This window comes from Bactrocera tryoni, chromosome 3 (genome assembly GCF_016617805.1).
Source record: "Bactrocera tryoni isolate S06 chromosome 3, CSIRO_BtryS06_freeze2, whole genome shotgun sequence".
Taxonomy (NCBI): domain Eukaryota; kingdom Metazoa; phylum Arthropoda; class Insecta; order Diptera; family Tephritidae; genus Bactrocera; species Bactrocera tryoni.
In genome coordinates, this window is record NC_052501.1 from 53,379,576 (window position 1) to 53,523,754 (window position 144,179).

The following is a 144,179-nucleotide window of genomic DNA, read 5'->3' on the forward strand; positions in this document are numbered from 1 at the left end:
CTGGCTGGTTTGCTTGTCATAGAGCGGCGGCCATTTGGTGGTTTGCGGTGAAAATAATGAAAGTATTGTATTACGACCACAATGACCGTCTGGAAACACCAACAAACAGTTTAATGTATGCGTGAGTGTGTATTTAAACATATACTTATATATTGAAACAATCAGCGAGCGAGCAAGCACGCTCCGACAGCAAACCACGTGTGCCACCAACAGCATTAAAATTATTCAAGAGGACGGGTGTATGTATGTGTGTGTGTATGTGGACGTTTCAACTGAATATTCGAAAATCAATAATTCGAAATGAAATCCGCAAATAAATGCTATGAAATAGTTCACACGTCGACTAACGGTAATCCGAAAGCGCGCCTCACATCACATCAAGACCGTGGTGCTGACCGCGGGTTCCTGACTCTGCCGCAGCGAGTTCATGATGACTCAACGCGGATGTATGACTGGTTGGTTGCATAAGCGCAACTAAGGTTGCTGCTGTTGCTGTTGATATTGCCCGCTCTATCGCTTGTCGGTTTGAATGACTTGTCGGCTGCTGGTGGCTGATTCTTAATTTATTCGATCACATTCAACGGGAAATTAATAACGTAATGCCATGCGGCAAAACGATAAGTAGCCATAATGATGACATAAAATGATTTAACACACACGTGCATACGTATATATACATAAATATAAATGTGTATGTGAGTTGCAGGAGTAAGTTGCAAGCTGCACATGTAGGGTGAAATGTAATCAATTAGTGGGATGTATGCAGCATGGCTGATGGCTTTATTGTTGACTTTGAGCACACTTTGCTGAAAATCAAGTGAGCTGCCGTAACGAGCACAGTGTTGCCGAATTCCTCGACATTTCTTCACTTTGGGAGATATGTATTAATGTGGTAATGCAGTGATACAAAGCGGCCTGCACTGGTGTTGTGAGACCTTGAGCTTGCGAGGTGATAGAATGAAAATCAGCAAGGCCCGGGGACTTGAAGGGTTTGAATGAATTCGGCGAAAGGAATGCTTCTTCGGATCTTCCTCCAGTAATGTAGTAAGATTTTTCGCAAAAGTGCATCTAAGCCGTCAGCTCTCCTGATAGCCTTCTCCACTTCTGCTGAAGGCTCTCTTGGCGGTCTTGTATATAGCCAGTTCCACCTTATACATTACCCTCTAGAGCCACTTCTACGGACTTTACTGAAGACTCTTCTGCTCGAAGATCTCTCCGCTAGCTCTGATCTCCTTTTCCTTTACATATCTGAGTATTTAGACGACAGAAGCGTTCAAAAGTAGTCCTACTCACAGAAGTGAAAACTTCGACGAGATTATCAATCGCACCCGCAAATAGGATCAAGTCCATGATAATAGTATTCGAGCTTTGCCAGAAAGATGGGGAAAAGTAGTGACTAGCAAGGATACCTTTTCGAAAAATTCACTTATAACCATTTTCCTACAATAAAATAGCGTTTCATTAAAAAAACGGCGATACCTAATATTTTAACCATTGATGAAGCTTCTTACATCGCATCTGTTTTTTACTTTCTTACTAGAAGTACTGAGCATTAGGTTATCCTCAATAAACTATTATATTCAGTAATGATTGCATGACACAGTCGACTAATAAAATGATGGACGAAAACAAAATATACAGAAATTATGCATCTTTATTCCCTATATGATTTTCGATACGTAATACATCAGAATATTCAAGTAAGGAAGGGCAAAGTTCGGGTGTCACCGAACATTTTACACTCTCGCATGATAAAGTGATAATCGATATTTCATTATCCGTCATTTACATATTTTTCAAGTACCGTATTTGTGTAAAGTTTTATTCCGCTGTCATCATTGGTTCCTAATGTATATATATATTATTCGGAGAACTGATTTCACCCATATTTCGTACATGTCATCAGGGTGTTAAGAAAATATTATATACCCCTTTCAGACCTTCAATACACAATTGTGCGGGTAAGACTAAAAATATGTTAAAATTTTTGTTTTTTACTACGTGTTAAGACCCGAAAGCAGTGATTGTGCCATTTATTTCTAACAGTTCTTTTTAACAATTGCTTTGATTTTTTGTGTATTTTTGTCACAATTTGCAAAGTTTTGAAGTGTTCAGGCGTGTTGGCAAGAATGGAAGAAGGTAAATTGAAATAAATTTTGTGCAGTGTTTTAATTTCGTGATGTTTTGCAAAAATGTGTATTGAAAAATATTAAATAAACGGATGGACGGACAGACAGACGGACAGACGGACGGACGGACAGACAAACATCCGGATTTCAAGTCTACTCGTCACCCTGATCACTTTGGTATATAAATTATTCAAATGTAATGTTCAATTCAAAATTACTTTATTTGCCGTCATCTCGGCTTAGATGTCAAGTATAAAGTGAAACTTATAATTATCCCTAACTTAGCTCAAGCCACCAACCCGCATCGCGTTGTGGCTCCTCTGCTGACGTTTTGCTGACCTTGCGCCTCGTGCATGGTGTTAGTTTACTTTGATGTCTGGCCAATGTTCTCACGCAAAATGTGCTAACTTAGCGACATGTGCAGAGTGGCAGGCTCTTATTACGACGGGAATTAGGGTCTGTCGTTTCCTCGCGATAACTTTAGGGTGTGTCGTTTTCTCGCGATAACTCCTCCCCTTCTAAATGGGGAACGTCCTCGGTCCTCAAAGAAGCGGTTTTAATTGCAGTTTCAACGGACCTGGCTATGATAATCTCTCTCCTGGCCCTCCTTATCCTGAGAAGGACGTAAACAGTGAATGCCATGATTAATAAGACACCACAGGCTGAGAAACCTGTAACGTGGCCATAATAGATTGATCGCTGCAGGTGATTGATCCTTTGAACATTCCCTAGATTCACATGGTGAAGGTAAGAAGCGCTTAATATTTCTGTGTGCTGCGTCAAGTTGATTGTAGAAGCCCATGGAGTTTCAGGTTTTAGAGGCAATGTAGAATTTTCGTTATAAAATGTCGTACCATTAATCTTTACGTTGTTTTTGAAGACCACGAGGTATGTTCCGTTGACCGTAATAGGGACCTCATTATTTTCCTCGATGACAGCTAATTGGTCATTGATGACAACAAGGCCGTCACTTATCGGTGAAATTGGTGTGAGGTTGTTAAATGTTGTACTTCAATTAGCGGTGTTGCGAGTCAGTCGTTGCAGAGCGCATGATGTAGTCGGAGATGGTAAGCAAAACGTTGGTGTTGTGTCGCTGCAGTTCTTTACGGCTACGGTATGGTTATAACACTTGGCTAAGATGGATTCTTCAAGGTGCAGGATTTGGTGGCCATGAGCTACCGGTAAAATAGTAATTTTCTTACATCTAAACATAGGAATCGGATATCTTATTAAAAAGTAAATTATGTTATTATACTGTAATATCTTAATTCTAGCCACTGCCATAACATCGGCCACGGTAAGGTCAGTGAAGTGCTCGTCTCCTGTTATGAAATTTATTTCGTTACTGTCTAAGAGAATGGGACTTAAGACCCCAATTTCGGCGAAAGTGACAGCTGTTATAATGTTATTTAATTCTGTAAAAATTGCTCTGTTTCTAGCCAGAAGTATGTCATAAAGGTGACCGGTGTTTATTTCTCTTTCTTTTGTTAATTTCAGGATTTTATTTACTGTAATGGTAAGGTTATTGATTTCTTTCTGTACCTGGGTGTTTATGGTAAACTGTCTGTCCTGCGAGTTAATTAGCTGTTCTTCTGTGTTCATTAATCTATTGAAGTCGTCATGGTCAGGAGTTCCAGCAATGTATTTCAGGACTGTCCCTAGGGCATTCAGGCTTCTCGCCTGTCTGTGGTGAGCGTTTATCATTTGTATCAGTCGACTTATCTGGTTTATGTCCGCGTCTAGTAACTTCCTCATATGTGACTGAGGAAAGTGGTCTGTGGCATTAATTGTCTCGTCTCTCAGTAATTCGTAAAGTGTCAAGTTGGTTACATGCTTGATGTGTCCTGAATTCTCCCAAATTACAAGGTCCTCACCGACCACCGGAATATACCTTGCATTGGTATAGTCGATTAACCTTCCTGTCGTTGCCGATATTGATATGGCCAAAATTATGAAAACCCAAAAAACATATATGAAACTTTTTTGTTAATTGTTTATCATTAGAAACACCTAGGTTCTAGATTAAGTTTAACGAAGGTTGTCTTTATGGACCCTTCTCCTTTTTATTGAAACTGTTGTACCCAAGTCTTTTTCCACCTCTTCCTCAGTATAAATAGGCGTAAGCTTATTGCTTAGTCTCCTGTTATTTTTAACAAGTACTTTTTCTTCAACAGGGAACTCCCTATCCTGCCTGTTCTTATTATGAGTTGTTAGTTCTCTTTCCTGTGCGTTTCTTAAGCGGCATGGTATTTGGTTGTCATCTCTAATTGAACGAAATACGGTAAGGGGCTTCATCCCCGTTACTGTGTGAGTGGACCTGTTATACTCAATCGTAGCTAAAAGGACAATTTCCTCAACATTATCAAGATTTTTGTCAAGTTTAAGGCATCGTGCTATTTCCATTAGTGTGCTATGGAATCGCTCCACCTGACCATTTGATGTACTATGTAGTGGTGGAGCATTCGCAATGTCGATATTGAAGTGATTCTTTAATGTAGCTTTGATGCTGTGTGAATTCAGCGACTTCTCATTGTCGCAATAAACTATTCGAGGACCGAAAAACATGTTGAGTAACTGAAGGAGCTGTGGTTTGTCATCTACTATCGTTCTTGATTTCAACGACTGTACTATCGCAAATTTTGAAAACTTGTCGATGCACGTCACGAAGAACTTGGACCCAGTAGAAAATATGTCAATGTGAAGAATTTCTCCACAATATGTTGGTATGGGCGTTTGAGCAATAAGCTGCTTCTTTGGGTGCCGATCATACTTCGCCCGCGAGCAAGTTCGACAATTTCCCACAAATTGTTTAACTTTTTTCTCCATTTTTGGAAAGAAATAATCCTCTAGAATTTGGTTTGTGTTCTCCTGCGCTGCTCGATGCGCTCTGTTATGTTCAGCAGCGATAATTTCCGGCTGCTCATTCGGATTCGTAATGTCGTTAACGAATTTCTCCGTATGTCTGAATTTAACTGTTGGAAACATTTCGACCAGTTCGTGTTGAAACTGTGCAAGTGCATGCAGATCACAGTGTGTTGCGTTTACTGCTGTTGTGTTTACGGCCTCCTGTAAAAGTTTTAATAAATCCTTTTTTTCTCGGTAAGAAATGATATGCCTTGTCTTTTTCCCAAAAATTATAAAAGTTTTTCTTTGAGGTTCTGTACCTACCTCCACAATAATCTTCTTGCGGAAGCAATTTACCGGTTTTTCCGATCTTTAAATTGTATGGGTTGATGATTCCTCGCTATGAATTGTCTCGACGCTCGTGTTATCTAAAGCATTTATATGTTGCCTAGATAGAGCGTCTGCCACCACATTTTCCTTTCCTGATTTGTAGATTAGCTTTGCGTTGCATTCGTCTATGAAGGCTTTCCATCTTTTAATTTTCGAATTAGGATTCCTATCCGAAACCGCAAAGGTCAGCGGCTGGTGGTCAGTATAAACATTAAGTTTTGTTACGCCATATAGGTAGTTTCTAAGAGCTTTCAATGCCCATACAATAGCTAACAATTCCCTTTCATTGGTAGCGTAATGCTCCTCGCTCCCGGACAAAGTGCGAGAAATCATGGTAATCGGTTTGCCCTCCTGAGAGAGGACGGCGCCTATAGCATGAGCCAACGCGTCAGTAGTTAGGTCAAATGGTTTGTTAAAATCCGGATACGTCAGGGTTACATCCTCTGACGCTAAAATTTCTTTAATTGTTCCGAAGGTCTTTTTCTGTTCATCCGTCAAATCAATTCTGATTTTTTTTGATTCGGACGCAGTAACTCGACCGTATTCGCCTCTCATGATGCTCGACAATGGTTTTGATATTCTAGCGAAATCCCTTATAAAACATCTATAATAACCCGCTAAACCTAGGAATGATCTGAGTCCCCTTAGAGTGGTGGGCTCAGGGAAACTTCGTATTGTGTCGACTTTGTCTGGACACGTTTTTATTCCTCCTTGTGAAACCAAGAACCCCAGGTATTCGACCTCAGTCCTAAAAAATTTGGATTTTTCAACCGACACTCTCATGTTGGCCCTAAATAATTCATTTAAAATTGATTCTATATCTTTCAGATGCTGCTGTTTGTTCTCCGAAAAAATAATAACATCGTCTACATAAACAAAACAGCTTTTCCCAATATGCTCTCTTAATACGTCGTCTATGGCGCGTTGAAAGATGCTCCGCGCATTTTTTAATCCAAAAGGTAACCGGCAAAATTCATACTTGCCATTTTTGACAGAGAAAGCTGTTTCCCTATCACGCTCCAATAGTTTAATCTGATGGAAACCAGATTTTAAGTCCAAAGTGGTGAAGTATTTACTACCACCCAAATTGGAAAGAATTCCTGTTATATCAGGAATTGGGTATTTATCACCGATAGTTTTTTCATTGAGCTTCCGAAAATCAATAACTAATCTCTGCTTCGCCTGTCCGTTTTCGTTACCCCCTTTTTCTTTACCACCCATATAGGGTTGTTAAACGGTGATCTTGATGGCCGGATAACTCCATTTGCTAACAAGTCCTTGATTTCTTTGTCCACGAAATCCGCTACACTCAGTGGGTACGGGTATAATCTTGAGTAAACTGGTGTTTCGTCCTCCGTGCGAATTGTTGCTATCACTTTTGTATTGCACGGTAGTGCCTCATTGGGGTCAGCAAAAACCCCATTCATCCTTTCGATCATCCTAGAAAAATCTTCCCTAACGTCTGTTGGTACTAGATTTGTTTGAAGCCTAAGATGGCTTACGTCATGACTGGAAATGAAGAAGATTTCCTCCTCACCAAAATCATGATTTATTGTGTTATCTAAACTTACGTCATCCGCCGCTTGTTCGGCTTCTGCACCGTACAATGATTCACTCTGTAGCTCAACTTCCTCCTCCAGATGATTAACACGTTGGATCTTTGATCCTGTGTAACGTCCAGAACTTGCTGGACGTTTTTGTTGATAGCCCTGTTGCGTTCTATTACTGTTTCCTTGATAGGCACCTCGGTCTCTGTCAAACGATTGGTGTTTAAATTTCGATAAGGATGGATCAACGTCCATTGGTTCCGCTCTAACTAGTCTGTCGCTGTCACGTCCGTTATTTACCCTTTGATTTTCCGTAAAATGAGGTGCATGTCCGGGTTTGTACTGCCTATTACTATAGTAGTGTGGGCTCTTATGAGCTGAGGGTGGATCATAAGTGTTTGTCCTATGGTTGTTCTGGCTTGAAATTGTATTATTATTTTTTTTAATGTGGTTGCCCTCAACGTTCCTGGCAGAAAAATTGGCCGCGAACGCATACCGCTCATGGTTTGAGTCTACCTCCTGTGCTAAAGCAAGAGCAGCCGGAAGGTCAGACGGCCGTGAAGCGAAAAGAATATCGCATAAGGGCTTCCTTAAGCCGGAAATGAAAACTCTTAGGGCCCCTATATTTCTCGTTTATAATTTTTGCCACTCTACTCTCGTAAGACATTATAGTCTTATTAGCTAGTAACGTTAGCTTCTTTTCTACCTCCTCGTAGAATTCCAGACAGAACCTAGAACCCTGTCTTAAGGTATATAATTCCTGCTCTATAAGATATACATACGGGACGTTTGTCCGCGTACGTAAAGTCTAAACGTGCTATAATGTCATTAAAATTCAGCACAGTACTAAACGATGAGAGGACCGCATCGGCAGCCCCTCTTATTTATTTATTTATTTTTATTTATAATAATTCATATAACAAAAAGAGTTTTATTATATAAATACATAAACGCAGCACTGGCTACGAGGCCTTCAGCCGTCTTGTAATTATAACTAGGTCAAAAATTCTATTTGCTAAGGGTTAGTAAAGATGTAAGTTGCTTAAATATATTTTAACAAATCGTTGGTTTTTAAGAATCTATATACAATCATCACGTTTTTTTCTGAAGGTTCACTTAGTAGTTTTATGAGATTATTGTTGTGGGCTGTTGGGTGAAGCATCGGACAGAGTGTGAGTAAGTGTTTTATCGAAGCGGTGTCATCGCAAAGGGAGCAAATGGATGGGCTTTTACCCGATAGTAAGTGGGCGTGTGTTATGATAGTGTGTCCAAACCTTAATCGAGTATATGCCTTCATTGCGCTAGTTGGAACTGTTGACGAGTAGATTATACGATTTCTGGCTGGGTTTATGACCGCGTAGTGATGCTTAAATGTTTTCCATTCGCTTGCGTTTTTTTGATACCTTTTGTGCTTAATAAGGTTAAGAATGTCTTGCTTGGATGAGACGTAGTATGTTAAGGCAGGAGTCCTGGCTACATTTTTCGCAGCGAGGTCTGCAAAGTGGTTGCCTATAATACCAGCATGGCCAGGGATCCACATTACTTGGATTTTCTGAGGGGCACCAATGACCGCGTCCCTGATAGCTTCTATTATGGGATTGCGATTGGAAGAAGTCGTTATTGCAGACATACACGATTTGCTGTCTGTACAGATGAGGAACTTTCCTTTAGTCTTTTTTGCGTAATTAACTGCATGAAGGATAGCTGCCAAAGCACTTCTAACTTCCGCCTTAATTAACTCGCTTATTTGTTCTGTGTTCATATTTGCTTTCTGACTTCCTAACTTTAAATTTCTAAAAAGGTCTTCCAGACCTTCACTCATTAATTTTTGTTCTGTCACTTTCTTTTATTTTATTCACAATTATTGCTATATTTATTCCAGGAAACGAGCATCTCATTTACCCTTCCATTGGATTTGAATAGATTAAAATTAGGTTCAGGTTCTTCCGGTTAGTTGATCGGGCTAAAGGTTGTCTCTTCTTTAAGTCCACGTTGAGTCCAAGTAGTTGATTGTTGTTGATTTTAAATGAGCCAGCTGTCGTAGTTACACGAGTCGAGTTAAGAATTTTATATTTTTCTATTAAACTTTTCATTCGCGGGCCCCACGTTGGGCGCCAATTATTCAAATGTAATGGTCAATTCAAAATTACTTTATTTGCCGTCATCTCGGCTTAGTTGTCAAGTATAAAGTGAAACTTATAATTATCCCTAACTTAGCTCAAGCCAACAACCCGCATCGCGTTGTGGCTCCTCTGCTGACGTTTTGCTGACCTTGCGCCTCGTGCATGGTGTTAGTTTTCTTTGATGTCTGGCCAATGTTCTCACGCAAAATGTGATAACTTAGCGACATGTGCAGAGTGGCAGGCTTTTATTACGACGGGAATTAGGGTGTGTCGTTTCCTCGCGATAACATTAGGGTGTGTCGTTTTCCGCGATAACTTATATAACCCTCTATCTGACTCTTTTAGTTTTAGGACTTACAAACAACCGTTATGTGAACAAAACTATAATACTCTCCTTAGCAACTTTGTTGCGAGAGTATAAAAATGAAAATGCCGCTATTGTGTAATAAAAACATGAAGCCCAGCAGCACGCAGTAAGCTTTAATAATATTTTTAATATATATCTTCCTCAGCCACCGAATCAGTGCCTTGTTAACTACCACCCGTACTTAGACTCCGTAGGTTTGGAGCATTTTGCGGCCGCGATGTCACATCGTTAAGCACAAAATGCCATTTACGCAATCGACTTAGTAAATATTGACGCGATGACCATCAATACACGCGTGTGAAATAGATTCACCGTGAAGAATATTGACAAATAAAGCCCGTAAAAAATTTAAATGTCCCTCACAGCTTATATATATATTATGTACATATTTCTGTTCTTATGGCATTATATATGTAGATATAGATATATGAAATGGTGTGTAAACTTTGGCTGTATGTTTTTAATTTCTTTATTTGTTGCTTTTTCAGCGAATTTCAATTTTTAACCGGCCTTCGCCTTACAATCCTGTCCATAATATCACGTCAACTGGGAATAATTCTTTGCTCACATTCCATTGGTATACTCGTATAATACATGATACTTCAATTTCATTCTGGTTAATTATTTCTCCTTCTGTAGTTTCAGTAGGATCTAAGAGGATTTATACAAGTAGCAAATAGAATCGGTTCTTCAGTATCATCGTATCTAAAATCTGTTGAACTTAAAAATGTTTTCTTACTTTAAAAGGTTGAATACATTCAAAATCTGCGAAAGACAAAACTCTAACGATTTATACGTTCATTAATTGTTATTACTAATGTCATTAATTACAGGGTTTGTCCGGAAAGTAATAGGACTGATTTTCTTTCGCCGCGAATGTACTTCGGGGCGTGCGCGCACCGACTGGATTCGGTAGAGAGCATTTTACTTGGAAGTTCTCAAGAGACTCAAACGAAGATTAATCGGGTCTGAAAAGAAATCGACTTTCGTGTGAACAACTTCCGCAGCCGCCATACAGTCCAGATGTAATTATGCCGCTAAAGGATAAGTCTTCCCGACGATTTAAAATACAGCTATAGTGAAAGAAGAAGAAGAGGTATAAGCACAGGTAACCTTTATATAACAATTAATATATATTCTGCTTATTTATTTTTCCTGATTATTCACGCGGGCAAAAGCGTGTTGTGAAGCCATCAAAAGTGGATAACTTCTGCCAGCTGTATATTCGCATACCTTACCTCCTCACACACCGACCAACCGATTACTTATATCAACAAAGTTGATGCGAATATAATCGCTTGCATTACGTTTTTGCGATTGTCAATGGTCGTACATCAGCAGTGGGGGTTTTGATTTCTGTAAAGACCAATCTGGACCTGGTGTCTGACCATTTGTCAATGATGATCCAGCAAGCGGACGGCTACTGTTATATTGTGCTGCCGGTAGCAGCTTCTACCACAAATTTTCCGTTTTCATTTTACTATATGAACGAGTTATGATATGTCTGAATATGATGGTGCCCATCAGTGACTTTATGTTCCTTTCCATTTGTTATAAAGGCGCACTTCTTTAAGATCAATTATTAAACATGTGACAAAGGCAACGGAAGCTGTTAGTGAAGGTGATTACGTTAATGGATACATAGAAATTTTATTATGAATAAATTTTAGCAGATTTTCGTTCTAACTTTATTTTAATTCCATAGTCTTCTATTTATCTTTGCTACTTATGTAAATATTAGAAACAGCTGCGAAATGCAGATAATACCTGAAAGCTTGAAAATACTTCAAGAAAGAATAAAAGATAATGAACTTGAACTTACTAGAATAAAAGTTTCGTAGTTATATTTGTTACCAAACTCTATAAGCCACTTATTATTCCCGTCCTGCTGTATGGTGCACAGGCATGGAAAATGACAACATCTGATAAGTCGAAGTTACGAGTGTTCGAGAGAATGGTTTTGCGAAAGATTTATGGTTCTTTTGCGCGGTGGTCACGGCGAATATCGCATTCGATGGAACGATGAGCTGTACGAGATATACGACGACATTGACATAGTTCAGCGAATTAAAAGACAGAGGCTACGCTGGCTAGGTCATGTTGTCCGGATGGACGAAAAGAGAAGACCTCCACTCCGTTGGAAGAACCAATTGGAGAAGGACCTGACTTCGCTTGGAATATCCAATTGGCGCCACGTTGCGAAAAGAAGAAAGAAGCTGTTGTTAACTCGTAAGTGGTGCCTACGCCAGCAAAGGATAAAGAAGAAGAGACGTATTCTTTTAGAGGAGCTCCCTAAATTGGCTGTAGTTTCTTACCAAAGAAATATTTTTACTAAGACTAAATCTTAAATGCAAAAGAAGATAGCATTATATGTGTAAAAGTTTATGGAAACAAAGTTTTCTCAGAAAAAAATCTGTAAAATTCGCTTTTTCCGGCCTTTTAACTGTGTATAACCTTTTAACTGTAATCTAATCACTTGCTCGGTGCATGGCATAAGTAAAAATGAAATACGCAGGTCCTTACCCGGTCTCAGGAATCTTACACATGGGGGCAGAGAGATAGGAATGACCGGCAATGTCAAATACCTAGGTTTGATGCTAGATTCTACTTTGCGGTGGAATCAGCATGTAAACCTGGTGTGCAACCGGCTGGCGGGCAAGTCCTGGGGCTGTAAGCCAAGGATCCTCAGGTGGTTGTACACCATGATAGTGCGACCAATAATCACATACGGGGCGGTGGCCTGGGCCTCAATAGCGTCGCAGACTTCGGTTAAGACCAAGCAATCGAAGCTGCAGCGGCTAGCCTGTATCTGCATGACGGGCGCAATGCGCACCTGTCCAACGGCAGCACTGGAGGTTCTGACGGAGCTTACTCCGCTTCATTTGGTTATAGGTCAGGTAGCCAAGCACACAATTCTGCAAATAACGGCAGAGGGGTGGGGCAAAGGTAGGGTAATCTCGTCCCAGAGGATGGAAAAGATAAGTGGCGATGTACCATCAGCCCTCCTCCCGAGGGACAGCACTACCAAAACAGTTAACTTTAAGAAGAAGTTTAAGGTCACCCTCGGCAGCAAAGACGAGTGGAATGATTCCAATCTCGAACTGATGCTGAGGAATAGCACGCTAAGGTGGTACACCGACGGCTCGAAAATGTCGCAGGGAATCGGTGCAGGGATCGCGGGCCCACGCACTAAGCTCTCCATACCCATGGGAGAGTTCCCAAGCATTTTCCAGGCAGAAGTTTTTGCCATAAGTCGGTGTATAGAAATAAACCTCCATCGCAACTATCGCAATGAGAGAATTGCCATTCTCAGCGATAGTCAAGCGGCGCTAAAAGCGATCTCTTCTTACGAAATCAGATCGCTATTAGTGCAGGAGTGCAGGGAGAGGCTGAACAGCCTTGCAGAACGTAACAAGGTACACCTAATCTGGGTGCCTGGTCACAGAGGCATAGCGGATGAGCTAGCCCGCTCCGCAGCCTCCATCAAGATGGTGGGACCAGAATCCTTTATTGGGGTAGGTCCACATACCATAAAGGAACTACTTCGCAGGGAAGAAGGAGTGGGCAGAGAAGAGCATTGGCGGCAAACGCGTGGTATGAGACATGCCAAGCTGCTAATGAGAGGATACAATCTAAGCAGATTCAAGGTTATAATAAACCTCCCCAGGAACAAACTCAGGCTACTGGTCGCATGGTATATCGGCCACTGCAAGTTGAATAGGCACCTGTACAACATGGGCCCATCCTTTTGCATTAACTGCCGGTTCTGCGACTTGGAGCCTGAAACCCCGGAGCACCTGCTGATTGACTACACAGCAGTCTGTAGACGCAGGACTAAGGCCCTCGGATCAATGTTTCCGGATAGGGATCGCATAGCCTCACTAGCGCCCAGAAGTCTATTGAACTTCATCGATGCGCTGGGGCTGGGTGAGTCTATGTGAGTTAGGAGAGGGCACAATAGACCAAAGGTCGCGGTGCATTCCTCATATTAATCAATCAATCAACAATGAAATATAAGGCTTTAAAAGCTAACTAATTTTTTTTGAATGCAAAATATTTTAATACGTTTGTTTTATATTATTAAACAAATCCAGAAAATTTTTAATGATTTTGTTTGTACATAACTTAATTAAAAAGCGAAAACTCAAGTAAATAACATTTTTTTAAATCTTTAAAACATTCTGAGATGAAAGCTTTTTTAGCTTAATTGTTTAAAAACATATCCTAGAAGTAAGAGATAGCCAAAAATGGAAAATGTCTATAAAACTGAAGCTTATAGAGCATATTATAAAGTCCGTCAATATTATAAAAAAGTTAAAGTTTCAAGATTAGTAGCTGTAGCTTCTATCTAACTTACAATCAGATACAATTAAGGTGGAAAGCTTTACCTAATAACTAAAGCAACTTGGGAAATGAAAGCTTCAACACTTTGTTTTTATTTGTTAACTCCAAAAATGGACAAAACAGCTTAATAATTTAAAAGCTCAGAGGAACTTTATTTGGAGGTGAAAAGGGCTAAAAGCAATTTAAGTGAGAAGCAACAGTTATGGAAAACAAGTAAGGAAGGGCTAAGTTCGGGTGTCACCAAACATTTTATACTCTCGCATGATAAAGTGATAATCGAGATTTCATTATCCGTCATTTACATATTTTTTTATTTTGTTGTAAAATTAATTAAATTAGTAGTTCCTGAGATATGGTTTTTGGTTCATAAGTGGGCGACGCCACGCCCATTTTCAATTTTTAAAAAAAGCCTGGGTGCAGCTTTCTTCTGCCATTTCTTTTGTAAAATTTAGTGTTTCTGACGTGTTTTATTAGTCGGTTAAGGCACTTTTAGTGATTTTCAACATAACCTTTGTATGGGAGGTGGGCGTGGTTATTATCCGATTTCTTCCATTTTTAAACTGTATATGGAAATGCCTGAAGGAAACGACTCTGTAGAGTTTGGTTGACATAGCTATAGTAAATTCCGAGATATGTATAAAAAACTTAGTAGGGGGCGGGGCCACGCCCACTTTTCCAAAAAAATTACGTCCAAATTTGCCACTTCCTAATGCGATCCTTTGTGTTAAATTCCACTTTAATATCTTTATTTATGGCTTAGTTATGAAACTTTATAGGTTTTCGGGTTTCGGCATTTTGTGGGCGTGGCAGTGGGCCGATTTTGCCCATCTTCGAATTTAACCTTCTTATGGAGCCAAGAAATACGTGTACCAAGTTTCATCATGATATCTCAATTTTTACTCAAGTTACAGCGTGTACGGGCGGACGGATTTTGGTGAAATCGGTTCACAACCACGCCTTCTTCCAATATAACGCTATTTTGAATTCCATCTGATGCCTTCTCTGTATAATATACATATACGTTAGGAACTAATGATGATAGCGGAATAAAACTTTACAGAAATACGGTATTTGAAAAATATGTAAATGACGGATAATGAAATCTCGATTACCACTTTATGGTGCGAGAGTATAAAATGTTGGGTGACACCCGAACTTAGCCCTTCCTTACTTGTTGCAATTAGATTTAAAGCTTTAAAATTTTTAAATAATTACCCTGCCAACCATGAGCGGGTAAAACACCAGATAATAAGCGGGTAACATGGTGGTAAACGTGGTGGTAAACGTGGTGGTAAACATATAGAATGTTTCTTAAGCCTGGCAGATATTTTACCTACTCACGTACGTATACATGTGATCAGACATCTTTGTTGCGCTCATTCAGCTGTGTCATATAAAAAAGTATATCTGTCTTGCTCTAATATCCCCAATCGAAGGCTGATTCAGGGTTGCATTTTCTCTTTTTAAATAGCTGATGCAGGGTTGCATTTTTTGATTCCTACTTTTAAAATTTCTTAAAATTTCAAACTAAACTTTTTAATTTTCAAAATTTTTATTTTATTTTATTTTTATATGTTTTACAAAAAATTTATTACAATTTATATAAATAAAAATATATTTTATTTAAAAAAATATTTAATATCTGAAAAAAAGATTAAATAAAGAAAAGAATTTTTAAAACCTGAAAATAAAAGAGTGGAAAAATATTATAAAACACAAATTCCTGTAAATAAAATAAAGGTTATTAAAACCTGAAAATTAGAGAGTGGAAAAATATTATAAAAGACAAATACCTGAAAATAAAATAAAGATTATTAATACCTGAAAATAAATAATAATTACATTGAAGAAAGATTAATTGTATAAAATGATAATAATTTCTGAAAAAAAGATTAATATTATCTGAAAGAATAAAATATATTAAATACAATTAGAATTTACTCTGAAAGCCAATATTAATTAAATAAAAATAGTGGTAAAATCTGAAAAGAAAGAATAATTAAATAAAAATCATAATAATATCTGAAATAAAAGAATAATATTATCTGATTATTTAAAATATAAGGCAAACATTTGTCTTCACATATTATATTGGATTGTGCAGGCTGCCTTAAACGCATAAAATATGTACATACATATGTAATTATTTTTGCGTATTATGTTGAACTGCGCAATCCAATTTCAAACAACACACACTTTTTCTCACATACTTACTTAACAATTTAAATATGCTGCTTCTGATGATATTGCTGCAGCTGCTAATTCCAATGCTATAAAAACAAATGAAGTAATTATTTGCAAATTATTTAAAAAAAAATCATTCACTTACCTTCTTGTTGTACGAGCCTCCTTTACGATAGTAAGATCACGAATGACATGCGTCTTTCAATCGTTTTTTTATTACCCTTTTTGGGATTCTTTTGTCACTATTGACAATTATGTTTTCTCCTTCGCACTCATTCAAATAAATCAAGCAATGACACAATCTTTTTTTCATCGCATTTAGGTAAACAAAAAATAACCCGAAAATGTGCGTTGGTGTTAGTGTATAGAGAAAAAATGTGTAGTTGTATTGGAATATTTGTCTCAAGCGGGTAGCCGTGGCTCGCAAGGAGTGTTGTTGTTCTCTTGGTGAAAATACATAAAAAATTGCTCGGAAGCATAGCAAGGCAGTGCACAACAACAATAAAGGCTAAAAAAGAGTGCTATGTGCATAGAAACGACTAAATAAAAGGAGAAAAACAAAGATGGGTGGAGTCCCTACGCGCGGACGAAGTTATACTTCTTAGTGATATTCCAAGAAATGCATATCATTTTGTATGAAAGAAAACTTAAATTCACATTTTATAAATTTATTATCTCCCCGAGCATGCCTTTGCCAACAAGTCGTCTTTTCGCGACGATGGCAAAAGCTAAAAATTATAAATTGCACAACTTTCTGGTGCTTTTCGCAAAAATCTGCGTCGATATGTACTCACGATCATACGTATACATACATATGTACATATTTACGCATGTTTGTATGCGAAGCTGCTACAGCGGCAAGGGGTGACAATCGGCGGCCATTACTTTACTTATCCCATAGAAATTCTATTGCTAGGAATATGGAAATGACAACGAAATAATACAAATATGCATATTTCTAAAGGTCATTAATTTCCTTGAAGAAATGAGTGATCCTGAGAAGTATAGTCTTAACTTTTCAACGGCCAACGCAGAGCATTTCAATCAAAAGGAATTCATTCATTAAAATCACCACTCAGAAGTCGTTTTATCCGTTGTAATCGAACGATTTTCGAAGAAACATCATTTCTAATATGCCACAAGACAAAATTAGAAATGAACTTCTTAAATCTCACGCTGCCAGATAAAACGATATACCTCGTCATCGCGGGTCGATTTCCAAAAAATGGACCAACGCAGGATATTTCAACAAAAGGGCACATAAAATAGTTGAGAATTCGCAGAAGTGAAAGACAAAGGAAAGAAAAAGCAGTATAACTTCAATAATGAACAAGCATACAAACATACATATGCGCAGCAGCAGCAAGGAAAGAGTTAACAATCGGCGATCCATTCAAGAATGATAGAATACAAGATTCCGACGACCGCCATTATGAAACGTCATAGTTACGTGTTGAGAAGAAGAAGAGTGAAAAACTGTCAAATGGCTTGCAAATTGTAAACAGAAAAGTTAACACTTTTGTAAATTCGCAAAATATTATTAATTCTTTCGATTTTAATGAAAAGTTTTAGTGAAGCGATTGAATATTGTTGAGTGAAAAGATTTGAATCATTTCTAAAGAAATATATCGGCCTATCGATAATAAAATTGTCTATTAAGTTGTGATTCAAATGGAGAAGACGTTTTTTGTGTTGTATATAAATATATACATATATTATAAGTTCAGATGTATCAGATGTATGAAATTATGATAAAAGAATTGTGAAATTATTAATTTAGTATTAAATAAATCATTTCTTTTGCAAAATAACACCCATTTTTTGGCAACTTTTAAATCGGCCGGAAAACTGAAAAAACTCGTTTTCGATCCTTTAATTGCATAATAATTATTACAACAAGCCACTGCACATTTCATTTTAAAAAATTAATATATTTATGCTTAGAAATTTAAATAAATACAGCAGTACACTTACACTGGTTTTCTTCATTTGAACAATTTCCACACATGCTACTCTATTTATTGTGGATGTGCCTAAAACTAATTATATACATATTTTCTCGCAACAATATTCTAAACATTCCACTGAAATTTTTCCTGCAAAGACGAATGAATTAATATTATTTTGGGAATTTCAAAAAGTGTCTACTTTTCTGTTTACGATTTGCATGCATTTCTATGCTTGTTCGTCTCAACGCATAAGTGTGACGTCACGAAATTGTTGCACAATGTATTTGTTTTTGTAAGAATTGTCAAGAGCTAAACCGAAAAAAACTAACTGTAAACTTGTGTCGTAATCTTGTATTCTATCATTCTTGGATCCATTGTATATTTCTTTCATGCATAACCAAACCATAATTAGGACAACGCAATACAAGTGTCAATGGTGGTCGAGGTGGTAAGCGCTTCAAAAGTTACGACGAGCACGTAGGTACGTAGGTTCGAATCCCAACAGAATTTATTTTTAATTGAATATGTCACCAACCAAAAATTGAAACATTGTTCTACAAAAACAACAACAGCATAAGTATGGAAACATTGTGTTGTTGGTAGAAAAGCCGAGCTGTGCCGTAAGAAACGAACAAACGATCGCCGATTGTCACCGCTTCGCTTGCTGCTCGAACATCTTCGCAGACACGGTTGCGTAGATTCATATTGAGCAAGGTTGCGTAGATTCATATTGAGCAAGATTGTGCAACCTGAATCTATCGCAACCTTTTTCGAACTCGTATAAGAAGTATAACTTCAAAAACAAAGTTGAGTAAACAGCTGACAACAAACCCAATGCCATATAAGCCATCAGCACTTAAATAAAAACCAAACATACACACACATTTGTGAACTTCTACGAAAAAGCTTTCTAATATAATATACAGAGAAACTCACCTGAACGTTTATAAATTTTAAAATAAGCAAATAGAAGTGTGGAAGAGACTGTTAAGCAGAAGTATGAAATGCTTCAGAGTAAGGTTGATAGCGAACGTATAATCTTAATAGCCTTCAGGTATATATGTGTAGACGAAATGAAATGTATATATTTATACATACATACATATGTGTCTATTAGGGTGTCCGTTTGGCAACACTAGCTGTTCAAATATCATTGAACATGCTTATTTATCAGCGAAGCCGAAATTCTACTAAATATAAATATCTATTTATATATTAATAAACATATACATATAAACACATAATGCATTGACATGTCATAAATTTACAGATAAGATTAAACAAACACACACACACACATGTATTAAATTGTATACTGGAAAATAACCCCATGTCAAGCAGCAATAAACAATATGCTGCAATACTTACTAACTTACACACATACACATATATTTAGTTATTTAAGGTAGTTTTTAAATTTGTAGATATGCATGAAAAATACAAAATAAAATCAGAATGAATAAATTCTCCCTGAATATAAGTCTATCATTGCCCCTCACCAGCGGTAAGGATTGTTAAAAACTATATTGAGGTAATAACATTTGGTCCTATCGAGCCTAAAAAAAAAAGAGCTCAGCCAAATTTAAAAAAGCCCTGATATTATAAAAAATACAGGCAAATAAAAAAGTAAGCCCTGTTATAAATATAAATACAGGCAAAATTAAATTGTAAGACGGGTGTATATTCCTGCATATTGATTAAATAAAAATATTTGTAAGACGGATAAGCCGTTTTAGCAGAGACTAAACGCAGTGATCTAACTGCTATCCAAGAGATATTCAGCGGCTGTGAGTCGAGGCACAGCAAGATCAACTAGGCGACCAAATCAAATACCTGCAACGATTTCTTTGGAGAAAAACAAGCAGTTCATCAATAAATAGGAGAAGTATTGCGAAAAAAATCTTGAAATGGGTATAAACAGAAAAAAAATTCTGGATGTCCAGGCAGATTTAGCCGAAAAAGTGTTGTACACATCCAACACTATTTCAGGAAAAGCATTAAAAAAAGCAAAAATTGAAGAAAGCATTAAAATTCTTGAAAAGTACCAAAAAGAATTCGATGCCAACCACGAAAAGCTAATGGCAGATGGCATAGGTGAAGAAGATTACTTCAAGAAGAATGTATACAATAACACTATGATTAAAATCGAAGAGGCAATCAATGCATTAAAGATGATCATTTTAAAAGATAAGCCTCTATTCGAATTTGATCAGCAAATTGAAACAGTTCAAATACGATGCACTAATCCAGATCAAAAGACTTACATATTCGTGAGGAAAATTGAAAACCTCAGAAGAAAAATGGAAGATCTAAGCATGGAATTAATGATCGACAACGATCAAATAAAAGGCTTAGGCTGTTTATTCATTGACATCCAAAATCTAAAAAGCAAATTAGATTTTAATGTAGAAATTGAAGACATATTCGAAAAAATATGTGACGAATATTTCGAAGAGGTTCAGAATTTAAAAAGGAAATTAAAAAAAGAAGAGCTTCAAATTTCTTATCGCCCTAACTTGGATTTGGAAAATTTAAAAATTCCAATGTTCTATGGCGAAATTAAAGAATGGGCAAATTTTTATAACGTGTTCCAAGAAATGGTTCACAATAACGAGCAGTTGCCGAGCGCAGAAAAAATGCTGCGTTTTCGTCTCTGCTTAAAAGGCGAAGCTGCGCGATTAATTCAGCACGTACAAATTTCAACAAGAAATTATGAAGCTGCATGGAGTCTGCTAAACCAAAGCTATGACAACCAAAGAATTCTGTTCACAACACAGTGGGATAGAATAATGGATCAACCAAATATAAATAGTGACAATGCTGAAAGCGTGAGATAACTATTAGATACAACAAATGAGTGTCTTAACGCTATAGAGTCACTGGGAATAAGCATTGAACAAGCTGATCCATTTATTGCGCGTGTAATTGTCCGGAAGTTAGACAAAGAAGGACTGAAATTATATGAGCAAACAGTTAAAAAGACGAGAGAAATTCAACAATTATCGGACATCAGAGATTTTTTGGATCAACATTTTCAAACATTGAAAGCAGTGGCTGATAAAGAACATCTTAGTAAAAATCGTTAACAACATATGTTCAAGGTCAATAATACAAGGCAGCCAATCAGTCAGATGTGTTCCTATTGTAAAATTGTAGGTCACACTTTACTGCAATGCAGAAGATTCAAAAGCATAACCATTGATGATAGACGTAAATATATAAGGGACAACAAAATCTGCTACAGGTGCCTAAATCATAATTGGGGAGAAATTTGCAACAGCAACATCAAGTGTACGAAATGTTCTCGAAATCATCATACCATTTTACATGTTGAAACCGAAGAGAGCAAAAAAGTTATGTCCACAACAAATAGCTCAAAAGCAGTTATACTAGCTACAGCTCAAATAAGAAGAAAGACAGCGAGTGGAGAATATATATTGCTACGGGCACTTATAGATCAAGGATCACAAGTAACCACAATATCCGAAGAGACAGCACAGATACTAAAACTGCCGAGGATGAAAACAAAAACTAAACTATATGGTTTAAGTGACGCTGTAGTTGGTGAATCAAAAGCTACAATTCAGGTTAAAATTAAACCAAGATTTTTAAGTAACTACAAAGAAAAGGTAAATGCCGTAGTTTACCAGTTCTAACCAGTGCACAACCGGATATCTCATTTACAACTTTAAAATTTGGGAAATTATACTCTTGCTGAATAACGGAACAAATCATACAGAATTGATATGGTAATTATAGGAGATATATTCAGCGGTATAATTGAAAACGGAATTAAAAAAGATCACGGTGTTCTTGGTCAAGCGACGAAATTCGGCTGGATATTATCTGGCATAGTTAAAGCAAAAGGTACTGGCAAAATAACGACAACGGTAACTAATTTGGAACGATTTTGGGAAATCGAAGACATATCAACTGATGATGATATACAAGAAGATGACACCACCTTAAAGCAGTACGAAGAAACTACCAAAAGAGATGCAGATGGCAGATTTATTGTGCAAATTCCATTCAAAAAAGATGAAGAAGAATTAGGAGAATCGCGTAAGAAAGCAGTAGCGCGTCTAATATCAATGGAAAACAAATTCAAGAGCAACAGTAAACTCAAAGAAGAATACAGCAAATTCATCAACGAATATATAGACCCTGGCCATATGAGAAAAGTTGATGACAAGCAAAGAGGTAAATATTATTTACCTCATCAAGCTGTTATTCGAGAAAATAATATAACAACAAAACTTCGAGTGGTATTTGATGCATCAGCAAAAACATCAAATGCTAGAAGTCTTAATGATATCATGTGTACTGGACCCAAATTACAAAGAGACATATTCGATATCTTACTTAAACGGAGGCTTTGGGAAGTTGTCATCACCGCTGATGTTGAAAAAATGTTCAGGCAAATTAAAATAGCCAAAGAGGATCAGGAATATCAAAGGATTGTATGGCATGAATGTAATATGCAAAAAATAGATGGATATGAGTTAACAACAGTAGCATACGGGACCGCATCTGCGCCATATCTAGCAGTGCGTACATTAATTGAAATCGCTAATAAGTGTCCAATTGAAAAGTTACAAAAAATAATTAAAGAGGACTTCTACATGGATGATCTTATGACCCGTGCAAATTCAGTAGAAGAATGTGAATATATACATACAACGAAACATCAGCAATCATCTTCAGGAATTTGGATTTCATCTCATGAAGTGGTTATCAAATCAAACCAGCATTAATAATAACATATCTAATACTGGAGACAATGAAGTCATACAAATAAAGGAAAATGAAGCTGTAAAAACACTTGGACTGCATTGGGATCCACAGGAAGATCAATTCCAATTTAAAATAATTTTAAAAAATTCAAAAACTATTACAAAAAGGAGTGTTCTTTCTCAGCTTGCACATATATTTGACCCACTGGGTTGGCTTTCTCCCATAATTATAATCGCAAAGTTATACATTCAAAAACTTTGGACACTGTGGTCTAGCTGGGATAATCAACTATCAGAAGATCTACAGAAGGAATGGATGCAATTCATAGAGAAATTGTATTTAATAGAAAACGTACAGATTCCACGATGGATAGGAACTTGTATGGACTCTCAAATTCAAATGCATGGGTTCTGCGATGCTTCAGAAAGAGCTTATGCCGCAGTTATATACATAAACAAGTAAGGAAGGGCTAAGTTCGGGTGTCACCGACCATTTTATACTCTCGCATGATAAAGTGATAATAATTTACATATTTTTTTATTTTGCTGTAAAATTAATTAGATTAGATCAATTTGTGTACTTTGAGTATTGAATTGTATTTTCATTTCCTAATGTATATATTAAACGGTGAAGGCATCAGATGGAATTCAAAATAGCGTTATATTGGAAGAAGGCGTGGTTGCGAACCGATTTCACCCATATTTCGTACATGTCATCAGGGTGTTAAGAAAGTGTTATGTACCGAATGTCATTGAAATCGGTAGAGTAGTTCCTGAGATATAGTTTTTGGTCCATAAGCGGGCGACGCCACGCCCATTTTCAATTTTAAAAAAAAGCATGGGTGCAGCTTCCTTCTGCCACTTTTTCCGTAAAATTTGGTGTTTCTGACGATTTTTGTTAGTCGGTTAATGCACTTTTTCAACATAACCTTACTGACTAACTTAGCAGGGGGCAGGGCCACGCCCACTTTTCCACAAAAATTGCGTCCAAATATGCCCCTCTCTAATGCGATCATTTGTGCTAAATTTCACTTTAATATCTTTATTTATGGCTTAGTTATGCCACTTTATAGGTTTTCGGTTTCCGCCATTTTGTGGGCGTGGTAGTGGGCCGATTGCCCATCTTCGAACTTAACCTTCTCATGGAGCCAAGGAATACATGTACCAAGTTTCATTATGATATCTCAATTTTTACTCAAGTTACAGCTTGCACGGACGGACGGACAGACAGACATCCGGATTTCAACTCTACTCGTCACCCTGATCACTTTGGTATATATAACCCTATATCCGACTCTTTTAGTTTTAGGACTTACAAACAACCGTTATGTGAACAAAACTATTAAAACTTTCCTTAGCAACTTTGTTGCGAGGGTATAAAAAGGCAATCAAATCAATAACCGAGCAGACAAACTCCACTCACTTTTGTTAGTGAACCGTCAACCACAATTTGCTTCTTTTCGAGAATATCCGAGATTAGCACAATTCAAAACTAAACAAAAAGCTCCTGAGAAACCGTCGTATTAAGAGGAGAAGGGCGGTGGAAGCTACGCATAAGAATGTTAGCTATGAACTAGTGAAAAGATATAGCGAAATATATTTATATGAGCAGAATGAAAACAAATATGCAAGTTGCACCATGCTGTACTTTAACGGTAAAAACAACATCATTGTCGTTGATATGTATGCAATAAAGACCACCAGTTGAAGCATGTGTGTACTTGGCGTGTGTGAATTTTCATTTCAACGATACCCTGCCAACTACGGCTACCCGCTTGTGACAAATATTCCAATACAACTACACATTTTTTCTGTATACACTAACACCAACGCACATTTTCGGGTTATTTTTTGTTTACCTAAATGCGGTGAAAAAAAGTTGCTTTCATCTCTTGATTTATTTGAATGAGTGCGTAGGAGAAAACATAATTGTCAATAGTGACAATAGAAAATCCCAAAAAGGGTAATAAAAAAACGATTGAAAGACGCATGCCGTTCGTGATCGTACCATCGTAGAGGAGGCTCGTACAAAAAGAAGGCAAGTAAATGAATTTTGTGTGATTTTTTAACAATATTTTGAAAATAATTACTTCATTTATTTTTATAGCATTGGAAATTGGAAGTAGCAGCAGCAGCTATATCATCAGAAGCGACAAATATTAATTGTTAAGAAGGTATGTGAAAAAAGTGTGTGTACTTGTACTGCGCAGTCCAATATAATACGCAAAAATAAATACATACATACATATGTACATAGGTATGTATTTTATGCGTTTAAAGCGGCCTGCACAATCCAATATAATATGTGAAAACAAATGTTTGTTTTATATTTTAAATGATCAAATAATATTTATCCCTTCTTTCAGATGTTAATATTATTTTTATTTAATTATTCTTTCTTTTCAGATTTTATCACTATTTTTATTTAATTAATCTTTGCTTTCAGAGTAAATTCTATTTGTATTTGATATATTTTATTCTTTCAGATAATATTAATCTTTTTTTCAGATATTATTATCATTTTATACAATTCATCTTTCTTCAATGTAATTATTATTTATTTTCAGGTTTTAATAATATTTATTTTATTTTCAGGTTGTAATAATTCTTTTCTTTAATTAATCTTTTTTCAGATATTAATTATTTTTTTAAATTAAATATATTTTTATTTATATATAAATTATAATAAATTTTATGCAAATATGTAAAAAATAAAATAGAAATTTTAAAAATAACAAGTTTTCTTTGAAATTTTAAAAGTATGAATTAAAAAATGCAACCCTGTATCAGCTATTTAAAAAGAGAAAATGCAACCCTGCACAGCCGTCGATTTGGGATATTAGAGCAGGACAGATATACTTTTTTATATGACACTGCTGAATGAGCGCAACAAAGATGTATGATCGCACGTAGACGTACGTGAGTGGGTAAAATTGTCGCTCGGCCTATGGCAAAGTACACATTATTACCCTATGGATTACGCACTTTCTTACCCACTGATTATCTGGTTTTTTACCCGATCATGGTTGGCAGGGTAGATTTAACAAAACACCAAGTAGCGTTGTGTGTTCCAGAAAGCCCACTTCTTCTTCTCTTCGTCATCAAATTTACATGAAGGGTACGAGAAGTAGTAATGTGCAGCATTTAAAGCTGGATAATTGCTAATATGACTGACATTGTTTCTCATCCTGTGAAAAAAGTAGAATTCGGATTCTAAACCCAACCACTCAGTAACGAATTGGTATACGGACAAACAATTTTAAAGCAAATCTATTGTGTCATTTTCAAAGCTTTGAGCCAGTTGCTAATGCAAAAAAAAATATATATTTTATTCAAAAAGGCGTTACCTATTAATTTCTAGAGATTTATTTTAGCTTTAATTAATAGCTCTTAGTACTTTTAGAAGAGAGATTTTTCGTAGACAAACATACTTTGATGCCTTGGTTGTAATATTTATTATATTTTATCAATTTATTTAACAAAGTAAATTATTGTTTTCAGCTGCAAACATTCTTTGTAGATTTAGTTTGATAAATTTTATTGAAATTCAATTTAAAGTCGGTGGCAACCCTGCTATAGAAATACTTTCATATGATGGCTTTCGAAAAGCTTTTCACTTTGTGATGAAAATTTGTAAGTGACATATCCGATTCAGCACGCTTTAAGCATTCTATTTCAGCATTAACCAGCCCCGTACAGCGGTGCCGTTTGATGTTAGCGTTATTCTAGAATTTACTAGGAGTTGTCACCTCGCTTACTAACCACGCGTCTTTTAAAAAATCGTTCAATCAGTTTAATTTACAATTCATTTGTTAATTTAATCTTTATTAAATAAAGTGAAAAACCCATTTTTATACCAAAATTAAAGGAAAGTGTTTCACTAAAAATAGAAATAATTTTGCTTGTATACGTATGTGTAGTCTTCACGTATACCCTGCCAACCGTGCGCGGGTAAAAAAACAGATAATCAGTGGGTAATCCATAGGGTAATCATGTGTACTTTAACATAGGCCGAGCGAAAATTTTACCCACTCACGTACGTATATGTGTGATCATACATCTTTGTTGCGCTCATTCAGCAGTGTCATATAAAAAAGTATATCTGTCCTGCTCTAATATCCCCAATCGACGGCTGTGCAGGGTTTCATTTTCTCTTTTTAAATAGCTGATACAGGGTTGCATTTTAAACAGCGGAAGCAGGGTTGCATTTTTTGATTCCTACTTTTAAAATTTCTTAAAATTTCAAACTTTTTAATTTTCAACATTTTTATTTTATTTTTATATGTTTACAAAAAATTTTTAACAATTTATATAAATAAAAATATATTTAATTTAAAAATATTTAATATCTGAAAAAAAAATTAAATAAAGAAAAGAATTTTTAAAACCTGAAAATAAAAGAGTGGAAAAATATTATAAAACACAAATTCCTGTAAATAAAATAAAGTTTATTAAAACATGAAAATTAAAGAGTGGACAAATATTATAAAAGACAAATACCTGAAAATAAAATAAAGATTATTAATACCTGAAAATAAATAATAATTACATTGAAGAAAGATCAATTGTATAAAATGATAATAATATCTAAAAAAAAGATTAATATTATCTGAAAGAATAAAATATATTAAATACAAATAGAATTTACTCTGAAAGCCAATATTAATTAAATAAAAATAGTGATAAAATCTGAAAAGAAAGAATAATTAAATAAAAATCATAATAATATCTGAAATAAAAGAATAATATTATCTGATTATTTAAAATATAAGGCACACATTTGTTTTCACATATTATATTGGATTCTGCAGGCCGCCTTAAACGCATAAAATACATACCTATGTACATATGTACATATGTAATTATTTTTGCGTATTATGTTGAACTGCGCAATCCAATTTCAAACAACACACACTTTTTCTCACATACTTACTTAACAATTTAAATTTGTTGCTTCTGATGATATTGCTGCAGCTGCTAATTCCAATGCTATAAAAACAAATGAAGTAATTATTTGCAAATTATTTAACAAAAATCATTCACTTACCTTCTTGTTGTACGAGCCTCCTTTACGATAGTACGATCACGAATGACATGCGTCTTTCAATCGATTTTTTATTACCCTTTTTGGGATTTTCTTTTGTCACTATTGACTAATGTTTTCTCCTTCGCACTCATTCAAATAAATCAAGAGATGAAAGAAACTTTTTTTCATCGCATTTAGGTAAACAAAAAATAACCCGAAAATGTGCGTTAGTGTTAGTGTATAAAGAAAAAATGTGTAGTTGTATTGGAATATTTGTCTCAAGCGGGTAGCCGTGGTTCGCAGGGTAGTTGTATTGGAATATTTGTCTCAAGCGGGTAGCCGTGGTTGCAGGGATATGTTTGCATAACATATTCTCATCTACTCCTAATTATATGATGCGAGTAGCATGAACAATATTTACATGTAAACAAATTCACCCACCAACACATACAGACTCACACACGCCCCTGCCAACCACGGCTATCCACTTTTGTCAAATACTATTTCAATACAACTACACATTTTTATATCCTGAACAGGGTATATGAAGTTTGTTACGAAGTTTGTAACACCCAGAAGGAAGCGTCGGAGACCATATAAAGTATATATATAAATGATCAGTATGTCGAGCTGAGTTGATGTAGCCATGTCCGTCTGTCTGTCCGTCTGTCTGCCTGTCTATATATTTACGAACTGGTCCCTCAGTTTTAAAGATATCGTTTTGAAATTTTGCAAAGGTCATATTCTCTTCAAGAAGCTGCTCATTTGTCGGAACTGCCGATATCGGTTCAATATAGCGCATAGATGCCATATAAACTGAACGATCGGAATCAAGTTCTTCACATTTGACAAGATATATTCATGAAATTTGGTATAGATTATTTTCTAAAGCAAAAATGTAATATCGGAAGAAATTGTGCAGATCGGCTCAATATAGCATATAGCTGCCATACGTGGTAGCTGACGTGGTATCTTCACGAAATTTGACATGGATTATTTTTAAAGGTAACAATATAATCTCCAAAAAATTGTTCAGAAGGGATTACTATAGCATATATCTTCCATACAAACTGAACACTTAGATACAAACAGAAATTCACCTGTGAAGGGTATTTAGCTACGGTGCAACCGAAGCTAACGTTGTTTCTTGTTTATCTATGCACTAACACTAACGCACATTTCCGGGTTATTTTTTGTTAACCTAAATGCGATGAAAAAAAGTTTCTTTCATTTCTTGATATATTTGAATGAGTGCGAAGGAGAAAACATAATTGTCAATAGTGCCGAAAGAAAATCCCAAAAAGGGTAATAAAAAAACGATTGAAAGACGCTTGTCATTCGTGATCGTACCATCGTAAAGGAGGATCGTACAACAAGAAGGTAAGTAAGTGAATTTATGTGATTTTTCTAAAATAATTTGCAAATAATTACTTCATTTCTTTTTATAGCATTGGAAACCAGAATAAATTGGCAATAGCAGCATCAGCAATATCATCAGAAGCAGCAAATATCAATTGTTAAGTAAGTATGTGAAGTTCTATCACTTACAGTTCTATCACTTACATTCATTTCCTTGCGCTATACGACACGTTCGGACTGGTCTCCACATAAATATTTTTATTTATTTATTTATTTATTTAGCAAAGTCTATGAACAATGATTCTTACAGACTAATGAAAAACTAGGATGCATATTAGAATTCTAAAATAATTAAATTACAATAACATGAGTAGATAACTTAAACTAAAAAACAGAATAGAGGGTATTAATGAAGGATACCCTAGAGTGAGAAAAATCAAGTAGAACTTTCTCGGAAATCGAGTTAAACTCCCTCATAGCCCTCTTGAGAGGAGCATATTCAGCAAAATTAGTACTTTCCTTTTTGTAATAAAATGGCGAACTGGATCTGAGACAACGCCGGGGAGTATTGAAGTTAAGTTTCCCTAATAAGTAGGGACAGTCAATTTCCCCGTTAATTATATTGTAGACAAATGAAAGTGAGAGAACGGACCTTCTGTTTTCCAGTGATTTAAGATGTATAAGCAATAAACGCGATGTATACGATGGTGTTGGATCAATAAACTTTAAGGAGCGGAGAGCATATTTAAGAAAGCTCTTTTGAACACGCTCCATCCTGTTAATTGACGATATGCATTATGGTCTCCAAATAAACACTGCATACTCCAAAATGGACCGCACAAAACATGTGTACAGTAATTTTAACGTGTAGGGGTCGGAAAAATTTGTATAATTTCGACGGACAAAGCCAAGTACAGAAAAAGATTTTGAAGTTATATAGTTGATGTGATTACTGAAAGAAAATCTGTGGTCAAAGATTACCCCAAGGTCTTTGATTTCAGTAACGCATTTTCGGACGCAATTAGAAATACTGTAGCTAGAAGATAAGATGTTGCGTCCCCTACCATAGGAGATCTGTGAGCATTTATCTACATTCAGAAAAAGTTTCGATTTCAGGCACCAATTATGAAAAGTATCAATATCACATTGAAGTTTGAGTACATCTTGTGTGTTATTGATTAATGCAAAAATTTTTAAGTCATCTGCATATAACAGAAAGTTGGCGAAAGAGAAGCAACAGGAGATGTCATTGATAAACAGCACAAAGAGAAGTGGACCCAAGACGCTTCCTTGTGGGACTCCCGAAGACGCAATGAATGAATCAGATGACACCCCATCGACAGTGGCTACGCATCGTCTGTTTTGCAGATATGATCTAATCCACTTCAAGAAGGCCGAGTGAAATCCTAGAGATGATAATTTATATTAGAATATTGTGTGATACTTTATCAAAGGCTTTAGAGAAATCTGTGTAGACACAATCAACCTGAAATCCAGCGGAGAATGCAGACCTACAATAATCGCTAAGACCTGCTAAGTTTGACACAGTGGAGCGCCCAGGGACAAACCCATGCTGATTGACATTAATTATTGATTTTACTGCAAAAAATAATTTATTTTTAACAGAACACTCAAAAATTTTCGAAATAGTAGAAAGTTTAGAAATAGGCCTGTAATTGGAGACATCATCCTTTCTACCACCTTTATGAATAGGGGTAATGCGTGTCAATTTCCAGTCAGAAATAAAATCCCCGGTGGCGAGAGACTTATTGAAGATAAGCATGAGAGGATATAATAAGGCAGTACAATTTTTTATAAATACGGGCGGAAGCCCGTCCAAATCCAGTTTGCACGAAGACTTAATGTCACTAATAGCCTTGGCAATATCGTCCTGTGAAAGACACAGTGAGCCAAAATTTATGGATGGGAAGTTATCAGCTGAAAAAGTGGAACTAGTACCAGGATCATCGTAAACATAGTTCGATTTGAAAAATTCAGCGAACAAATTGGAGATTTCGACCGGAGTGCATGCCGACTTATCACCCCAGCGTAAAGCAGAGGGAATGGTCGAACACGCTCTTTTAGATTTTACAAAGTTCCAAAAGAACTTAGGGTTCGACTTAATTGTAGTCTCCGTATTATTAATAAACCTTCTATAGAGGAACTTATCCAATTCTTTAAACAGTTTTGTGTAGTGCTGATATTGAACAAAGGAAACATGAGGTTTAGTTGAAGAGAATTTTCTATAATATTTATTTCTAAGAGTTTTAGACGTTTAAGGTCCTTAGTGTACCAAGGCAACTTATATGGTTGTAAGCGTTTGAGCGGGATATTATAATGACAAAATTCCTGGATAGATTTCTTAAAAATGGAGAAACTATTAGCTGTATCAAGTCCCGATAGTAAATCGTCCCATTTTATTTCAAAGAGCTGATTGTTGAGTCGTTCAAAGTCACAAAATGCAAAATTAAAACCAAGCCCATCAATTGGTTTAACAGGAGCGAAAAGATAAGTATCCACCTCAAACGCTAGCGGTGAATGATGGATGGTGGCTGGAGTAATTGAAGAGAATCCATCAAGAAACCTAAATTTTAAATTATCACTGAGAAAGACTAAGTCAAGAAACCGATCGAGACTATTTGAATATGAGTTGATTTGAATCAGATTGAGACCAAGCAAGCTATCAATGAGAAATAACTCCTGTGAAGACGAAAAATTTGAAGGAATAAGAGCAGGACTATAGGAACAACCAGACCAGACGATATTGCTTAGATTGAAGTCACCCAAAACACAAATATTATTATCTTTCACCTTGTTTAATACCAGCGAGGAAATATTATTTGCGTGGAACTTGTACAACTCTAGCGGACTATTAGGAGGGATGTATGAGACTGCAATGAACAGAGCATCATTGACACAGATACATAGTTGGTCCAAGATAGAATTTTCATTCTCAAGCATAATTAAGCGAGGACGAAATTTGCGATGAACTGCTAGGAGAACTCCACCCCCTCTTAGACAGCCAGTTTTTTCGTGATCTCTGTCCTTGCGGAAGACATAATAGAGATTTGAGTCAAAGTATTCGCTATCGAAATAACTAGAATTCAGCCAAGTCTCAACAATAACGATAATATCGAAATCCAAACGTGAAGAAAAATTGCGAATAATATTTGATTTACACCTAATACCCGATAAATTTTGGTAGTAGATCTTAAGACAGGAACCAGTTGAGGAGAGTGCAGAAACCGCATGAGTAGAATTGCGAATAAAAGGCGCATCAACTAATCTGCAGCTCTGTTTTCCCCTCCGAGTTTTTCATCGAGTTCCTTCACTCTTGTCGTTGATTTCGCCGAGTGCTATCACTTATATTCTCTCAACAGAACACAGAACTCCAAATGTCTGTATCATCTATTCCGATAGTTTGAAGTTTTGTGTGAAGGTATAATGAGCCCTATAAGTCATATGTATTTTTACATGTATTTAAATCAGAGTGCGTTGATAATCTGCCTACAAGGCCTTACAAGCGCATACTGTTTCACAGTATTAATGTGAGAGCATATATACTATATGTATATGTACTCCTGTAAAAGTATGGCAGTAAGCGCGTTGAGGTGTGCTTGTAGTTTATTTGGATTATTGACATATTTATAGCAGCTACTTGGTGTGACCCTACAGCTGCAAGCTGATATGCGTATGTGCTTTAGCATGACAACCTCTTTGCCAACCACGGCTACCTACTTTTGTCAAATATTTCAATAAAACTACACATTTTTTCTCTATGCACTAACACCTATTTTCGGGTTATTTTTTGTTTACCTAAAAGCGATGAAAAAAGTTTCTTTCATTTCTTGATTTATTTGAATTAGTGCGAAGGAAAAAACATAATTGTCAATAGTGCCAAAACAAAATCCCAAAAAGGGTAATAAAAAAACGATTGAAAGACGCATGTCATTCGTGATCGTACCATCGTAAAGGAGACTCGTACAACAAGAAGGTACGTGAATGATTTTTATGTGATTTTGTTTTTAATAATTTGCAAATAATTACTTCATTTGTTTTTATAGCATTGGAAATCAGAACTGAATTGTAAATAGCAGCAGCAGCAACATCATCAGAAGCAGCAAATATAAATTGTTAAGTAAGTATCTGAGCAAAAGTGTGTGTTGTTTGAAATTGGATTGCGCAGTCCAATATAATACGCAAAAATAATTACAAGTAATATTTTGTATTAGCAAAAATAGGTTTTATTAGAATAGCTTTAAATTACATTAAACAATACTTTGAGTGAAGACCAACAATTATGACTTCTCGAGTCGGATGATGAAATGAGAGTGTGACGTGACAAACGCGATTTTACAAATGGTGTCGCTTAATGTGCGGGACCGCTTTCAATGGCGAAAATGCTGAATTGAAGCATGTTGGCAATTTTGCATTCGATGCTTTTGCTGGCAAAAGTCTCCAATGAAACATTAGGATATGTCACTCCTCCCATCTTAAAATAATGCAATGTCCTCATTGCAATTTTTCTTTGTTTACAAGTTAAAGTTTTTAAATAGAATTCTCACAATATTTAAAGATGTTTTTAGCATATAAAAATGATTAAGTAATAATGAATAAGTAAAAAGGAATGATAAGATTGATAAGATATAATTTTCAATTTTTAGATTTTTGTTTTGGTGACTCTTTATTAAAAAAGATTGTATATGGAACTTCATTGGTAGTAGAGTGAACAATTATATGGTTATGAGTGAAAAGTGTTTGTTCAATTTCTAAATATTTTAGCTCTTTATCACCTGAAGTGTTGATTATTCTAAGTTTTTCATTCAAAGTTTTATGTAGTCTTTCAATGTTACCTATACCAGTTTTACCGGTTGTTACTTCTACTTTTATATTTAATGAATTACACCATTGTTTAATGTTTATATTATTTAAACCTTGGTCTTGGTAGATTCTTAAAGTTTTTGGAGGACCCATACAATTAAAAATTTTTAGCAATGCTTTTTTGGATTCCAGCCAGTTCAATGCTTTAACTTTTTCTATCATAGCAAACTTAGAGTATAAATCGATACATGTTAAATAATATTCATTATTCCATTTCCAAAAATCTATAACATATTTTTCTCTTATTTTGTAAATTGGCGGTGTAATTTTGAACGGCATTTTGTTAGAAATATGATCGTTCTTACAATGATTACACAGTTCACATTCGTTTATTACTTTGGTGATTTCCTTAAGATAATTGGGGTAATAATACTGTAATTTAAAACATTTTGCAACCTTCTCTATACCTTGATGAAGTCCACTTAAATGGATTTCAAGTACTTTACTTTTAAAATTTGCAAAATCTGTAATGTTTTCTAATTCTTTAGTACACCGATAAATCTTGTTGCGACTTGTTGTTATTAGTGTCTTATAAACGTTTTGAAATTGTATAAAATCAGTATCATTAGGCATAAAAATTGTAGTATTATTTTTTAATAAATGGGTTTTAATTATATCTTTAATATAATCTGTATTTAATTCTTTGTATGTAATTACAATTAGGTTATTAAAAAAACTTTCGTTATTGTGGTTGAGTTTTTACCATCTCTTATTAATTTAATTTGATTTTTGAATACATTTAGTGGTCGCTCTGTTATCTTAATAAAACTTTCGGAATCTTCATCGGCAGAATGAACAGTGTCTACGTTAGATTCAGATTCTTCATTTAAAAAGCATTCCGTAATTTTAATACGAGAAAGAGCGTCTGCTACACGATTTTCTTTATCTGATATGTATTTTACGTCAAAGTCACACTCATTAATTCGAATCCTTCATATTTGTAATTTGGAGTTCGGTTCCCTTAAGTTGTGGAGCTATTGCAATGGTCTATAATCACTATTTATTAAAAATTTCCTGCCATATAAATATGGTCTAAAATATTTGGTAGCCCAAACCATGGCTAAAAGTTCTTTCTCAGTAGTTGAGTATGTTCATTGAGTGTGCAACTAGCAAAACAAATTTAATGTCCCTGTTGACTTTTTAACACTGCCCCTATTGCCACATTTGGCGCATCAGTCGTCAATGTAAATATTTTCTCATAATTTGTATATGCCAGAATTGGATGATTAGTAATTAAAGTTTTTATAGTGTTTATAGCTTCCACGAATTTCTCATCTCAGCTATTTATTTTATTGTCTTTTTTAAGACAGTTAGTCAAAGTTTTAGTTATTTCAGAAAAGTTTTGAATAAATTTACGATAAAATTCCGCAAAACCAAGTAATTGTTTTATTTCTTTTTCCGTTTTAGGAACGGGATAATTTAAAATTGCTTTAATTTTATTAGGGTTAGGCTTAATACCTTCTGGCGTTATGATATGACCAAGAAATTCGGTTTCTTTTTTGAAAAACTCGCTTTCACCCATCTGAATTTTCAGATTTGCTTCGTTTAATTTATGAAAAACGCTGTCTAGAGATTCTATGTGTTCCTGTAATGACGTACTGAATACTACAATGTCGTCTAAGTAAACCATACAATCTTTTCCTATTAAACCATCTAAAACCGTATTCATCAGTCTCTGGAAGGTGGCTGGAGCATTTTTAAGCCCAAATGGCATTCTTAAAAATTCAAAATGTCCGCTCTGAGTAGAGAAAGCTGTTTTTTCCTATCTGCCGAATCCATTTCTATTTGATGGAAGCCTTGCGCTAAGTCTATTGTTGAAAAATACATACACCTTCCTAGTTTTTCGAGAATTTCATCCATGTTTGGGATGGGATACCTATCCTCGATAGTAATACTATTGAGCTTGCGAAAATCTACAACAATCCTCCACTTCTTTTTACCTGAAGCATCTGACTTCTTTGGTACCACCCAGATTGGTGCTTAATATGGGGAATTACTATGAGAAATGATTTGATTTTCGAGCATTTCTTTTATTTGTTTGTTTACTTCTGATTTATGAATTTCAGGATATCTATACGACTTTACATATATTGGATCTTCATGAACCGTTTTAATTCAATGTTTTATTTTATGAGTGAAGGTGAGTTTGTCCCCTTCTTTATAAAATATATTTTCAAATTTATTTAAGAGTTCTTTTAATTTATTTAACTCTTCTGAATTTAAATGTTCAAGTCTAAGTTTACTATCTTTAGTGTTATGATTTTCGTTCATATTTAATTCTTGAAGGCAACTATCAAATTTTACAGAATTTGATTTATTCTTGAAAAAGTTATACCGAACACCATTCATATGTATCGTATTTTTTTCCAGATCGATTTTAGCTTTAAGTAGCTTAAGTATATCATAACCAAGTAAACCGTCGTAGTTATTCGAAAAATCATAAACGAAAAATTTCAGTTTTTTCATATGTTCATCGCTAAACAATTCTTGGGTTTCATTTAGACAAACTTTTCCTATTGCTGTTGTTAATGTTATTGGCTGAACATAAATAATCTTTTCGTTGGATATTCCAGGCTTTATTAAACTAACTGATGAACCTGTGTCGACTAAAAATTTATAATATTTTTTATTAAATTTCAATTCAATTGTGGGGGGCCTTCCGAGGCTGTTAAGCGAAAATTTACCTCATCTGGTTCCATTGGTTCAGGATAGCCAAAGCGTCTTAATCGAGATTGGTTTGACCCATGAATTTTATCTTGTTTTAAATTATTTAAGTTTCTATTAGTATAAATGTTTGCAGAATTGAAAGGTGTATGCCTAACTTGTGAGAAATGATTATTCTGTAAAGTATATTGTTGATTGCTATGTTCATTGAAAAATGGTTTATTTTTATAATAATTATTTTGATTGGACAATGGGTAATTTTTTGAAAAAGTGTTGTAATTGGAACGAACTGGAAATTGATTCGTATTGGTTGCAAAATATTCTATATTACTATTAATATTGTTATTCATATAATTAGGTTGTTTCGAATTTGCGTTAGTTCTTTGAATTGTTTTCTGTTTAGAGAATTGTTTATTATTTTCATAAACATCGTTTTCTTTTAATATTTTGATTGCCGACTTAAGGTCGGTTGCAAGATTTGCGTTTATTAACGCAGTTAAATAGTTTGGCAATTCTCTTTTTAATGTTTTCAAACTTATCTTATCTAATTCATTATACAAAAATATTTTAGTTGAACAAATTTCATTTTTTAGTTTGATAACATCCTTTACTTTACAAACTTCTAAATTAATCTCTTCGCATAGTAGCTTAACATTGTTTTTAAATTTAATATTGCTTATTTCTAAGATTAGTGTTGAAACTGTCGTGTGTTCTCCGAATTCATCTATAAGTAACTGCCTCAGCGTCATCCAATCTGGTGGTTGCTCTCGCCTAACCACGTCCAATGCAGCGCCTCTGAGTATTTTTATGACACAGTGTAGATAGAATACTTTCGTCTCTTCCGATATAACAGGAGACTGTGGCATGATCGCGTCGACCCCTTGAATAAAGAGTGCTAAGTAGTTTCGATTACCATCAAATGGTTGAATGAGTTTGATGTTTTGAATCGCCATTTCTCTGGTTTCGCGCTCCATTTTGTTGTTTGCCTCTTTAATTTTAATTGATTACAAAATTTGGCTTAGTTCGTCCACTTCTTCTTCCATAAACTGTCTGCTTTGGTTTTATTCACCTTCGTTTGTAATCTTGCCTTTGGACTTTTGATTTTGTTTCACCAAGTAGGTAGTCACACTTACGACATTCCGCATTCGATTGTGGAATAGAGTTTTTGTTGAATAATTTATCGTATATTAATTATTTTGATTTTATTTTATTCCGTTTTTTGTTTTATTCTTTTTTTTATGTGTTCTATTTTATTTTTATTTTTAACGTATTGTGATATTTTTGTTCCACTGTTCGATCGTAACTTAGTTCATTTTGTTTGTTACGATAATTTTTTCGTTTTCTTCGCTTCGACGTTACACTTTTACGTTCTCGTTGTTAAACTATTCGTTTTGTTTTTTACTATATTTTTCCTTCACTTTTCACGTTTTTCTTTTACGTTGGCTATACACTCTCTATGTTAAACAATTTAGTTTTATTTGTTACAATCATTTGTTCTTTACGATATTTTTTCTTCACCTTTCACGTCTTTCTTTTACGTTGGCTATACACTCTCTATGTTAAACAATTTAGTTTTATTTGTTACAATCATTTGTTCTTTACGATATTTTTTCTTCACCTTTCACGTTTTTTTTTACGTTGGCTATACACTCTTTATGTTAAACAATTTAGTTTTATTTGTTACGATAATTTATTTTTTACGATATATTTTCTTTTTCTTCGCTTCGACGTTCCTTAACTGCACGCTGTTTTAGAGTTATCGAATGTTTAATTTACGATGTTAAAGTTTTGATCTTTTTATTTTATGCGATAAAAAATTTTCCTCACGATTTAAACGTTCTCTTTCACTTTTCCACTCCCACGATGTTTAGGGTTATCAAATGTTTATTTTACGATGTTTAAGTTTTAATGAAATTGTTTTTTTTCTTTTTTTTTACTATATACATTCTTTTCCACGATTTTAAACGATATCTTTCACTTTTCCCCTTCCACGTGCTATCACTAACTCGTTGTTCCGAGTCACCGAATGCACGATGTTAAGGTTTTAATATTTTTGCCTTGTACGATAAACCAAAAACAGTTTTTTTTTTCATTTAACCCGATCTTCCTGTTCCATAGCATGTAAACTTTTCCTTCACGATTTTTTAATTTTTTTTTTCACTACATACTATATTGTGTTTTTTACTAGCTTCAAAAGCTATTTTATTTAAAATATATCAAAATTAGTTATTTATTTATTTTTTTTTATTTTAGTTTATGTTTTATTACACGGTTGTGTGTATTTTAAAAACAAAAAAAGGTATTTTATTCAAATAGGTTCTTTTATTTAGGATCTTTTGCGCAGATCCTACCGACTGCGCCGGTAATATTTTTTATTAACAAAAATAGGTTTTATTAGAATAGCTTTAAATTACATTAAACAATACTTTGAGTGAATACCAACAATTATGACTTCTCGAGTCGGATGATGAAATCAGAGTAACGTGACAAACGCGATTTAACAAATGGTGCCGCTTAATGTGCGGGACCGCTTTAAATGGCGAAAATGCTGAATTGAAGCACTTTGGCACTTTCATGTTGCATTCGATGCTTTTGATGACAAAAGTCTCTAGTGCAACATTAGGATATGTCACTCCTCCCATCTTAAAATAATGCAATGTCCTCATTGCAAATTTTTCTTTGTTTACAAATTAAAGTTTTTAAATAGAATTCTGACAATATTTAAAGATATTTTTAGCATATAAAAATGATTAAGTAAAAAGGAATGATAAGATTGATAAGCTACAATTTTCAATTCTTAGATTTAGCTTTAGTTGGTTTTCTTTTTTCTTTTAAATTGGTTTTTATATTTTCTTACATTTTCACGTTTAAACTTAACAATGTGATCTTGTTTTGGTGACTCCTTATTAAAAAAGATTGTATATGGAATTTCATTGGTAGTAGAGAGAACAATTATATGGTTATAAGTGAAAAGTGTTTGTTCAATTCTAAATATTTTAGCTCTTTATCACCTGAAGTGTTAATTATTCCAAGTTTTTCATTTAAAGTTTTATGTAGTCTTTCAATGTCACCTATACCAGTTTTACCGGTGTTTACTTCTACTTTTATATTTAATGAATTACACCAATGTTTATATTATTTAAACCTTGGTCTTGGTCGATTTTTAAAGTTTTTGGAAGACGCATACAATTAAAAATATTTAGCAATGCTTTTTTGGATTCCAGCCAGTTCAATGCTTTTACTTTTTCTATCATAGCAACCTTAGAGTATAATTCGATGCCTGTTAAATAATATTCATTATTCCATTTCCAAAAATCTATAACATATTTTTCTCTTATTTTGTAAATTGGCGGTGTAATTTTGAACGGCATTTTGTTAGAAATATGATCGTTCTTACAATGATTACACAGTTCACATTCATTTGTTATTTTGATGATTTCCTTAAGATAATTGGGATAATAATACTGTAATTTAAAACATTTTGCAACCTTCTCTATACCTTGGTGAAGCACACTTAAATGGATTTCAAGTACTTTACTTTTAAAATTTGCAAAATCTGTAATGTTTTCTAATTCTTTTGTACACCGATAGATCTTGTTGCGACTTGTTGTTATTAGTGTCTTATAAACGTTTTGAAATTGTATAAAATCAGTATCATTGGGCATGAAAATTGTTGTATTATTTCTTAATAAATTTGTTTTAATTATATCTTTAATATAATCTGTAGTTAATTCTTTGTATGTAATTACAATTAGGTTATTAAAAAAAACTTTCGTTATTGTGGTTGAGTCTTTACCATCTCTTATTAATTTAATTTAATTTTTGATTACATTTAATGGTCGCTCTGTTATCTTAATAAAACTTTCGGAATCTTCATCGGCAGAATGAACAGTGTGTACGTTAGATTCAGATTCTTCATTAAAAAAGCATTCCGTAATTTTAATACGAGAAAGAGCGTCTGCTACACGATTTTCTTTACCTGATATGTATTTTACGTCAAAGTCATACTCATTAAGCCGAATGTTCCATCTTTGTAACTGGGAGTTTGATTGCCTTAAGTTGTGGAGCCATTGCAATGGTCTATGATCACTATTTATTAAAAATTTCCTGCCGTATAAATATGGTCTAAAATATTTGGTAGCCCAAACCATGGCTAAAAGTTCTTTCTCAGTAGTTGAGTAGTGCAGCTCATGTTCATTGAGTGTGCGACTAGCAAAACAAATTGAATGTCCCTGTTGACTTAACACTGCCCCTAATGCCACATTTGACGCATCAGTCGTCAATTAAATATTTTCTCATAATTTGGATATGCCAGAATTGGATCATTAGTAATTAAGATTTTTATAGTGTTTATAGCTTCCACGAATTTCTCATCTGAGCTATTTATTTTATTGTATCTATTTTTTAAGACAGTTAGACAAAGGTTTAGTTATTTCAGAAAAGTTTTGAATAAATTTACGATAAAATCCCGCCAAACCAAGAAATTGTTTTATTTCTTTTTCCGTTTTAGGAACGCGATAATTTAAAACTGCTTTGATTTTATTAAGGTTAGGCTTAATACCTTCTGGCGTTATGATATGACCTAGAAATTCGGTTTCTCTTTTAAATAACTCACTTTTATCCATCTGAATTTTCAGATTTGCTTCGTTTAATTTACGAAAAACTCTGTCTAGAGATTCTATGTGTTCCTGTAATGATGTACTGAATACTACAATGTCGTCTAAGTAAACCATACAATCTCTCCCTATTAAACCATCTAAAACCGATCTCTGGAAGGTGGCTGGTGCATTTTTAAGCCCAAATGGCATTCTTAAAAATTCAAAATGCCCGCTCTGAGTAGAGAAAACTGTTTTTTCCTCTCTATCCATTTCTATTTGATGGAAGCCTTGCGCTAAGTCTATTGTTGAAAAATACATACACCAACCTAGCTTTTCGAGAATTTCATCCATGTTTGGAATGGGATACCTATCATCGATAGTAATATGTACTATTGAGCTTGCGAAAATCGACAACAATCCTCCACTTCTTTTTACCTGAAGCATCTGACTTCTTTGGTACCACCCAAATTGGTGCTGAATATGGGGAATCACTATGAGAAATGATTTGATTTCCAAGCATTTCTTTAATTTGTTTGTTTACTTCTGATTTATGAATTTCACGATATCTATACGACTTTACATATATTGGATCTTCATGAACCGTTTTAATTCTATGTTTTATTTTAGGAGTAAAGGTGAGTTTGTCCCCTTCTTTATAAAATATATTTTCAAATTTATTTAAAAGTTTTTTTAATTTATTCAACTCTTCTGAATTTAAATGTTCAAGTCTAAATTTACTATCTTTAGTGTTATGATTTTCGTTCATATTTAATTCTTGAAAGCAATTATCAAAATTTACAGAATTTGATTTATTCTTGAAAAAGTTGTACCGAACATCATTCATATGTATCATATTTTTTTCCAGATCAATTTTAGCTTTAAGTATCTTGAGTATATTATAACCAAGTAAACCGTCGAGTTATTCGAGAAATTATAAACGAAAAATTTCAGTTTTTTCATATGTTCATCGCTAAACAATTCTTGGGTTTCATTTAGACAAACTTTTCCTATCGCTGTTGTTAATGTTATTGGCTGAACATAAATAATCTTTTCGTTGGATATTCCAGGCTTTATTAAACTAACTGATGAACCTGCGTCGACTAAAAATTTATAATATTTTTTATTAAATTTCAATTCAGTTGTGAGGAGCCTTCCGAGGCTGTTAAGTGAAAATTTACCTCATCTTGTTCCATTGGTTCAGGATAGCCAAAGCGTCTTAATCGAGATTGGTTTGACCCATGAATCTTATCTTGTTTTAAATTATTTAAGTTTCTATTAGTATAAATGTTTGCAGAATTGAAAGGTGTATGCCTAACTTGTGGGAAGAGGGCACAATAGACCCAAGGTCGCAGTGCATACCTCAATTAAATTCTATTCTAAAATTCTTGTGGGAAATTATTATTTTGTAAAGTATATTATTGATTGCAATGTTGATTGAAAAATGGTTTATTTTTATAATAATTATTTTGATTGGACAATGGATAATTGCGTTAGTTCTTTGAATTGTTTTTTGTTTAGAGAATTGTTTATTATTTTCATAAACATCGTTCTTTTTTAATATTTTGATTCCTGACATAAGGTTTATTAACGCAATTAAATAGTTTGGCAATTCTCTTTTTAATGTTTTCAAACTTATCCGATCTACATAATTCATTATACAAAAATATTTTAGTTGAGCAAGTTTCATTTTTTAATTTGATAACATCCTTTACTTTACAAACTTCTAAATTAATCTCTTCGCATAGTAGCTTAACATTATTTTTAAATTTAATATTGCTTTCATCTATACATAAGTAACTGTGTAGATAGAATACTTTCCTCTCTTCTCCTTGAATAAAGAGTGCTAAGTAGTTTCGATCACCATCAAATGGTTGAATAAGTTTGATGTTTTGAATCGCCGTTTCTCTGGTTTCTCGCTCCATTTTGTTGTCCGCCTCTTTAATTTTAATTGATTTCAAAATTTGGCTTAGTTCGTCCATTTCTTCTTCCATAAACTGTCTGCTTTGGTTTTATTCACCTTCGTTTGTAATATTGCCTTTGGACTTTTGATTTTGTTTCACCAAGTAAGTAGTCGCACTTGCGACATTCTACATTCATTTCCTCTTTTGTTGAATAATTTATCGTATATTAATTATTTTGATTTTCTTTTTTTTCCTTTTTTGTTTTTTTTTTGTTTTATACTTTTTTTTTTTGTTCTATTTTATTTTTATTTGTAACGTATTGTGATATTTTAGTTCCACTGTTCGATCGTAACTTAGTTCGTTTCGTTTGTTACGATAATTTTTCCGTTTTCTTCGCTTCGACGTTACACTTTTACGTTCTTGTTGTTAAACTATTCGTTTTGTTCTTTACGATATTTTTTCTTCACTTTCCACGTTTCTCTTTTACGTTGGCTATACACTCTCTATGTTAAACAATTTGGTTTTATTTGTTACGATAATTTGTTCCTTACGATATTTTTTCTTCACTTTTCACGTTTTTCTTTCACGTTGGCTATACACTCTCTATGTTAAACACTTTAGTTTTATTGTTTTTACGATAACTTTTTCTTTTTCTTCGCTTCGACGTTCCTTAACTGCACGTTGTTTTAGAGTTACCGAATGTTTATTTTACGATGTTAAAGTTTTGATCTTTTTATTTTATGCGATAAAAAATTTTCCTCACGATTTAAACGTTCTCTTTCACTTTTCCACTCCCACGATGTTTAGGGTTATCAAATGTTTATTTTACGATGTTTAAGTTTTAATGAAATTGTTTTTTTTTCTTTTTTTTTACTATATACATTCTTTTCCACGATTTTAAACGACATCTTTCACTTTTCCCCTTCCACGTGCTATCACTAACTCGTTGTTCCGAGTCACCGAATGCACGATGTTAAGGTTTTAATCTTTTTGCTTTGTATGATATACCAAACATTTTTTTTCATGAAATTTGATCTTTTTGTTCTATAGTATGTAAATTTTTCCTTCACGATTTTTTGTTTTAATACATATACTCGTATTGTGTTTTTTGCTAGCTTGAAAAGCTACTTTATTTAAAATGTATCAAAAATAAAATCTTATTTATTTTTTTTATTTTAGATTATGTTTTTATTACACGGTTGTGTGTATTTTAAAAACAAAAAAAAAGGTATTTTTATACGAATAGGTTCTTTTATTTAGGATCTTTTGCGCAGATCCTACCGACTGCGCCAGTAATATTTTTTATTAACAAAAATAGGTTTTATTAGAATAGCTTTAAATTACATTAAACAATACTTTGAGTGAAGACCAACAATTATGACTTCTCGAGTCGGATGATGAAATGAGAGTGTGACGTGACAAACGCGATTTTACAAATGGTGCCGCTTAATGTGCGGGACCGCTTTCAATGGCGAAAATGCTGAATTGAAGCATGTTGGCAATGTTGCATTCGATGCTTTTGCTGGCAAAAGTCTCCAATGAAACATTAGGATATGTCACTTACAAATGTCCATAAGTATGTATTTTATGCGTTTAAGGCGGCCTGCACAATCCAATATAATGTGTGAAAACAAATGTTTGCTTTATATTTTAAATGATCGATAATATTTATCTTTTCTTTCAGATGTTATTATTATTTTTATTTAATTAGCCTTTGCTTTCAGAGAAAATTCTATTTGTATTTAATATATTTTATTTTTTCAGATAATATTAATCTTTTCTTTCAGTTATTATTATGATTTTATACAATAAATGTTTCTGTTACTTTTAGATATTACAATTTATTTTTCAATGTAATTATTATTTATTTTCAGGTTTAATAACCTTTATTTTATTTCAGGTATTTGACTTTTATAATCTTTTTTCACTCTTTTAACTTCAGCTACGATGTTTTTCTTTAATAAATATTTTTCAGATATTAATTATTTTTTTTTAAAAATGTATTTTGATTTATATAAATTATAATAAATTTTATGTAAATATGTAAAATATAAAATAAAAATTTTAAAACTTAAAAAGTTTTGTTTGAAATTTTAAGAAGTTTTAAAAGTAGGAATCAACAAATGCAACCCTGCATCAGCTGTTTAAAAAGATAAAATGCAACCCTGAATCAGCCGTCGATTGGGGACATTAGAGCAGGACATCTGTATGATCACATGTATACGTACGTGTGAGGGGAAAAGTGGGTAGAATCTTCACGCGACCTATGGCAATCTACCCACTTTACTACCTACTATTTCTCTGGTTTTTTACCCGCTCATGGCTTGCAGGGGCATTATATTCTTAAGCTGAACTCAAACGTATAACACATTTTCACAAATAAACACATCGCACATATGTTCATATTCTCCCCATAATCACTTCTTTGGCTGCCTTTATTAGCGGTTGCCTGTACAAACACATACATATGTATGTTTCATATAGTTATTAGGTAGTTACCCACACTGGTAATATACTGCTACCTACTTGCAGCACCCGACAGTTACATCAGTTGTATCATCATTTTCTAAGAAAGAGGGCAAAAGGGCAGAAAAGTGAACAGATGAACGCTTTAGTAGCTTAAACACTGTTTCATTAAGCTGTACTACTCACACGACATCAACACAATCGAGTTCTGGAACTTTCTATCTTTGATGAAACCCTAAGAGACTTTTGTAATTTTCTTGCCATTTGCTAAATGCGTTTTTAAATTAATATAATAATGCTATTGACTCCATTAAGAGTAGAAGCTTCTATTAAAAAGGGTATCATTAAAACTAGATACATACGTCTATTTTGCGTGACATTGAGATTTTTTCATAAAGATATCCGGTTATAAGTTAATTGACTTATTTTAACGTGTTTTCTGAACGTGATATTTGGGAGTACATTTTATATATGTATTTATAAAAGTTGTCTTCACAGGGAGCACCCTTTTGACGCAGTTTGACTGTGATATTTAGTTGTTTTTTAACATCATGCAGTTTCCATAACTGCTAGTTTGCCCACTATTGTTATTGCAATTACCTTATTTCTATATAATCATTTATGAGTATTGGTAGACGCTGTTTACCGGTTGCCCTATTCCGCATTAAGTATATTTTATATGCAAGTATTTACTTACACATAAGTTAAGCCCCCAAACAATAAACAGTGAAGTATAGAAAATAAAAAAAAAAAACTGAAATGTGTGTTTGTACATAAGTGCTGCATTATAGTGGTAATAAAAAATTTTCAATTTACGTTTTACTTGTATTAACTTAAGTAGACATTCACTTAATCACGGTTAGGTTGTATTTGTATTATATGTAACCAAATGCAAATGCAAACTGTAATCGAATAGCGAAAATTCAACAAATATTAATAAAATAAAAATTATAGCATACACAAATGTATATAAGCGCTTGCAAATATAAAAAATATATTCTATTAGCCTTAGCCCCATACAAAGCTGCTGTCGATGCAGCTTCGATGTTTGATGAACATTTACTACTCAATTGCAAATCACATGCTGAACAACAACCGCAAGTCCGGAGCTGTATCCCAATCGTCGCGGCGAAGTGGTGCAAGGGTAAGTTCCAGCCACCACACACATATTCATAGTATATAAACAAACGACATCTGTGAACATTATTTTTGCTTTATATATTTATTAACCGACTAACAAAAAACGTCAAGAAACACTAAATTTTATGAAAGAAATGGCAGAAGGAAGCTGCACCCAGGCTTTTTTAAAAATTGAAAATGGGCGTGGTGTCGCCCACTTAAGGACCAAAAACTCAGGAACTACTTTACCGATTTCAATGAAATTCGGTATGTAATATTTTCTTAACACCCTGATGACATGTACGAAATATGGGTGAAATCGGTTCACAACCACGCCTTCTTCCAATATAACGCTATTTTGAATTCCATCTGATGCCTTCTCTGTATAATATATACATATATTAGGAACCAATGATGATAGCGGAATAAAACTTTACACAAATACGGTATTTGAAAAAAATGTAAATGACGGATAATGAAATCTCGATTATCGCTTTATCATGCGAGAGTATAAAATGTTCGGTGACACCCGAACTTAGCCCTTCCTTACTTGTTCACCATAGTTTCATAAAATTCCGTTGTTGGAGAAATATGCTTTCTAATAAAACTTAACTCAGTATACTTATCGTAGCTTTACTGTCCGGAATAAAATTCTTGCAAAATATTATTTAAGTAATTAATATTTTTAATTTTTTTTATATACACCATTTTATTAAAATTGGAAAAATGAAATCACCTTGACAAACATATGTATATTGAACTGCAAATGACACTGTATGGCAAAAGTAATACCAAATAATATTCCAACAATATTTTAAAAAGAAAAAACTTAGAAACTTTAAACATAATATTTACATTGCTTGGCTGCATAGACTTCAGACTTTACATATCCACACAGGAAAATGTCTGGCAGTGTGAAATCACACCATCTTGGTGGCCAATAGACCGGGCCGGTGAAATTATGTACTTAAGGGTTTTTTCGATAAATTCATTGATTAATGGGAGGTATGGGAAGTGACACGGCGTCCTTGCTGAAACTAAATATCGCCGAGATAAAGACAATCATTTATGAAGATTCCATCAGCCCACAAACCACACCAAACCGTTGTTTTTTCTGGATAAAATGACAGCTCTTGAATCTCTTCAGGTTGCTCATCGCCCTAAATTTGGCAACTTTGTTTATTTACATACCCATTGAGCCAAAAATGAGGCCCATTTGCTCGCCCATCGCTAAAAAAATTTGACTAGAAAACATTGAATCGTCTAGGAACTTTTCAAGAGCCAAAAGAGCGAAGCGATGTCGCTTGGGAAGGTCGAGCGGCTTCAGTTCTTGCAAAAGGTGTACTTTTTACGCTTTGAATTTAAAATCTCGAGAACGAATGTGCCGAGTCGTTCCATACATCAGTCCAAGTTGCTGCCAACTGCGCCGAATCGACTCCCCACTGTCTTCAAGTACACTCATCACTCTATGCTGGATGTGGTTTATTCGGTCGAATGTTACAACCTAGTTGGCAGGAAATCCACTTGTATAAAGTTGTTAAGCCAATTTGGACCTACGGAGCCCAACTAATGGGTTGCTCAAGTAAAGCTATATGTAAAAGTTGTCCGATATCGGCGGTTCCGACAAATGGGTATTAAAAATTAAATCAACGCAGCTTGTCACTCTGATCATTTATATATTTACTTTATAGAGACTCCGACGATTCCTTTTGGGTGTGGAGAGAGTGTGCGAGGGTTCTGTTAGGTGCGTTTTTCCTAGGTCGGAGGTGCAGGTACCTCAAGCACAAGAGGTGCCAGTCCCTCCATTAGACGATGGGGAGTTGGGGTACGCCTTTGGCCAGGTTAGGTCTAAACGGTCCCCAGGTTTTGATGGTTTGAACGGAGAGATGTGTAAAAGCTTATGGAAGTTCATTCCGGAATACCTGGAGGCCATTTATAATAAGTGCGTCTGGGAGGGATACTTTCCACGCGAGTGGAAAAATGCTAGGGTTGTTCCTCTTCTGAAGTCCCCTGATAAGGTCAGGAGCGATCCTCGATCTTATCGGGGCATCAGTCTCCTTCCAGTACTTGGAAAAGTGCTGGAAAGAGTCATGGTGGAACGGCTTCAGGAGCTAACGCGGGGTATGTGGTCGGATAGGCAGTTTGGGTTCAGGAAAGGACCCAGTATAGAGGATGCGTGGTTCTACGTTCAGAGTGTCGTTAGGGAGAATGTCAACAAATATGTCCTCGATCTCTTAGAGATCGTTAATTCTTTGGGTTTAGGTGTGGGGGTCGACATATCGATGGACAAAACGGTGGCAATGCTGCTGAAAGGTAGATTGTCATCGGGTCGTCCACCGACGCAAGTCAAATATCTGGGACTGACCATTAGTGAAAGGATGTGTTTTACTCCCCACTTGGCGAATGTAAAGGAGCGATTGCAGGCAACTGTAGGCAAAATACGACGGATTTTGAGGAGCGATTGGGGTCTCGGACGTCGTGCTGTCCGCACCATATATCGTGGCTTGTTTGTGGCCTGTGCCACTTATGGAGCCCCTGTATGGTGGGAGACAGCCACGACTGTCTGGGGGTCTCAAAAACTCCTCTCAATCCAGCGTTGCATGATGCTTGCATGTTTGCCTGTATGTCGCACCGTCTCTACGGATGCGATGCAGGTCTTGTTAGGTGCACCTCCTCTTGACCTGATTGTCATACAGCGTGCTGTTGCATTCAAGTTAAGAAGGGGCTTGACTGTGTCATTGCTGCGGAATGACTGGATTTCTGACGATGATGTGGAGAGGGAGGGATATCTAGGGAGCAAGAGGCTCCTAGATGATAGGGTTAGGTGTAGGTGGCAAGAACGTTGGGACAATAGTCCTAACGGCCGAGTGACGTACGAGTACATTCAGGACGTGGGGTTCGTTGTGGATAACCCAGACTTCAGATTTTGTCTGAGTCTGGGTTTCCTGCTTACGGGGAAGAGGCCTCTGAATGCATTTTTGCATCAGAGGCACCTTTCGGATACGTCGGGGTGTTTTTGTGGGGCGGGGTTAGAAAATTGGTCGCATTTGATTGCGGAGTGCCCGATGTACTCGGACATTAGGGATTTGGGTGGTATGGGGATTAGCTGGACTGATGGACAATTAGATGTTAGTGGTGTGATCTCCACTAGTGGGAATACCGAACAGTTAGGGTCGGTTGCGCGTGAACTGTTTAGCGGCGAAGGCGGTTAGCTGGAAGTTAGGGTTAGTTTCTGTATGATTGGTGTGTGTAAGTGATGTGTGTATGGGGTTCAACCCCTGGCCACCAGTCCAGAGCCGTATGGAAGCTCAACTGTTAGTAGTTTCGGCTACGAGGTCTGACCGGAGACTTAATTCTGGTACCACGGGAGCAGGAGCCCTTGGAGTTCGCTCCAACCTGCTCGTGCGAACTGGCCCCTCGGGGAGTATCGTGGTGGTTGTGGTTAAAACCCAAATCGCGGGAAGAACTGACTTTGTCAGTTGAATGTGGAGTTGCATTGCAACCGGGTGCCGGACCCAAAGCACGGCAGAGGTTTTAGATGGGCCTCGAACCCTACCAAGGTGGTTAGTGTGTCCATTCCACACTGCCAATTGGTACTGAAAATGCTTTGCATTCTCAGGGCGTTGATCAACGCATTGATTTGATCCGCTGTGCTTTTGAGCGCCGAAACCACTATGCCCTAATATCTTTCCAGTGTTATATGTAAAATAAGGTTAAGTAATTTATGAGCTTAGTGAGCTTAATAAGAAAATCAAATATTTTAAAACGTATGTATATGTATAGAAAATTTCTGTAAAAACCTCTTAAAACCGACATAACAAAATTAGACTATTTTATTAACAAAATTGTTTTATTTCAAAATTATACATATTCTTGTTCTTTCCTTAAATTATGCACTTTCAAATGAAATTGCTGTTTCATGTGCTGTAAAACATGGCGAAAGCAAAATTGTGGAAAACGCTTTACTGCTTGCCTTAAGCACATTTTGCTGAGCGCCGACTCGCATACAATTTTCAAATTATCTCGAACGCCTTAAATCATTTCGGGGCGCCAACTCAGGCTGTTTTAACACTTTTCGCCTGTTTTTTGTTGCGCGTCCTCTTTTCAGGCGCTTTCAATAGTTTTTTTTCCATTAATTCAAATTGAGTTAATTTTGTGAAATTTTTAACCGTTTCTTTTAATGCCCCATGTTTTTTGACATTTTTTGGTACACATACATACATACATACATATATGTTATATATTTAATTCATCACTTTCTCTTCCAGCTCCTACTGTGATCATGCAATCTCCCCCATATCCTGGTCTATATCCGCATGAACTGAACTGTCGTTATAAATTGCTTATGCGTCAGCCATATATAAAACTGAATTGTAGATTAAGCAGTTTGCCGTGGATGGACAGAGGTAAGTAGATGAATGGGCAGTTGAAATATTAGTTGATATCATGACTAAATAAATCGAGCGTAGTTGAGACGATATTACAAATCGCAAGGGAGTATATACGCCTCTACTTTTATAGTATTTTTGCTGCAGCTGTATTGCAAAACTGCTTTCACTAATTGAGCTTGAAACTTCGACAAGTAAAATGGGGAGATAGGGATCTTTTGAATAAAATGTTCTTAAGAAACATTTGCTTGCACCAGTTCGAAAATTCCAAGTTTGCGCGTCACTAGTGTAGTGCAGAGTCAGTAATTCGAGCAGCCAAGGATCGGTCTTGCTTCAAGTTTCACTTAGTAGATAATGCACATCCTAAGAGACGCCGTACAGTGCGTACCCCTCTGTTGTGGAACACAGTATCAAAGAAGGTCAAATGAGTTCATCCGACATCTCGAGCAACAATAACAGCTGTACCTATTCAATTTATTGAAGTCTTTTAGGAAGAATCTTGCTTTGCGGGCTTACAAAATTGCACCCTTTTACAAACTGAAACCGAGCGATCATCGAGTGTGCAGTAAATCCCGATCCCTATTGTTGAGATCCCATTATGTTCTCAAAGAGTCACGGTTTGGTATGCTCTTTGGGCAAGGGAAATCATTGGTTCATATTTATTCAAAAACGAAACTGGTTATAATGTTATAGTTGATGAAGAACGCTATGTAACAAAGAAAAATTAATAAAAACATGTTTTTAAACTATTAATGAAGTGCAAGATCTAACCATACTTTAAAACATATGTTATTTTGTTTCATTAATGTTATGAAACTACCTACCAAAAGGACATGAAATAATCCTAAAGTATTGCCAGACTAGTACCCACGTTGTACTAAGGCTTTAAAGAACTTTAATTTTTATTCGGTGTGTTCGGTGTTTTGGGGCGTTGGTCTTTTTATATGCCCAGCATAGCTTACTTTTGGGCATTAGGCTGTCACCAGCAGCCTATCAATGCTGCAAGCACTACTATCCTGCCACATCTAACACCAGTGAAGGCGGGCTAATGACGTTAAGAATTCGCAAATGAAATGTAACAATACCAGCTATCACGGTGTATGACCGACATTTCAGTGCATTTGTCAAAATGTGCGGCAGCCATCCTGCACTGATATACGCTAAAATAAACGCAAAGTTAACACTCGGTAATTTGCCATTTTGGCACCTTTTTGGTTGAGCAAATGCAATCGGCAGACGGCAGCACAAAAGCGGCTGCCGGCAGGGACTGCTGAAAGAAATTAGTTGCACAGACAAGGAGAGAGTTAGTGTGTATGTGTGATTTACATACATATTGGGTTTGGAAGGGCACTATACATTAACTATTTGTATAAACTTACATTTTTATGTATTAGGTTGTCAAATATCTCCCTTCCGCCTTTTTGCTCTTTATTCAATGCTTTATAAAAAGTGTTACAATGATCGGATTCAGTTCAAATATGCGCCGTTTCATTCGTTAATATGTTTCTATCTAGACGGAAACTTCAGAATACCCTTCTCGTAGAAGCCCCTCTCCTTATTTGCGAAGAACTGGGACAGCCACTTTTCACAAGCCTCTTTTGAGTTCAACTTTACACCAACAAGGGCGTTCGCCTTGGACATGAACAAGTGGTAATCACTTGGACTATATGGTGAATGCGATAAAATCTCCCATCAGAGCTCCCGTAGCTTCTGATGAGTTATCAACGAAGTGTGTGGTCTGGCGTTGCCTTGGTGGATCACTACTCCCTTCCTATTGGCCAATTCTGGACGTTTCTGGTCGATCGGCTGCTCCGAGCGGTGGAGTTGTTTGCAGTAGATGGTAAAATTGAGCGTCTGGCCATATGGGAGCAGCTCATAGTGGATGATTCCCTTCCAATCCCACCAAACACACAGCAGAACCTTCCTGGCCGTCAGTCCCGGCTTGAGGTGATTCACCGGCCTTCGACCACAGCCGTTTTCGCTTGATATTGTCGTATATAATCCATTTTTCCTCGCCAGTCACCATCCGCTTCAAAACTAGGTCGTCTTCGTTCCGTTTTAGCAGCATATCGCAGGCGTTAATTCGGTCCAGAAGGTTTTTTTTCGTAAAATCATGCGGCACCCAAACATCAGACTTTTTTGTGTATCCAGAAGATGGTTTTAAATGGTTTGGTGACTAACTCTCATCTTCTGGGCAATGTCACGAGATGCCACACGCCGGTCTAACTCGATATTTTCCATGATTTGATCGGTATTCGTCGTCACAGGTCTTCCGCCGGCTGGCTTATCCATGGTGTCGTTTTCACCTTTAACGAAGGAAAACTTTAAAATAGCGCGAATTTCGGCGTTAGTGAACTCCATGTTAACAAGTCTATAACTGTTCGACGCAATATTCAAACTAATCATGCATATGCTTTATACATAGCCGCGAAATTCAAAAAACAAAAATGCGGAAGGGAGATATTACCGTTCGTATTTGGAAAGCCAATTTGACAGCTAAAGAAAGATTTGTCGTTTAAATAGTAGGCGCCAAGGTAAGCAAATGTTGTAAATAACGGGGTTTTCAATAGGAACGCTACAAAAGTAGACCAATAGGGACAGCAAACGACGCCATATGTTTTTCTTTCTCTTTTGACATTTCTGTTCACTACAGTTTCCCATTTTCTCGTGGGAAGATGTACGATCGAACAAATTCGAAATTATTATAATTTACTACCGAAATTTGCAGTCAGTTGCTTGCGAAAAATCATCTTCAAGCGAAGGTGATATGGCTCATTTTTGGCTGAATGACTTCCTCAATAAGCCAAATATGCGTTATTGGTGAGGCATCAATCCACACTTAATCCATGTGTTGGTGTGTTTTATTGACTGGCGTCGTCCTTGGGCCGTACTTCTTCTATGATAATCAAGACTGGCACGTTACTGTGAATGGGAATCGCTACCACTCAATAATAACAGAACATTTTTGGTCCGAATTGGATGATATGGACTTGGACAATATGCGGTTCCAACCGGACGGCGCCACAAGTCACACAGCGAATGTCACAATCGAGTTATTGAAAACCAAGTTTGGTGAAGTTGGTTGTTATCTCGCAAAATGGCCCAGTCAGTTGGCCGCCTCGGTCGCCCTTAGACTACAAGTATTTCCTGTGGGGCTACGTCTATGATCTAAGCCAACAAGCCAACGATGATTGATGAACTTCGTAAGAATATCGAACGCTAATTTGCAGCTGTTTCGGCCAATTTATATTTGAAAACCAAAGAAAAGGAGTTCCATACATATGTAATGGCATCGAATGTACTTTCACAGGAATAAAAAATTTCATTGATATTTCAAACCATTTTTGTTTTAATTAAATAAAACATTTGAAGTGCTCTTATTGAATAACCCGTTATGAAGTATTGAACTATAGTTTTTACATACTATAGTTTGTGTTAGATTCATTAAATTGAACTGAAATAAGCTTTATTTAAGAAATATCTTTCAAAACACCAACTCCAATGTTTTACGAACTTTAAAATTGCGCATAATTCTTAACAAGTATAACGATAAATATATATTTTATTTATTGTATATAGAGTTTTTTCTGGTAATTTTATATTCTTATGTTCCCTAAAACAAAAACTTTACACATGTTCTATATTTCTAAATTTAGTTGATAGTATATTAACACTCTTTTAGAAAATTTTTATTCACATGAATTTACATAAACTTTTTATTTTCGTTTTAAACTGATTTTTATATTTCTGACCTTCTGATTTTTAAATTTGACTATATACTTCTCCCCATCTTCTTCTATTTTTAACAATCTTACTAATCATTTTCTTACATTTTCCGCATTAACAAAATTAATCTCAGTTCCTTTTTTATCTCTGTATTTATTAATGTTTTCAATTTGTTTTGTTTTTTATTATTTGGTGATCATTATATATTAGTCTTAACTTTTCATAAAGTGTTATGTGAGGCCGTTTAGCATCACCTATCTTTTGCCTATTGTTACTTCAACTTTAATGTTTATTTGATCACACCATCCTCTGATAATTGTGTTATTTGAGCACTGATCGTGGTCAATTTTCATAACTTTCGGTGGTCCTATTGTATTATATATTTTTAATAATGCTCTTATTATAACATTTTTCTTTAAAACATTTTGCAACTTTTTCAATGCCTTGTTAATTTTCAATCTAGTGAATTTCTGTAACAATCGTTTTAAACTCAGAATATTCTAAAATATTTTTAAATTTATTAGTTGTTCTGCAAACCCTGTTTCTACTACAGCTAATCATTTAATGAAAAAACATAGTCGTTTGGCATGTCTTGTATAATGGTTTCATTTTTAAGAAGATAAGATTTTATTTATTCTGTTATGTATTCCGGGATCAATTTTTTGTAGGTGATCAGAGTTAAATTATTGCCAAAAAGTTTTTGTGTATGACTATTACTTTTATTTACCCTTATTAGCTTTGCTCGATTTTTAAAGAAATTTGGCGGAGTTTCAGTCATACGGATATAGCTTTTTGCGTCTTCTTGGCCTGAATGAATTGTTGCATAATACGAGGAAATTTCTTCTTGTTTGGAGCTGTATTCCTCTATTTGGATGCGATGTAATGCATCCGCAACGTGATTTTCCCTTCCCGGAATGTATTTCAGGTGAACCTTCCACCTTTGCAGCTTTGCGTTTGGTTCTTTTAACTTATGTAGCCATTGAAGTGATTTGTGGTCGCTATTTTTTTATAAACTTTCTACCAAACAAATATGGTCTAAAATATTTTGTAGCCCAAACCATTGCTAGTAACTCCTTTTCTTTCGTAGAGTAGTGAAGTTCATGATCGTTTAAAGTACGACTCGCGAAACAAATGGGTTGGCTATATTCGCTTAAACTGCCGGCGACGTTAGAAGCGTCTGTAGTTAGAGTAAATGGCTTTTCATAATATGGATACACTAATATAGGATATTCGGTCATATATACTTTTATGGCCTCTATGGTTTTTAGGTATTCGTTATCCTGCGCATTTATCCTTTTTATTTTTTTAAACAATTTGTTGGCGGTTTGGTAATTTTAGAAAAAAATTTAATAAATTTGCGATAAAATCCTGCTTTATCTCTTTTCAGTTTGAGGTACAAGGTAATATAATATAGCTTTAATTTTACTCGGGCTTGGTTTTATACCAGTCGGTGTTACTACGTGCCCCAAAAACTCTGTTTCGTGTTTTAGAAATTCACACTGTACTTTAAGGTTAGCATCGGACAATCTTTGGAAAACTTTCTCATGCGAATCGATGTACTCCTGAAATGACGCGCTAAAAACGACAATATCGTCTAAATACAATTCTTCCCAATTAATCCTCCCAAAACTGTCTTTATCAGTCTTTAGAATATGGCATGGGAACTTTTCATCCCAAATGGCAGATGTAAAAATTCATAATGACCTCCTTGGGTACAAAATGCAGTCTTTTTTCTGTCATTAGAATCCATTTCTATATGATGAAATCCCTGTGCCAAGTCTTAGGTCGAAAAGTACATATGGATCGAATATCACGGTAATAATTTTTAACTTGCGAAAATTAAAACTATTTTCTATTTTTCTTTCCCAGAGCGATCTGGCTTTTTAGGCCCAACCCATAGCAGTTCAGTGAACGGAAAACCGCTATGGCAGATAATTTTTTGCTTCACCATTTCCATTATTTGCTTATCTTCTTCCGCTGTGTGAACTTCCGGATATCGGTAAGATTAAACATAGTGTCCTCATGGATTGTTTTAACTCGGTGTTTAATTTTGTGGGTGAAATGTGTTCCTCATAAAATGTGTGTTTAAATATATTTAATAAAAATTTTAGGCTTTTTTAATGAGTTCTTGCTATTTACAAGCTTATAAAAGTTTACCACCTAAATAAATAGTATTGTCTTTTAGATTTATTTTCAAAGCTAATCTCTCAAGTATATCAAAGCCTAAAAGTCCACCATAATTGTTAGAAAAATTATGCTCATATAGGTATATATTTTGATTATTTAAAGCAGTGGTTCCCAAACTTATTTTGTCTACCGCCCACTTTGAGAATAAATATTTTTTTAGCGCCCCCATTTTTTCACCTATTTAAAAACCACTAAAACTTCAAATTAATTATTGTGACCTATATACATACATATGTATATTAACGGAGAATTCTAAACGAAACTTTTACTATAACCAGCAACTTGAAACCTGAGCGCAGTAGGTAACATACAACGGCGCTTAGGTCTCAAGTTAATTCTTACGGGCTCTACCTGCCAATAAGAATGATTATTGAAACACAACTTTATAGTATTAAAACAGAGAATCTTTTATTAAAAAAAAAAACTAAAATAATCGATCTCTAAAAAAAAATTAATGTGAAGGATGAATCTGATGCTATTTAATAAGTTTGTTAATATCAGCTTCCTATTTGCTCAAGAACAAGCGCAAGTCGCCACGTTCGGTAACAAGCAAACGATTTCTATTTCTAAGCAGTGTTGTCACAGCACTAAATCCACGTTCACACAAATATGACGATGGGAATGCTATCAAGCATCGTTGAACGCTTGACCACAATCCAGGGTACAATTACGAGATCGGTTTTTGTAGCCAAAATTCTTGGTAACCATTTTTGAATTTGATTTTTATTTCCTCGTTTGTTGTCAATTCTATAAGTTCTTCTTCCAGCTGAGTTACTGTGTTGACATTTGAAAACGGATCCAAGACCCAGTCTGGTATTTCCAAGTTCAAAATGTCCTGGTATCGTTTGGTGAAGTCAATGTGGAGGTTTTCCAAAGTTTGGCAGTAGGCAAACAATTCGTCGTTACTGCATGATACTGATAAATTCGGAAAATTGTGAAACTCACGTCTGCCCAGATTCTTTTTGTGTAGAAGCAGTTTGGCTGCGAAAGAAGCAACGACGTTTTTTGTTTTAATTAAATTTAGTTTATCGCCTGCAGTTGGAGATTCATGTCGTTGAACAATTTATACAGGTCTGTCATGTAAGCTATATCATTCTTTAATGATATGAGCTTGTCTTGAAATTCTGTATATTTAGTTTCCAAGAACTCTATAACAGAGTCAAACAGGTTGTAGAATCGAGTCAGACAATTGCCTCTTGATAGCCAACGAACTTCAGTATGAAACAACAAACGATTGAAATCCTCGTCATTAGTAACACAAAGCTGATGAAATAATCTATCATTCAAAGAGCTGTTGTGGATTTTATTCACTGTTTTGATGACATATTGCAGTGATTGAAATAGTTTTTCACTTAAGTTTCTAGCAACTAAATGTTGTCTATGAATAACGCAATGTACACCAAGGACATCTGGAATTTTATTTTTTAAGTACACTATGAAGCCTTTATGGCACCCTGTCATAGTCGGAGCGCCATCCGTAGCAACTGAAATAATATTTTTCAAAGGAATTTCTTTCTCATCTCAGACCTTTTCCAGTATATTGAATATGGTTTCGCCTTTTGTATCGGTCTCTAAATTTCTATCAAATAATAGTTCTTCACGTATTTTCTCATCTTTAATAAAACTCACGTAAGACAACAACAATGCTTCATTACTTAGTAAAGTGGACTCATCCAGCTGAATTGAAAATTGACTTGACCTCAGGTGATCGCACAATGATTCTTCAATGTTTTCAGCCATTTCATCAATTCGTCTTTGCACAGAATTATTACTCAAAGGAATTTTTCGGATAATATCTGCGGCCGGTTTATGAAGCACGGTAGTTATTACTTCATTTATTGCTGGCAATATCAACTCTTCTGCGATGTTATGTGGTTTGCCTATTTGAGCAATTAACAAAGAGATATTGTACGAATCTCGAAGTCCTCGTCATCTTGCTTAGCAGCCGCCGAAAATAGTTTTGCTACACTTGGCTGAGTATTATGCTTCTTCTCTAGGTCTTGAAAATATGCTCTTGTCTCTCTTATCTGGATGCATTTTATTCAAATGATCTTGTAGTCTTGAAGGCTTCATTGCTTCATTCGAAAAAATGAAGACACAAAGGCGAGGATGGGTTTGTGGGATTTTCAATGAATCCGAATTTAATGTATTCCGCACAGTATTGCCGTCTCTTCTTTTTTACTTCCGACAATGTTTTGCTTTGAGAAATACGTTTAACTTCGCGAGTATTGTAGAGGAGGCGTTAGTAATGCTCATCTATTGCGCGCAAAACCACAAATGAATATGAAATAAATATTACATTGTTTATATAGGAATGCTTAAGAACAATTATTATATAGTAGTACAAAAATATGAATTCTTATTTTTCCTAGAAATACATTTGTAAAAAAAGGATCTTTCTCCTTTTCGTATTATCTTATTTTTCCCAGAAATACATTTGTAAGAAGGGATAAAGATCCTTTTTTATTTTCCACATAAAAGATTTAAGGAGTTCAAAAGCTCAAAACGTGCTCTACATCAGCTACCTACCCGACGTCATTTCGCAAGTGATAAAATAAATTATTCAAGAGCTCAAAGCATGCGCTACATCAGCTCGAACCTACCTACCCTACACCTTTGCGCAAATGATTATATTATGATAGCAAATGCCCACATATGGATTTGGCAATGGCAATAGCAATACGTTTGACAGTTAGTATTCTATAAATTCTATCCTGTCGAGATGCCCCGTTATGAAACGGAGCGACCGATTGACATGATTTTAATTTTTTCTATATTCTATAAAATATGACAGATATATGAACTACGCGGAGAGAAATATAGAACCGAGTTTGAGCAATCTTTTAATTCATATTAGTTGATGTTCACAAGTTGTTGTTGAGAGCCGACAGCTCATGTAGTCGTTGTCTAAGAGGCCCCCTAGCTAAATAAAATTACAAATAACCCCCGAGACCTCTACACAACGCCTCTCTTACCGCCCCCCTTGACACCTGCAACGCTCACAAGGGGGCGTTATCGCCCACTTTGGGAAACAGTGATTTAAAGCAAGTATTTCCTGCACTTTTTCATTCACAACTTTTCCAGGCACCGTTTTTTAAATGATTGCTTTTATTTTTATTGCTCTGTTGTTGAATATATACCTGTTTTAATTAAACTAACAGATGAAACCCTATTTACTAAAATTTTTACCTTTTTGTTGTTAAGTGTCAATTCAATTGAGTGTAGTTTTCCGAGGCTTCTATTTGAAAATTTGTAATCTTTTGATCCAATAGTTCTGGTTGGCCGTATCCACGAATTCTCGGATGATTTGAGTCAGCGGGGTTAATGTTTCTAGTTTACAATGAATTCGTTTCCGGGACATTGAATGAAGTATAGTTAATAGGATTATCACGACCAGATTGATCTACGTTTACCTGCCTGGAATGATTATGGCTTAAAGTAGTATTTCCTAATCGGACTCCGCCTGTATCTATCTTCTATTATTAAATAATAAGGATCTCTTGCATTGTTTTTTGTGTTTGTATTCGAAATCATATGCATCATTCTCTTTTAAAATTTTAATTGTAGACTTTATACTTACTTTTACTTACTTAGCTAGTAGTTTGCATTAATTAATGCTGTTAAGTGGTTTGGTAAATCTCTCTTCAGAGTTTTCCTTAATACATTCACCAAAAATGGTTTAGTTGAGTACATTCAGGTTTTAATTTAATTCTACAAATTTCGTTTGTTATTTCTTCAGATAGAAGACGTACGCTACTTCTTAATTTTATGTTATGTTATAAGTGTTGAAATTGGAGTATGCTCTCCAAACTTGTTAACTAAAAGTTCTCTCTGCGTTGTCCAAGTTCTCGTTTTCGTTGTTCTTCAGCCATGTTTGTTTTTGTTATTGCGTTAAGATTGGGTAGTCGAAAAAGTCTTTTCGTATTTTATCAATAGATGTTATTGCTGTCGTATATCTCCTGTGCTACCATTATTTAATATACTAAAACACTTATTCAAGTTTTCTAACTCTTCGTTTAAGTTCATTACATAATGCATTGCTTTGAGCATAAAACACACTCGCGTCTCTTTATTGCATTGATTCGTATTTAATCGTTTAACGCGATGATTATGTTGTTTTTGTATATGATTTTTTCAGCGTGAGTGCCTATTTGGATTAATCATGGCGAGTACTAATTTGAATTACACTGTTCTTATTTTTTTATTTATGCCGAGAGAGAGTTTTTCCTCAATCGTACTACTTTTTACGGTAGTAAATCCTTTCCACTTTGCGACCAAGATCATTTGAAAGTCAATAAAACTCCAAGAAAAAACAATTAGACTAATGTGGATTGGAATTAAGCCTTTTTTTGTATTATTGTGATTTTATTATTATTATTTTTGTTTTCTTTAATATTTCATCTGAAAGCTACTTTTGCTTAATAATGTCTCTTTTATTTCAAGATTTCAAATAACAACTCTGTATGTACAATTATATTCAAAGTTCTTAGTATTTATTTGTTTTTTTTTTAACATGAGTTTTTAATGTTAGTTACGCTTTGAGCCCCTTTTGATTTAAACATTCAAGCTAAATAGAGACCGAAAGTAAACAGAAGAATGCATGATTCTTTGTATACCCAGTTCCCCTGTCGATATCAAAGGCTTTTCTTAGAAAAAAACAAAAGTGATGAAAGTTGTGAAAAGCCAATATGTTCCTGGCCTACTTATTTAAAGTGCAATTCACAAATAATGATTTGATTTTACGTTCTTGATTAATTTTTGTTATTCCTCATATCTAAGACATATCCAGTTCGTCTAATTACCTGACGCAAAATAATGTCGATTGCGCATATTACTGGCGCACATATAATCCATTTGCTTATGATATCATAAGTTTTCGATTCCGCTGCCGAAACTTTTACACCAACTTTTCATTAGTTTAAGCGTTTCTGAAACTAATCGTTGCATTCGCGCATTACAGCGAGGCATACGCAAAGGCCCAAATCTAAATTTTCACAAAGGCACACATGCTCACACACACAAATGACGATGACATTCATATGACATTGATTTCGCTGCCAATCGATAATAATTCACGCGAAATCGGTGCCAACAAACAACAAAAAATACAGCTGTAGGTGTGAATGTGTACACGATAATTTCAATTGTTGCTTGTGAGCAGCGCACAACGCCAAAAAGTATGCTGCAGTTGCATGTTTCTGTAAAGTAGAAATTTTCAGTTCTCACAAAAAACAGTTCGAACGGCTCAATTCGCACTGCAATGAATTGCATCAATGAACGTGTGTATGTGTGGTTGCGAGGCACAGCGAGAAACGCGCCAAAGTTTAGCATAAGCTGAGTATCGATAGAGTCGTAATGAGATGCGATCATATCATGATATAGTAATATAATTCATTGATAATAAATGGCAGAAGATCGAGAGAGATAGTTGTTAAGTAAACTATGAATAGAGTTGCAAAACGAGAGTGAATTAATAGCAGCTCTGCAGCGGCTAGCGCTGTGAGGAAAAACTTTTCATCGTCTACCTAAAGCCATTTTTGTTGCTATTGGTATCAACAGTGCCAAAAATCGCTGTATAAGTTTTGCTCGAAATTCGCATAATTTGCATTGCTGCCACGCAATGCGCGCAAGTGCTAAACAAAAAACAAAACGGGTTGAGGTGATGGCCATTGGCAACCGTAAAAATAAAATATTCGCCAGTATTTTGCAAAATATTAAAACATTTATTTTTGTAATGCGCACATGTGCTATGCACCTGCAGTATCTACTAACATACATATGTTCATATGTGTATTTAAAATAAAAGTTTTGCATATTTACACTGAGATTTATTGGTTTGCATTTTCAGACTTGCAAAAGTTAGTTGACTTTGCGTGGAAAGTTTACAATATTGGGAAGAAATATTTTTATTAAAAATGGATCCAAAAAGAACAAGGAAAACATTAACTTCGGTTGCACTGAAACTGACACACCCCGCAAATAAAGAAGTTCCCCTGTTTATCGTTCAGTCTGCATATCAGTTGTATTCTATAATAATTCGATCTAAAAAATTATGAAATATTCAGTTTTCCAAAAAGCAAGCACTCGTGCCTCATCTCGAAACACCCATACAGTGGCTGCTGTTCACTTTTGAGCTCACACGCGTAAACCCACGATTAATCACCAGTCATGATGTCATAGACGGATTTCGAAGCATCGCAATTGTTTTTTTTTGTTTTAATATTCCCACAACAGCAAGTTCTACGAACCGGAATCGACCCATATTTTATCCACCAAGGGTTGTTATTTCGGTGATCTAACCCCGTTTAGATCGGTAAGTATTAGTTTAAGTTTGTCTCCACTGGAGCAAAGCCATACAGCAATATTGCTCCGTATCCTCGTGCTAGCATTGAGTCCAACCCAGACCTGGAAGGAATTTCTCTGTTGCGTCTGCGCTAAACGGCTTCATACAAACTCGACCTCGGTCAGGTGTAATACATGCAATGGATGGAGCCATCTTACGACTTGCTCAGGCCTTAAGCCACACAGGGAGTGGACCACAAGTTACGTGGCCCCATGTTGCCAACACACTATTGCGACCTTAGCCTCTACGGTTGTGCAACCTGCACATAGTTCGCGCACTGCGCCACTCCACCCAAGTGGCCAACAGAGGACCTCCACCGTCCATAGGAACTCCAATAGGCAACATAACTCCCATTCTGATCTGTCTGGGTCGGTTTCACAGAATTTACACCTTCACAGTTCTACCCATTTCTACGGACGTAACCGTTGGCGAACGTCGATTCCGTAATGTGATCGCAGGAGCTACCGCTCGCTTCATCCCAGCTGGAAAAATTGCGGATCTCCGCACTTTGGTCTATTGGCCCTAATGGAATCAACATGCTTATGCTAAAGTATATACGCTCGACGGGAGTAAGCTACTTCACCAACGTCCTCAACCTGTCGCTAACCACTCTTCAAATACCCGATGTGTGGAAAGTTGGAATAGTGATCCCACTACTGAAGCCTGGGAAAACCGCCCACAAATGTTAGTGCTATCGTCCGATAACTTTACTTTCTCCAGTAATGAAGACACTAGGTGCTGAGTGAAGGCCTCAAACTCAGCACCTAGCAAACCACCAGCATGGATTCCGAAAAGTGCAAAGTACCACCACAGCACTCAATGTCAAAAACGCTCAGTTCGTGGCCTTAACCAAAAACCGCCCTGTTTCTGCCGCTCTCCCCGCTTCTCCCCGCTATTGTTTAACTTCTATACCTCGAAACTACCACAGCCACCAGAGAGAGTTTCCATAACCTCGTACGCTGATGATCGATGGCATGTGTTCATAGGTAAACATAACACTCTCTCCCCCACCAAATCCACAGCGAACTATCGGGTGATTTTTTTGAGGTTAGGATTTTCATGCATTAGTATTTGACAGATCACGTGGGATTTCAGACATGGTGTCAAAGAGAAAGATGCTCAGTATGCTTTGACATTTCATCATGAATAGACTTACTAACGAGCAACGCTTGCAAATCATTGAATTTTATTACCAAAATCAGTGTTCGGTTCGAAATGTGTTTCGCGCTTTACGTCCGATTTATGGTCTACATAATCGACCAAGTGAGCAAACAATTAATGCGATTGTGACCAAGTTTCGCACTCAGTTTACTTTATTGGACATTAAACCAACCACACGAATGCGTACAGTGCGTACAGAAGAGAATATTGCGTCTGTTTCTGAGAGTGTGGCTGAAGACCGTGAAATGTCGATTCGTCGCCGTTCGCAGCAATTGGGTTTGTGTTATTCGACCACATGGAAGATTTTACGCAAAGATCTTGGTGTAAAACCAGTATAAAATACAGCTCGTGCAAGAACTGAAGCCGAACGATCTGCCACAACGTCGAATTTTCACGTGAATGGGCCCTATCTGAAAAGTTGGCAGAAAATCCGCTTTTTTATCGACAAATTTTGTTCAGCGATGAGGCTCATTTCTGGTTGAATGGCTACGTAAATAAGCAAAATTGCCGCATTTGGGGTGAAGAGCAACCAGAAGCCGTTCAAGAACTGCCCATGCATCCCGAAAAATGCACTGTTTGGTGTGGTTTGTACGCTGGTGGAATCATTGGACCGTATTTTTTCAAAGATGCTGTTGGACGCAACGTTACGGTGAATGGCGATCGCTGTCGTTCGATGCTAACAAACTTTTTGTTGCCAAAAATGGAAGAACTGAACTTGGTTGACATGTGGTTTCAACAAGATGGCGCTACATGCCACACAACTCGCGATTCTATGGCCATTTTGAGGGAAAACTTCGGAGAACAATTCATCTCAAGAAATGGACCCGTAAGTTGGCCACCAAGATCATGCGATTTAACGCCTTTAGACTATTTTTTTGTGGGGCTACGTCAAGTCTAAAGTCTACAGAAATAAGCCAGCAACTATTCCAGCTTTGGAAGACAACATTTCCGAAGAAATTCGGGCTATTCCGGCCGAAATGCTCGAAAAAGTTGCCCAAAATTGGACTTTCCGAATGGACCACCTAAGACGCAGCCGCGGTCAACATTTAAATGAAATTATCTTCAAAAAAGTAAATGTCATGAACCAATCTAACGTTTCAAATAAAGAACCGATGAGATTTTGCAAATTTTATGCGTTTTTTTTTTTAAAAAAGTTATCAAGCTCTTAAAAAATCACCCGATATAAAATATAAAAGGTAACCTAGGTACTCAAGTATATCCGAGATGATCTCGATGCGTGGATGTTCTTTCGAAAATACCCAGTTGGAATCTACTCAACAAAGAAAATACGTACATTGTTGAGGGCGGATAGTTCACTGTAAAAATATTAACTAACTTCCACGTATTCAAATTTTTTTCATGTTTCCAAATTATTATTTTATTTTATTCTTCCAGATGGAAGTTGTCGTATCTCTTGCCTGTTCATGGACCAAATTTCCCTTTGAATAAAAAATATCCAAACCAATAAAAATTAAATATCTTAAGTGCATATTTTCATGTTCAAAAATAATTATTATTTATTTCTGCATTTATTTCCCTTTATATTTTCTTTTTGCCTTTCCGCTCTTGCTTCTTAATTCACTTTTTCGCTAGAATAATCATCGTGATTGCCTCTGCAGTGTCGCCAGTAGCGCGTGACTTGTGTCTGCCTTTGAATTTACCGCTGTCTCTTCTTCTTTTGCCTTCTTTTTATAAGTCACAATTTAATGAATCACAAAACAAAATGCAAGTACGATCCACACTCCCGGGCGTCACTTAATTCCCCTGCAAAATATGCGCAAAATGGGAATTGACTTAAGGTCAGCTACGTTGCAGAACTTCAAAGCACTATTTCTGATTTTTTCTGTCTCTTCCCCAGCTCTGCAACTGCTTTCCATGCCTGAAATATTCGAAATTAAAATAAATGGCCAACCAAGCAAGGAATCCATAAAACAAAGAATATATATATTAGGCCGGGTCGATTTGTGGGGTGGCAAAAAGATCGCCCATTGCTCTATGAAAATCATATTCTAGGGATCAAAATAAGAAACTTTGCCGAAGGAACCATACCTCTGAAACGAATTCTGATGTCCCCCATTTTGGGTCGAACTTTTGGGTAGGAGCAAATTTTGAAATAGATTTGAAATTACCATTTCATTCTTATTACCTCTGAAAGTGAGGAGAACTAAAGCAATAACCACTATGGTATTTCAAAAAAAATAATAAGTGAAGTCACCATTCCAAATCAAAAAGTTTACAATGAATCCACCATCCTCTACACCGCGAGATAAAGCAACTACATCAACAACTATCGAAAACCCAATGAGTAATATACCCAAGCATGATGTTACTGTTTTTGGTGTGTCTACTGATTTGACTGATCTTAATTTACCAACCCATCTGGATATCTTGAGATATTATTTTTACTTAAGCGAACGTGGTAAAACAGAACAAAAAAAGTTTTCCCATAAATCATTCATTATTCAAGTACAAGATAAGTTGATTGGAATTTGGGAAAAACTCGGTATGGAAATAATGCTGAAAAAAAGTGTATGTAATAAATTGAATAAATTGCTTGACAAGTGTCAAGAGCAAATCAAGAGAAGAAACAACACCCAACAATTTACAGAGTATGTAAAATCTCTGGAAACAATTTTATACATTGGAACATGTAAATGCGATTTGAAGGCAGCTCCATGTACATGCGGCTGGGTTCCCGAACGCCTCAAAGAGTTCATGCACGATCAACATAATCAGAGAAGACTAACAATGAATGCATTTATGATGGAAACTGAAAAGCAAGGAGCAGCGTCTATGTCATCAATGCCAACATACCAAGATCCCGATGATTCAACATACGCACCGCTACCGGTTCAAGAAGATATGGATAGAAGCACAAGTTCACAATACACAGAGAGATACGATTGTTTTAACTTTGCCTTGGTATGTGACAGATTTGGTGTGCCTGACAGAGTAGCATCAGCCGTGGGAACCGCTCTGTTGCAAGATTTTAAAATTAAAGATAAGCATGGGAAACCTCTCATCATGGATAAATCGAAAGTTCGCAGAGAAAAAGAGAAATGCAGACAAGAAGAGCTTCGCAAGCGGTTAGATGATACCAATTTGTTAGCGTTTTCATTCGATGGCAGAAAAGATGATACTTTAACGATAGATAAAATAGATGAGAAGTATCATACTCGGATGGTAAAAGAACCTCATATTGTTATTAAAAACGATAAAAATATATCACTGGATACATTAATTGGAATATGCACTGACGGTGAGCCAACAAACACTGGCCCACACGGTGGAATTATACGACGATTCGAATTGCTGTTAAAAAGACCATTGCATTGGTTTGTTCGCCTTCTACACTTCAATGAACTTCCGTTTCGGCATTTTTAAAGCTTTGGATGAATCAACCAGCACTGGACCAAGATCGGCAACCGGAAAACTGAGCCGTCAAATCGAAACTTGTGAAACTCTTCCGGTAAGTTATTGTTATCACTCATTTATTATAATTGTCAACCATTTTTAATTATTTTGTTATTATACCTATATTTTTAGGTGGTGGACGGCTTCCAGAAAATTGAGTTGCGAAATATGCCCCCTAATTGTACATTCTCGGCGGCTCACCAAGGCCGCTAGATTATTGCGATTATATGTGACAACGGAAAATCCAGATGCAAATTTAAGAATTCTGGTTGAATTTATAATTAAATGTTATGTGCCAATGAACTTCAATATCAAGTACTACAGCTCTGTCGTGTACGGCAGTGCATTATTTTTCAAGTTCATTGGTTGGTCACGATTTCTAGAACCTCGTTTACGCAAAATTGTCAATCAAGTAATTAAAGATAATTCATATTATGCGCATTCGGAAAATATATTGTTATCAATGTTGTTTGATGATAGGAAAGAAAAGCGCGACTGTGCCATCAAGAAAATTTTACGCTATCGAACCGATGTTGACGAGCAATGGAACTTAGAGTTTATAAAAAAACAAATATAAACTTTAATTGCACAAGTTATACGGAAATGATCAATTTGAATGATATAAATATCGTATTTGAACCACCGTTCACGCGATGTATTCCGTACGATACATTGAAAGAATATTCAAATCAAGATGATCCACCGTTTAATGATCCAAAAATTCCATCACACATACAAGGAACAGAACGACATGTTCAATTGCTTTGGCGGCTGTTATGGCGACGACATTAGAGAGCCGTGCGAAATTGCCCAGACTTGAAAGTAAAAAAGTAAAAAAGACTTCAAACAATAATTTTTTTTAATTTCTTTTCTATAACTCACTTAAATTAATTTTTTCATTTCCATATGTTTTGACTAAATAAATTTCTTAAGAGAAAAAATAGATATTATTATAAATAAATAAATAAAAATAAAGAAAAACATAGCCATTTAGCTGATTTTTTCATGTAAAGGCCAAAAATGGTGATTTTTTGAAATGATTGTATGGGGAACCCCCCAGGGGAGTTCCAGGGGGTGTGCCACTGGCATGGGTAAATGGGTCAAAGTGGGATTTTTCAAAATTTGCCCCTACCCAAAAGTTCGACCCAAATTGGGGGACATCAAAATTCGTTTTAGAGGTATGGTTCCTTCGCCAAAGTTTCTTATCTTGATCACTAGAATATGATTTTCATAGAGCAATGGGCGATTTTTAAATCGACCCGCCCTAATATATCTACATATGTACGTACATATATACATGTATATGAAGAGTAAAAGGTTTTTTGTGCAGGCATGCAAAGGTTGCCATCTGCATACAAAAAGAATTTTTGCGACGCTTTGTGCTGAAACCTAACCATTCGAAGATATTAACGGTTGAGGTTGATTATGTTAAGATAAAATTTAACAATTAAGACCTCATACTGGAAACACTATCTTAAAGGCATCTAACACTCTGTTTTTTAGAATACAAAGCCAAAAAAAATTATCGATGTTTTTCACCCACCCTAACGCAAACGTAGATATAGCATTGGATCTCCATACGTATTTAAGTATATGTATAGCTGACCTTGCTCCTGTCTGTCTTGGTACGAAGTTTGTATTTAATTTCTCAGTCTGTCTGCCACTTATTTCTCCCTGGTGCGTCTTCACCCCTCTTCTGTCCTCTGTCCACGCTCCACTGTCTGCACCCGCCTCTGTGCAGCAAAAAACGCACGTCAACAAACACAAGGAAGGTTCGACGTCGAGAAGCTGCAATCACAACAGACAGCAGAACGATTTTCTACTCGGCTTGTACTCCTGCTCTCTGAGAGCACTCGTCAACAGCTCGGCATAAGGGAACTATGAGACGGCATTTCAAATTTTTTACGTACAGTTGTAACCGAAACCAGTAGTTTTCGGAAAGTGCAAAAGAACAGCTGGTACGACGAGGAGTGCCGTGTCGCAACGGAGAGAAAACAGACTGCATACCTCGCAATGTTACGATCGATTACAACTCGTGCGGGATGGGATAGATACCGAGTGTTGAAGAGGGAAGCGAGACGCATTTGCAAGCAGAAAAATAAAGAGACCGAAATGCGTGAGTACGAAGAGCTTGATAAGCTGGCCGACAGGGATAACGCTCGAAAATTCTACGGAAAAATGCGGCGGCTTACAGAAGGTTTCAAAACCGGAGCATACTCTTTAGAACCCGCAAATGTGATCTAGTCACCAATGCCCAGAGCATACTTGAATTATGGAGGGAACACTTCTCTAGCCTGTTGAATGGCAGTGAACACAGAATGCCAGGAGAAAGCGAACCAGATTTTCCAATCGATGACGATGGAGCAGACGTTCCATTGCCTGACCATGAAGAAGTTCGAATAGCAATTACCCGCCTGAGGAACAACAAAGCGGCGGGTGCCGATAGATTATCGACCGAGCTATCAAACGCGGCGGCGAAGAACTGATAAGGAGCATATATCAGCTTCTTTGTAAAATGTGGTCGGACGAAAGCATGCCCAACGATTGGAGTTTAAGTATGCTATGCCCAATCCATAAAAAAGGAGACCCCACAATCTGCGCCAACTACCGTGAGATTAGCCTCCTCAACATCGCATATAAGGTCCTATCGAGCGTATTGTGTGAAAGATTAAAACCCACCGTCAAAAAACTGATTGGACCTTATCAGTGTGGCCTTAGACCTGGCAAATCAACAACCGACCAGATATTCACCATGCGCCAAATTTTGGAAAAGATCCGTGAAAGGAGAATCGACACACACCACCTCTTCGTCGATTTCAAAGCTGCTTTCGACAGCAAGAAAAGGAGCTACCTTTATGCCGCGATGTCTGAATTTGGTATCCCCGCGAAACTAATACGGCTGTGTAAACTGACGTTGAGCAACACCGAAAGCTCCGTCAAGATCGGGAAGGACCTCTCCGAGCTGGTTGGTAGCAAACGAGGTTTCAGACAAGGCGACTCCCTATCGTACGACTTTTTCAACCTTCTTCTGGAGAAAATAGTTCGAGCTGCAGAACTTAATAGAGAAGGTACCATCTCTTATAAGAGTGTACAGCTGCTGGCGGGCCTCAACACCCGCGCCGTTAGTTCTGCTTTCTCCAGACTTGACAAGGAAGCACAGAAAATGGGTCTGGTAGTGAACGAGGGCAAGACGAAATATCTCCTGTCATCAAACAAACATTCGTCGCACTTGCGACTTGGCTCTCACGTCACTGTTGACAGTCATAACTTTGAAGTTGTAGATAGTTTCGTATGTTTCGGAGCCAGCATAAACACCGCCAACAATCTCAGCTTGGAAATCCAGCGCAGGATAACTCTTGCCAACAGATGCTACTTCGGACTGAGTAGGCAATTGAGAAGCAAAGTTCTCTCTCGACGAACAAAACCCAAACTCTACAAGTCACTCATTATTCCCGTCCTGCTTTATGGTGCAGAGGCATGGACGATGACAACAACTGATGATTCGACGTACGAGTTTTCGAGAAAGAGGTTCTGTGAAAGATTTATGCTCCTTTGTCCGTTGGCCGCGACGAATATCGCATTCGATGGAACGATGAGCTGTATGAGATATTCGACGACATTGACATAGTTCAGTGAATTCAAGGACAGCGGCTACGCTGGCTAGGTCATGTTGTCCGAATGGACGAAAACACTCCAGCTCTGAAAGTATTCGACGCAGTACCCGCCGAGGAAAGCAGAGGAAGAGGAAGACCTCCACTCCGTTGGAAGGACCAGGTGGAGAAAGACCTGGGTCCGCTTGGAATATCCAATTGGCGACACGTAGCCAAAAGAAGAAACGACTGGCGCGCTGTTGTTAACTCGGCTATAATCGCGTAAGCGGTGTCTACGCCAATTAAGAAGAAGAATATTTAATTTTTGCTGCTGAGCAAATAAAATAGTTGGGGTTTTTTGACCATCTCCGTCTGCCTGTCCGTCCGTGTGTATATAAGTGCACTAGTCCCACAGTTTCGGACTTAACTGTCTGTGGTTTGCACACGTCTTTCTCTCTCCAAAATGCTATTGCTAGAAGAATGAACTCCTACAAATACAATAAGTAAGAAATTAGATGATTCTTACTTGGTTCTCTGAAGTTCTTTGTAAGTGCAACTCTGAACTCATTAGAAGCATATCCTATAATGTTGCTTATTATTTCCAGGCACCGCTTTCTTATTGGACTTTGATTTGATATTAAATTTTTATCGATGAAGCTCTATCAAGACCCAGTTTTTGTCGATGGTATAGTGAATTCAAGACGGATTTCGTGAAAGTAGTTCAAAATCAGTTGTCGTTCGGATACTATTGATGCTGTGCACAAAGTAATATGTATTGTCAGATCGTCATGTGACCTTTAGTAAGATTGAGTCAACTATAGGCGTTAGAGGCACCAGTATACATTCAATATGACATGAACATTTGACAGTAACAATTTTTTTTCACTTTGAATCCCACACAATTTTTCTGTCGCTTCAAACAAGGCTCAATAGAAATGTTAAAAAAAATACAATAGCGATGCTTTGAAACACGTCATAGATGTGTGACAGGTGATGAATCGAGGACTTGCCTGTATGAGCCCGAAAGAAAACAGCAGTCGGTTATGGTTGTTTCAAGATGAGCTGAATCCAACAATAGTTGTTCGCGTACGAAAAATATCCAAACAAACGATTGTGTGTTTTTTTTTGGAAAAAATGGAGAATAATGTAGAACAGGAAGTTCTTAGTGTACTCCTGCCATTTGTTTGCCAGTTATCTCACAAGAAACCAAGAAAAGTAACTGACGAAAACGGATCATTCTTCATCAAGACATTGCGAAGTCTCATATATCGACTGAAACAGCTGCACTCAAAACATCAACTTGATGAGTCCTCCATCGTATATTCCTGACATAAAGGCGAATGACTTTTTGTTATTCGCATTCGTAAAAAATTAACTAAGAGGTCATCGTGTTTCAACACCAGAATAGGCGCTTTATGCGTTCAGAACATATGTTTTGGAGATACCTCAGTCAGAGTGACAAAGTTGGTTCAAACACATGCAAAAGTATACAGATCTTAATGGAAAATATTTTAAAGAAACTTAGAAATTTGTTTTTGTTCTTTAATCGGAAAATATGAACAACATACGTAATTTAGAGTCAACCTATATATACATACATACATATATAAATATAACCCGTTTTCCGTTGTCACGGCATCACGCGTGAATGGCTGGACCGATTTCACTAATTCGTTTATTGTTGTATTTGCTATTATTAGGAGAAGGTTCTTATGTAAAAAAAAATACGAAAGTTGCCGAAAAACGCCTAAAAGTAGTCCATCTCTTTTTCCCATACAAACGTTTTATTTTAAATATACTACATCCATACATACTATGTACTTATGGATGTAAATAAAAATGAATGTTTGTTTGTTAGTAACGCTAAGGCTCGAGAACGGCGAAACCAATCTTCATGAAATTTTCAGAAGTTGTTCGCTGTGGATCTGGAAAGGTTCAGAAAAAAAAAAACTTTTCATAGGAAAAAGTCGAAAAATTAACTTTTTTCATACAATTCTTTTTTCTTTTGTTTTTCAATATTTTGATTTGTATATTATTTGAATCGTTCAATTTCGGTCGCTTGCTCTTTTATTCCGGCTATTTAAAAAAAAAAATTTGAAAATTATTCAGTGGAAACTTTATGTGTGTTTCAAACGAAGTGATCAATTAGAGATTGAAATTTGTTATTTTGCTAATATCAGTCGGTGTTCTTTTTGCCATCAACGCCAAGGCACATGAACGAGTACTCCCAGGATGCGATGACATACGTGTGGAATTATGGATCGGGCTCAATCAGCAAGCGATCGTCACGTTGTCACAGCACGAATTTTCAAACAACAGTTACGATGTTCTTCTTTGGATGGTGGATAGTGGTTCCACCAGATCAAATTGATGAAATCATTTCTGCGGAAATTCCTCATGCAGAGAAAGATCCAGTATTAAACGAAGTGATGAAAACCAATATGGTTCATGGACTTTGCGGACACCACAATCCCACTTCGGTTTGTATGTCTAACAATAAATGCACAAAACACTATCCACTTGCTTTCCTTTCGGAATCGCAAACTGGAAATGATGGATATCCACTCTATCGTCGTAGCTCATCAGACGACCACACAACTTAGAAGAGTGAATATCGAAGTTGACAACATATGGATCGTACTATATTCGCCACTGTTGTCTAATTCACATTCAATGTGCATGTTTGCAAGTAAGTCACCAAAGGATGCAACATGGCGGTTATTGGTCTTGAAAGATACGGTCGAACTGCAATAAAGCGCTTTGTAGGATATTTACTTTTGCAATTCATGAACGTTTTCCGACTGTTGTGCGTCTCGCACATAATTTGGAGAATGGCCAAAGAGTGTACTTCAACCCAGAGAATATAGTGCAGCCAGTGGAAACACCGCCCGCAACAAAATTACGAAGAATGACCAAAGAGTGTACTTCAACCCAGAGAATAAAGTGCAGCCAGTGGAAACACCGCCCGCAACAAAATTACGCAGTGTGTGTTCTATAATAATGCATTTCGATGAATTTACACAATCCACCGGAAAAGCGACTTTCGGTTCCTATTGGTTAATGTACGCATTTCAACTTCATTTGAGTCATTGCGTACTGTAAATGGTACGGTGTGTACAATTTTTTTAGAAGCAAGCCAGCAAAATATGTACGATGCGGTGCAAATGAAGTTCGCACACTTTTCGGGAAGATCATTTCGACATATCAACCTTCAAATCCGCTTCAATTATGGTATACGAACAAAAATTACATTGTCGAAGGCATTTTACATCGTATTCGCTAAGAGTTGGAAATGTGTCGATTCTGGTTGATACTTCCGGTGGTTTAATATCAATTCCATCTGCCGTTTATCAATTCATGAAAGATGAACTCATAAAGAATATTCGGACATTGGCCAAATTATCGTAACTACGATTTCTTGAGTGCACGCACAATTTTAGCTGCCAAAAATATCAATTTCCGGGAGACTTGCGCTCATACAAATCGACCGATCATCTTGACAATGAGACGAAGCCGCGTACTATCAAATGGAATTTCTAAGTGCTTTGGAGAGACTTGGTTTGACACCGCATTATTTGCGTCTCAAAGTTAGATCTGTCATTATTATATTTCGCAATATTCATGCGCCGAAACTGTGTAATGGAACCCGACTGATTGTGACGCACCTATCGAATACAAGGGGCCGAATGCTTGACTCTACGAATTCCTCTGAGCTCCAACGATTTGCCATTTCAGTTCAAACCTTTTCAGTTTTCAAAGAGTTCTACAATTTTCCATATCAGTTCCAACGCACTCCGTTTCCAGTGAAAATTGCATTTGAGATGAGAATCAATAGGACACAAGGATAGTCGCTAGAAGTGTGTGGCATAAATTTGGAAATGCTATGTATTTCACACGGCCGGATATACGTGGCGTGCTCACGAGTTGGAAACCCATCTTCTCTGTACATTTACGCACCGAAACAGAAACCAAAAAATATTGTTTATCAAGCTTCGTTACATTGAAAAAATTTCGAAAAATCGAAAATAAATGATTTTCAACACAATATAAATTCAACTTTCTTTTCATTTCATTTCAAAATAAATAATTTCAGGCAGGACAACGACTGCCGGGTCAGCTAGTTAGTAATAATTTACGCCCAAAGAATAGCAATTCAAAGATGCTCTTGGATACATAGATTTTTTATTTTTTATCACATGCAGAAAAAGTGTTGTGGAATTTTATTTAACAGCAACATATTTCAAGTCTACTCTGTTCACTTATTCTTCGATATATGAGCTCTTATATTTATCTAGTTATTCTTGTTTTATAATATATACAAGTTTTCACCGCGCACCTTAAGACGGGCAATGTTAGTTAATACAAAACAGACGAGAAAAATAAAGGATATAGCCATTTTGTTTTATACATCATAACAAATTCTTCGTAACCATTGTCGATTTATCAAGTTAATATCAAAGTTCTTAAAAGGACATATTGCTACAGCATATTGTTGTCAGTGCAAACAGAGTACAACTAATAGAGAAATTTAAACTCTAATTTTAAACATTTTTATCTATGTATTTTAGTAAATAAGTCGTAGTATGTACGTCATACAATTCTTCTTTCATTAGTAAAATCCAATTGAAAAAAAAAACACATTCACCGTTTAGTTGTTAATATTTCATGTCCATGTGTTTGCACAAAATTTCTTCTCATCGTGCTTCTCATTGAGCTGCCTAACTTCCGGTTACTGCGAAAATTTCCTTCTCCATCAATTTTTCTCGATTACCCACACTTCCTCACCCACCGGCCAGGACCATAATATGCATTCGTCTGCACCTTTACTTTCCTAACATGCTATTTCCCGAATTCATGGCTTCTATTTAACTTTTTATCTTATCTATTTTACGATGCATCCGAATTTACTTCCTGTTTTACCTGAACGGCTATCTGTTTTTCAAACATTATATCATTGGAATTTTACCTCTGCGTGTAGTTGATGTTTTTGAGCGCGATATTTAGATACATAAATATTTATGCCACATCTCAATTTGTGTGTGCTCTGTAATACTCCATGTCCATGTCCATGCTTGAAATACCGTTGCGTTCGATGTTGCGTAATTTTTTAGCTTGTATTTTTTGTTTATTTTTTTGTTTCAGCATTAATTTTGTTCTTCCAGACAAAGCTTTGCTAAGTGTACAATGGTATTTTTATACTCTCGCAACAATGTTGCTAACGAGAGTATTATAGTTTTGTTCACATAACGGTTGTTTGTAAGTCCTAAAACTAAAAGAGTCAGATATAGGGTTATATATACCAAAGTGATCAGGGTGACGAGTAGAGTCGAAATCCGGATGTCTGTCTGTCCGTCCGTCCGTGCAAGCTGTAACTTGAGTAAAAATTGAGATATCATGATGAAACTTGCTACACGTATTCCTTGGCTCCATAAGAAGGTTAAGTTCGAAGATGGGCAAAATCAGCCCACTGCCACGCCCACAAAATGGCGGAAACCGAAAACCTATAAAGTGTCATAACTAAGCCATAAATAAAGATATTAAAGTGAAATTTTGCACAAAGGATCGCATTAGGAAGGAGCATATTTGGAAGTAATTTTTTTGGAAAAGTGGGCGTGTATTCCCGCCCCCTACTAAGTTTTTTTTACATATCTCAGAAACTACTATAGCTATGTCAACCAAACTCTATAAAGTCGTTTCCTTCAGGCATTTCTATATACAGTTTAAAAATGGAATAAATCGGATAATAACCACGCCCACCTCCCATACAAAGGTTATGTTGAAAATCACTAAAAGTGCGTTAACCGACTAACAAAAAACGTCAGAAACACTAAATTTTACGGAAGAAATGGCAGAAGGAAGCTGCACCCAGGCCTTTTTTAAAAATTGAAAATGGGCGTGACGCCGCCCACTTATGGACCAAAAACCATATCTCGGTAACTACTTCACCGATTTCAATGAAATTCGGTATATAATATTTTCTTAACACCCTGATGACATGTACGAAATATGGGTGAAATCGGTTCACAACCACGCATTCTTCCAATATAAAGCTATTTTGAATTCCATCTAATGCCTTCTCTGTATAATACGAGTATAAACATTAGGAACCAATGATGATAGCGGAATAAAACTTTACAAAAATACGGTATTTGAAAAATATGTAAATGACGTATTATGAAATCTCGATTATCACTTTACCATGCGAGAGTATAAAATGTTCGGTGACACCCGAACTTAGCCCTTCCTTACTTGTTACTGATCAAATTAGTGGCACTCGTTTGTTGATTGACTGTAACAATACATACATTTAAATTAAACAGTGTATACATTATGCCATGAGATGCGTATTTCAGGCTAGGTAGACAATTTCACGATTTTAGGCGAATTTCCGAAATTTCAAGGCCGGAGTTGGGGTTGAAGATGCAATCCGATCTCAAAACAAGAAGTTGCATTGGAATCAGGAAGTACTAAGGCAACTTTTCCGCACTATTAGAAATCCCGAATCGAAAAAAGTCTGGAATCGACCCACCCTATTAAGCACCACCCACCACCACTCGTGGGTTTTGCTCTTTACGACATGATTGAGTTAAGTTACTCCTTCGGGAGGATTGGACGGCAACACAGTTTCATATTACTCTAATTTATCTCCATTCAAAGGGCTGACAAAAATTCAGAAGTATAATATACATACAACCATATAATCTGCGAGTGTTTTTATAACCTGAACTAAGTATTGCAACGATCTTTTATTACACTCAGATGGAAACTTCGGAGACCATATAAAATATTGGGTCGTTCAATAAGTAATTTCGTTTTTTAATGCAATCAGGAAGGGGTTTTTTCTTTATAAAACATTTTTTGAAATTATAAATTCTTCATTTTCTTTTGCCAGCTTTCAGGCAAGTGACTGATTACACGCTCATAAAATGTTTGATCCGTACAGCCAAAAAACTGATCCAACTTCCCGATTTGTGGTGAATGTTCTCTCACACAAAAAATTTTGCAGATAATAATCCGAAGGTGCCAAGTTTGGAGAATGTGGAGGGTAGGGGAAAACATCCCATTCAGACTGTAAAAGCTTGTTGCGAGTCATCAAACTACTACACCTTTTCTTTGATCAATTCTGACCTCTTCTGTTTTAGTGAATCACTAAATTTGTCCAGCTGATCACAATTCACTATAAAAATAATCGTGGTACAAAAGCTCAAAATAAACGATTTCTTTGAAATCCTATTAAACAGACAGCCCTTAATTGATAATTATTGGCCTTCGAAGTGTTTTGATCTCTTGCACTTGGTTAAAACCACGTCAAGTCGTACACGAAAATTTCGAAAAATCACCGATTTTGAACATTAGAAGTTCATTACGAAGGGGACCGACACATACCCCGTGATATAAATATTTCGTCAAATTTTTTGTTTTTTTTGTTAAAATTATTTAAGGTCGAAATTTAGAGGTCGATATTTTTCAATAATCCATTTGATTATATATTCAAGTGACCATGCAGGTACATCCTCTAGATCGAAATTACCGGAATGAAAATTTGTCATCCAATTTTGGCACTGGCGTTCGGGTAACACATCTCCTCCGAACATATCACGCCATTTCCGCCTGACTGGTACTAGTAAAATAGCAAAACAAACAATATTCTCTAAAATTTAAGAAAAACCAACAAACCTTACTGGATGATCTGTTCAAATAAAGCAAGGCGGTTAAGTGTGAACGACCCAATATACCATATATACATATGAATAAATGATCAGCGTGACGAGTTGAGCTGATTTTGGAATGCCTCACTGTCCGTTTGTATAAACGTTAACTAGTTCTTCACTTTTCGAGACATCTATTCGTCTTTGACTCATCAGACCACTATAGCATATAGCTGCCGAACTGAACTAGCGAACTTTTTTATAGATTATTGTCTATGGCAACGTCACATTAATTTTTTCCAGATTGAGCCGCTATCTCATATAGATTCAGTCCAACCAAATTTAACGATGTTCTAGTTTGTTTATATATTAATTCCTCCCAATTCCCTATTCCCACTTTAGTTCTAAAAACAAAAAAAAAAAACACTCTCGTTCAAAAAGATATACTAATTTAGCGAAGCCGCACACCGCAATACTGATCATCTTTCTTTCTGTGACCCTAAGCAATCTCACTCTAATTTGTGAAAACCTAAACTACAGTCATATTCTGAGAAGTACTAAAAACATTTAATTTCAATTTATTTACTTAATTAATTCTACGATTGGAAAAGCCTCAACGATCAGAACCACCAGTTTCTTCAATTTAACAAAATAAATATAATAAAACTGGCAGGTCTATAATATCAAACCACTTCTACTTAATGGCAAAAACATATACATATTTTCAAAAAGCCTCTTTCATCATTTGGAAGTATCATAGCATTTGTACAATTCTCCAATTACAGACTGATATGAAATTGGTAAACAAATTGTGCTAAATACCAACCAGCCTGTTATTATAAAGTTTTCGGACGGGCACACTGAGACGATCCCTTAAATCATATAACAACTAATAATAACGCAAAAACGCTTAATGGCTTTTGCCTTTTTAAAGACAGTGAGCTGCCAACAATAACAAAGTTAAGAAAAAAGATATTTTTTTGTTTTATATGCATCTATCCATATATGCAAATATCACTTTCATAGTAGCATAACAACTCTTTTAGCTTTAGTGAGAGTGGAGTTGGTCGTTTTTTGATTCATTCAGTTTTTTTTATTGTTTTCTCTGCTCGTTTGTTGCAAATTGTTGAACGTGAGCCAATTAAAATAAACCTAACGCGTGGCCGGTATGCGAATATCTTCGTAGCGTCGCTGTTTACAGTTATTTTGGGCGATGTTTCTTTGAGGTATTTTTTACTTCCTTTGTTGTGTTTGTGCCTGCACGTATATTTTTTAAATAAATTACTTTTTTCATCACTTTTTAAACCTCGCGTTTATTGTTTTTCGCATTTATTCATTTCTCCATTTCTTACCCTAAACATTCACACAAATGCTCGTTTTTTTCTACATTTTATGAAAATTTTACAAATTTATTTTTATTCTCCACCGACAAAATATAAAAGGGCTATAAAAAAAATATTTTTGAAGAATTTTGGTTTCTTTTTCCAATGAAAACATTACATTTTTTGTTGCATTTGCGCAGTCTGTCCGTCCGTCTGTCCGTCCGTCTGTCCGTCCGTCTGTCCGTCCGTCCGTCTGTCCGTCCGTCCGTGCAAGCTGTAACTTGAGTAAAAATTGAGATATCATGATGAAACTTGGTACACGTATTCCTTGGCTCCATAAGAAGGTTAAGTTCGAAGATGGGCAAAGTCGGCCCACTGCCACGCCCACAAAATGGCGGAAACCATTTTAAAGTGAAGGATCGCATTAGGGAGGGGCATATTTGGACGCAATTGTTTTGGAAAAGTGGGCGTGGCCCCGCCCCCTACTAAGTTTTTGTACATATCTCGGAAACTACTATAGCTATGTCAACCAAAGTCTACAGAGTCGTTTTCTTCAGGCATTTCCATATACAGTTCAAAAATGGAAGAAATCGGATAATAACCACGCCCACCTCCCATACAAAGGTTATGTTCAAAATCACTAAAAGTGCGTTAACCGACTAATAAAAAACGTCAGAAACACTAAATTTTACGGAAGAAGTGGCGGAAGGAAGCTGCACCCAGGCTTTTTTTAAAAATTGAAAATGGGCGTGGCGCCGCCCACTTATGGACCAAGAACCATATCTCAGGAACTACTAGACCGATTTCAATGAAATTCGGTATATAATATTTTCTTAACACCTTGATGACATGTACGAAATATGGGTGAAATCGGTTCACAACCACGCCTTCTTCCAATATAAAGCTATTTTGAATTCCATCTGATGCCTTCTCTGTATAATACGAGTATAAACATTAGGAACCAATGATGATAGCGGAATAAAACTTTACAAAAATTCGGTGTTTGAAAAATATGTAAATGACGTATTATGAAATCTCGATTATCACTTTACCATGCGAGAGTATAAAATGTTCGGTGACACCCGAACTTAGCCCTTCCTTACTTGTTAAAACTAATCTTAATTGAAATTTCCGATGGTATTTTCAAACGGAAAATTTTTAAGGCTTCGGCCTTGATAAAATAAGATATTTTTTCAGTTACTTCAGGTGGAACATTAAGGTCAGTTTACTTAAGTAGAAGTTGTTTAAGGCAGTTTTAACGGGCCAAATCACGTTAGATGTTGAGTTAAAAAATTTATAACTTTCAAAAGAGTTACCATTAACTCGTTTTGAATGCCACTTATTTTGGATTTTATAAAAATACCACACTAATTTAAAAAACTAGACACGTTGTTTCAAAATTTTTTCTTGCACTCGCATTGACCGCAGATTATTCAGGTGTTATGAGAATGCAATTCTGCTTAAAGCAATAATTATAAAAACGGAGTTCAGCAGCCCAGAGAAGAGATTTAAAGACAGATTTTAGGTAAAATTAAGCTCGGAGTGCTTAAAGCCCTCAATGACGAAATTTAATATTCGTCATATTAAAATCGAGTTTCCTACGCAACTTTATATATTTTTCTGTTAGTTTTTGTCATTTCAATTTGTCAGCTATACGCTGGTTTTTTAGAGAACCTAAGGCTCTAGAAATTTGCTTGAATTATCCTGATATCTGCCTTTGATAGCCATACTGGAAAGAGGCTCAATATTGCTTTCGGCAATCGAGCCCTTGCCAAGTGCACAACACAAGGCCCAAAATTCTTAGTAATCTTTCATCTTTCTTTGTCTTTCATCCAGTAAAGCATACCAGGAAAATAGAAGCGTACAAAAGAGTTCACTTCACTGCAAGAAATTGCTTCAAAACAGGCGAAGGCTCCAAAGGTGTAATGTAGGGAAAAACGGTCACAGCATAACTTTTCCGACTTTTTGGGCCCGTTCGAAGCCAAATTGCAAAAAAACGGCCCAATTTTTATTTCGAACTTCCGAGACGAGATAAGGAAATTTAAGCATTGCTGGGTCAAATGTATGGATTTAAAAGAATTCTATGCACCTTTTTTCAGTTTTCTTGTATGTTAAATGTTAAAGTAAATAAAGTAGTAAGGCTTCAAAATATCTATTTTTCCCTTTGCATGGTCTTAGGGCTTCAACAAGATTAGTCCATCTCACACTCGCCATATATTTGCCTCAGCGTAATATTATATTTAGTAGCTAATTTCGCGCATTTCTGAAATTTAAATTCAAAATTTCACCATGTTTCTTTCAACACAAAAACTCAGATAAATTATTTCCATAAATTAACCGAAAATGAGCCGCAAATTAATTTCACATTAACACAAAATTCGACATAATTAACGCCCCTAAAAAGTTTCCCTTTTCCATGATAAATTTGCATGAGACCAAAGCAAGAAACGGTTTCTCAACGGTTTTCGCGTTGTCCGATCAATGCCCTATGATAACAAAAAGTTCCCGCAGCAATCATTATACATTTTCAAAACTAAGTGGTAGCACACACACACCGGCCCACATGCACCAATCACTAGGTTATTGTATGTGCTATTTCATCGCACATTTCAGCTAATTTTCTTTATTGTTGTTGCTGTTTTTGCAGTTGTTATTGATGTCGCGATTGATATGGCAAAGTTCTCACCAACTTTTTGGGAAGGCATAATTGATATGAGCGCTTTGGCATACAGCAGGTATAAGTATTTACATACGTACATGCGCAATAATAGAGTCGCCACCTGTTCTTATAAAGGCAAAAAAAAAAGTCTTGAAAAAAATGTTTCTCAGCGTTACTGTCTGATTAGTTCTTTGAAAACGTAGGTGTTTGGCAAGAGTACAAGTATGTCACCCAAAATAATAAAATATTACAAACACAATTAGATTAGACAAATTAGTGCTTATCGATAATGATGGTTCAATATATGACTTTATGGCACTGCTGTCTGGGTTCTAAAATGTTTTTATATTATTGCCACACTTTTGTAATTGTGTAACCTTTCAAAAGAAATCGAACCTACATTTGGTAACGAACAAAACTGTAAAATTTGTCAACTTTCAGTAAAAGCTGGAATGAGTGGTCACCCTATTTACATTTGTATCACACATACATATAATGCGAAAACTCAGCACGGGTACCAAATTAGCGCTATTCGGGAGAATAGGTATATGTATATAAAAAGTATGACCTTATGGCGTTGTCACGTCTTCTTCTTCTTCTTGTAACGTCTTAGAGCATATAAAAAAATCCAAAATTATAGCGTAACGTGACTGTTAACTTCATTTAATGTGTCTCTATATATTTGAAATAATGAAATTTTAATTTAACCTAATTCAGGAAAATTTAAGACAAATTAGTTTATTATTCATATACTATATACTTATATAACATTATCGTTTGTGTGAAAAGTATTCCTGCTGCAAGAGTAGTTTTGAAAATAATATATGATCTGCTCAACATACATACTTTACAAAATTTTAGATTTTAATCAAAAACCTTTGTGCCTTATAAGACGATCATCGTATTAATGAAGAAATTAGAAAAAAACACTCAATATCGCTTTTTTATAAACTTTCATTTCAATTTAAAATACACCAATGTATAGATAGTGGCTATTGAGCCAAAATCTGAGTTCTTCCATATTTTATGAGAAAATGTTGAATAAATTAATTTTACTTTAAACCACATTTTTCGTTTTTCTGAATATATAGTTATAAAGTGTTAATATATTTATTATATCGATCACAACGTCATTCAAGACGTGGTACTTAAAACTTTTTTTTAACAATGCGTGGGAGGATTTTATTTTTTATGTACACATATATTGGATATTATTTCGCTCTCACTGTATCGATAACTTTGCATTATTTATTACCAACACCCCCTACTCGCTCATTAATTTTTCTAACCAGCACCAAATAGCTACAAATTAGCCTTATTCATTATTCATCGCAACATACTTCGTATATTCATGCACACTCTTTACAAAGGGTGATCCATTTCGAGGTTCCCTACTTTTTTTAAATTTAATTGAGAAGTCTAATGGTAGCATATCATACGATCTTGGTAGTCAAGCGACCGGCAAAACCCTTAAATTGTCTGCTCACCGAAGTGTTCTCTCAATAAATTCATTGACGCTTACGTTCTCTCCAGCATCATTTTTTAAGAAAAATCACATCAAACCGTAGCTGGTTTTCTGAATGAAATGGTTGCTACTGAATCTCTTGATGTTGTTCTTTGTCCCAAATGCGGTAATTGAGCTTTTACGTACCCATTGAGTCAGAAATAAACCTCTTCGCTGAACAAAATTTAGCTCGAAAACGTTGGATCTTCTTGAAAATTTTCAAGAGCCGAAAGAACTAAGCGATGTTGCTTGGAAAGGTCGCCGAGTACTATCATTCACTCCGGTGAATGAACGTCTAGCCACAATCCGCATCAAAGCGAGGTTCTTCAACATATCGCTGATCTGCGCCCACGCCCCGACGGATGAGAAGGACGATGTGACCAAAGATGCCTTTTATGAGTGCTTGGAACGCACTTATGAGACAAAATCGTGCTTGGCGACTTTAACGCCAGGGTGGGCAAAGAAGGTATCTTTGGCACTACGGTCGGTAAGTTCAGCTACCACGAGGAAACATCCCCAAATGGGTTGAGGCTGATCGACTTCGCCGGGGCCCGAAATATGGTTATCTGTAGTACTAGATTCCAGCACAAAAAGATTCATCAAGCTACCTGGCTGTCTCCGGATCGAAAAACTACCAACCAGATCAATCATGTTGTGATAGACGGAAAGACACGTCTCCAGTGTTTTAGATGTGGGTGCGCTCCGAGGTCCTAACATCAACAAGCACAAGGAAGGTTCGACGTCGAAAAGCTGCAATCACAACAGACTGCAAAACGATTTTCTACTCGGCTTGCACTCCTGCTCTCTGAAAGCACTCATCAACAACTCGGTATAAGGGAACTGTGGGACGGCATTTCAAACTCCTCACGTACAGCTGCATCCGAAACCATTGGTTTTCGGAAAGTACAAAAGAACAACAGGTACGACGAGGAGTGCCGCTTCGCAGCGGAGAAAAAACAGGCTGCCTACCTCGCAACGTTACGATCGACCACAACACGTGCATGTTGGGATAGATACCGAGAGCTGAAGAGGGAAGCGAGACGCATTTGCAGACAGAAAAAGAAAGAGGCCGAAATGCGTGAGTATGAAGAGCTTGATAAGCTGGCCGACAGGGGTAATGCTCGAAAATTCTACGAAAAAATGCGGCGGCTAACAGAAGGTTTCAAGACCGGAGCATACTCTTGTAGAACCCCCAAAGGTGATCTAGTCACCGATGCCCAGAGCATACTTAAATTATGGAGGGAACACTTCTCCAGCCTGCTAAATGGCAGTGAATGCACAACGCCAGGGGAAGGCGAACCCGATTCCCCAACCGACGACGATGGAGCCGACGTTCCATTGTCCGATCATGAAGAAGTTCGAATAGCAATTACCCGCCTGAAGAACAACAAAGCGGCGGGGGACGATGGATTGCCGGCCGAGCTATTCAAACACGGCGGCGAAGAACTGATAAGGAGCATGCATCAGCTTCTTTGTAAAATATGGTCGGACGAAAGCGTACCCAACGATTGGAATTTAAGTGTGCTATGCCCAATCCATAAAAAAGGAGATCCCATAATCTGCGCCAACTACCGTGGGATTAGCCTCCTCAACATCGCATATAAGGTTCTATCGAGCGTATTGTGTGAAAGATTAAAGCCCAGCGTCAACAAACTGATTGGACCTTATCAGTGTGGCTTTAGACCTGGAAAATCAACAACCGACCAGATATTCACCATGCGCCAAATCTTGGAAAAGACTCGTGAAAGGAGAATCGACACACACCACCTCTTCGTCGATTTCAAAGCTGCTTTCGACAGCACAACATGGAGCTGCCTCTATGCCGCGATGTCTGAATTTGGTATTCCCGCAAAACTAATACGGCTGTGTAAACTGACGCTGAGCAACACGAAAAGCTCCGTCAGAATCGGGAAGAACCTCTCCGAGCCGTTTGATACCAAACGAGGTTTCAGACAAGGCGATTCCCTATCGTGTGACTTTTTCAACCTGCTTCTGGAGAAAATAGTTCGAGCTGCAGAATTTAATAGAGAAGGTACCATCTTTTATAAGAGTGTACAGCTGCTGGCGTATGCTGATGATATTGATATCATCGGCCTTAACACCCGCGCCGTTAGTTCTGCTTTCTGCAGACTATACAAGGAAGCAAAACAAATGGGTCTGGCAGTGAACGAGGGCAAGACGAAATATCTCCTGTCATCAAACAAACAGTCGTCGCACTCGCGACTTGGCACTCACGTCACTGTTGACAGTCATAACTTTGAAGTTGTAGATAATTTCGTCTATTTAGGAACCAGTATTAACACCACCAACAATGTCAGCCTGGAAATACAATGTAGGATAACTCTTGCCAACAGGTGCTACTTCGGACTGAGTAGGCAATTGAAAAGTAAAGTCCTCTCTCGACGAACAAAAGCCAAACTCTATAAGTCGCTCATAATTCCCGTCCTGCTATATGGTGCAGAGGCTTGGACGATGTCAACAACTGATGAGTCGACGTTGCGAGATTTCGAGAGAAAAGTTCTGTGAAAGATTTATGGTCCTTTGCGCGTTGGCCACGGCGAATATCGCATTCGATGGAACGATGAGCTGTACGAGATATACGACGACATTGACATAGTTCAGCGAATTAAAAGACAGCGGCTACGCTGGCTAGGTCATGTTGTCCGAATGGACGAAAACACTCCAGCTCTGAAAGTATTCGACGCTGTACTCGCCGGGAGAAGCAGAGGAAGAGGAAGACCTCCACTCCGTTGGAAGGACCAAGTGGAGAAGGTCTGGCTACGCTTGGAATATCCAATTGGCGCCACGTAGCGAAAAGGAGAAATGACTGGCGCGCTGTTGTTAACTCGGCTATAATCGCGTAAGCGGTGTCTACGCCAATTAAGAAGAAGAAGGATATATAAAGAAGTTCAATGAAAATAGCAAATAAAATACCGTTGCTCTGATAACACTGTCCAACAAATGAAGACTTTTTGAATGGAACAGAATAGCGACCCCTTAATTCTGAAAGGGTATGTTGAGTAGATCATTTTTGTAGAACAAACTTATGGTCCAGCACGTCTGAGTTTTTTTTTACAGTGGGTCAAAGTTTTCATTTCTTGGTCGAAGGGAGCATTATACTATATGAAAAAAATGTTTTAAGTTAAAGTCTGAGAGAATTCTTATGGTCAGAGTTGTATTGTGGAATTGTATGAGGATGATTTTTGTGGAAGATCTTAACCCTCTAACTGGTTTCTTTATGGGTCCTTTAAAAAAGGACATTTAAGGATTAAAATATTCTACGAAAATGTTTGGCGGAGAATTTCAGTGGGAGTCACCAAAGACACCATTGTTGTAAATAAAGCTCTTTACGATTGATAAAAAAATTATAATTTTGTTTTTATGGTATGTACATATTTATTTTTTTGCTTCAGCAATGGTAGGAAAATGGATTAAAGATTAAACTTAATATGCTTTCCTGTATTTAGCTTGACGTGAATGTTCCGATGTGTCAAGGTTTCTGTACAAGCCCCGTACGTATTCAGCAAGCATTACACTTTGGGATTTCCCTTTGAATCTTTCTTCCAATACCTTTATATCCTGATGAAACCTTTCACCGTGTTCATCTGAAACCGCTCCAAGGTTTTCTTTAAAAAAATTGAGATGAGAGTGCAGAAAATGCAGCTTTAGTGACATCTTAACGCCAATATTGTTAAAAACGATTAGCATGCTTTCAATATTTTCTGCATAGTTTTGTGCTTTTGAGTTTCCAAGGAATTCTGATATAACCAGCTGCATAAAGTCAAATGCTGTCTTTTGCATATCCGACAGATGACCATAAAATTCTTCATCTTGTAATAATTTTCTGATAACGGGTCCAACGAGCATTCCTAGAAAAGGTAGTTTACATTAAATGAAATAAATTATTTCTTAAAACCGTATTTTACCTTCTTTTAATTTTGCTGCAGATTGCAGATTGTTTGAATGCGTTTGAAAGCATATCCTTGTGTATTTAAGCTTTTAATAAAATTTTTCACCACGCCCAACTTAATATTCAGCGGTGGAAGTATGACCTTATCTTTTAAGACAAGAGATTCATGGATTACATTTAAGTCACCAATAATATTTTCTTTACGTTCTTCGAAATATTTAAAATGATAATGGCTGCTGGTAGCACGTGAATCCCATTTACAAAGAAAGCACATATATTTTGTGTATCCTGTTCCGCCAAACATTTTCGTAGAATATTTTAATCCTTAAATGTCCTTTTTTAAAGGATATTTTTTGATTTTCTCGAAAAAAGGGTCAAATTGACCCATAAAGAAATCAGTTAGAGGGTTAAGATCTTCCACAAAAATAATCCTCATACAATTCCACAATACAACTCTGACCATAAGAATTCTCTCAGATATTAACTTACAACATTTTTTTCATATAGTATAATGCTCCCTTCGATCAAAAAATTAAAACTTTGACCCACTGTAAAAAAAAAAAAACTCAGACGTGCTGGACCATAAGTTTGTTCTACAAAAATGATCTACTCAACATACCCTTTCAGAATTATAGGGTCGCTATTCTGTTTCAAAAATGCTGTTGAACAGTGTAATTAATGCGGATGAGGAAATGAAAATGACTAGCATGGCAAGAATAACAGTAAGAAAATCATAAATAACTTGTGTATATACATACATATGTACTTCATACGTATGCGTTTGTGATTATGTATCCTATTATTTGACTCTTTTATCCATATGGAGTGTTGCAAGGATTTTAATCAGCGATGACATAATTTTTTGAACTCTTCATCTTGCGATTTATATCCGTTAATGTCTTTAATTCTCTTTGTGAGAATGATTTTTTTAACGACAAAATTAAAGATTTCAGCAAACATAAAGCCTACTAACTTAAAAAAACTGATATTTCGCTTCAAAATGTTTGATTAAATATTCGAATTTATAAACTATTACTTATACATATCATTATAGATGGGAAAATTTTTAAAGTTAGAATTCTATTAAATGTATGTAATAAATAATGTATGTACTGTATATGATAACTTTAAAAATTATATCATTGCAGATTATATTAATCGGAGTCTGCCTGTACAGGCATTGACGCCTCTTAACAAAGCCCAATCTTCCGTCTGCTTTTCAAATATTAGTTTTCAATTACAACACTAGCCCTTAAGCACACTTTATCCTTATTGTACCCACAACAACGATTTTACGCCATTTGCCCAAACTGTTGCGAGCGTAACTGCCGCACTCTCTTCGTCAATAGAAAATGGATATTTTATGTACCAGTAACCCGCTCACCTTGGTTGGTATATACTATACTTGATGATCCAAACTTTTTGCCAACTTCACTTCTAAGCTTACTTTTACTCTTTTTCTTATCGCTTCATCTTTTATATTTTTCTTTTGCTTTGCAGGTGTGAGAACGTCATGACTTGTCCCATACGACTAATTGGTTCCGGCAAGGAGCACTGCAACTTCGATTGGCCTGCAGTCTACTCGTACAATGGTCGTGATGTGCATTCGCCACTTATTGGCAAATTTTGTTTGCTGCCAAAATTTCCTTTTGGCATTATTGGTAAGTGTTAACTTCTTTAGCTATGGAACAATATTACATATGTGTTTTATATATCAAAAGGTTCTACACAACAAAATCTGATAGGTTTTATGTGATGAACGGGAAAATATTAAAAAAAATGAAAAGAGTTAGAAAGGATTATATTAATTGTTACCAACAGAAGTGATATGCCGGCAGAGTGGTCCTATGGTCACACATTGGAAAGGCTCATAAAACACACTTGATTTTTTGTCCTTTACTTAAGCTATTATGATAAAATGGATAAGTAAATTCCCTCTCGGCTAAAGAGGATTTGAAGCTCTTTGACAATTTTTGGAATCTTCGAGTAATAAACTTTATGTTTTAAATATCAGAATTTTAAGTTTTGAAATTGAATAAAGAAGCTCCTTGAAAACTCGTAACACCGACTCATCAGCTGTTGTCATTGTTAATGCCTCTGCACCATATAGCAGGACGGGAATAATGAGTGACTTATAGAGTTTTGTTTTTATTTGTCGCGAGAGGACTTTATTTCTCAATTGCCTACTCAGTCTGAGCAACATCTGTTGGCAAGAATTATTCTATGTTGGATTTCAAGGCTGACATTGTTGTTAACACTGGTTAGAAGATAGACAAATTATCTATGACTTCGCAGTTATTACTGTCAATAGTGACATGGGAGCCAAGTGGCGAATGTGATGACTGTTTGTTTGATGACAGAAAATATTTCGTCTTGCCCTCATTCACCACCAGACCCATTTGCTTCTGCCTTACCCATTCCGGAGAAAGCAGAACTAACGGAATTTCCTAAAAGAAATTTTTCAGCCGATTACGAAAATCAAAATTTATTATTTTTTACTTAAAACTATTTACGAGTTCGTATATGAAAACTTCTGTATGTTCGAAGGTGAAATAGAAGCAGATTTCCTTAGCCACATAATACAGCTCAGTTATGCACGTCTGCTAAAGCACATAAATACACATGTACGAATATATGCATACATAGTATGGCATCCGTCAAGCGAGGTTTGTGCGTCAAACTAAATTTCAGAATATTGTAAATGGCATTTTGCAGCTGGTAAATATGATATGGCATATTCAGCTCAAAAACAATAACAAAGCACAACCAAGCGAGGGGCAAATGGACGGAAAGTTAACGGTAGTAGACGCGATAGTCAGCAGTGGCACATCAATGCCTGCAAAGACAAAAGAATAATGTGGATGGGAATGAAGTTGAAAATGCATGGATATATGTAGGTGCTGCCACAACGCTGGTCAGTCATTACGAAATTGAAATGCAATGACTTTAACTGGATGCGAGTAAAAGTCATTGCTGCAGAGTAATGATTGAGTCTTTGCATGTGTAAGTGAGTGAATTAAATATTGAATGGAATGGATCTTTTGTATGAGCCTTAGTCATAAGTGTTCCACAAAGAGGTGAGGAAATTCATACTAAGAGTGATCTTTAAATGACGTCTGAACCACTTTCATTTTATTATACAATCAAACACTATACTTTACATAGAAATCTCTACAAAAGTCTCACTATTTTGTACAACAATTTTGGTACATGCATGTTCGTGTTTATGTACATATATATGTGGTTTCTTTTATATACATATGTACATTTTTGTTTGCATAACTACTGTTGTGCATATCCACATACTAGCAACAATAATTGCTATAATAACGTATCTGACTCCAATCACACCATTGTCTAAGTAGTATTAGTTTTGTTGGTTAGCTTTTGTTTTACTTTATTTTGTTGGTTTTGCATGCTTGTTTAATATTCTACTGCGAAATGGTACCCATCCTGATGAGTGATGTATTTATTAAGAGTTGATAGAACTTTTGAATTTCTATTGATCATGAAAGCCCCCGGCCAATAGGATGTGGCTAAGGTATACTCACACATTTCCCGCCATTTAAGAAATTCTGGCCATATTTAGACCTCATCATGTATACATGTAGGATTAGAATTAACATCCGAATTTTAACTAACATAATTAGTAAATAATTGGCAACCACTTATTCGAACATCGAATAGTGGATTCGAAATAGTGGACAACAAGAACTTTGTGGGCGATACGGCTTCGCGTCCATCATAGTGAGAAAAGTATGATGACATTCCAAGTAACAAAAGAATCATATGGTCGTCAACATCTGAGATCACCTGATCGAAATAGTTGATTTTTCGGCACAGAGATTTAAATAAATAATAAAATAATTCACGCATATAATATATACAATACTTACCAAAACTATTTGCAATAATTTAAGCAAAAATATATATGTATATTCTTCAAATATTTTTATAAAAATAGAACAGATTTACCAATATTTTGACACAATAAATAAAATTTTAATCAAAACTAGGTACATTTAATTTTTATTAATTTTAATAATCGAAATATATTTGAAAATTTAACAAAAACGTACTTAAAGTAATAAATTGTATAGCATAACACGGCAACACACTCTGCCTTTTTTAGGCATTTGGCCGTTTTAGTAGTAGAATATTTAGGAAACCCTAATGAAGTGCCGGGCTTTTGCCCTGAGTCTTCCTCATTCTATGGCATTCTTAATGTAATTTCTATCATTCTATAAGCTTTCGCCTGCATATGTGTGGGTGAAAATGAGAGGATTTGTTAATTGTAGGTTTCTATAATGCATTCCTGATTGTAACGCCTAGCGTAGCGGCACGCATCAGAGGTAAAGAGATGTTTAACTCCTCCCTCACTGGAAGTGAGAGAGCAATTGCTAAACGTCAAAACCTACTGAACTCGATTAGCTGTCAAAGTTCAGTAGGTTTTGACGTTTAGCAATTGGAAAAGAGGGACGACCACATTAAAATCCCGCCAAATTATTATTCGAATGGAGACATTTTTCACTTTTTTGTCTCCATTTGTAACGGCCATTATTTCGAAGAATACCGAATGCGAAACAGCACGGAGATTGAAAGCTGTAAGTATATTTTAATTTTTATTAAGTAAATTTGCATTTATTTAATACTTTTTTATTTTATTTTACAGACAAAATGCCGAAAACACCCAGCAGTTGGAAGAAATGTGTTGCTGGCTGCAGCGAGGGAGGCAGAATATTCAGTTTTCCGAACAGTGGAACGGATCTCGAACGGTGAGTAAAAAACGTTAAATAGCGCAAAAAGTGTTTGTGAATTTGTTAAAAATTTCGATGAAATTAGTGTTTCGATTGTGCAATGAAAATAGTAATTTCGGATTGGATTGAATTTACGTGTGTTTTTAAGTGTTATGTGCTGAACAAGTAGAGCGCGACAGAATGCAAGCGACATCTGTTAAATATTAAAATACACACGTTCTTATGGACACAGTTATGTAGTCGTGCAGCTGCCTCAATAACTGTGTCTTTAAGAACGTGAGTATTTTAATATTTGACAAATGTCGCTTGCAGTCTGTCGCCCTCTACGTGTTCAGAGCTTAATTGTCAATTTGTTGCCATTGCCGTTAATTAACTAAATAAATTATTTTAAAGTAACGATTTATCTTTGAATATTTATGATATTTATAAAAAAAATCGTACTTTAAAATATTCATTAAATATGCACTTTTTGCACTATTATTATTATTATTATACATATTTTATGATTTTATATAAAATTTCGTATTTTATTTTGTTTATTTTAATAGGCGTAAGTGTTGGCTCAAACGTTTAGGTGTTTTTGAAGATCAAAATGAAAAAACACCTAAACACATTTTTGTGTGTGAGCGGCATTTTTCTGAAGAAATGCGTAACGCTAAAAAATTGCGTCCGAGAGCCGTTCCGGATATAAATTTAATTATTGAGCCAATGTTTAACGCCCCAAATTCTGTTTTTGATAAACCTATTGAAATGGGCGTTGAAGATTTTTTTCCCCAAATGGAAGGATCTGCCTCAAATGCAAACGGTGCATCGAGGCAGCTGCTTCCGCTTATAGAAAGGGAAAACCGCGATAATATTTTAGAGCCTCTGCCACTTCTTGAGGAGGAACTACTAAATAGTAATGAAAAAGCCGCGCAAACAGGTAGGGGTCTGACAGCAGGGACAGATAGAAAAAAAAATTGAGGGAAGAGAATAGGATTTTAGAAATAAAATTAGATGAAAAAGAACAGGAGTTTAGAAGCTCAGTTGGTCCAAATGGCTACTGAATTAGAAAGATGTAGGGAAATATTAAGAAGTAGTTCATTTAGGGAAAAGTCAGATCCTCTTGAGATAGTTTGCAGAAAGTTTCTCCTCAGTTAGGTGCTTGTATTAGGAGTAGTTTTCTTAATAGTAATCGCCAAAGTCAAGGTCGGCGATATGATAGTTTTCTTAAAACTTTAGCTTTGGGTGTATTTTTTTTGTCGCCAATCGCTTACTGCTACCTAAAGCACCAACTCAGTTTTCCCTCGGAAATTACGTTACATAATTTTGTTGCAGATTGGCCTCGTTTCCCTTGTTGCACCCAAAGCAGCATAAAGTCTTTACAAATTAGGAGTAAGGGATTTTCTTTCGAACAAAAGTTCACATCAGCTTTTTGTAATGAAATATCACTGAAATGTCATTTGCAGTATGATAGGGTGATAGGTCTTGAAGATTATGAAAGAAAATCGCACACCTAGAATAGCTACAACTGCAATGACCATAATGGTGCAAGGTATAGGTGGGGAACCTTGGTCCCACCCGTTAGCTTATTTTTTTATTAGAGGCTCGAGTAAAGGGGATTTCCTCAAGAAATATATTCTTGAAGCCATTACCCAACTTCAAAATATAGGGCTAGTTCCTTGCCATTTTGTTTGTGACCAGGGTACCAATTTTCAAAATTTAGCCAATTTGTTAGGTGTTCCAATGTCACAGCCTTTTTTCAACGTTAATGGTAAGGAAATATGTTTTTCTTACGATAGCCCCCATTTATTAAAATGTAGTCGAAACTGCTTACAAAATATGAAAAATAAAGTTGATTATAAAAATAGTCGCGTATGTTGGTCAGATATAATCCATTTTTATAAACAGGACTCTAAGTCGAGTTATCGGTGTGCGCATAAATTAACCGATGCTCATATTTACCCCAATACCTTTCAAAAAATGAAAGTTAAATTCGCGTCTCAAGTGTTAAGTAATACGGTCACTTCAGGTATGCTTTCTCTTTACAGCTCGGGAGCCTTAAGCTCAAATAGTATGAGCTTTATTAATACCGCGGATTTCGTTTCTTTTTTCAATAAATTATTCGATATCTTTAATAGCAGTTTGACTGAGGCCATTATACCCACTAAAGAAGTTTTTATAAGTTTCCCAGAGCAAAAGCAGTTTTTAGATGAGGCAGAAAAAGTTTTAAGAACAGTTCGGGTCTTAGCTGAGTTAGGAAACAACACAACACATAATTTCAATTTTATCAATGGGTGGTTAATTAACATTAATAGTTTAAGACGATTGTTGAGATTGCTGTCACACTCAGGCTTTCCTTACCTAAAGGCAAGATGACTATATCAGGACAGCTTAGAGCATTTTTTTTTTTTGTCAGATTAGATTTACACCTTTCATGTTCTCTAGTTTATGTAGGAAGTCGTGGGGCTTACGTTACGTAAATATCGTAACAAAAGGTAACTGTGAGCTGCCTTTAGAACCCGAAGCCACAGTTATTTCAGAACATAGCCATAATGTTCTTCTTAATGTGTGCAATGATTCCATTTTAAGTGACCTTTCTTGGCAAGATTTCCAGGGTTTACCACGGCCCGAACACTCCATTGTTAGATCCATTACTCTAGATAGTAGTTTAGAAATTAACTTTTTAAAGGAAAATGCTTTTAATTATTTTTGCGGCTACCTTTATTTGAAAATTTTTAAAATGCACACATGCCTCCTGCCATTACCTTATTTAGGAGATGAAATTCCTTCTGATGAATTCATCTTCATACACCAAAATCAGATCGATAAATACAACTTAGTGAAGCCGCCTCAAGAATTTGTTGCATTTACATATTAATAATTTAGAAATAAAATTTGTTGAGGAATTTGACAGAAATTGTCATAAAATAGGATTAGGAGAAATTATTTTTACTAAATTAAAAGATATTAGGCCCTTCTTATGTTGTGAAGACTGTGACCCAAAGGTAGTTATTGCTCTATTTATTAGAATTAGAATTTATTTTGTGACAAAATTTTTAAATAAAGATTTATCATTACCCAATTTTAAGAATAAATTTTTGTGTGTTTCACATTTGTAGTTTTTATTTTCCTTTTTTAGTGGTTGCAATGAGCCAAATATTTTATACTAAAATAAGATTTTTTAAGCAGATTCGCTTTAAGAGGCTCTAAAGTTAGAACGATAAGTTTTTAATTACAAATTAGAATTTGGGGCTTAAATATTGGCATTTGTATATACGTTTATTTTTATAGTTTTAAGTATTATATTAAGATACTGTGATATGAAGTGATATTTTTTTGTTATTTTTTTTATACTATTATATAAGAATTGTTATCGTTTTGTTCTTTTTTCTTTTTTTATGTAAATAAATTTTTAATGGGTGATATAGGCCTACTGGGGAACCGAGCACCCAAAAATAACTTCGGTAACGCGCCCTTTTGCATACCTCATAGGTGGTGTGGAAAATGCGAATTGGGTGTTTTATTTAAAATGCCCAAAAAATAGCTTTTTTTCTGATATGGCTACAATGGAAAATGTTATAAAAAACGCTAATTTTGAGGCGCTCTCACACTGGAATAAGTTTAACATCCCCTTATCCCCGGCACGCATCGTGCTGGTTTAAGTGACATGTTGTATATTTAAGTGATATTATTTACCTGGTTGTAACGCCGGGCGTAGCAAAACGCACCGTGCTGACTGAAGTGACATTTTGTAAATTTAAGTGATATATTTCTTTTCCTTGATTGTAACGCTGAGCGTAGCGGACACTCTGTGCTAATTAGGTGACCATTTACTAATTTAGGTGACATGTTTCTATGGATTTTGATATAAATAAGTTAAACAATTTGAAGTCCAAAAGGGCACTTTAATTTGGAAATAAAGAAAATCCTACATACATATTCACGAAAACCAATCAAAACATAATCTGGAAAATTGTATATTTTATATATTAACCTTCAAGCGGGCGCGCCATCTTTTGTAACAAAAGCGGTCGCGCGTAGTCTTTTCGACGCCTCAATTGAAATGCGAAATTTAAAGTGGATTAAGTTGTGGAATTCATTTTTTTATTAGTTTTAGTTATTATGTAATCATAAAATAATATTTTACAGGAAAAGTATTTGTTTTGTCATTTTAAATGAGGGAAAAACATAAAGAGTAATATAATTCATTGAATGCAAATTCATCAATCTTAACACAAAACCAAACAAATTTTTTTCAAAATTTGGGGAAAACATAAAAATTCATAGAATATATTGAAAAGAATGTAAATACATTAATATCTTATTAGAAAGTTAGAATAGTTCAATAGTCAGATTCATCAGATTCATCCGTCACAAAACACTCATTGCAAATAAATACCGTATGGTCTCGACAAATATTTCTTTCGCAGATTTTGCATTGGGTTTTTGTCTGCTTTCTTTTTGTTGCTGGACATATTTTGCAGCCACTTCCACTACTGGCTTCGGATGTACTTGCCTCACTATTGGGCTCATCATCTAATTTCAAAAAACCTCTTATATTTCTTTTCAAATTTCTTGGTAAGTTTTTATAAGCTCTTCTTTTTATATGTTCTTTCGTCATTTATATTCCCAATTCGCGTAGAAATGTACGTCTTTTTTCGATAACTGCATCATTTTCTCTCAAAATTACCATTGAGTTTACTCCAGCAATATTTAGCAAGCGAAAAAAAGAGTGTCAATGGCCACCTATTGCACTTCCTTGATACGGAATACAGTTTGACATTTTTTATCTACTTCATCAACTCCACCTATTGTTTTGTTGTAAAAAGTTATAATGGCTGGTTTTCGTTTCTCGTTAGTGCTGGTGTCAATTTCAGCTGTACGATGAAGTGATGAAATCAGAACAACAGATCGGTTCTTTTTAGGTACATACGATACCAGGGTAGAAATATTTAAAAACCCAAATTGACTAGAATGCTCTGGCTTTCCCTTCGCAATGAAACAAGGGGGAATTTCTTTTTTATTTTTACGCAAAGTGCCAACGACAGATATTTTATCATTTGTGGCTAAATCTTTTACCAAAGGAATGCTGGTGAACCAGTTATCAATTGTCAAATTTCGTCCGGTTCCAGAAATTGGTGAAATTAACCTTTTTACAACATCACTTCCTGAATTACTGATTTGAAACGGTCCTTCTGGTTGTCTCCCAGCATAAAGCTCAATATTCAACGTGTAAAATTTTTTTGAATCCACAAGTGCATAAATCTTTAGCCCATATTTGTCAGGTTTTGATTTGTCGTATTGTCTAAAAGGACATTTTCGGCGGAATCCGCACATCATTTCATCTATAACAACATTCTTACTAACAGAATAAGGAGAAAGGCAGTTTTCTGTGAACATATTTAGCACTTCTCGTATGGGCGCAGCTTTATCTTGAGCTCGGCGAAAACTTTTTGTGGATGCATCATCAAACCGGAGAGAGTTTAGAAGAAATTTCATCCTTTTCAAAGGCATAGTATTTGGAAATATGGCAATACCAGTAGCATCACTATACACATCCTCCAAATTTCCATGAGACATTCGTAAGGTTCCAGCAATATATAATAATCCGAACATGGCCCGAATCTCAACAGAATCGGTAGTTTTACAATCTCGAACTCTGGAGTTTGCGCTTTCTTTTTTCTGTATAAATTCGTTAGTATATTTTACTACTGTCATTATAATTTTATCGCATAAGAACAAATCCCATGCTTTTATAGATGTTGTTACGCCCATGCCTTTTCCAAGAACACCAGCCTCTTGATTCAATATTATGGGGTCGATACCTGACTCTATCACTATTTGATTTTTTCCATTTTGTAACATTATCACGTGCCATGAAGTATGCAGCTCTATCAGCCAAAGGAATGTTTTCCTCTTCCGAGTTACTTTCTTCGTTTGAATGTTCCATTTCTTGATCAGATTCCACATCTGGTCTACATTCACATATTTCTGATTCCTCATTACATCCCACATTAGATAAGTGGGCAGAGACTTCTGATCCTTCAGCACTTTCATCATCTTCCTCTAGGAGAAATTTCATTATTTCACTTTCACTTATTCTTGTTTTAGCCATTTTTACCAATAACTGCAACACTTTATTATATCAGGAAATGTGCACAGAGAGGCAACTGAAGTAAATGCTCGCTATAAACAGTCGACAAGCTTAAAAAAGAGACGGAAATAGTGCATTCGATTGGAAATGAACTAACCTCAAGTTACTAGAGCTACCAAATATCTGGGATTATATACACAAAAATTATAATACTTTACTCACCATGGGCGGTCGAAAAGACTACGCGCGACTTCTTGAAGGTTAATCTCAATACGTCCATTTTGATATTTTTGGTTTTGATTATGTTGAATTACGTTTTCTTTACGCCAACGAATTACTTCCTTCAAGCTTTATATAGATGTCGTACTTATTAAAATATCTGTTAAAATCTTAAATTAAGAAATTGAATCATGTGATGAAAGAAAAACATACAGATGGCCAAGAGGAACTAAAGTTTGCATATTTCCCCATTAGAATCAAGTTCGCTAGAGTTATACGACTTGCTACCCAAGAAGAGATAAACTCATCCTACACAATTTAATTTTCTGAATATATTTTGAAACTTTTGAATCTTGGTTCTTCTGGTATACTGTTTCCAATGATACAAGTTCAATACTTCAATACTAAAAAAATGCAAACAAAGTAGTTTCCTTAATGGAGAAACAGCTACTAAGTGTTTTGATAAATTTCTTTTAAACTCTATGAGTACCGAGCGAAAATATCAAAATATGTATGAAATAATTTTATATGACCATAAGTCAGGTTCTTCGACAGTAGCTGACACTGGAAATAAATAAAAACAAATATTAAGCGTTCGTACAAAATGCACAAAATTGAAATTTGAATTATACAGGCATCACCGTGCTCCCCAGATCTGGTTTCAGTAGTCTTTCTCTGCTTTCAGATTTGACTAGATTTTACTCTTCCACTAACTTAATCGAATATCATGCCATTACTTCGTCTGCAGAAAAGATTGCAATTTCTTGCGCCTTTTTGTCGGCATAATTCCACTCAGTGCTGTGTTGTTGTTGTTTGAGGTTAATCCCGCAACGTTTCACGGCTTGCCAGAGAACATTACGAGCAGAGATAAAGAGATGTCCAACTCCTTTCTCACTGGAAGTGAGAGAACAATTGCAAAACGTCAAAACCACCTAAACTTTGACAGTTGACTGGATTGGGGAGGTTTTGACGTTTAGCAATTGGAAACGAGCGATGGCCAGAATGAAATCTTACCAAAAAATATGTAAACGGAGGAATTTGTTGCCGCTGTTCAAGATCGCTAATAAAAATTTAAAACAATGAAAATCAAAGAAAATGCGAAATTTATATATATTTCATGAAACGTTTTGTAATTTGATGCATAATAGAATTAATTTTCTATTACAAATGATTAACAACATTTGATAATTGAGAACTAACAGGCTTAATTCTCCTTATTAAGTATTGAAAGATCAAAAGTCAGTTGTTTTAATATACCATAAAACCATAAAAAAGGATTTATGTAAGTAGTTTCGTCATATATTAAAAGTCCAATATATAATAATTTGCAATCGTAATAAATGTTGGGTGTTTTAGTTTAAAATGCCCAAAAATTCTTATTTTGTTCGATCTGGCCATAATGGAAAATGTTATAAAAAACGCTTATTTTCAGGCGCTCTCACACTGGAATAAGTTGGGCATCCCATTATCCCTGCTGCTCGAAATCAAATGCTTGCTACATATATAGCAATTATCTGCTATACAAACCGAACGATCGGAATCAAGGGCTTGTATGCAAAACTTTCGAATTTGACGTGGTATCTTTACGAAATTTGACATGGATTACTGCTTAAGGTAATAATATAATCTCCGAAAAAATTGTTCAGATCGGATTACTATAGCATATAGCTTCCATACAAACTGAACACATAGTTACCAAAAGATATGCACATGTGAAGGGTATATTAGCTTCGGTGCAGCCGAAGTTAACGTTTTTTCTTGTTTTAATTTATTGTTGTCGTTATTAAAGCAACGACTAGAACGTTTTTCGAATAGAACAGCTGTGGAGCCCGAGACTCCTTTGTCGGTAACATTAATGTAAGTCAATGTGAAATAATTATCACACTGGTATTCTTTAGCGCTTAGCAATTTTAGTTTCTTGTCACAAGGATGAAATTTCAATGGGATTTCTTGGAGTTTTAACCGTTCGGAAAATAATATAAGTATGAAACATGTGACGCTATTTGGGATGAATTAAATGATGTATATTTGTCACCATCAAACTCACACGAACTTAGAGGCATTGAATATAATTTTATGTAAAGACTGGCCTTCCGAATTGCTTGGGAGCAATAGATGGGAGGCACATGCATAAAACAAGTCCAAGAAATAGCGGATCTTTATACTACAATTATGTACAAGAAAACGTTATCATTGTACTAATGGCAGTGTGCGATGCTAAGTACGTGTTCACATATGTAGATGTCGATGGTTTAGGAAGATAAAGTTACGGTGGAATATCTGCCTTTGGAGAGAATTTGCTGAAAGGCACTCGAATAGCTTTCCGTATTATTACAGCGCGACAGTCTTGTTTTAGATACGGTAGTACTTCATAGCTTTTTGAAGAGAAGAAAAAGAAGTAAGTTCCCTTGAATAGTTTAAACCAAGAACAGCTAATTGCTTATCTGCAAATACATTTCAGTGAAATCCTAAAAAAATTAATTTCAAGTAATGCTTCATAATGTTAACTATTTTCATATAATATTATATTTATCAATAAAATACAAAGCTTTTTCTGCGGTATAAAAAAGTTATTCAGAATAATAATGTACAGCTATGGACACATAAACGGCACATTTTTTATATCTTCTTTCTCTGTTACAGTATCATAAATGTGTTACATTTGTTACAGTATCATAAATGTTTTTAATAAATAACAAGTGTTTGGGTTTTTTTAAAAGGTTCATTCTTTGTATTCAATAACAGTACAAAGTGAAGTTGTAATTCATTGTTAAAAAAAAAATAATCATTAAAATGCGAAAGCTTTGATATAATGAGCTGGGCACATAAATGGCACAACCTAAAATAGGTGGACAATTTAAAAAAATGCTCCCCAAACCATAATATTTCCGCCACCATGATTTATCGTCTTCTAAGTGTACCTAGGATTATATTCGTGGCATTTAGGACGATGTAAAAATATTCTGCCATCTGGTCCATTTTTCCAAAAATTTAAGCTTTTCTCTTGATGAGCTTTGGCGAAGATCAGTCGTTTTGAAATTGCCACTTTGATTCAGACGTCTTCTGAAAAGTCTAGAGGATATTTTTAACCACAATGATTGGTTGATGTCAGTCGCTACCTGCCGTGATGATTTAAATGGATAATTTTTGACGATTCTTACTATAACAGCGCCTGTACGGCATCCGTTTTACGTGACCTTTGCTTCCGAATCCTACCTTTGACCAATACTTGGGAATTTTCCATACATGATTTGATTGCGCTGTATACTTTTTTACGAGAAATTTCCATTAGTTTCGTAATTTCGGCCACAAATTATTCTCTATCCTTCTTGTGGAGATCTGGCAGCGCGAGAGATCTGGGAGCGCCTGGAGATTCGGAGAGGAATGAAAATGGCGCGGTTAGGGAGGTCTGTTTTGGTTCGATGAAGTAAAAGGTTGTAGGAAACTGAAGTTGGATGAAATAAAGTTTAAATCAAAATAAATACTGAATTGGTCTTATTACTGGTGGTAAAGGTGAGTTGTTACAGTGGCGACGAGGTAAATTTGTGAAAATCTAAAGGAAAAAAAAAAATGAAATAGGTAAATAGAAGCTGGCATAAAATATGCCGAAGCCCGAAGCAACTGACGTACATACATATGTATGTATATGTAAAAAAAAAGCAGCATACTTATGTAAGTGAACGTCGGCGGGCTAAATGAAAAAAAAAACCAAAAGCACAAGTGGCAAGGAATAGCCACTGGCATATATAAAATATGCCGGCGAGCACGAAAATTGGTCTAATACACCAACGGTCAGAGACCGAAACAACTGACATACATAATTGTAAGTCGTCGAGCTCACTGAGACAATTTTTATTGCAGCGACAATAAATAATTGAAAAACAAAAGCAACTCGCACAAAATGTGCCGGTGAGCAATACAAATCGGAAAAAAAATTACACCAACGATCATAACAACTGGCATAAGTTATGCCGGCGAGAAAAAGCAACTGACATACATACAAATGTACGTTTGTGTGCGTAAACGTATAACATTGTATGTCGGCGAGCAGAATAAGCAAATGAAAATATGCAAAAGCAACTGGTATAAAAAAAAAAAAATAGGCAAGGCGAAATGAATAGGTACGAGTTGATAGCAAAGCATACTCAAACGCATTTTACGTTGCGCCATTGAAATCAAACAACGAGCAGTCAGCTGTTCGTTTGCTGTCACCTAGTACAATAATCCACCTTACGAAGAAGTGTGCCAACGGGCTAAAGAATAATACTAGTGCGAACAAAGAAGTTGAAAGGCAAGACGTATTCACCACATGAGCTGCTGTTAAAATAGCAATAAGTTCGCCGTATTTTGTTTTCTCGACCGCGCTTTGTTGTGTTTTGCACGACAGATTGCAGAGGCAAAATTGCACTTGATTTTGTTCGTATTTCTTTGCGTGTTTGCTATCAGCTGGTGTGAAATCGTCTCGCAATAATTTATGTTCACAATTTTTGAAAGAAAATAAAGTTGGTACTGGAAATTCTGGTGTTATTTGCCATTACAAAATTAAATAAATGTATCTGCTTTATTCTCCCAATAGGATAACAAATATTAGAAGAAAATTTGCTACTTGATAAAACAAAGGCATTCAATCCAAAGCAAATTGAAATCATGAACATAGCGGGCGTACCAGCACTTGTTCGTTCGGAGTGGGAGAAGTGGTACCGGGCCTTTTATCTATACCTGGAAGCCGAGGACATCAAAGATCCTATTAAAAGATAGAATAAACTGTTGCATTTAGGAGGGATGCAGCTTCAAGAGGTTATCTACAATATACCTGGCGCGCTCATAGAACCTGAAGAGAAGAAAGATGTGTTTAGTATTTAGTAGAAAAATTGCAGCAATATTTCTCTCCTAAAAGGAACTCCACTTTTGAACGTCACTTATTTCGATCTTTGAAATCTGAGGTGGGGGAAAACTTCAACAAATTTATTCTTAGGCTAAGAAACCAAGCCGCTAAGTGCCAGTTTGGTGAAACAAAAAACGAAATAATTGAAATTAACTTGAAAGACAAGCTCATGGACACATGGGCACCTACTGAGCTTAAGAAACGCGTATTAGAAAAGGAGCATTCTCTAGGTGAAATAATTGAGATGTGCTTGGTAAATGAGCAAATTAAAACACAATCAGAGACTATGATATTGCCGTCGCAATCTGAAAGCGTAAACAAAATTATACAAGCCGTCGTAAATAAGGAAGGGGAGACAGAGTGCGGTAGATGAGGTCGAAAGGGGCATTTGAGTAGCAGCGCTGGGTGTCCAGCCAAAAATGTGAGATGTAATAAGTGTAACTTTATAGGGCATTTTGCTAAAATGTGTAAGACAAGGGCTCGTAAACGGAAACAGAATGATGAAACAACCAATAAGGTAAAAAGGAAGAAAAATTATGCATCCAAAGTCCACTGTGTTGCAGGGGATTACAAATCTGATGGCGAGCATGATACACTTAACGAATATAATTGTTTTAAAGTATCAGACAACTTCAATGAAGATCTAAATGAGCTAATAGATTGTTTCATTGGTGGTAAAAAAATTTCGATGCTAATTGACTCTGGTTCACGCCACAGTATGGAATATTCGTAGTGAATCAGATGTTCAATTCCGGGCGTACGCGGGAAAAGACCTGCTGAGAGTAAAACTTGTATTTGAGTCGGTTATTGGTATTGATTTGAATTCAAATGTGATTTCTTCATTCTATGTTATTGAGAATGGCAGACAATCACTGTTGGGTAGAGATACGGCCATAAAACTTAAGGTTTTGAAGCTAGGCATCGAGGTAAACGCGCTTGAAAATCGGGTTCCTTTTCCAAAAGTAAAGGGAATACAGATATCCTTGACCATTGACAAGTCAGTTAGACCAGTACAACAACCGCTTAGGCGAATTCCATCTGCAGTAGAGGAGAAGGTTGACCAGAAGTTGAAAGAAGCGTTAGCACAAGATATAACGTAACGGGGCCAAGTGCATGGATTTCACCCATAGTAATTGTATTTAAAGAAGATGGTGACATCCGTTTATGCATAGATATGCGACGTGCAAATAAGGCTATTTTAAGGGAAAACTACCCATTGCCAACATTTTATTCGTTTATGACGCGACTCACAAGAGCGAAGTATTTTTCTAGATTAGACCTCAAGAACGCCTACCACCAATTAGAATTGGACGAACAAAGCAGAGATTCATATTTTTTTATTTCATATTTTGACCCAAAGAGACGTACTCAGGTAATAGCTGACGCAAGCCCAGTGGCGTTGGGCGCGATACTCCTTCAATTCCAAAGTGAGTCACCTCAAGTCATTTCGTTTGCCAGTAAATCCCTGTCAGAAGTGGAACGCCGGTATTCACAGACAGAGAAGGAAAGTTTGGCGTTAGTCTGGGCAGTTGAACGGTTTTATTACTATCTGGCAGGGATAGAATTCGAATTCTTCACGGACCATAAGCCACTAGAAGCAATTTTTAAAACTACATCGAGACCGCCTGCAAGAATTGAGCGCTGGGTTCTCCGTTTACAATCTTTTAAATTTAAAATAATATACAGACCGGGAAAATACAACATTGCTGACACCTTCTCGAGATTATACGTAGGAAACCCCTCTAACACGTTTGATCAATATGGAGAACAGAGTCTTTGTACCATTATTGAAAAGTCGGTGCCTCGAGCTCTCACAATTTTAGAAATTTATCAAGGTAGCTTCTCAGATCCCGAACTCTTAGAGGCAATTAGAAATGTTAAGGAAGATGGTTGGGGCGATAAATCTATTAACAATTTTTTTTTCGCTTGGAGCTATGTGCGGTTGGAAACATGCTTCTACGGGGAACTAAGATCGTTATACCCAAATCGTTGAGATCTCGCGTCCTGGAATTAGCCCACGAAGGTCACCCAGGTGAAACAGTAATGAAAAGAAGAGTTCGATCGAAGGAAGTTGTAAAATTCGTTAAAAACTGCCGCAGTTGCTTACTAGTATCTAAGCCCAACAACACGGCCCCAATGAAAAGACGTACCTTACCGGACGGAACGTGGATTTCCCTCGCAATGGATTTACTGGGACCTTTACCAAACACGAGTACATTTTTGTTGTTATTGACTACTATTCACGTTATCATGAACTGAAATTTCTTAAAAGAATAACTTCAACGGCTATAATAAATTTTCTGGATGAAATATTTTCAAGATTGGGGTATCCAAAATCCATCACTGCTGATAACGGCCGACAGTTTGTAAGTGAAGAGTTCAAGAACTATTGTTTAGAAAATGGGATTGAATTGATTACATCTCCACAGGCAAACGGGGAGGTAGAGAACTTGAATCGATCTTTGCTTAAGCGGCTACAAATTGCCACTGCACAGGGAGAAAACTATAGAAAAGAAATCCAAAAGTTTGCTCTCATGTACAACGTAACCCCACATGGAACAACAGGGAAATCTAAGATTCCATCGCTACAGGACGTCGAAGAACCGTTCCTGGACCTTGAAGCCAGAGATTTAGATTATGGCAATAAAGAAAAAGGGAAAAAGAGAGGGAATGAGGACCGGAGAGCCAAAGAAAGCGAAATAGCAGTTGGAGACAAAGTTCTGGTACGTAATACGATACTCCCAAATAAGCTGTCTACGACGTTTAATGCAGAAGAATTCGAAGTGATTAAACGAACAGGGAATGACGTTGTAGTACGTGGTAATGGCAAAGAGCTACGACGGAATGTAAGCCATTTGAAAAAGCTTCCAGTACCTGAAGTAACAGAAGGTGACAAAGATACAGCAAAGCAGGATACTAATCCACCGTTGAAACTTACTTTGGAAAATATAGGAGGGATGTGGAGATCTGGCAGCGCGAGAGATCTGGGAGCGCCTGGAGATTCGGAGAGGAATGAAAATGGCGCGGTTAGGGAGGTCTGTTTTGGTTCGGTGAAGTAAAAGGTTGTAGGACACTGAAGTTGAATGAAATAAAGTTTAAATCAAAATAAATACTGAATTGGTCTTATTACTGGTGGTAAAGGTGAGTTGTTACACTTCTATTATAGTATGCTTTCCGGATCCCATTTTATATTATTTCTTTCACTGAAATACTTTTTATTATTTATTTTTCAACAACGCAAAAAGTGATGTTCTTAAATTGATATTTGCGTGAGTACTACTTCTGCGAAGTAATTTGCGCCATTTATGTGTCCACTCAAAATCAGCATTGACTACGCATAATTGGTAACGGTAGACAAAAAGCAAAACACAACGGAATATTTGGGCAGTACAGTACAACTCTAGTACAGCAGCAGCAAATTGAATGCAAAATTTTTACATTTTAAACAACTTTAACTTAACCAATTTCAGGATTTAAATGAAATTAAACTTTGTGCCATTTATGTGTCCACAGCTGTATATACTATATACTAGCGGACCCGACAGATGTTGTCCTGTACACACGTCTTTAATCCGAAAATTTCAAACATTTTTCAATAAGCTGTAACAATCTGGACCGTTTTGATGAAAATTATTATTAAAAAGTTATTACAATATCTAACCTCATTATGAGTACATTCATCACAATTCAACCAATCCATAGCGTGTGAGTATGCATATACTGTATGAGTAAAATGAAATCTGGAAGATGTGATAAGCAAAAATTTGAAGTCGTTTTAATTAAAGGTAAAAAAACTTACACTCAAACTATTTTATTTTATAACATGTTATATATTTTTTGTAATTTTTATCGTAATGCCATTGGATGTACAATATTTTTGGTTAATCCTTGAGGAGTATAAACAAACAAATTCGTGAGAGAATTTTTAAGCAAATTTTTAATTTCCTCCCAGTTTGGATTATTCGTCAATGTGATAAAAAGATTTGGTCGGCCGTATACACGTACGTAAGTCATAGCGTTCTGAATATATTCTTGCATATGACTCGGACTACCAATGTATGATGATGGGAGGATGTATGCAGTACCAATGTTGCAGATGTCATTTGTTGCATCTACGTTACCGATGACATACATAGTTGTCTACATGGGAGAATGTTGTTGTCTTCATTAGCACAAATCATGAACCGATATGCACCGATATGTTCATAGCACTAACTGTCTTCATCAGTTCTTCACCTTCAAATGAATATGTTTATAAACTAAACGGAAGTTATTGACTTAAAAAAATGTAAGATAATCTATAATTTGTACCTTCAGTTGTATTCCTTTGTTTAATATTTAAATGATATCCATCTTCTCCTTCCAAAAATATCAACGGATACTGCAAAGCATCGTAAAAACGAAGATTGTCCTGAATTATTTGCATCGTATTATCTCTACATTGTATGCGTATGTCTCGACGTTCACAAAGGTCACTACTGCAATTCAAAAACTATTATAAAATATAATCCCGAAGTTTCACTAGTATACTCCGAATATTTTCGAAAAAATAGGCCGCAGAACTACTGCACTTCATGCAGCGGCTATATAGGTACCAAAACTTTGAGGATCGTTTACTCGAAACTAACTTTTTTTATCCAGCCGTCAAATTGCGAGCGCATTATTTAAGCGATTTATTTGAACGAAAGTGGATTTTATTGACAATTTTATACTCAAGTGCGTGACAGAGAGCTTTTCCGAGAAAAATGGCATTTTGACAGTGGGTTAACCGGAGTAAAAATGAAACCATGGCACTTGATTAAAAAAAAATACTTTTTTGATTTTAGATAAGAAGCCTAGTAGTTGACGGCCGCAATAAATGTCAATAGTTGATACTCCCGCCATTTTTTATTTTTTTTGACATAAAATAATTTTTATTTTGTAGTTCAATAATACCTTTATATGCAAATATTTGGATGTGATCGGATTTTATTTTCCTTTAATAAAAGTGGAAAAAGTTAGATTTTTTACGGTATTAGAGGCACCGCCCTCTTAATGACAATTACGTAGTTGTCGGTTTGCAGTCTGTTAGAAAGAGCCTTGAATAATTGTTCCAATTGGTTATGGTTTTTCAAAAGCGATTCTAAAATGTCCACGATTTCTCGTTCCTCCATCTGCTCTATATGGTTGTAAGCGCAGCGTGTAAATTTGAAAAAATTTTGGATCCGCATCAGGCATTGGAAGCAATGAACTGATTCGATGCTACACTTGACCTTTAATCTTGGATAAAGATTCAAAATTCCAAATATGTTCATGATGAACAATTTTTTTTTTTGCTCCAAATTACGTCATATGGAAGCATGAATTAAATTTTCCGCAAAAACAATTTCGATTGAGATGTGGTTCCAGCTAAAAGTGTTTTTAAAGGCTCCGGTGGTACTTATATTGAGCGGTGGCAATTAAATTTTCCAAGATGCGCAACAAAAACCAGCTGATTCACCTTTGTACTTGAAAACATGACAATGTTGACACTCTTTGTCCGTACTACCGATCGTGATTAATGGATGTGAGGAAAAGTTTCCTTCAGAATCATATTCAAACGCGAGACGGTTGCGTTCCGAGTACGTCGACCAATATTTCCTGCCTTTACACGAAGACGTGGCATTTTTCTTTAAAAATAAGAAACTGTTAAATAATACACAACGATTATGAGTTACTTATTAAAGATGAAATTTTAATGAAGTAACTTAAAAGATTTATTGTAACAAATTTTGGGTAAAAAACTTGTGATTTTATATCACTGCATTCTTTTATTTATTATTTCCAAAAATGAAGACGTTTAGATTTGATAAACAAATGATAAGAAATAAACTCACTTGGATTCCGCAATAAATTCGCAAAATGTAAAGTTCTTTCCGCACACTTCAAAACTCTTCGAACACTAATTATATTTTGATTAGCACACGACTTAAAATCACACAATAATAACACAAAACTACGAAATATTTTTCTCAATTCGATCGCAGCACCAACTGTCGGGATTAACTAAAATTAAAATAGAATAATATTGAATATTCGATACTTTTTTCAACGGTACCTTCATACCGCGGCGCCAAAGAAATCGGAATTGTGTCATTTCGGTATATAATTTATGCACCTAAAGGCGCCTTCTTTTCCGTTGTGTTTTACCAAAAACGCGTAAATTATTGCGATGCTTATCCCGTTATTACAATAATGTGCAGCAACAATAACCTTATAAAACTTCTGCTTTCCGATTTTTCAATATTTATCTTTCCTGTATTTTTAAATATGTACGGATATTTAGTATAAAAGTACTCTTAAAGAGAACAGAACATATTCGCTTTGCGGCTTACGCTACACCGCTAATATCATGTTCAGACCGACACTTAATCACACGATTTCGGCTGCTGAGTAGTTTTGCCCACTAATCTTATAAATTTAAAGATTTCGCCATAAAAAAATGACAGTTCAAAACCACTTCATCGAAGTGATTTGAAACTAATCCACTCTAAATATTTTGGTGCGACTCTGGTTTTGCGGCATCACATTCGTTTAATCCCAGCTGATTTTGACACTACAAACTGTCAAAATTTTAAACATGGAAACTTAAAGATAAAAAAGACAAAAAAGATAAAAAATCAAGAAATTGCCGGTTAATACAAATAAAAATACAAAATAAATAAAAATGAAAAAATTTGAGAAAAAGAAGAGGGTTATGTGGAGCGAGGCTGCCAAGGCTAGGCGACAGCTTCGTTCCACAAGAAAAACATGCATATGTTTACACGTCCACCGAAATAAAGACTTAACTTCATAATTTCACTAACAAATACAGGTAGGTAATAAATTATGAGGTAAACATACAATATTGAATATCTTTTTTTTTAATTTTTTGGGAAGAAAAGCAGAAAATTGGCCCATCGGGTGGCTCCCCGGGTCTTTGGAAGCACTATGAAATGGTACACCCAACAGTAGGCGGCTGGAAGACTTTTCGTTCCGCCGAACTTTTGCAGGACAGCATTGTGGGTAAGTTTCAAGCGCATTGGAGTAGGTGCCATAAATCGTAAGAAAATGAAAAACGTTTATGGAATTTTTCTTTACACTTTTATTTGTTTGCTCTATTTTCAGTTGATATGGACCCAATCTATGTGGAGGCCGATATGGAAGGAGGGTCGCCGCAAAGGAAATGAAAGACCCTTTCATTGACTTTTTTCGTCGCCAAAAATAGGTTTAAGAAAAGTTAACCTTTAGTTCTAAGATATATGTATGTATAAATAATATGTGAGTATGAATACAAATATAAATATGAATGTGAACATAAATATAGATATAAATAAATTAAATATAAATGAATATAAAAATATATAAATATAAAATTTAGAAATATCTGTTTTTTTGTATTTGAATTAAATTACACTGAGGAACATTTTTGGGATTATTGTCTGAGGGGTGAGAAATTCCAAGTCAGGGTGATTGTACTAGGTCAGTATAGTAAAACCCTCAAAGGGTTTGGCGTTCGTATGTGTCAGTTTTTTTTTATGACCTTTTAATTTTTTTTCCTTATCTTGAAGTTTTTTCGCTTAGTTGTAACATTTTGGCAAAAACGTAGTTTAACATAACTCGCGAACCACTATTATCTATTTTTCCAATCCATTAGACGGTTGTAGCAGCTTTTACACACTATATTTGGTACCCAATTTTCGTTCACTATAACATAAGAAAAAATTTAAAAGGTCATAAAAAAAACTGACACATACGAACGCCAAACCCTTTGAGGGTTTTCCTATACTGACCTAGTACCATCACCCTGACTTGGAATTTCTCACCCCCCAGATTAGCTGTTGTACTGTGAAATTTAAAAGGTCATAAAAAAAACTGACACTTACGAACGCCAAAAGCTTTGAGGGTTTTACTATACTGACCTAGTACCATCACCCTCACTTGGAATTTCTCACCCCCCAGATTAGCTGTTGTACTGTGTTATGAAATATGATATGTAAACATGGATCGGTTGCTGGTAGAGATTTAACAATATTTCAATGTTGAATGCAATAACTCACGGAAATGCGAACACTTGTCTTATTTCCTCTGCTCTTGGGTTAACATTTCTACAAATGTTAGACACGTTTTCTGGCAGCTGTCAAGTTTCGTTTGCGATCTGTTGTGCTGCAATCCACTTTTAATTAATTTCATCATTTAAAAAGTTGTGGAAAACGAAGCGTGTCGTGTTGACCATGTGGTTATCCAAGCCTTTACCAACCCGTTTAACCTTCCTATACTCGCGTGTTGGTCTGTGAGACCGACGAAACACATTTTTATACCCTGAACAGGGTATATTAAGTTTGTCACGAAGTTTGTAACACCCAGAAGGAATCGTCGGAGACCCTATAAGGTATATATGTAAATGATCAGTATGTCGAGCTGAGTCGATTTAGCCATGTCCGTCTGTCTGTCTGTCCGTCTGTCTGTATATATACGAACTAGTCTCTCAGTTTTTAAGATATCGTTTTGAAATTTTTCAAACGTCTTTTTCTCCTCAAGAAGCTGCTCATTTGTCGGAACGGCCGATATCGGACCACTATAACATATAGCTGCCATACAAACTGATCGATCGGAATCAAATGCTTGTATGGAAAACTTTCACATTTGACAAGATATATTCACGAAATTTGGTATATGTTATTTTCTAAGGCAATAATGTAATCTCTAAAAAACTTGTTTAGAACGGATTACTATAGCATATAGCTTCCATACAAACTGAACACATAGTTACTAACAGAAATGCACATGTGAAGGGTATTTAGCTTCGGTGCAACCGAAGTTAACGTTTTTTCTTGTCGTTATTATTTTTATGCAGATAAATCCTAAGAAGTTGAGTTCCTTGCTAGCTGCCGGATTTGTGGTTAACTTCGTTTTAGAGCACGTCGCGCGTTCGGGCGAAACACACGTGTTGTAGCATTCATCACCAATCGGTCCACGAGACCGAAGCGAGTATAGGTGTAACTTTTTGTGTAAGTATTAATATAATTTATTTCGTGCATTTGTATATTTTTACGGACTTTGATTACTTTATAAAGTACATATAGTAAAATATATGTACATATGTATGTTGCTCTATATTATATTTGGACCAATTTTATCATTATTTTTTAGGTTTTAATTCATATCAAAATGGACGATGATCAAATCGGATTGTTGCTGGAAGAATTAAGTTCTAGCTCAACCTATGAAGACGAAAATGACAGTGAGGTGGAAGATAACGTGGAGGTACAAGAAGAGACATACGATACCGAGCAAGACGATGACAATGACGAGATGTCTGAGGAAGAACATAATGAACGATCCCATGATTTTTACTTAGGAAAAGATGGACAGACAAGGTGAAATAAATCTCCTGCCTCAAACCCAACTAGGCGACGTGCTAGAAACATAGTTACTCAACTTCCAGGCGCTAGAGTAGAAGCTAGAAATTTGAAGGAACCGGGTGAGCTGTGGCGACTTTTTTTCGGAGGGCACTATCAACCTGATAGTAAAGTACACTAATGAACAAATTAATCGCATGAAGCATAATTTCACAAGAGAGAGAGACTGCGCCGATACAGACAATATTGAAATTGAAGCTTTTTTACGCCTTTTACTGTTTGCTGGAGCCAGAAGGAACGCTCGTCTAAATGCCAAAGATTTTTTCAGAACTGACGGGTCATCCCCGGAGATATTTCGATTGACTATGGGATTATCCAGGTTCTTTCGTTGACAGATGCCAAAATGTTTTATACCCATACCATGGAAGTTTACGTTGGGAAGCAACCAGACGGTCCAAACCAAGTTGATAACTCCGCTTTGGCTTTGGTTTTGCGATTGAGTGAAAATATTCACAATACTGGGCGTAATATCACATGTGATAACTTCTTCACTAGTATTCCATTGATAGATAAGCTTGAGTCTCAACACAAATTGACAGTTATTGGGACGATTCGTAAAAACAAACGAGAATTGCCTAAACATTTCACAGAAATACGAGGAAGAGCCGAAAAATCTAGTTTATTCGGGCACCGAGGCAATTGCAGTCTTGTATCCTATGTACCAAAAAAAAAGGCAAAAATTCCTTCTCGTATCCAGCATGCACGATGATGCCCAGATCAATGACGATACAGGTAAACCGGAAATTATAATGGACTACAATAGAACCAAAGGTGGAGTTGATAGCGTAGACAAAATGTGTGTGACTTACAACGTCACACGTGGGACAAATAGATGGCCAATGGTGATATTTTACAGCTTAATGAATGTAGCGGGTATAAATACGTTTATAATATACCTGCAGAATAACTAACAAGAAAATTAGCCGTCGGGTCTTCCTTGCAGCCTTAGCATACGATCTGATCAATCCGCAACTTAGACGACGGGCTTTCATTTCATCCTTGCCGAGAAGCATAAGACTCAGGCTCACCGAAATATGCAAATTAGATGGACCCGAGTCTGCAGCAACATCTAACAATAATGAAGTAGGTCGTTGTGGATACTGCTCTTCAAAAAACAAACCGCAAGACATGTTACAACTGTGCTACCTGCAAAAAATACTTTTGTTTGGAGCATCCTGTAACCGTATGCCCTGATTGCTATGGCGAGGCTCAAAACTAAGTCAAACATAGATAAACATGTTCATTGATATGTTTGTTGTTATTAATAAGAAGTTTAATTTGTTTTTTAAAAGAAGTTCAGATTTTATTTTATTTTTTTTAGTATTTAAGAAAATAATCTCAAATTTTAAGACTGATTTGTGATAAACTATAAGTCGGTAAAATAATTAATAAAATAACTTTTAGTTATACTGTTTTGTTTCATTACATCCTAAACTTTAAAATAATAGTAATAGTTTATGTGTTTCTTGTTAATAAAAATATGTTGTAGGGGTACAAACTATCGGTCTGTGACACCGTGCGCGAGTATACAGTTACCAAAAATGGCGCGAGTATAGGAAGGTTAATTCTTGCCTTTAAATGACAAAGGTTGGTTTACACAAAATGGCTACGGTTTCATCAAATTTGAATGAAGAGTTGCCCAACAAAACGACTGGAACATTAACTGACGATATTTGCCTACTCATGTCATTAAATAAACTAAATTGTGCCAACTGGCTTTTTAAAGATGAACCCTCAAATATTGAAGAGTCATTACAACGGCATGGACTACCAACGTTGATGTATATAAAGCGACGTTTATACCATTGAAGAAATACATAAGGTGTTTAAACGAGCTTCATGAAAAAACTTACCTTGTATCTACTATAGCCAAAAGAACTGTGGAATACCAGCCTTTGTAATTGTTGTAGTCAATAGCATCTTCTGCCTCTGAGCGAACTTCTATATGACAACCATCTAAAACTTAAAAATATATGAAAACTCCATTGTAAAAAAATTTAACTTATTACCTATAGCTCCTAACTCTAAAGGGGAATCCAATGACTCAAAATCATTTAAATATTTCCGCAATTGAATTTCGTTCATTGGAAATTTCTTCAAATACAAAGGTCACAAACATCGCCAGATTTCATGGCAGAAATCAATTAGAATGGACCAGAACAATAGCAATACGTTTTGCTAATTGAATTGCTTTGCGGTAGTAAATGGTTTTCTTCTCTAAGTCTTTAAACATAATACACTATTTATTGAAAGACTTGCGCTTGATACGGAAGTTGGTTTTAAATCATTCATTTAAAAATGCATCTGAATTCACCTGGCATTCGACTTCCCAAAACATTTGACCACGAGTCTGAATTATATACACATTATAATTAAACGAAGTTATATTACCAATATTTATATACTTACCTTTATCCAAATAGACCTTGCTGAATTTTCTCCATATAGATTATCCATTTTTATACTCTCGCAACAATGTTGCTAAGGAGAGTATTATAGTTTTGTTCACATAACGGTTGTTTGTAAGTCCTAAAACTAAAAGAGTCAGATACAGGGTTATATATACCAAAGTGATCAGGGTGACGAGTAGAGTCGAAATCCGCCGTGCAAGTTGTAACTTAAGTAAAAATTGAGATATCATGATGAAACTTGGTACACGTATTCCTTGGTTCCATAAGAAGGTAAAGTTCGAAGATGGGCAAAATCTGCCCACTGGCACGCCCACAAAATGGCGAAAACCGAAAACCTATAAAGTGTCATAACTAAGCCATAAATAAAGATATTAAAGTGAAATTTGGCACAAAGGATCGCAATAGGGAGAGGCATATTTGGACGCAAGTAAGGAAGGGTAAGTTCGGGTGTCACCGAACATTTTATACTCTCGCATGATAAAGTGATAATCGAGATTTCATTATACGTCATTTACATATTTTTCAAATACCGTATTTTTGTAAAGTTTTATTCCGCTATTATCATTGGCACGGACGGACGGATGGACAGACGGACAGACAGACATCCGGATTTCGACTCTACTCGTCACCCTGATCACTTTGGTATATATAACCCTGTATCTGACTCTTTTAGTTTTAGGACTTACAAACAACCGTTATGTGAACAAAACTATAATACTCTCCTTAGCAACATTGTTGCGAGAGTATAAAAAGACGATTTTTATTACAAAGTACAACATTATAATTTTTTCCTTTAATAAATACTTTGGTATTAAGGTCTGAATGTCACAAACATCTGATTTATAAATCTTCAACTGCAGTGAGAAGAGAATTGTCTTATGAGCGGCTTAAATGTAATCGAATCTCTTCGAATTTTCGGTATGGTAACATGGTATAAAACATTTTTCTACACCAGCGATCGTCATGCCGTTGCTCTCTTGAGACACTTTGGCTCCCAACAACTCACTTACATCAAACCAGAGATAAAGAGATGTTTAACTCCTCTCTCACTGGAAGTGAGATAGCATTGCTAAACGTCAAAACCTACTGAACTTTGACAGCTAATCGAGTTCAGTAGGTTTTGACGTTTATCAATTGGAAACCAGCGATGGCCAGATTGAAATCTTACCAAAAAAATGTGTAAACGGAGAGATTTGTTGCATCGTTCAAGACCACTTATAAAAAATGTAAAACAATGAAAATTAAATAAATTTGTGAAATCTAAAGATATTTGATGAAACGTTTTGTAATTTGAAGCATCATAGATTTATTTTCAATGGAAAATTATTAAAAACATTTAATGATTGAGAGCTAACAAGCTTAAATCCTATTATTGGGTATTGAAAGGACAAAAGTCGGTTGTTATAATATTCTATAAAAAGATTTAAATAGTTTCTCCATATATTAAATAACCGCAATATAGTAATTTTTATTCATACTAAATGTTGGGTGTTTGAATTTAAATGCCCAAAAACGCTAATTTTGAGGCGCTCTCACACTGGAATAAGTTTAACAACCCTTTATTCCTGCATCAAACTCTCCGTTTTTAAGGACAACACCAAAAAAGATTACAGCCGGCAAGCTAACTTACGCTGGCGTCATCTGGATAGCGGTGGACCGCACGAAAATAACGGTGCCCTGAGTTATTGCGGGATATGTAGATATGTACATTCACTCGCCGTCAATACGTTAGACGCAACCGTACTTGCGTTAGTATTTAGCTAATAAATTGGACCAAATTGTGAATCTAAACCAGTGGTCGGCATTTCATAGCAAAATTTTGCAAACTAACTTCACACGTACGCTTACGCTCTATCGTTCAGTCGTTGTCGAGCCAGCAACGAATTAACATCACGCAAGACTATAGCGCAAAACCAAATATGCCCTGCGAGAAATATTTTATGATTCTAAATGCCTTTGGTGCCATGCAATGCCTTTTATGTTCCAAGTCTTTTAAAGATAATAGGGAATATATCCTTAAAAGACATTTTGTTAATTTTCATTATACTAATAATTATTTATAAAATTTGCTTAATTTTAATTCCAATTTCTCACTGGGCTACTTTTTTTTCGTGCTTACCAACACAGTGACAGATCCTCTCATGCCGACCACTGATCTAAACCATCCCCGAATCTCCTTGAACACACACAAAAATTTATATTACGCAACGCCTTGACCAATTTGGCCAATTCTTTTTTCTAAATGTTCGTTGAGGATCAAAGATTGTTTGTACTGCAAGAAAAATTCGAATAATTGTCGGAAAACCCCCCAAAAAAAAGCCCTTTTCTTTTTCCCATACAAACGAATGAATTTTTGTTTGTTAGTAAGGCTAAGAAAACGGCTGAACCAGTCGTGATGAAATTTTCAGAGGTTGTTCGCTGTGGATCGGGGAAGGCTTAGAAGTAAAAAAAATTGTATGCTTTTCTTGAGGAAAAGTCGAAAAATTGCACGATTCCAAAAAGTAAATTTTTTTCATCCAAAAAATTTTGTTTTTGCTTGGTTTTTCAGTTATTTGAATCGTTTAAATTTGTCGTTTGCTTTCTTTATTCCGGTTATTCAAAAAAAACATGAATTGAAAATTATTCAGGGAAAACGTTATGGGTGTTTCACGCAAAGTGATCAATTACAGATTGAAATTTGTTACGATGCCACGAAGAGGTCGCGTTCGTTTTGGCAACATAAGTATGTACATATATTGACAGCCCATGGCACATGACCGAGTATTCCCAGGATGCGATGACATACGAATGAAATTATGGATCGCGGTCAATCAGCAAGCGATCGTCACGATGTCAGAGGACAAATTTTCAAACAACAGTTGCAATGTTTTGTAAACTTTATCTTAAAGCAACTGTATATGTGGTGCTGTTAGATGCTGGATGTACTGTGTTGAGTGGCAAAAGAGAGGTTTGCCGGACGCACATATTCTTCTTTGGATGGTGGATGGTGGTTACACCAAATCAAATTGATGAAATCATTTCTGCGGAAATTCCTGATCCAGAGATAGAAGCAGAATTATACGAAACCAATATGGTTCAAGTACCTTGCGGACACCACAATCCCACTTCGGTTTATATGTCTGAAAATAAATGCACAAAACACTATCCAGGTGCTTTTCTTTCGGAAACACAAACTAGAAATGATGGATATCAACTTTATCAGCGCCGCTCACCAGACGGCAATGGCAGAACATTTAGCATTCAATATAGAATAGTAAATATCGACGTTGACAACACACGGATTGTAATATATTCACCATTATTGTCTAACTCACATTCAAAACTCATATCAGTGTTGAGTATTGCAGTTTGGTGTAATCGATAAAATACGTTTGTGAGTACATCACTAACGAAAGCAACATGGCGGTTATTGGTCTTGAACGATTCGGTCGATACGTGAAATACAATAAAGCGCTTTAGAGGATATTTACTTTTGCAATTCATCAACGTTTTCCGACTGTTGTGCATCTCGCAGTTAATTTGGAGAATGGCCAAACAGTGTATGGTACAGCCAGTGAAAACACCGTCAGCAACAAAATTAACATTGACGAGTTTTTGCTCAACTTTCGTCAGTGAACCCTTTGCGAGGACATTGCTCTATTCGGAAATACCTCGATATTATACCTGGAATGCATCGTCGAAGAAATAGTTACGCAGAAAGCAAGGTCAACCAGTAGATGGACATCCAAGTGTGTTATCAACTAATGCGTTAAGACGAATTTACACAATCCACCCGAAAGACGACGATTCTTTCTACCTTCGGTTGCTTTTGATTAATGTACGCGGTTTAACTTCATTTGAATCATTGCGTTCTGTGAATGGTACGGTGTGTGCAAGTTTTGGAGAAGTAAGCAAGCAATTACAATTGCTGGAACATGTTAATCACTAGAATGCAAATAATCGCACACTTTTTGCGATAATCATTTCGACATATCAACCTTCAAATCCGCGTCAATTATGGGATACGAATAAAAATGACAATAGCGAAGACATTTTACATCCTCTTCGCTAAAAATTAGAAATATGTCAATTCCGATTGATACTTCAGGTGGTTTGATATCAATTCCATCCGCCGTTTATCAATTCTCGAAAGATGAACTCATCACGAATGTTCGGATATTGGCCAAATTATCGTAACTACGATTCCTTAAGTGCACGCGCAATGTTAGCTGCCAAAAATACCTATGTTGTTGATTTAAACTGGAAGATTCAAAGTCAGATTCCGGGAGACTTGCGCTCATACAAATCGATCGATCGTCTTGACAATGAAGCGACGCCGTGAATTATCCAGTGGAATTTCTAAATTGGATTGGTATGCCACCGCTTCATTTGCGTCTCAAAACTCGACAGATTGTGACGCAGCTATCGGATACAAGGGGCCAGAAAGCTTGATTCTACGAATTCCTTTGATTTCTATAGATTTGCCATTTCAGTTCAAACGTAATCCGTTTCGCATAGTGTGTGGCATAAATTTGCAAATGCTATGTTTTTCACGTGGCGTGCTCACGAGTTGGAAAACCATCTTTTCTGTACACCGGAACAGAAACCAAAAAATTTTGTTTATCAAGCTGCGTTACATTGACAAAAAAAAAAATGAAATGATAAATTTATCTTTCTTTTCATTTAAAAACACATAATTTCACGCAGGAAAATGTCTGCGGGGTCAGCTAGTATATATGTATATAATTCAAGTTACCAAAAATAAAGCAATTCGTGCACTGTTAAGTCTCACATTTCATCACAGTATTATAATTATTTAATATCTATTCCAAATACAATAAATAAAAATTATTAATTTCTTCAAACACGTAAGCCGATAGATACTCTTGCCTATCTGGCTAACTATGTTTGCCGAAAGACCGGCTTTCGTAATATTTTCTGCCAAGGATTCAAAATGTTGTGCCGTGGAACTAGACCTTTGCGCATCTACAACCGATGCCGAAATGCTTGCGCCTGTCGATTCCAAAAACTTCTCAAACGCGTCACTGTTCTTTTTCTGCGAAAATGGATTAGAAACTAATTAGGAAATTTGTCAAAAGAAAATACGTTTCTAATAGAGGATCAATATTTGTTGTATCCAACACTTTACTTTCAAACTCTTCGCTGAAACCGCTAATAGCACTTATGACTTATGAAAAAAATATTTTTGTTACATAAGGATATTTATTTACCGCCTGGAATTCGGAATGTTTTCCAAAAATGACAACACCTCTAAATACCTCAATTTTCTCTTTGGAGTTTCTTGTCTACTGCCGGAAGCGACTTGCTCCATCCGTTTGCAGCGCTTATACGAGTCACCGGGACTCTTCCACCTCTTTCTGCATTCCGATTCTATAAATACAACTAATATCACAATTTAATCATACTAAAATTTTAATAATCTCTTTGTGAGATATCGTAAACAAGTTGACAATTGCGCACTTCCTCAATCAAAATTTTATCTAAATTCATTGTCAAATCTGAAATATAACATTTCAATTGTAACCGAAACCTAATTATATATAATAAATGTAAAATTCGTATAAAATTAAAATAATACGCACCGCAAGCAATCAACATGTACAAAACAAAATGCATGTACACAATTTTGTTGTTGCCATAGTAATACCTTTCTTCTTCTTTTTTATTTTCGTAGACACCGCTAACGCGATTATAGTCGAGTTAACAACAGCGCGCCAGTCGTTTTTCTTTTCGCTACGTGGCGCCAATTGGATATTCCAAGCGAAGCTAGGTCCTTCTCCACCTGGTTCTTCCAACGGAGTGGAGGTCTTCCTCTTTGTCTGCTTCCCCCGGCGGGTACTGCGTCGAATACTTTCAGAGCTGGAGTGTTTTCGTCTATTCGGACAACATGACCTAGCTATTGTCTTTTAGTTCACTGAACTATGTCAATGTCGTCATGTATCCCATACAGCTCATCGGTCCAACGAATGCTATATTCGCCGTGGCCAACGCGCAAAGGACCATAAATCTTTCGCAGAATTTTTCTCTCGAAAACTCGCAACGTCGACTCATCAGTCGTTGTCATCGTCCAAACCTCTGGACCATAGAGCACGAAGGGAATTATGAGTGACTTATAGAGTTTGGTTTTTGTTCGTCCAGAGAGGACTTTACTTCTCAATTACCTACACAGTCCGAAGCAGCACTTGTTGGCAACAGTTATCCTGCGTTGGATTTCCAGGCTGACATTGTTGGTGGTGTTTACATTGGTTCCAAGATAGACGAAATTATCTACGACTTCAAAGTTATGACTGTCAACAGTGACGTGAGAGCCAAGTCGCGAGTGCGACGAATGTTTGTTTGATGACAGGAGATATTTCGTCTTGCCCTCGTTCATAGCCAGACCCATTTGCTTTGCTTCCTCGACCAGTCTGGAGAAATCAGAACTAACGGCGCGGGTGTTGAGGCCGTTGATATCAATATCATCGGCATACGCCAGCAGCTGTACACTCTTATAAACGGTTGCAACTGCTCGATTAAGTTCTGCAGCTGGAATTATTATCTCCAGCAGCAGATTGAGGAAGTCGCACGATAGGTAATCGTCTGGTATCGGTTGGTATCGAACGGCTCGGAGAGGTTCTTCCCGATCCTGACGGAGCTTTTCGTGTTGCTCAACGTCAGTTTGCACAGCCGTATTAGTTTTGCGGGGATACCAAATTCAGACAACGCAGCATAAAGGCAGCTCCTTTTCGTGCTGTCGAAAGCAGGTCTTAAATCGACGAAGAGGTGGTGCGTGTTGATTCTCCTTTCACGGGTCTTTTCCAAGATTTGGCGCATGGTGAATATCTGGTCGGTTGTTGATTTGCCAGGTCTAAAGCCAATCAGTTTGTTGACGGTGGGCTTTAATCTTTCACACAATACTCTCGATAGAACGATGTTGAGGAGACTTCTCACACCGTAGTTGGCGCATATTGTGAGGTCTTCCCTTTTGCGGATTGGGCAGAGGACACTTAAATTCCAATCGTTGGGCATGCTTTCGTCCATGTTTGAATAGCTCGGCCGGCAATTCATCGGCCCCCACCGCTTTGTTGTTCTTCAGACGTGTAATTGCTATTCGAACTTCTTCAGGGTCGGGCAATGGAACGTCTGCGTTTAGGGGGGACCCCCTTTGGGTAGGGGGGGGACACCGAATATACCCGTGGTAAGGCATGCCTGTCGTAAGAGGCGACTAAAATCCACATGCACTGTGTATGACATTTTCAGGTCTTGGTTTGAATGTCATCATGCTCTAAGTCAGAACAAGTGCTATAATACTCAGCTTGAAATGATATTATAGTTTTTTATATTAATTCCTAATATAAAGGCATTTGCTCTTCAAGCGACAAATGTCACCAGTCATGAGTTGGGTTTACTATGAAGCTCAAACTGGTAGTAGCCAAATGTTACAAAAGGCACACCAAACACTTTAACTTGGTACCACGGGGAGCAGTTAGCCCTTGGAGGTAACTCCAATCTGCTCATTGAGTTTGGCCATTTGTGGAGATTCGTGGTGGCTGTGGTTTAAGCCTAAATACAGGCAGGGTATTTGTCCAATGTGGAGTCGCATTGCGGCCGGGTGCCGGACCCAGAGTACGGCAGAGGTTTTAGGTCGGACTCGAACTCGACCAAGGCGGCTAGGGAGTCCCGCCCTACCAATTGGAACCAAGGTGTAGGTGCAGGTGCATGCACTCATGCTTTGGTTCTTCAGAGTATGGTGCAGGTGCATGCACTTATGCTTTGGGGCGCTGATCAGCGCATTATATTGATCTACGTGCTTCTAGCAATAGAAAGCACCGAAAGTTCAGGGTCTTCTATACACTCTGTACACGTCGGACAGTATGGACTAAATTCATGACGATATTTGAAAAAGTAGCTTCTGAAGCAACCATGCCCACTGAGTATTTGGGTAAGATGGAAATCCAGGTCCCCATGTTGTCTACCTATCCACGAATGTATGTCCGAAATCAATCGGTAGGTCCACCGTCCTTTGCATGAAGTTTGCCATCGTTGCTGCCACATTGCAATGCTTTTACTTCTCTCTTCTCTTTTTGCTGTGGTAGACGTCTCTGATAAGTTACATATTATATATATGCTGGCTAATACCTCAGCGGCGTCATTTGAAATGGTTCGGAAAGCACTTATAACGCATATTCCTGAAAACCTATGCACTGTGTTAATTGGTCTAGCATATGATTTTATTTCTGGCGCCAGTATCCATATTGGAGCCGTTTACAGAATAACTGAACCTATTACCTTAGCTATTAAACATCGTCAGCTGGAACGCACACAGCCTTTATTTTCCATCATTCTAGATGACGCATTATATATTTTATTTGCTTTGCGTGTCGCATTTTTCAAGTGTTCCTTGAACTTGAGTCCACTCTTACCTCAAGATACTTTAACTGCGGCTGTGAAGTAATCTCACATTCTCCTATGGTCAGCGATATTTTCTCCTCAATTTTCCTTGAGCTTATGAGCAGGACTTCGGTTTTCTGCTCAGCCAGCTCTACACTCATGGTAGTAAACCATCAGCGCAAACCATTTATGCTTTCATGGCATTTGATCCGGAGGTCATCCAGATGGTTAGCCACAGCTACCACTATGAGGTCATTTGGTATATATTTGGTATACATCTATTCCAGGCGCTTTGGAGTTTTTGATTTTTTTCGCAATAGCCAATAATTCGTCGACAACATTTTTTAAAATAACGCGTTCTTGGGTTCTTCTTCTTAATTGGCGTAGACACCGCTTACGCGATTATAGCCGAGTTAACAACAGCGCGCCATTCGTTTCTTCTTTTCGCTTCGTGGCGCCAATTGGATATTCCAAGCGAAGCCAGGTCCTTCTCCACTTGGTCCTTCCAAAGGAGTGGAGGTCTTCCTCTTCCTCTGCTTCCCCTGGCGGGTACTGCGTCAAATACTTTCAGAGCTGGAGTGTTTTCATCCATCCGGACAACATGACCTAGCCAGCGTAGCCGCTGTCTTTTAATTCGCTGAACTATGTCAATGTCGCCGTATATCTCGTACAGCTCATCGTTCCATCGAATACGATATTCGCCGTGGCCAATGCCCAAAGGACCTTAAATCTTTCGCAGAATTTTTCTCTCGAAAACTCGTAACGTCGACTCATCGGTTGTTGTCATCGCCCAAGCCTCTGCACCATATAGCAGGACGGGAATTACGGACGGATACTAAGTGGGCTGCGTTTTCCCCTGATGCATTTGCCGTACTCAAGACGCTCTCAAAAACGTCAGTATTAAATTCCTTTTGCCGCCAACTTCGTTTTCGAGAGGTATTTCTCAGATAGTGTCCCGTTTCCTGGGAGAACGAAACTTCAGCAATTATAGTCATATGGTCACTATTTGTATACATGTCTGACACCTTCCACTTGGTATGCCTGCTAAGCACGTCGTTAGCATACATTATCTTTATTGATCCTATATTTCCCTTTATTGAAAGGTATTTTGTGTGCCACTGTTTTAAATCATAAGGTTTGTTTGACTCAGAAATTCTAGAATGAGGCGAGCACGATGGTTTGAAATTCTGTTACCCCAAGCGTAGACCATGCGTTAAAATCTCCCGCTATTATCATTGGCGATTTGCTTCTGATTTCTAGAGACAACTCCAGGAGAAATTCTTCAAATTCGCTAATTGTTGCACTAGGACGAGCATAGCAGCTTACAAAAAATATTCCTTATGTATTCGCCCATGTAAAGCCATTATGGGTTTCTTTGGAGCGAGATGTGAAGGCTTGTCCTTTGTAGGCCCATATTGCTTCTTTGCCACTTATATCTTTACACCAAATGCTTTCTGAACGTTGAGAATATTGTTCGTTTAATACATATTTAATCTGTTTTAGAAGGTCTTGTGCTGCAGCGCAATGATTGAAATTGCAGTATTTTCATTTTTTCGTTGACTTCAACATATCTGCGTATTTACGACAGGTCGTACTCAGAACAAAGTGTCCCCATTTGCAGAGCATATAACTCGGGGAATTCGTGCATGTTTTTGCATGAGACCTGGGGTTCCGCAACGAGTACAAAGGGATGACCTATCAATGGGGCTGCTAGATTTTTGTGCTATATGTCCTAGTTGGAAGCACCTAAAACAACGAGTAATAGGTGAAAATTCCCGGAGGCGACAGATAGACCACCCAATCTTTACCTTACCGCGCTTAAGTAAAGTTTTGGCATATAAGAACTATTTGAGTGCCACTCCGAATTTTCCGCAGTTTTTTTTATATATTTCTTCCCCAGGTTTTGGATCCCACAGATTTCTTCCGGGGTGGTTATCTCATCCAGGTTTTTGCACATAATGGTAATATTATGAGTTTTTGGCTGTATTACGGCCATCTTACCAATAACTCCCTCTAGAGCGCTTTCTAACTTGTCGGCTCTCTTTTCTGTTTGATTATTAAATTCGATTAGTAGGTCCCCTTTCAGGGTTTTTCTAATGTGCCTCACGTTTGAACCCAGTTCTTCAAGGCCTCTCTCATATTTTATTTTTTTCAGGATATCTGTATGCCGCGCTCCCTCCTTTTTTGTTAAGATAAGAGCGTCTGGTTTCGATCTTATTCTCTTCTCGATCGGTTTCTTCTTTCTAACAACGTCTATCCATTTTTCCACTGCAGGCTTGTCTCCCAAACTGTCTTTGTGCATGCATTCAGTGACCTCACTATATGTTGCTTGCACTTTATGACTCATGTTTTACGGCATTTTCGTTGGTGGCAAATATCCCAATATCTCGCCAGATCTCTTTGGGGCATTTTTATCACTTTAGATAGGGGATACCTGCGATGCTTTTCCTACCGTAATTCTTTTCGACGGATTAACTTGCTTTTCTGCCTTGTCATACAAGCTTGTGATACAGCTTACCAAATCACGCATAGCTTGGTTAATATGTCTCTGACCAGACATCATGCTTTCGAGCTCTATAATTTTTTTTACCCAGTTTGCAGAAAATATTCGGATTTTCACTATTCTGAAGCTGCTCAAATTTGCCACCTTTGCCTGCTTGGTCGGCATTTTCGCATCTTTTTGCTGATCCAGCAGCGGTGGGTTCTTCAGGTTTATCTTTTGAAGGCGTTCTCAAGATTTTTGAGTTCCTCCGAAAAGGATTCTCTGGTGTACATCCCAAACTGTTCTCAGAGGCCATAACTCTGCCAGAGAATAGTTGGGAACACCTGTCAGTGGGTACGTTCAGTCCTTTGCCCTAACAAACCTTACTTATATTTTGGTGGTTGGCAATGCCGTAATCAAAGCAAAACGAGGAAGGAAACAAAAAACAGCTAACAGATTAAATCAAAACGGCAAAAAAAGAATTGAGTGCACGTTTTGATTAGCTGTTACGTGTGCAAATTCCTATTTAATTTTTATTTTGTTTGATATAAAAATATTCCAAAAAAGGGGTAATTAAGTGCCAAATAAATTCTATTGACCCAAATTAGAGTACTTATCTAATTTTTGGTATTAGCATCCAATCAGTTAAAAGTCCAATTCCAGTCTACCGGTAAGTCTCAAACAAAAACAGGTTTGCTATCACTTTAAAAAACTACAAATTCTTGCAAATATCCTTGACCACTAAGAACACGTCTATTTTCACTGACTACTTTCATTAAATTCCTTAAGAACGTGTGTATTTTAATATTTGCTTGCAGTCTGTCGCTCTCTATGTGTTCAGCACATCATGCTGTCTTTTGCTCAGTTTTCGCCGTTTTCCAATAGATGTCTCTAGGGTCAAGCACTGGTCGATTAAAACGATTAAATCGTTTTATATCGATCTTAGATATTTGTATCAACATTAACCCAACAAAATATTTGTAGAGATCTGTTTGCGTCCCAACCTTATTCTTGCTTTTCTTTTTATCTCCAAGAAAAGTGCGGCTGAGGGTCCGTCTACGCTTTACTAAGCCTGACACATACATACATAGATAATACTATTACTCTACTACTACCATCTATATAATTTCTATTAGGTATTAAAAAAATATAGAATTTTTGTAAAGCCACTTGTGTTAGTTTACAAAAAAATTTATCATAAAGCTGTTCGTGTGTTAATTAAGCATTGCTTTTTGAGGGAATAAGGGAAAACACTTTTGGACCGTTTTTATACAATAAAGCCTTAAATTTACAAAAAAAAACGGCGGAAGCAAAGTTGTAGACCTAATATTTTCTTTTTTTATTTACTCCCTTTAATTTCATTTTATTCTTTTGCTTTTGATTCATTAAATATTCCACTCATTTACTTTTTCTCTTCTTTTATCTCTTCTCTTATCACTTTTTTACTTTCATTTACACTATAATCTATTATGTCTATTCATAAAGCTCTAGCATATGCAAACACGCAAAATACTTTTAAGAGTTTTTTCTAAAATTTGTCAAAATATTTCTTCACCTATGGTGGCGCCACCTATTGGTGGGTATATGAAATAAAAAGTTTGATCTCTTGTTAACATTTCGTAAAAATTTAAGACAATTGGATAACTACAATCGATGTTATCGATCAAAAAGTGACAGCAGCTTTTGGTTATCGGTCAAAAAATGCATTTTGAACAAAGAGCAAATATTAAACTTTGTTTTAAACTTGGGAAAACGTTTACTGAAACATTTCAAATGATGAAAAAAGTTTATGGTGAACAGTGCCTATCCCGTAGTAATGTGAATGAGTGGTTTAAGCGATTCCAAGAAGGTCGTGAGGACCTCTGTGACGATCAAAAGTCGGTGGTCTTCAGAAATCAAAAATAAAGACAATGCTGGTTTGTTTTTACGATTCCGAGGGTATTGTACACCGAGAGTTCGTCCCACCTGCCCAAACGATTAATGCTGTGTTTTAACTTGGTGTTATGAAGCGTCTTTTGTGACGTATTCGTCGTGCTCGACCACAATTCCGTGAGGCAGGGTCCTGGCGCCAGTTGTACGATAATGCGCCGTGTCATCGGTCGACGCTTGTCACTGATTTTTTGACAAAAAGCTCCATATTAACCATTAATCACTCACCCTACTCATCTGATCTGGCACCCTGTGATTTTTACCTATTTGGAAAACTTCATTTTCCCATGAAAGGACACAGGTTTCAGGACATTTCAGCTATCCAAAAGGCGACGACCGATATTCTCAAGAGCATTCCGAAAAATGACCTTAAACACTCATTTGAAATGCTAATTGACCGGGCTAAACGCTGTATCGAAGCCCAAGGAAACTACTTTGAATAAAAAAATATAACTTTTGAAAAATATTAATTTTTTGTTGTTTTTCTAACAGTTCTGTTTCTTTTGCGACAGACCTTGTATTTTGAAGTAAAGGAAGATGCAAATAATTATAAAGTTTTTGAGTTTATATTTTTTTTAAGAAAAAACACAGAAACTTCAAACTTAATGAGAAATGTTTATTACCATTAGAAAGAATGGTCAATTGTTCCGCCCAAAACGTGAAATGCTCACCCGAGTGTTACCTTAATAAATGTATTGATTGATGTGATGTGTGGGAAATGGCGCCATCTTGTTAAAACCACTTCTCGCCGAGTTAAGAAGCTTCATTTTCAGGAATCAAATAGTCGGTTATGGCGCAATAATGGCCGCCATTGACGGATCCTAAATGCGGCTATTTTGCTTGTTTACATACCCATTGAGCCAGAAATGGGCCTTATGGCAAAATTTGGCTCGAAAATGTCGGTTCTTCTAGGAACTTTTTAGGAGGACAGAGCTGTATTATAGCATACGCTGCGAACGGCGCCGAATTGATTATTCGCGGTAGTACGCTCAGTAGGCCGATTATGTTGACCATAAGTTTTGCGAAGCCCGCGAAACACATTCATTATAGAACGTGAATATTCGTAACAAAGTTGAACGATTTGTAAACGTTCTTCAGGCGTAAGTCTTTCCATGATAAAATACCATACAATACTGAACAAAAATAACATGACAGCTTGACACGACTCACAAAAAAACACGACACAGGCTATTTGGATCATCCGTTACTTACATTTTGCAGTCAGTTTATTTTGTTGGATATTCGATGCTCACCATTCAGGGTAATATGCCCCACCTGGACTCTCTGTATGGACGTATATTACTCGTCGTTGAGGGTCATGTCTCAATGCGTACACATTGGCTGACGATCTGCTACTTCTGGGGCCTTTTTCACTAAACTACAATTCTACAAGTTTACAAGTTACAATCACAAGTTTAATTTTCACAAGTGTTGATAAATTGCGTTTCACTAAAATTTTGACAACACTTGTAGTTTTCTGCACTTGTAAACTACAATTTCTACAATTGCAAGTTCTTGTATACTTGTGAATTTTTAAATAAAATAAAATATTTTTATAAAGTTATTTTGATAAATTAAACATATGTATGTGTAAATATATGTATATCGATAATTTGTTTTGATTGTCATCACATCCCTAATCAATCAAAACACATGTTGTGTGTGTTTAATGTTGTTTGCCCACTTGTTGTTAAAAATCGTTTATTTGTAAAAATGGCAAATGAACATAACAAAATTAGTGTAGTGCGGGAGATCTTAGCTGCCAAAGACATTCTCTTTGGTAAGTTTAGCGATAAACTTACCAAAGTGATGAAAATGGAAGAGTGGGAGAACATGCGTATTAGGTGTGTTGCACTTGGACTGGTTTCAAGTGCAAAAGACGCCAAATACGTACGTGATGTTTTTTGGGCAAACATCAAACGGGCGACACTGGTGAGTTTAATTAAAAAAAAAGTGTTAAAAATTTATATAGCAATTTTTCAAATTAAGGCTAAAAGGGACAACTCCAGAAAGACAGGGGCGGCTGGAGGCAGGGGCTGTAAATTATCCGAGTTGGATACCCTGGTCTTAGAAGTGATTGGGAAGGAGTCACCAACCTGCGATGGTATTCGGCCCCAAGAGAATGATGGTGAGGATATGTCATTGCAAGATTTGATTGGCATCACATTAAATGAAAGCAATGACAGTAACTCACCGTTGGTAATTACGGAAGTGACAGCTACCAAGAAGGAAGAAAAGCCAGTGCCTATACCTGAGAGCTCCCGAAAAAGAAGTGAGTACAATTAAATTATATTTAAAATTTGTCCTATCTTTTTTTTAATTTAGAGCGATGTATGGAAGATGGTTCTTCCGCCCACGGGGAAGCAGAAATTAAAAAATTGAAGATGGATGAAAAGGTGGAGTGCCAGATCGAAAACTTGAAGCTGCAGAATAAAAATTTTTACTTGAAAAATAAAGCTCTTCAGATTAAAATTATGGAGCAAAAATGTATGCGCCGTAAGGGGGCGTACACCCCCTTATTTTTTTAGTTACAACTTTTTGTTCTTTATACTTTTTTTATTAATATTTTTCTTATTTGTAAATTAATTAAAATAATTTAAAATAGTTTGTAGCCTAGCTTGGCCTCTAATGTCTGTTATGGTTTGGCTGTCTTCTTCTACAATATCGGAGTCACTAAGGTTAGTAATTGTGTAGTTTTCATCTTCTTCAGTGCGTGAAAAATTGCAAAGTGTGACCGCACGAGTAAAAACATCGCAGGCCATTTCTGGGCTCACCCGCAAATAATTTAAAATGGGAAATTTTTCCTTTAAAATACCAATTGCATTTTCCACAACTCTTCTGGTTGATTTATGGGCATTGAGGAATCTTCTATTATTAGATAGTGGAGGAATCAGCCAATCTTTCAGCGGATATGCTGAATCACCTAGAATGATTCCATTCTGAATTGGACGCCAGCCGTTTTCCATTTTGCAGAACAAACAACTATTCCGCAAGACGCGAGAGTCGTGAGTATTCCCAGGCCAATTTGCATAGGAGTAATAAAACTGGAGATTGGGTCCGCAAACCACCATACACGAAATGGAGTGATTACCATGCCTATCAACATAAGCTTCTTCATGCTCTTTGGGTGCATCTATTTTTATTAAAGTGCCGTCCAAACAGCCGCAAACTAACGGCATGCCTCTGATCGCGTAGAATTTAGTAACCACTTGATCCACATTTTCTGGCCATCTTACATACGTTGCAAATAAGGCGGTATTTATTGCAGTAACTACGCTTTTTACCACTCTGCACACAGTGGCTTTGCTCACACCATGCAAGTCACCTATTGCATGGTATGTGGTTCCTGTTCCTAGCCAGCGTAACGTAATCAGCAGCTGCTGTTGCACCGTTAGAGAATGGCTTCTACTTGTCTTCCTCTCCAGTATTGGACACAACAAATTTAACAACAAAACAAATTTTTCACGTTTTAGCCTAAAACGCTCATTATACTCCAACGTGGATTCCAGGAATTCATATTCCAGACGTGGCCTAAATAGTCTTCTTTTTAATGTGATTTCATTATCGCTTTCATCACTAAAATCGTATAATAAGTTCATTTTGCAAACACACAAAAAATATGAGCTTTTTAATATAATATAAGTTTCACTTGCACACGGGTTCATTTATTTATAATATATGTATGATTAGTGATGTTGCCGCTTATCGATAATTTGTAATAAACCAACAATGCCATTCGACTAATGTGTGTCATAAAATATTAAATATGTTTGATTTTGTGTTCATTTGAACTAATTTTTAAAAACAATTTGTTATAAATCAAATTCTAAATCAATTTATCATTCACTTGTAACTTGTAAAATTTTTTCTTAGGGTCTCCGTCGACCCTAAGGTTTTTTTCTACAATTCTACAAGTGTACAAGTTCAAATTTTGTTTAGTGACTCAAGATCACTTGTAAAAGTATCATTTGTAGACTTGTGACTTGTAGAATTCACTTGTAGCTACAAACTTGTAAGTGTATTTTTATGAAACCTTAACCTTACCATATAATTAAAATATGATAAAAATTATATGCATACATGAAATTAAACAATAAAATTCAAAAAATTATACAAATAATATAATATAAATTTAAATAACAATTTTTGTTTTAACTTTCTTATTTAGATTTCTGGCAACTGGAGCATCATTTGTCTCACTAGCTTTTTCGTTTCGGCTAGGCAAATCAACAGTAGGAGCTATTGTTAAGGAGACAACCCAAGATCTATGGGATAATATGTTTACTATACATATGCCGCAGCCAAACGAACAATGTTTTCAAGAAATTGCAGAGCAATCCTGGAAGCTATGGAACTTCCCAAATTGTATTGGTGCTATCGACGGGAAGCACATACGAATCAAGTGTCCAGGAAATACTGGCTCCATGTATTATAATTATAAACACTTTTTTTCTATTGTGTTGCAAGGTATTGCCGATGCCAACTGCAAATTAATTGCGGTTGAAGTTGGTGGATACGGAAAGCAAAGTGATGGTGGCACTTTTAGCTCTTCCAAAATCTTTAATCTTTTAAAAAGTGGAGAACTACCTGTACTAGGAAATACATGTCTGCCAAACAGTGAAGAAATTGTGCCATATGTATTTCTTGGGGATGAGGCTTATCCCCTTTTAGAATGTTTGTTAAGGGGATAAGCCGTTAAGAAAACCATGAATATTTTAATGCCCGGCTTTCAAGAGCTAGAAAGTGCATTGAATGCGCCTTTGGGTTATTAAGTGCAAGGTTCAGAATATTATGGAAACCCATTGAAACGGATCCTTTGTTCGCTGAACTCATTGTAAAATGTATATGCCTTCTATACAACATAATTATTCATTTAGAAGGATTAGATGAAAATTTAAAAGAAGAAGTGCAAAAAAAACATTTGGAAAAAATCATAAAAGAATTCAATAAAACAAGTGTCAAAAATGGTAGATTAATAAGAGATAAATTTTGTAATTTCGTATTCATGAATAAAATATAATAAATTTCAATGTAACTTACTTGGTATTTTCATTTCTGAAGCAACGGACATCCATAGCTTTTCCACTAAAACACGGTTATGATAACATTTATTTTTCTGATCCCACAAAGCCGGCCGAGAAAAAACTTCACTTATTAATTCTTCTACATTCATTTTAAATAAACCAAAACACACGACTGTACTCAAGAAAAGTTCAACAAGAATGCCATTAAATGATGAATGACAGCATATAATTTTTGATTTCACTTTTTCCAAAGAATTTTATGTCCAAAACTAGCTTTTCGCAGAATAAACAATGTTTTCGGCGCTGGAATACGCTTTGGAACTGTTTTCTCGCATTCAATCAGCTTTGCGCTCTGACCAGCTCGGCGCCCACTATGACCTGTTCGCGCTTATTTGTACTAATTTGTATAGTACCAGTTTTCTCGCATTGGTTCTCGCAATAAGCGTCAGTCGGCTCGGCTCGGCAACAAGCGGCCACTCTGTTCGCACCCTAGGTCGTGCAGCTCACTGCTCTTCTCATACAAATTGTAATTAAGTGTTTCATTGTCAATATGTATACAAGTATTTCACTTGAGATCGCTGGTGGTGGTGCTGTATGCCAATTTAGTGGCGAATATATTCAGGGTACCGTGGTTACTTTCAGCTTGTAATGAAAGTGCCAAGATTATGCGCGAGGCGAGTGAGCTTATAGAACTGCGGTTGGTTAAGTTTTCCTCTCTCTCGTTTAGTTGGATCATTTTTCTTTGTATCTCTGTTGCAGAAAAGCTTCAAAGAGTTTCTTATTTACATTATCAAACAAAAAAATGTTCGTAAATGATTTCTTAATTCTTATGTTTCTCATATATAACTGGGGTACTCACAACCCGCCATAAAGCATTGTAAAATCATAAAATTATAAATTTTTACACTGGTTTAAAAAAATTGTTGTTGGACTACATGCAAAACTGAGTTTACTCACTTACAATTCTCAATGCTATGTTTTCGGATCGTTATAACTTATAATTTATGAGACTATGTGAAACCCCTAAATATAACATTTCCTTCATTATATTAAAACAAGAACTCTTATAGAAATTACTTTATATCTTTCTTTAAAAGAAATTTTCAGAGAACTTGCTGGTTTTGTGGCACGTGAAGAAAAATGAGATATTCAATAGAATTCTGGTTTTTCTGAAAGGTGCAGTTTTGAAGTCATTAGGAAATTATGTCACTAACTTTATTAACACAACGTAAAAAAGACTGGATCAAATTGATACCATGTGAGAATATGTACTTACAACCGGGTGATCCATTTCGAGGTTCTCTATTTTTTTAAAGAAAAAAGACAGAAGCATCAAATTTAATGGGGAATGTTTATTATCATTTGAAAAGCACATTCTTTGGCATTTATTTTTTGAAGATTATCTTTTTAAAATGTTGGCAGTGGCTATGTCTGAGATAGTATAGTATCTATTTCATTTTGACTAGTAACTGGCGTAACTGCTGCCAACGGCGCTGCATCGACTCTTCACAGTCTTTTCAACTACGGCTATTATATTTTCGTCACTACGTGCCAGACGTGGTCTATTCGGTCGAATATTATCCAGTAATAATTGCTGGGTTTCAAGATGGATGATGGTGTTAAGAATTGTACGCTCAGTAGGCCTATGATAGGTAACCCATTCTTTAGAGAAGCTGATTTTTTGTAATAAAGTTTAACGATTTGTAAACGTTGTTCTGGCGTAGGGCTTTTCATGATCAAATGCCAAACATCTCCTGAAGGTACTGAAGTTTTTACATAGCAACCATCAAATACCAGATTTAGTCGACATATTATAATATATTTGGTTGTCAAAAAAGTCTTGCGGTATTTTCGCTAGTTGGCGCTGAAAGCGCGTAGTTCTACATAGTTTTATTCGTCACTATACCTTTTTGGAAAGCTCATTTCACGCGCTAACACGTGTTTGATTGATTGTCGTTTCTTTAAAGTCGTTAGCGAGTTATATCGTCGCAAACATGGAGCAAAATAAAGAGAAAATACGGCATATTTTACATTACTACTACGATAAAGGCAAAAATGCATCTCAAGCCGCCAATAAAATTTGTGCAGTTTATGGACCCGATACAGTTTCCATTTCCACCGCACAACAATGGTTTCAACGCTTTCGTTCTGGTGTAGAGGTGGTCGAAGATGCGCCACGCTCCGGAAGGCCTGTCGTCGAAAATTGCGATAACATCGCTGAGTTGGTCGAAAGAGACCGGCATAGTAGCAGCCGTAGCATCGGTCAAGAGCTGGGCATGAGTCATCAAAAATTAATTTCAATTTCTGAGACGCCTGTTGATCCGCTTACCAAGTTAACCCCTCAGAAAACCAACCTACTAATAATATGCTCATTAAAAGTGCGTTAAAGCTTTTAATAAAAACGCTATTACTGCCGAAAACTATGCCATATACTATAAATGAATCAATTTATCGATACAAGGAGAAGACGATTAGTATTTTAAACGTCTCTGAACAAAATTAAGATACATTGCAATCAATGTGTCTACTTTTAATAACCGTTTATAAATCGGAACAAAAGTATAATATTTAAAAATACTCACCAGCTGGTGCCGGAAACTATTATTTGTATTTCTATTCGAAAATTGCAGTTTTCGTTTACCATATTTGAAGATGTCTCATTACACCGTCACACTATTGGTGAATGTGATGTGATGTTCCTCCTTCCAAATATCCATAGACCCTTTTAAATTCCTTTTTTTGGTCTGAAAAGACAATGTTTAAGTGAGTGGGGGGGCACTCTATCCGGAAAAAACTGGGGCATGTTGCATATCACACCACAATACACCACACCTAAGAATAACGTTACATTCAACAACTGAGAAGAACGTAGTCGACGACGCCACAATCGTACACAACACAACTCACCACACTTGGAGATCAACACACTCAACATAAAGGATTGTCCCCTGAGCTGTTTCAACACATTCATTTTATATACATTCGATTACACACTCCGCCGCGATAGATTATTTTGCGCAGAAATATTAGTGTGTAAATAAAAGATAATTTTAAATAAATTGTACTCCTTAAATACAAGGCTCTTTTCATTTTACACACTTGCGCGAGTGTTAATGCATATTGGTTTGTATTCCCCAATAAATGTGGTTTATAATTAAACAGACAATATAGCGCCTATCACACTTTTATGCGCTGTGATCCGGTGCAAAATGTAGTCGATTAACATCAGCTTTTGTCCTGATCTTGGCTGATTGGAAGCTTTTCTCAAAATACATCTATTCTTAACATCGAAAATCACATCATTGTTACCTACCGCCGTTATTTTTTCGACTGTACACTGACTTGTCATTCGTTAGTTGACTTTCGACGCGGATAGACGTGCGTGCGCATCGTTGTAATTTAGTAGTGTATTTTTTCGGTGATTTTTGCGATTCCCTTTTGTGCGGGTATTTGTTTACGCGTTTTGGTTGGCACCGTTATTGCCTGGCGCGTGTGCATAGCGGTTTAGCGAAATTGCTTGTGCGATCGTGGGTAGCGTGAGTTAGTGATCGCGAGTGGTTTTTACGAGTACACATTTTTGTACAATTTTTGTGTACTGACTCGGCGTGTTATAACGGGTGAGTAATATTTTTTATTATTATATACGGGAAACGTGGTCATCCACGTTGTTGTTATTGGCGGAAGCTTCGCACGGTTCCAGTGTAGCTTCGTGTTGTTGGCATTCTTGTTGACTGGACTGCCTGCCAGTAGCTCTGTGCTGAGCATCTGGCGTTTAGTCGGCTCTGTGTCAGAGGAGTCTGGACAGGATTGCCCAAAGGGAGCAAGCGTCTGTCCAGCGTTAGAGACTGCGACTCCTGTGTGGACCAACGGTCGTAAGAGCGCTACCGTTTAGCCCACGGTGCGATTCGGTTCAGCGCCACATCGGTCGACTCCGGACCGTTACGGGGACATTGCCCGTCCGGCGGCCAATTGAGTGGCCTTAATCCGACCACTGGTTGGGGTTGTGGGCTGTGCCACTGCGATCGCGATAATCGACCGCTTGGGTGGTCGCTGTTACTGAGCGGGCCTGCGCGCGAGTCGCATTTTTCAGCGCGTTCAGACGCAAATACCTGGAGGGCATCTGCTCTAGAATCTTTCTGTCCGTGCGCCTTCTGCATTAGTGGTACGCCAGTGGATCAGTTCGACTGAGAGGTTAGTTGGGAAGCGAGATGTCTCCTGGATGGAAGAGGAGGACGAAGGCCCTCGCTGGAAGCGGAGAATTCGCCGCTTCCACAGTCGTGGATTACTCCACGTCGGGCGGCGAGGGGGAAACGACGGGAGCGGTAAAGTCTCCACTGCGGAGTAAGGCGCGTTTGGGGTCGCCGCGTAAAGAGGGCGGAAGCGAGGGAGGGAGCGAGGCGTGTAGTGGGAGTGTAATGTGGCCTCCACTCAGAAGGCGGTTACGCGTGCTAGGTAGTCGCGTAACGTATGTGGAAAATAGGGAGGGAGCGGGAGTGCCATCGTGGCCTCCACTGAAAATGCAGCAGCATGTACGGGGTCGTCGTGTAATGAGGGGGAAATTGTGGGAGGGAGCGGAAGTCGTGGTGGGAGGGCCAGCATGGCCACCACTGGGAGAACGGTTGCCCAACCGTCAAAGACGGTTGGCAAAGAAACGGGTGCCGGTCGTGCCAAAGAGGCCGGAAATAAGCGGGATTATTCGCGGGGAGCAGTTGTTGCCTGGGGAGGGCAGTCGGCCATGTTGCGGCTGCCAAAAGAATAACTGGGGAGCTCAACGAGCTAGTCTTTGAGGCCAATAGCTTCGATAAAGGGACCGCGAAGGGGCTGGTAGAGCTTGCCTCCAAATATGAGGCGCTCTTGATGACGGTCATAACCGAGAATGCCCATCATCGCGGTCAGGTAGATGCCCTTAGGGGGAGTTGTGGGAAACCCTCCTTCGGCGCCGAGCAGGTTAATGCCGGCTCCGTCGGCACCGATGCCTGCGCCACCAGCACCTGTGCTGGATGCAATCACACCGGTGACGCCGAAGCCTGTGGAGACCTGGTCGGTCGTGGTAAGGAGTAAAGTTCCCACAACTTCCTCTAAGGAAGTTATAAATAAAGTGGTGAAGGAGGTGGGTCCCTCACTTGGTGTGAGGATCCACGAGGTTAGGCCAATCAAGGGTGGCGGTGCGGTTATTCGCACTCCCTCTGTTCTACAGAAAGAGAGAGTTAAGAATAACAAAAAATTCGGGGAGGTGGGCTTGGACGTCTCTGTCAACCGGAAGTTGGGTTGCCGGGTGGTGGTCTAGGGGGTCAATTCGGAGATCTCCCACGAGGAATTCATGGAGGATCTACTCCGGCTGAACCTCAAGGATTTCAGCCTGGCGTCCCAGAGGACTGACGTGAGGATGGTCAGTCGTCCCTGGAAGGTGGCCGCTGACGGTAGCACCAACGTCGTCCTGGAGGGTACGGTTGATGTCCGCCCTCTTGGAGAAAGGTCGGTGCTACATAAAGTGGTTCTACTTCCAGCTGCGACCGGATAGGGGGTTTTAAGGTCTTCACTAACGCTGCAATAGTTGTGAATAATCCACGCTACGATTGCGTAGTATGGGTATATGTGTAGCGATAGAAGGGGAGTTCTGTAGGATGATCGTCGCTAGTTTATATTGTAAGTATAGCGAGCCCCTAGAGCCCTACCTGGGCTACATGGATAAGCTACTACTACTTGCGAGTAATAGCCCATTTATCCTAGGGCTGAATGCGAATGCCTCGTCCTCGATGTGGTTTAGTAAGGTATCCCGGCATTCGTCTGGATACCAAGATCGAGGTGAGGCATTAAGCGAATGGGTGGTGGCCAAAAGCCTCCAAGTTTTGAATGAGCCGAGCGAATGGTATACGTTTGTTGGGCCTGGGGGCGTCAGCGACATTGACGTGACGCTTATGAATGAGTCAGCGAGTAGGGCTTTCAGCGTTAGATGGGAGGTTAAGGGAGGGTGGGGATTGAGTGACCATAATTTCATTCAAATTATGGTTTCCCCTCCCTTGCCTTATGAGAGTCCATTGCGACGATGGCGTACCGCTGGCACTGACTGGAACCAATATGGACTCTCGGTTAGGGAAGCGGGAAGCTTAGAGAGTTGGAGGAGCTGGGGGTTGACGAGCAAATTGCTCGTCTATATGAGAGAGTGTGGGGGGTTAATGATAGGGTTTTTGGGAGGTATGAGTGTTCCAGACTTAATAAAATTAAATGGTGGACGCATGAGTTAACATTGAAGAGGAGGACTGTCAGGCGATTGAGGCGAAAGTTTCAACGCGCCCGACGATCCAATTCTGATAGGTATGAATTTATTTCCTAGGTCGTAGGTGCAGGTACTTCAAGCACAAGAGGTGCCTGTCCCTCCATTAGGTCTTGTTAGGTCGTGCTGTCTGCACCATATATCGTGGCTTGTTTGTGGCCTGTGCCACTTATGGAGCTCCTGTATGGTGGGAGACAGCCACGACTGTCTGGGGGTCTCAAAAACTCCTCTCAATCCAGCGTTGCATGATGCTTGCATGTTTGCCTGTATGTCGCACCGTCTCTACGGATGCGATGCAGGTCTTGTTAGGTGCACCTCCTATTGACCTGATTGTCATACAGCGTGCTGTTGCATTCAAGTTAAGAAGGGGCTTGACTGTGTCATTGCTGCGGAATGACTGGATTTCTGACGATGATGTGGAGAGGGAGGGATATCTAGGGAGCAAGAGGCTCTAGATGATAGAGGTTGAAGTGTAGGTGTAGCAAGAACGTTGGGACAATAGTCCTAACGGCCGAGTGACAGTACGAGTACATTCAGGACGTGCTGGGTTCGTTGTGGATAACCCAGACTTCAGGTACTGTCTCAGTCTGGGTTTCCTGCTATACGGGGAAGGGGCCTCTGAATGCATTTTTGCATCAGAGGCACCTTTCGGATACGTCGGGGTGTTTTTGTGGGGCGGGGTTAGAAAATTGGTCGCATTTGATTGCGGAGTGCCCGATGTACTAGGACATTAGGGATTTGGGTGGTATGGGGATTTGCTGGACTGATGGACAATTAGATGTTAGTGGTGTGATCTCCACTAGTGGGAATACCGAACAGTTAGGGTCGGTTGCGCGTGAACTGTTTAGCGGCGAAGGCAGTTAGCTGGAAGTTAGGGTTAGTTTCTGTATGATTGGTGTGTGTAAGTGATGTGTGTATGGGGTCCAACCCCTGGCCACCAGTCCAGAGCCGTATGGAAGCTCAACTGTTAGTAGTTTCGGCTACGAGGTCTGACCGGAGACTTAATTCTGGTACCACGGGGAGCAGGAGCCCTTGGAGTTCGCTCCAACCTGCTCGTGCGGACTGGCCCCTCGGGGAGTATCGTGGTGGTTGTAGTTAAAACGCAAATCGCGGGAAGAACTGACTTTGTCAGTTGAATGTGGAGTTGCATTGCAACCGGGTGCCGGACCCAAAACACGGCAGAGGTTTTAGATGTTCCACACTGCCAATTGGTACTGAAAATGCTTTGCATTCTCAGGGCGTTGATCAACGCATTGATTTGATCCGCAGTGCTTTTGAGCGCCGTGGAATAAGGCTGTCGTCAGCAGGTGCCCACGTAAAACACACCGGACGTTGTACACTGACTTGTAAGTCAAAAAATTGAATATACCATTCGACTTCTGCCAAGTTTTTTCGATATTTCAATTATGCAAAGCAATTACTCTAAATCTTTATTTGCAGTAACCTTTTATCTAATTGCTGATTCTAAGCGGATTTTGAACCTTTTGACAGCATCGCAATGAATCCGATGAATACACTTGTGTATGGGCCAAGCTTGCCATCTTGTTTTTTCGAGTGTAGTTTATGGAAATTTTTGAAGATATTAATTTCGTACCTCGAGAACCTATTCCGTTACTTTGCTTATCGAAAAGGCAACGTTTTTATACTTGCAACCAGTTGCCAGAGAGTGTTATAGTTTTGTTCACCTGATTGTTGTACATAGCATCTAAAACTAACCGAGATAGATATAGGGTTATATATACAATAAATAAATGATCAGGATGACTGGAAAAGCTGAAATCCGGTTGACTGTTTGTCTGTCCACCCATCCACGCAAGCTGTAACTAGAGTAAAAATTGAGATATCTCGATGAAACTTGGAATGTGGGTTCCTTAGAACAAAAAAAATTCTAGTTCGTAGATGGGCGTAACCGGACCACTGCACTGATATAAGATATAAAGCTGTTATTTGGTACAGATGATCGCAGTAGCAAAGGCACCTGTGAAATTTTTTTTGAGAAAGTGGTCGTGGCTCCGCCCTCTATCAAGTTTAGTGTACATATCTCCCAAACCACATAAGCTACAACAACCAGATTTGCTAAGTACGGATCTTAGAACTTCTACCGACAGTGTGCAAATGGAAATCGGAGGATAACCCCTCTCACTCGTCATATAACGGTGCTGTTCAAAACTACTAAAAGCGCGATAAATCAATTAATCAGAGACATTAAATTTTACCACCAAAATGGTACGAGAAAGCTTTATGGGAGCTGTATTGAAAATTAGACCATAGGCGTGTCACCGCCCACTTTTTGGTGAAATCCCAAATATCGGAACAAGACCAACCGATTTTGACAAAATTTGGTACGTAGCATAATTTGTATGTGCCTATGTCACGTATGATTGAAATCGGACCATAACCATGCCTACTTCCCATATGGCAATTTTAACTTCCGTTCAGTTTCCAGTACACAAATCAAGAAGTAATTAATAAAGCAGAATAAAATTTTGCACGAATAAAACTTTTAGTGTTTACCACCTTACGACCAAAAACGTTTTAAATCCAATAAAAACTGTTCAAGCCCCTAGGTACCGAATATTTAGACCCCGGTACTTATAGTTGACTTTTGATCGAAAATGTCAGTCAAAGTGTGATATATATAACTGAAATTAAGAGATAATCCTTCTCTATTAATGGTTTGTCTATATGTCAAAAATGGGTTGAATTGGACCAATAATTTCTTTAGTCGCCATATACTTAATCTAAAGATTTTCGAACTTCCATGTGACTTTGTGCTGGATATATCGGCCAATACGTGAGTTTTCCCAATAAAAATAAGAGAGCGTGTTTAGCGCATAACACTGTATCTTTGTGCCTAAAATAGGTAAATTTGAGCGAAAACTTGGCCTAGTCCCAATATAACAAATCTTGATATTGATTTTGGAACATCCGGCTGACTTTACTCTACAAGTAAGGTGGCGCAAAAATAACCTTCCGATGTTTTTATACTCTCGCAACAATGTTGCTAAGGAGAGTATTATAGTTTTGTTCACATAACGGTTGTTTGTAAGTCCTAAAACTAAAAGAGTCAGATATAGGGTTATATATACCAAAGTGATCAGGGTGACGAGTAGAGTTGAAATCCGGATGTCTGTCTGTCCGTCCGTCCGTCTGTCCGTCCGTCCGTCCGTGCAAGCTGTAACTTGAGAAAAAATTGAGATATCATGATGAAACTTGGTACACGTATTCCTTGGTTCCATAAGAAGGTTAAGTTCGAAGATGGGCAAAATCGGCCCACTGCCACGCCCACAAAATGGCGAAAACCGAAAACCTATAAAGTATCATAACTAAGCACTAAATAAAGATATTAAAGTGAAATTTGGCACAAAGGATCGCATTAGGGAGGGGCATATTTGGCCGGGTGGGTGTGGAAAAGTGGGTGTGACCCCGCCCCCTACTAAGTTTTTTGTACATATCTCGGAAACTACTATAGCTATGTCAACCAAACTCTACAGAGTCGTTTTCAATCAGATAATAACCACGCCCACCTCCCATTCAAAGATTATGTTGAAAATCACTAAAAGTGCGTTAACCGAATAACAAAAAACGTCAGAAACACTGAATTTTACGGAAGAAATTGCAAAAGGAAGCTGCACCCAGGCTTTTTTTTTTAATTGAAAATGGGCGTGGCCTCGCCCACTTATGGACCAAAAACCATATCTCAGGAACTACTACACCGATTTCAATGAAATTCGGTATATAATATTTTCTTAACACCCTGATGACATGTACGAAAGATGGGTGAAATCGGTTCACAAGCACGCCTTCTTCCAATGTAACGCTATTTTGAATTCCATCTGATGCCTTCTCTGTATAA

The 144,179-nt window shown here is 36.7% G+C and overlaps 2 protein-coding genes, 2 long non-coding RNA genes and 3 pseudogenes across 4 annotated transcripts; 5 read left to right on the forward strand and 2 right to left on the reverse strand.

Annotated features, from left to right (window-relative positions):
• Positions 1–10,290: 10,290 nt before the first annotated feature.
• On the forward strand, positions 10,291–90,458 carry LOC120772504. Its single transcript, XR_005705063.1, has 6 exons — positions 10,291–10,496; positions 10,579–11,021; positions 46,512–46,649; positions 50,893–51,030; positions 89,978–90,138; positions 90,199–90,458. It is a non-coding gene; the product is annotated as an uncharacterized LOC120772504 (long non-coding RNA).
• LOC120773203 lies at positions 16,999–17,201 on the reverse strand (annotated as a pseudogene).
• LOC120772503 lies at positions 88,012–88,751 on the reverse strand (annotated as a pseudogene).
• A 10,821-nt stretch (positions 90,459–101,279) lies between the features above and the next one.
• Positions 101,280–101,904, forward strand: LOC120770679 (annotated as a pseudogene).
• Positions 101,905–103,749: 1,845 nt separating this feature from the next.
• On the forward strand, positions 103,750–104,434 carry LOC120771937. Its single transcript, XR_005705011.1, has 2 exons — positions 103,750–104,035; positions 104,106–104,434. It is a non-coding gene; the product is annotated as an uncharacterized LOC120771937 (long non-coding RNA).
• Positions 104,435–106,549: 2,115 nt separating this feature from the next.
• LOC120771963 lies at positions 106,550–107,474 on the forward strand. The gene is made up of 2 exons (XM_040100298.1): positions 106,550–106,780; positions 106,844–107,474. Exon 2 carries the CDS (start codon positions 106,949–106,951, stop codon positions 107,471–107,473), a length of 525 nt encoding a protein of 174 aa, XP_039956232.1. The 5' UTR covers positions 106,550–106,780; positions 106,844–106,948; the 3' UTR covers position 107,474.
• Positions 107,475–130,953: 23,479 nt separating this feature from the next.
• LOC120770680 lies at positions 130,954–133,228 on the forward strand. The gene is made up of 4 exons (XM_040098266.1): positions 130,954–130,957; positions 131,043–131,297; positions 131,351–131,521; positions 133,194–133,228. Exons 2-4 carry the CDS (start codon positions 131,162–131,164, stop codon positions 133,226–133,228), a joined length of 342 nt encoding a protein of 113 aa, XP_039954200.1. The 5' UTR covers positions 130,954–130,957; positions 131,043–131,161.
• The last annotated feature ends 10,951 nt before the right edge of the window (positions 133,229–144,179 follow it).

Excerpts from the sequence above, each read along its gene's own strand:
- LOC120771963 (XM_040100298.1), top strand. The coding sequence starts at position 106,949 with ATGTACAACGTAACCCCACATGGAACAACAGGGAAATCTAAGATTCCA.
- LOC120770680 (XM_040098266.1), top strand. The coding sequence starts at position 131,162 with ATGTCATTGCAAGATTTGATTGGCATCACATTAAATGAAAGCAATGAC. Across the intron at positions 131,298-131,350 it reads TGAGAGCTCCCGAAAAAGAA|AGCGATGTATGGAAGATGGT; the intron begins GTGAGTACAATT and ends TTTTTAATTTAG. Across the intron at positions 131,522-133,193 it reads GGAGCAAAAATGTATGCGCC|ATTTCTGGCAACTGGAGCAT; the intron begins GTAAGGGGGCGT and ends TTTCTTATTTAG.